The 118,835-nt window shown below is 37.6% G+C and overlaps 7 protein-coding genes and 1 long non-coding RNA gene across 12 annotated transcripts; 2 read left to right on the top strand and 6 right to left on the bottom strand.

The window, feature by feature from the left end:
- Window positions 1-21,785: 21,785 nt before the first annotated feature.
- Window positions 21,786-50,624, bottom strand: LOC124627704 (uncharacterized). The gene is made up of 3 exons (XR_006982187.2): window positions 50,537-50,624; window positions 34,860-34,950; window positions 21,786-21,964 (listed from the first exon to the last, which is right to left on the bottom strand). It is a non-coding gene; the product is annotated as an uncharacterized LOC124627704 (long non-coding RNA).
- Window positions 50,625-50,728: 104 nt separating this feature from the next.
- cuedc2 (CUE domain containing 2) lies at window positions 50,729-58,028 on the top strand. 3 transcript variants are annotated; one of them, XM_017464248.3, is made up of 9 exons: window positions 50,729-50,850; window positions 51,512-51,658; window positions 51,761-51,904; window positions 52,038-52,099; window positions 52,259-52,368; window positions 53,700-53,870; window positions 54,103-54,167; window positions 54,476-54,536; window positions 55,355-58,028. In XM_017464248.3, exons 2-9 carry the CDS (start codon window positions 51,585-51,587, stop codon window positions 55,499-55,501), a joined length of 834 nt encoding a protein of 277 aa, XP_017319737.1. In that variant the 5' UTR covers window positions 50,729-50,850; window positions 51,512-51,584; the 3' UTR covers window positions 55,502-58,028. The 3 variants fall into 3 exon arrangements, with proteins under 3 accessions (XP_017319737.1, XP_017319738.1, XP_017319740.1); XM_017464249.3 differs by having other exon boundaries at window positions 50,731-50,850; window positions 51,574-51,658; XM_017464251.3 differs by having other exon boundaries at window positions 50,739-50,850; window positions 51,580-51,658.
- A 3,911-nt stretch (window positions 58,029-61,939) lies between these two features.
- hif1an (hypoxia inducible factor 1 subunit alpha inhibitor) lies at window positions 61,940-75,226 on the bottom strand (the record flags this gene model as incomplete). Its single annotated transcript, NM_001200213.1, is given in 9 exon segments — window positions 61,940-62,151; window positions 62,605-62,815; window positions 64,212-64,322; window positions 65,104-65,167; window positions 65,655-65,761; window positions 66,536-66,681; window positions 66,849-66,997; window positions 69,154-69,404; window positions 74,877-75,226. Coding segments are annotated over 8 exon segments (1,065 nt in total).
- An 8,466-nt stretch (window positions 75,227-83,692) lies between these two features.
- wnt8b (wingless-type MMTV integration site family, member 8b) lies at window positions 83,693-88,601 on the bottom strand. Its single transcript, XM_017463284.3, has 6 exons — window positions 88,313-88,601; window positions 87,213-87,246; window positions 86,533-86,671; window positions 85,769-85,894; window positions 85,418-85,560; window positions 83,693-84,253 (listed from the first exon to the last, which is right to left on the bottom strand). Exons 1-6 carry the CDS (start codon window positions 88,381-88,383, stop codon window positions 83,693-83,695), a joined length of 1,074 nt encoding a protein of 357 aa, XP_017318773.2. The 5' UTR covers window positions 88,384-88,601.
- Window positions 88,602-91,259: 2,658 nt separating this feature from the next.
- scdb (stearoyl-CoA desaturase b) lies at window positions 91,260-98,108 on the bottom strand. Its single transcript, XM_017464581.3, has 6 exons — window positions 97,913-98,108; window positions 97,579-97,824; window positions 96,364-96,494; window positions 95,363-95,568; window positions 94,309-94,541; window positions 91,260-93,846 (listed from the first exon to the last, which is right to left on the bottom strand). The coding sequence occupies exons 2-6, from the start codon at window positions 97,802-97,804 to the stop codon at window positions 93,647-93,649; spliced, it is 996 nt and encodes a 331-aa protein (XP_017320070.1). The 5' UTR covers window positions 97,805-97,824; window positions 97,913-98,108; the 3' UTR covers window positions 91,260-93,646.
- A 2,830-nt stretch (window positions 98,109-100,938) lies between these two features.
- trmt2b (tRNA methyltransferase 2 homolog B) lies at window positions 100,939-103,351 on the bottom strand. The gene has a single exon (XM_017464693.3). The coding sequence runs from the start codon at window positions 103,208-103,210 to the stop codon at window positions 101,783-101,785; it is 1,428 nt and encodes a 475-aa protein (XP_017320182.1). The 5' UTR covers window positions 103,211-103,351; the 3' UTR covers window positions 100,939-101,782.
- Window positions 103,352-103,365: 14 nt separating this feature from the next.
- Window positions 103,366-115,998, top strand: dnajb12a (DnaJ heat shock protein family (Hsp40) member B12a). 3 transcript variants are annotated; one of them, XR_008396308.1, is made up of 10 exons: window positions 103,366-103,552; window positions 106,357-106,534; window positions 106,683-106,828; window positions 107,808-107,981; window positions 109,945-110,024; window positions 110,249-110,358; window positions 111,096-111,268; window positions 111,492-111,623; window positions 112,603-112,886; window positions 115,449-115,998. XR_008396308.1 is itself a non-coding variant. In XM_017464695.3 (9 exons), exons 1-8 carry the CDS (start codon window positions 103,420-103,422, stop codon window positions 111,614-111,616), a joined length of 1,119 nt encoding a protein of 372 aa, XP_017320184.1. In that variant the 5' UTR covers window positions 103,366-103,419; the 3' UTR covers window positions 111,617-111,623; window positions 115,449-115,998. The 3 variants fall into 3 exon arrangements, 2 of the variants coding, with proteins under 2 accessions (XP_017320184.1, XP_017320183.1); XM_017464695.3 differs by lacking the exon at window positions 112,603-112,886; XM_017464694.3 differs by lacking the exon at window positions 112,603-112,886 and having other exon boundaries at window positions 103,372-103,552; window positions 115,445-115,998.
- A 281-nt stretch (window positions 115,999-116,279) lies between these two features.
- On the bottom strand, window positions 116,280-118,168 carry LOC108263660 (DNA damage-inducible transcript 4 protein). Its single transcript, XM_017464696.3, has 2 exons — window positions 117,968-118,168; window positions 116,280-117,611 (listed from the first exon to the last, which is right to left on the bottom strand). The coding sequence occupies exons 1-2, from the start codon at window positions 118,080-118,082 to the stop codon at window positions 117,169-117,171; spliced, it is 558 nt and encodes a 185-aa protein (XP_017320185.1). The 5' UTR covers window positions 118,083-118,168; the 3' UTR covers window positions 116,280-117,168.
- Between the last annotated feature and the right edge of the window lie 667 nt (window positions 118,169-118,835).

Raw genomic sequence — 118,835 nt, 5'->3', positions numbered from 1 at the left:
CTTGGAACAAAAGTACAACAAAAATTGAAACCTGTCATTTATTACTGTGGGTTTCAAAATGCTACACATCACATGTATGACTGGTTGTATGTTCAGTTCAGTTTTTCCTGACTTGTTCATATTTTTTTAAGTCGCTATGCAAATGAAGTAAATGGCTTTCTGTATTCTCTTTTACTTCTGTGTTCGATTTTCCATCTAATTCCAGATGATCCATCCATCTCTTGTTGATGACGAGCCTGTACAAATTACAGTTACGTTTTATATATGCCTGGTTTTGTGGGCTGTTTTCACAAGTTGTCCAACTATGGTCCTTGCTCAATGGTTTAAAATGCAGCAAAGTACAACCTGTGATTAAGCTTCTCGACACACTGACCTGGAGGTGATTATGTCATAGCAGCATGGAGAAACAATACAATTTCAGACTATTTGAACACACACACACACACACACACACACACACACACACACACATACACGTACACAGACAGACACACGCTCCAAAACACACAAATCACTATGGCAACGGAGACAGTAGCAATTACGAATAAAAGTATGAATGTTGTTACAATTAAAAGGTGAACATTTGTCGTCTCACTTAGAATGAAGACATTTTTGTCCTACTCATTGCATCCTGTATTAATTTTTTGTCTTTTTTTAAAAGGCAGAAATGACCTGCATCAGCAGAGCAAGGTAGAGGCCATGGTCTTTCTCCCGTTGTTAAGACGATGTGTCATGGACATCATTTCTGATGGAAATCTATAACTAAAGCCATGTGGTCTCAATCGTTGCTCTGGTCCACTTCTGTCTGATTCCTTTTTTTGTGCACATGAGAAATAAATTTTTTGTATGTCAACACCTGTGAGTGGTAGTGTTTTTATATAATAGCTTTTAAATCATACCATATACATGCATATTACTAATACACAAAGTATGAGAGAGAGAGAGAGAGAGAAAGAGAGAGTGGAAGGGAGAGAGAAGGAGAGAGAAAGAGAGAGGAAGGGTGAGAGATAGAGCACACATGGACAATTTTTGTATTAGGAGCATTTACAAATTTATATTACTTGTTTATATGCATATCATATATTGTTACACAATTCAGTTCTGCAAAAGTGAATAAATGAGAGACAGAGAGAGAGAGAGAGTGAGAGGAGTGTGTGTGTGTGTGTGTGTGTGTGTGTGTGAGAGAGAGAGAGAGAGTGAGAGAGAGAGAGAGAGAGAGAGAGAGGAAGGGTGAGGAATAGAGCACACAGGGCCAATTCTTGTATTAGGAGTATTTACAAATTTATATTACTTATTTATATTTTTTATATATATATATATATATATATATATATATATATATATATATATATATATATATATATATATATATATATATATATCATATATTGTTACACAATTCAGTTCTGTGAAAGTAAATAAATGAGAGAGAGAGAGAAGAATGTGTGTGAGAGAGAGAGAGAGAGAGAGAGAGAGAGAGAGAGAGAGAGAGGAGAAAGGGAGGGGGGGGGGAGAGAGAGAGAGAGAGAGAGAGAGAGAGAGAGAACAATATGTAATGATGCTTCAACTTTCCTCTGCAGCAGACCACTGCTTGCTCCTCTTGTCCGGGCAGACAGTCTCACCCTGCTGTAATTCAATTGCTCTGCCTATTGTTTATTTCATGGATCCCCTGTGAAGCATCAAAAGCTAGTGTTCTGTCATCCCTCTTACTGTCGTATATGTTTGTCATTCAGGCCTTGTTAAAATAAGGAAAAGAAGCCTTGCCTCCGCTCTTCCCCCAGCTGAGAATTCCCAGTGGTAAAATTATTCCATTTAGATGGAAACTTTTTTTTTCTCACTACCCTGTCTAAATTGGCATATCTGCCTCTTTTGCTGAAACCAATAAACTGTGAACCTGAATGCATCTGTCAATCAGGCTCATCTTCACTTTAGCATGCCAGATGACAACAAGGGAGAGGGGAGAAAAAAAAAGAAGCTGAATGGAATCAGCTGATTGGCTCTCATCAGCAAGGCATTACAAAAAGCACCTGTCATCCTGCAGGCTCCTCAAACCCAGTCAGGAGGCCCGAGCACTGTACTGCTGCGCTTCGACAAACAGCTCCACACACACTTACTCGCCAACACTAACTCTCATAGTTACTTAATGTTTTACCTAATTCCACCAGTAATTCTGCAACTCTTTCAAACATGCTGCATTTTTTAAATAGATTTATAAACAATACTTTTTCTTTTTAAAGTATTAGATGTCTGTTTCACATCATATTACTTACATTTACATGTTTGATGAAAACTATACAACTTATTTTTAAAAATTATGTTTATACTATAAACTATTCAATTGCTAAAAATGACTTTGTATTTCTTTGTAACACACATTAGCACTACAAGGGTTGAGAAGTACAGTAATAAATAAGGTCAATATTTTGATTTGATCACATTTCCAATTCTTATAAGACTGAACTTTGAAATACCCATAGCTCACACACAAAACATTTTACTTGAATAACCTGGCCACTTTTATACACATTGGCTACCAGTTGACAAGGCAGCGTGACACGACCTAAATCCCACCAAGCATTATCAGAAATGGTAATAGCATGGAAAATGTGTCCATGTACATTTTATGTAAATGTCTGTATGTGACAAAGATTTGATGACACATTATTTCGAACACAGCGAAAAAAAAGAAAAGAAAAAAAAAGGCTGGTCTATTTAGGCTTAACATAGAGCGAGCATCCCTAACTGTCACGAGGTTTAACCTCAGAGAGAGGAGGGCTTTCAGAAGAGTGGCACTGGACAATGTTGAGCGGCAAGTCCTGTCAACTGCATACATGCTCATCATCATTATCAGTGTCATTTTTGATGCCGGGGAGGGGAAAGGCCAACCCCAGGGCTGCCAATCAAATCACCCTCATTAGGGACAGTGCTAATTATGAAATTTTATGAGAGGTCTAGTGATGAATTTATTCATTATGGGACTTTTATATATATATATATATATATATATATATATATATATATATATATATATACTTCCATTAAAACCGACCATGAACAATGTGGACAAATTGTAGTTTTGAAAAACTTAGTTTTAGCTGAAAAAAAAAAACACATTTTAAATAAACTGTTTTAATATTAAAAATCTATTTACTGTACTGCTTGTTTTCATAATCAGAGGTAATATAAGTAACAAAATATAATTATAGGGTCTTACAGCCTCAAAAGATGTTGCAGAGCTGAAACGTCCTGTTTCTCTTAGACACATACAAACAAAACATAACATAATATAGCATAACTACTGTAGTCTAAAAATAATATATAAATGTAAGTGAAATTGTACAATTATACTATATTTAAAAAAAAAAAAAAAAAAAAATTAATAATCTTCGACATAAAGATCAGCCAGTCTCCTCTCGGTTTCTCCAATGTACCGCTGATTGCATCTCTTACAGGAGAAACAATAAACAACTCCAGCGATGAGGCATGAAATGTGATGGGTCACAAAAACCTAAGGCACATGCAAAGAAGTGCTGTAAAGAAAAGATGCCTTCAAAAATAATTATAATTAAATATGTCTACATTAAAAAAACAAAACTAATATATATATATATATATATATATATATATATATATATATATATATATATATATATACACACACACACATACATACATATACACACACATATACACACACACACACACATATATATATATATATATATATATATATATATATATATATATATATATATATATATATATATGTATATATATAGAGAGAGAGAGAGGGTGTCTAAGGCTTTTGCACAGGACTGTACTGTATATACACACATACATTACAGTGTCTATTTTGAACTAATTCCGCCTTTGTCACATACATTGTATTTAATTAGGTGTGGAAGTGTAGGCTATAAATTAATAGTAAGCTCCACTTTATTCTGCCTCCCCACTGTTTGGAGCTTGATGTCAGTGAAGCTGCAAGTCTCTCCTGATGGCTGCTCCGTAATTATGAGGTCATTTTTAGCCGAGCTGTGTGAGCCCATCCAGGAGACAGTTACATAAGTTGGTGAGCTTCCTAATGAGCGAGCATTGATTGACTTAACAGTGTAAAAAGATCGGCTTGGGTGGCGCTGAGGCGCTGCAGAGTTCAGCTATGGCTCTAAACAATGGGGTGGTTTTATTAGTTATATTATTAGCACAGGAACATTATCGAATCTGGCTTGATCTAAGACCTGGTGCCTCATCCCTGCCAAATCTGGCCACTTCCATTGGCAGAGAAAACTCATTTTCTTTCAGCAGCTAAATGATTGCGTCTAATGGCTATTGTGTGGCACATCATGTAATTAAGAGCTAGTGCAATCCGCCTTATGTCACATAAGGAGGCAGCAGCAGAACTCCCATTATCTAGGCTAGAAACACTGTTCTGACCTGACTGTCCAATCAAGCAGAGATTTCTTTAAAACTGAAAAAGGGCTTTGTTTGTTTGTTTGCAAGTCAGCAGTTTCCTTGACATACATAAGAGAAGAACATACATACTCATTTTATATTATTTACAATGTATGGGAAGCCAGTCTATCACAGGGCATCATGCACACAAATTCACATACTTATTTATACCTTGGGGCAATTTAACATAGCTAATCTGCTACTCCACACAGACATCTGAGGATCCAATGCGTATATATATCATTTGCAGTACTCATGCCTGCTCACTGAGGATCATCATGCCTTATAAGGGTTGCAAAGTGAGGGGAAGAGAAATAGAATAGGGAAGGAGAGATAGAGCAGAAGCACAAACCCCCATTTCCCTTCTCCCCTAACCCCAACCTCTCCCAGTCTCCCCAGTCTCTCGTTCTCTCTTTCTCTCTCTCTCTCTCCCTCTCTCTCTCTCTCTCTCTCCACCCCCTACCCTTCCCCAACACCCAGTCACTGTCAGGCCAAACACATGATGAATTGCCCTGTCAACAGAATTCATTCAGGGACCAATTAATTCAGCAGAAATGAACTAGAGCCATCAGTCGCTGAAAAACTCAGCGCAAAGAGAGCAAAGTGGCTTACTTTCGAAAAGGGAATGAGAGAGGGAGGAGGGAGGCACAGAGAAAAAGGAAGAAAGGGAGAGAGAGTGCGTAGTGGAAGTTAGTCTGACAGAAATTGGTCATTTAATGCTTTAGCGCACTGGAGACAGCCCCTGTCATACAGGAAGGCATGGCAGGGCTCCCCTGGTGCTTTATTTATTAATTATCCAAAGCAGCAAGGGGCATTTAACTGTCTCACTCCAGGCCTGTCAACCTGACTTCTTGTCATTTCCTTACCATAAACAGATTCTTTAACACCACACCGAGGTTAATAAAACAATTTCCCCCCCCAAAAAAATTTCCATAGTTTACAAAATATGCATTTCTAGTGGCAAATAATCACTAATGAACTTTCTCTATTACTCATAATGGGTATTAAGGGTTAAGTCCATCTTCATGAAGTTGTTTGGAATGAATGGGTATTTTGTTATTTACCGTAGCTTGTTAGAATGAATGAAATCATTTGTGCTATATAGAAATACTAAGACAACATCAGTGACATAAAATCCTCCAGCGGAATACTTTTGAATGACAGAACATTACTGTACCTCCCCAAGCCTTCAAGATGTGTAACAGGCATGGCCAGGCTCTGCATAGCACTATCCAGGCGTATCTACATATCTTAATTTAGCAGACTATAAATAAGCAGTAAAAAACCTCACATCAATTTACAGCCCTATTTACAATACTGTTCAGAATGGAGTTGTAAGCTTCTCCACAGATTCATTACTACAATAGTAATGCGAAATGTAGGATGGATTCGTTTCTTATGTACCTCTAACTCAAAAAAAAAAAATCATCATCACAGCACTAAATTAGCCTAAGCAGGGCTCTGGAGCAGCGCAAACTAATTAAGGTGTTGTGTGATTTTTGGGCTGGCGATCAAGCGGCTGCTGCTTCATCCCACTGGTAATTATGATGTCCATATGGTCAATGCAAAGCTATCTAAGCAGGGGAAATACTATCAGGCTGCTTCTGCCACAGCTCAGCCAAAACTTTGATCATCTCCATTGTAGAGGTCCTGATCAGTGGGCTGAATTATTGATGGAACCTTTTCTTGAGCAGAGCTCTGGAGCTGCTCTAAGAGGAGGCTAGAGACAAGCAGCTGGGAGGCAGCGTCTCCTCACCAGCCTGTCCTGCAATCCTCTCCACCAGCGGCAAGTGAAACTCGAGGCTCTTTCCACTATGACGCTGTCTTCTGAGTAAAGACGCTCGAACCTTGGATGGCCTTCCATGGTTGTCAATTGAATAAAAAAGGTTGTGGCGTGCCTGCCAAAAGGGACTCACATCTATTCATAATGGACATCCAATAGGACAACGCCATAGCATGTACTTTAGTCCGTCCAACATGTTCAGAATAATGTCAGCACAGCACACAAGTGAACTATACTTTTTTTTAAACATGCGATCAACAATATTTCAGTTTTTGTCTTAGTTTCCAGGTAACTTTTTAAGGAACTTAACTGCTTCACAGTTCCTGTCTCACAGTGTGTGTGTGTGTGTGTGTGTGTGTGTGTGTGTGTGTGTGTGTGTGTGTGTGTGTGTGTGTGTGTGTGTTTAATACTTCATAACTTAACTACTAGACTAAAAACATGATTAACTACATATGGGTTCTGTAATGTGAGTTTGGAGAGGGTACATTAAGCCCACTCTGGCCTGTACACTAGCCATACGGTCAGTCTATTTCAGTCCACACTTCACTGCAGCCCACTGTTTATCTCCTCAGCCTTAAACCTGATAGACAACACTGGCATCCAAGCTGAGTGAATCTGACAAATGAAATAGAGAAGCTAACAGAGAAGAAAAAGGTGCTTAGGTAAACTGTCTTTGCTGAAGTACTCGGCCGACTCAGACTCACATGCTGTGTTTAAAGCTGACTTGTTTTCTTGGGCAAGCTAAAGAACCGCAGCACAAGTGTGTCAGTAAGTAAACATGCTGCACTCGAGGCCAGGCAAATAACAAGCACTGAAACAGAATGTACATCTCAGTCAGTGTATGGAACTGAATATTACAACATTGATGGAAGCTGGAAATACTTGGCTGTTATGGTTAACTGTGATTTTATGTCATATATGCATCTAAGAACAGACCAGAAGGCAACATCAAGAAATCATCTGAATGTTTACATTTCCAAATACTATCTCTTTACATACAGCCTAACAAATATGAGAAACAGTGCTCACTCTAAGCAGAGAAATTAACCTAACTGCTTCAACCTCATCTATTATTATAATTTTTTTTACCACTGCTCTTGGGAACCGATTAAGTTTTTTTTAAGCACACACATACTTTCACCAAGTCCAAGTATCTCTTTATTTCTCAGCCTACAGTAAACGGAAAAAAATGAGTACAGAGGCAGATAAGAAGATGTGCAGCAGAATATAATTAATTAAATGAGACTAATTAGGAACATGAGAGCAGGTGCCAGGCTATGGGCTGACAGCACAGACAGCGAGACAACATGAGAGGGAGAGAGAGAGAGAGAGAGAGAGAGAGAGAGAGAGAGAGAGAGAGAGAGAGAGAGAGAGGAGAGAGAAAAAACTCGGTTAAGGGGTGTAACATGACAGGAAGAGGGACAAAACAACTTTCTGCATTTTGTCATGTGAAACCCCACAGGAATACATATGACAGAAACTGTGGACCCTAGCACCGTGGGGGTCTTTCCTTTGTCTGAGACAGATTATTTTTTTTTTTTTGGCAATTGGAAGTTTGCATAAGCGCAAGATTTCCCCCCCTAATTATTTCAGCATATGCTCAGCACTGGTGGCAGCATAAATTGAGAGTAATTTTTTTCTCCCTTTTCTGCCTCTGTTTTAGGGAAAAGAATCAAGCATGCCCCCCCCCCCCCCCCCCCCCCCCCCCGAGAGCTTAAATGAGACTTCATATTTAAAAATCAAGATGACAATACTTACTGCTTCATATACCTGTAAACTCAATTAAACAGGCTGTATTTCCAGCAATAGTTGAGATGGTTAGATTTGCACTCACTCTCTAGTATAGGTACTGCATAGTACTACATGCAGTACTTGAAAATACTTTTATTATATATCTAAAGCACATTTTTTTTTATATGTAAGTATAAATCAATGAAGTGGCAATTTTAGCTTGGACCTTAGCCCACGTCTGAATAGTCTGGATACTACTTTCTGACCTTCTGATGTGGACCTTTTGTGGAGTTTTTGGCATTTGTGCCCCTTGGTAACAGTAAAACAGTCTACAGGGTGTCCCAAAAGTCTCCATATATAGGGGAAATTAACACTTAGCAATATATAAATATAATTTTTTTTTTTTTTTCCAGACAACCTTTAAGAATGCCTTTGATAAAAGAAAATCATATTGAAATCATTCTCATGGATGGATCGGGAAGCTGTTACATGGTTGCGATGGACTTTAACAGGAACATGGCAAGCACATCACACATGTTGCCAAAATTAGTCACAAATTCAAAAAGACTTGAAGTGTTGCAGACCAACTGAGAAGTGGACGTCCACGAACATCCACTGACGAAGGCACAACCGACGTGGCGCTGGCAAACATAATCTCCTATGTATAGAGACTTTTGGGACAGCATGTATAATAATCACCTTGTGAGGATTGAAAGAGTTGCAATTGTACTGTAAATGATCATTGCTGTAGCCAATAGAAAGACGTGCCCCTTTACCAAGCATGATTAGAAACAGTGGTGAAAAATGTACTGAACAATGATCATTTGAATGGACCTAATGTAGAATTTTAATTATTTCTAACACTACATATTGGCAATGGTCATCAGCAGTATTGTAACATTTTAAGTTATGTGTATGTAACTGGAGGAAATTATGATACTCTCTATCTCTCTTTCTTTCTTTCTTCCTGGCATAAAAGAGGAGGTCAAAGAGTTATTTCTGCTAGAATTCAAATGAGTTCATTAAACCACCTCATCTACTTATGTTATTTGTTTTCTAGAAATTAGGTTAATCTCCCCTGGCCACTCTCATCAAATAAAATGCCACATTTCTCATTGGCGGCTAAAACAAGCTGCATATTTTTCTAGCAACATATTCTGCAAGGTTTGAACTGTTGTAGCTATTGTATCACAATATGTCTGCAGAAAATAGCAGGGTGAAAGTCATCCAATTAAGCCTCCCATGCACCTACCAAAGCAATGGAATATCTCTGCGCAGCCAGTATGAGGAAGCATGAGGAAGTGGATTCATCCTCACTCCTAACAATTCCCAAACAAGTTACAAGTGTGACATTTGGTAAATATACAGTAATGAGGTTTGAGGTCACTTTCCTGGGTGGGACAACACCAACCAAATGGAGAGAGCAAGAGATTTACTCAGAATACAAGACTTATTCTTTAAAAAAATAAATAAATAAAATAAAAAAATCTGCACTTACTCTGGCTCTTAAACCTCTACTCTGTGCACTTTGCTCCTTTAGCACTCAATTAAAAATCTTGTATAGTAGCACTACTTGTATTGTTCTCCGCTTGATATTAATTCCTCATTTGTAAGTCGCTTTGGATAAAAGTGTCTGCTAAATGAATAAATGTAATTGTACTACATTTATCCAGCCTTTTTTAAAGTATAACAAGAAATTTTATTTACAGCATCACTAACCATTGCCTTCACTTCACTGTAAGAAGCATTTGGAACAATAGAAAAGAAAGAGTAGTTTGTCTTGAGAAAAAGAGTAGAGCTCCTTTTCTTTTTCTTTTTTCTTTTTACTCTCTCTCTTGAAAAAGCACAAGAGGCAGTTTGAAGAGCTTGGTGTTGAGCGTCAAGATGCTGCCAAGAGGACAGCTCAATATTTTGTCTGAGCTCAGCTGTCAATGGGCCAAAAGTGAAAGTCCAAGACAGAAAGGCCCAGCGTTTTTAATTATCTCCAGCCCAAGCTGACTGTGCATCATCATTAGAGAAACTAAGTAGCAGTGGTCACTGACTCAGGTAGTGGTAAACGGCACAATTAACAGCCTGAGGGGGGAGAACTATATTCAATTTGAAAGCTTTCTCTCTTAATCCATCTCCACTGATCATGGCCTGTGCTGAGCTATGGGCTTTTACATTCAATTACATTAAATTAATTCAAGCTAAGAAGTCAACATTTTAATCAAGACCTGACAATCTAAAGTGAAATTCTAATGTTGAGAGAACTTTAGCGATAATGCATACAAATATAAGACAGGAGTTTTACAGAGTGTCAACACACACTGAAGGAAACTGTAAACTGCGAATCGGGTATGGAATGTACATCTGCAGGAAAGTTTGTACCGGCCTGTTGAAGACTTTAAACCCAGTTATGCAAAACCAAAATGACTCGGCTTGAACTCATCAAATGATGTGGTGCACCTGACGTCCTGAAGTGTACAAACCGAGCAGAAACCTTACATTTCCCATTACAAAAAATATTTTTAAAGTTAAGCGTGAATTTCCAGTGCATTCATTTGGTGGTATTTACTATGATGCAATAAATTGTTGTTGCAATGTTCTAATAAAGAGAGTTTCCCCTGTGTACACACAACATGTTTAAAAATAGGGCTGAAAAAAGCATTTCTTTTTCTCACAGTAATTAATGGCAAAGTCTTAGATGTTTAAGAAGAGCGCTAAGCCTTTACATGTTTCTTTTATTGTTCTTTTGCTTTTCTCAATCCTGAATGGAAAGGCTAAAATATTTATTAACAAAGCAGGTGTTCAAGGAATTCGTAAACACAGCTGGATACTGGCAGTTTTCCCCAGGACACTCTACCCCCTTCCTTATGAGAGTGAAATTCTCTATAATTTGTACTAGTACACAGCACACAATTCATATACATATGCATTAAAACATGGCAGTGTTTTATTTAATAGTAAATTAACTGCAGTGTAAAAGTGAACATGGCTGAGTGTCAGGTTCTTTATCATTCAGATGAATCAGTACAAGAATCATTTTACAAAGTTTTATTATTTGTTTTGAGCTGTATACTGCCTTTTACCTTCTTTGCATTTTTGCTTACTAAAGTGTCTTAAACACCAAGTGACCCTGAAAGCCCACCCTGATTAACAAGGAAATTCACCGCATTCTCCACATAATCAGACTGGACAGAGGTTAGAACAGCTCAATATAGGAGATAACCACTCTTTGATCCAAACAGCCATGCAGAACCTGGCAGCAGCAGAGTTAGAAAATGTTCTGTCAGGGACTTTGGATTTAAATTTGACCTTATTAGCCTCACAGGGATGAGAGGGAGAGGGAGCATGGACAGTACTGTAATGCAGTACATCTTACCCTCACTAAATACGATATCAACAAACTTGTATAAGCTCTGATATCTACATAAGAGGATATATATATATATATATATATATATATATATATATATATATATATATATATATATATATATATATATATATATATATATAAATATATATGAAATTATGAGTAGATCATATCTAAGTCAAGAATGTCTACTGCTTTAAAAGAATGTATTATTATTATTTGGAAGCATAACCCGAAAAAATAAGTATTCATTTTGGAGTTACTCAAAGGATCATACATGAGTGCACTGTCACGGAGGAATTATGTCAACAAACTTGCTGTATAAAATCTTGCAGTACATTTCTGTGACAAGGGCCTTCACTCTCCTACGTTGAGAAGGAGTCTCTCATAACTAAGGATTTATTTCCCTCAAGAGCTAAATGTAAAACGTATTCATAGATAAAGAATGTTAATCCTTTTAGTCTAATGAAGAAGCATGTCTCTAATTAATATATGCCTTTTAATCAGACATGCTGACATTCAGGAAGACACTGCCAGGCTTCCCTCTGCTCAAAGAGTCTGTGTTAATTGTTCAGATATCGGCAGTGCCATCCAAATCCCTAGGACCTTTCAATTATCCAGAGGGAGCCACTGCTAGGATTTCCTCCATCTTGACCCTTTGCTGGAACAGGCTTTTTGTATCCTTGCCATTCTCCAGCAGAGCTTCTTTCACTAGCACACCTCAGGGGCAGTCGTCAGCCATTGCTGTTGATTTTCATTAATTTAAAGACACTAAATTCGCCAGTTTGGTGCTCACCCTTCTATCCAAGGCAGCTTGAGAGCAGTGAACTCCCTTTCGGCTCCTGGCAGCTAAATTAAATCGAGTCAGCCTGATTGCTGGAAATCATAGGGCTGGGTGATAAAGCAATTAAGCCCCTCTAATTCTTTAGCCAGGAAAGGGTCGGCCTAGGCCTAGGAGATAATTAACTATATATAATGAAATCCCTTTGTTGCCTCTTTTTTTATTCGATTTTTGTTTCCTGGTGCTGCTCACTACATAAGAGTGCAGGTCTGTGAGGCAAGGGTCTCCCCTCTCATAGGTTGTCCAGCAGATGAAAACAGATCTTTAGTTAATAGGCTCTCTATGGACAGATGAAGTCTATTAGAAGGTTAATTTGAAAATGAATGGAGGGAGTAAAAGAGAGAGAGAGAGGCCACGGATAGAGGCAGCAAATAGAGGATCGAACGTGCATGTCCACTTCAATACTGCACTCAGTTTAGAGAGTTTTTTACTTCATGTGAAATAAATTTAAAAAACTAATAAAAACCATACATTTAAAAGCTACATATGCTTCTTTTAGAATTGTTCTCCAAAAGACATTAAATTATCATTTGAGTCGAAACATATATTTAAAATTAAAATGTTTGTGTTGCATTAACAGGTTATTACATTAACATAATATGTTATAAATTGCGTACAAATTGGGATTTCTAATCAACATCAGTCCTAAACTTCCAGGGAGCCATATAAAAAAAATAATAATAATAATAAAAAAAAAAAACAGCAAAGCATTGTTCAAATGCATGGCACCACCCTGCCTCCTATTTCCATTTTTTTCCCACTGCCCAGGAAAATATGATCCGAGTTCATTGGTGTGTGTATAATGAGGGGGTTACGGTGAGCTGAGAGAGGTCATGTAATTCTCTGTACCGGGGGACAGGATTTTTGGGGGAGTTGGCTGAGCACTCCTGCTCTGTGATGCATACACTCAAATGTGCGAGTGACGACCCTTCCAAATCCAAGGTCCGATTTAGGCATTGCCAGCATTAAACGCAGTCGGACTGTATCAATTTCTTCGGCTATACATATATTTTCCCCTACCAAAAACTAGAAATGATGCTAAATGAATAATGCATGAAGAGGGAAAAAAACATACAGTATGGAGTTTCATCATGGATAGTGTGAACTAACTGCGAAGTGAAATAAAAAATTTGGTGCATGGTATCTTATTTTAGAGTATAAACCCTGGACAGAATTTAGCATTACTTTCCTGTGTAGTGTAACTTAATATTTACACATAGAGAGAGATTAAAATGTGTCTACAACAAGATCCCAAACTTCATTAAGTAAGGCCAGTTCATCATTGGAGCCTGTCAGACATGGGAGAAGCCCTCCTGCTACAGAGGTCACTGGCATTAGCATATCATTTGGAAATATAGCCAACCATTGTGGGAGAGTTTCCCAAAGGTCTGCTTGTGCCTCCCTATGGGCTTGAGGAGCCACATCGGTCCAGTGTTAACTATCGCCACTTAATTATGATAAAGACACATATTTGCCGCCTTTTTGGTCAACACTCCTTTTCCTTTTGACCACCTGACCTCTTAGGAAAGCTACATCCATCATCTACCTCCTCACCCTACATCATTGCAAATCATTACACCCCCCCAACCCCCACCCCAGCAGTAAGGTGGCCACATGCGACCATGGTCAGGATTAGGGATAATCTGTTAAGGTCATCAATCATGTCTTGTGGTACTCTAATATGAAGCTGTGATTGGCCCATTGGACTTTCAGGGACTAGGATGAGTGAACCAGTCCCCAGAGACTTGACACATATCAAGTCCACTCTCTGAGCTAAAACTACTAAACTCACATTAACACTTTTATCACTACAGCTTATAATTATACAATGAATTTGGGTACAGGCTTATGGGTTATAGCTAAAATGATTAATTCAAATTGATCCACTTTCTTTCTTTGTATAATAAATTGTAACACAGGAATTACTGTATAATACTGCTAAGACCATTGAAATTTCTGCCTACCAGTGTCTCTCACACACACACAAAAAATAATTCTAGCCAATTATGAGTGAAGTAGACGTCATCCATGGAAAAAGAAGCCACCCCTCCCTCCTGTCTTCTCCAAGCCGAAGATGAGCCAGTGACCCCGCTTGGTTTGCAAAACTAGTGCAGTGCTCTAACCCGAGGGTATGTGTTGTCATGCAAGTGAGATAAGTTTATTTTGCGAGCGGCCGGCATTTGTTCCGTCAGCAGGTGTGGGCTCTGGACCCTAAGCATGAGCGGTGGGGAGCCCAGCTCAGCACCTGCAGTGCTAGTGAGGTGGCTACGGAGATGCTTTGGCCGCAGCCCAAATATCTGCCTCTACCTTCTGTGCTGAGCCCAGCCTAGGGAAAGCAGGAGGAAGCAATATTGTGGAACAAATGTCCTCTAATGTGAGCCTGCTGGTTGGAGGCTCCGGTGGGGCCTGCAGTCGCTTTGCCCCCATTTACCCTTCACGCAGACCGGCCGATGCTACTGTGGAGGTAAAGTTAAAGGCATGCTAATGCTGTTGGGACTTCCAGATGCTCCCTGGCCCTGATCCTAGCGTCCAGCAACAAACAGGTGCTGACAGACTGGGCCAGATACCAATGTACTCCAAGAAGTGCAAAGTAAATGTGAAAGTGTGAAAGGTATCAATGAGGAAAGTTTTGGGGACATGAGTTTTACAACATTTATTTTATATCACCCCCCGCAACCCCCCCAGAAAAATGTGACTAAGCCCTGTGAAAAGGAAAGAGCTCCTTATCAGCATAGCAGTTAAACTGATCTTTGAAGTTCGTTTTTTTTGTCCCACAGTAGAACAACAGTAATTACAAAGAGAAAACAAGTCTGCTAATGTTTGCCCTGTGAGAGGCAAGCTTCTGATGGTGGGAATGTGTTTGTTTGCCTGTTGTTTTGTGTTGTTCTGTGATTTGAGATTTAAAGATAACAGAATATCTGCCATAGATTTTGGCAACTGAAACAGATAGATACATTTATTTCAGCATGAAGGCAATAGCAAAAATGATTTCTGCATATTTGTATTTCTCCCTTGAGCATCATAAAAATAATTTCTTACAAAACCTATTAAAGTGATGTCTTAAAATCAAAATGTCATTAAATATTTCATTTTGAAATAAATACACAGTATACCAACAAAGTGCTCTGGAGCAAAGAGTTTATTTCAATGTGACAAAAAAAATGGAGTCCTTGCAACCTAGAGACATGTTTTTGAATTTTTCTTCTCCTGGGATTCTGATTTAAAATTTTGATTTATCTGAAGTTCATACTTTAAACACCCTAAGTCATTTTCTATTTTATGGAGAATGGGAAAGATGATTTACAACAATCTATGCAATGTTTCACTTCAGACTACACTGTAAAAAATAAATACATACATACATTCATAAATAAAAAAGGACACCATATGTGAATAAACAATATAAAAATCCAAAAACAGTAAGCGCCATTTTTAGACCTATTTTCAGTGCTAGTCTGATTTATGCTAAGATTGCATGAAGCTAGGTATGCCTACATTTGACAAGTCTTGTGTGCAGAACATCACTAAACATAATCCCTGTACTTTAATATAAGACCAGTGTTGTGGGCTGTGCAATTGGCAGAATTTTTTTAATAATTTTCCTGATCACTGGCCTCACTATCAATTGGAACACTTCCATCTGCATTACTGTGCTCTGTAAAAGAGAGTAATACAAACTGAAACGGTGCTTATCTCATGTGATTGGAATTTACTTTTAGTCTTCCAAAAATGACTTTCCATTTTTGTGTGACTCGTTTAAAATGTGTGCAATTAAAAGTTGCAAATGCATGACAGCAAACCAAGTATAGTTGAAGTCAAAAGGCAGAAAAAGAGAGTGAGTCATAGGGGAGCAAGAAAGGCAGCAGTCTGTCTGGAAGAGTTTACTGATCTGCGGATTGTTGTCTCGTGTCTGGATGGGCGGCTTGTGTCTCAAATGAGCAGTCTGGGGCAAGGCGGCACAACAGAGGGAGTGATAACCATAGCAACAGCCCAGTCCCCAGCTGTCACGCCGTAGTGGAGATGGGTGCTGTGAGCACGGAGACCACTTAACCTCGGCCGCACTTCAACTTAGGGGAGTCAAGATGCTGCTCAAATCTCCACAGAACTCCACTTAATATGGAGACAATGGGGCTCCTGAAGGGACAAAGAATGCCTTTGAAAGCAACAATGAATAAATGAGCTACACTAGACTTCTTCATGTACATTAACCACCTTATCAGTACCTCAGACATCACCTTTCAAAATGAAGGAAGAGGAAACCCAGGGCCATGCTCGGTTAAGGTCTCAATAATGTTTGCATCACATATTCATTATGATTCATGAAAATCACCAACATCGTTTTTATTTGTCCCAGCCAAGAATGACCTTCATTTCGATGTGCTCGAACCTATTCAACAGACAGCAAAGGGAATATAGCTTTTTCAGCTTCCAAGCACAGCCAAGAAATGGGTGCATGCCGGCTGCAGTATTCAATTACTGACCTGCATTCAGTATGGGTAACTACGTAACTAAGGTCAAGCCCACCCATAATTGACAGCATGCATAATGTCAGCAATAATAATTTCAATTCAAAGCACTACCCACCCCAGACAGAGTCCAACATCAGCTTGATGCTATAAAGAATGGGATGTCAGGACAATGAGCAAGAAGCCATACACTGATCTCATTTGCATATGATAAAGCACTGATTTTGAACACAGTCACAAACACGATAAACCCAATTTGATTTGATACACTCTCAATGTATTGGGCGGTAGCTTGCCTATGTTTTTTTTGTTTGTTTTTCTATTTGCTTAGACATCTTTTTTTAGGCTATACTTATACAACAGCATAATACATAAGTCTAAATCCAGCTACTGAACTACAGAGATGCGTCTGAGCATCTGCAACAGCTTATCCATGCCCATGCATTATGAATTCTTGCCATACTTTATGCAGTCCGAGAGAAAGGCAACCTTTTTGAATCATTTCCAAAATGTGCATAAGCCATTTGTTTTCCAAATGCATGTTTGCATGATTAATGCAGCGTAAACAATGCCAATAAACCAAATTCATAACATATGACTTTTTCGGGATCGCAAGGTTATGGGCACCAATTTGAATATGACACTATGATGCATAAGCATTTTGTGGTATGTCATAAATAGCAATTGGTATTCATCCCAATTTGGAACTAAGCAAAGCCACCCCCCCCCAGAAGGTCATCTCCATATTAACATGAGCGAGCAATACTCAGATGAGTAACGATCCATTCCAAATGACGGCGTTTGTTTCTAATGACCACTTCAACCAGGCTTGCCTCATGGAAACTTGCTGTATTGCTACACATCAGTGAGGATAGTACTGTTATCAGTTCAGCCATCTGCTAAATCAGTCACATGTGCAATAAACAAGTGAAAAGCTATGTATGCAATATGTGAAAGAATATAAGGTAGTGGCTTTGAGTGCATTTAGACTTTTCTACTCTTTTCTAGTATTATTTGTTTGTTATTTCCCTTTTTTATTTCACTCTTCAATAATATATGAAAGTATATGACTATTTTACTGTTTGTGATACATTTTTGGAATGATAAGTTATACATTTTATTTAAATGGAAAATATATTACATGCATTACCTTAAATTAACCCAGTCTTCAGAGAAGGCATTTAGTAAATTATTATCCATGTAAATTCTACAAAATAATCAGTTAGAAAGAATACCTAGTGACAATAAGAGTAACAGCTAGGCGAGATATTTAGCAGGGATCTGAATACCAGTTTGAGTTCCAGTGCACACACACACTCTATAATTTAAGAGCTATCTACAGTAAATCACTTCCCAATTTAGGTGTCAAAATATCAGGGTACTTTTTTGTCCTTTCTGTAAGGTGATGAAAGCTTTTTTAATATTCTAACCAATAACTTCCTTCGCAAGAATATCACCAACTGAAATAATGACTAAGAGGTGATAACGTTACTAGAAAAATAATTATAAAGCTGATATTATAGCACCAACTTCCACAGAGGTAAAATACTGTGTATGCATGAGTGTTTGCATCCTAAATCTTCTGTTGACATCCGAAAAAAGGGATCAGTGTGGCATGGGTAGTGAATACAAAGTAAAACATACTGTAGACTGAAGGTCTTGTCAATATGAGGATCTGTCAACAAGAGCTTTCTCTGTTCTTTTGTTTGTGTGTGTGTGTGTGTCATCCTCGCGGTGACAAACATTGGCAGTGACAGAGGTCAGACGGGATGGCCTGTTGTTTTGAAAAGGAAAGCTTGGCATTGTCCCCTGTAGCCTCCTCAGGCTAGGAGGCATGCTCTAATCAGGCTCCCTCCTCTGCTGACGGCTGTGGAGGAGCAAGCCGCAGCCTCCAGTCATCCTCTGGGACCTTTCAATGGGCTTTAGAGGCCAAATGAGGTGCAAGTCTATTAAAAGGGAGTTTGAGTGCAGATTCCTGGCCCATTGGGGGTCTCTGACGTATCATTCAGGTGCAGTTAATTTCTGTTTGGCCAACAATGCACAGACACAAGCACTATAGTGGGAGTCAGACAGGGTGATGACCAAGGTTCCCAAATGTCCAACCAAAAAAAAAAAAAAAAAAAACCAGACCAGAGGTTTTGAAAACATTTCCCACTATAGTTAAGAACAGGGCAAATATGAATTTAATTTTATTTCATGTCTGGACTGTGTAAAAACACTGATGAGGCACTGGTACATCCACCGTCCAATCCCAATACCCCCCTTCGTGTGGTTAGGCTTTTCTATTCTTAAAAAAGAGCTAAATTTTTTAGGTAATCTTTCTTATGCGAATACAGATTCACTCATTTCACTCATACAAATCACACACTTATAGTTACGAAATGAATTACTTAATTAAAAAATAAAATATACAAGTATATATTATTATACAATATTATATCTTTCATCTGCAAGGAATGGAGGCTATAGTTTCTCTACTGCTTATTGCATTTGCATAAATGCATAATAATATAGTATAATAGTATGTTTGAATATAAAGTGTGTATAATTACATAATATTACACTATAACTGCATGTTTTAATAGAATGATTTAGCAAAGAATCCACAAGCTTTCAAACCTCTTAAAAATGGCCATTTCTTTACAAACAGGAAACGAAAAGATAAGACAGCTGCATGTAGACATGTGTGAATGTATGTTTTTAACTGTACACAATTATGAAAGTGAAAGACAGAACTTCCTCTGAGTTTTTGTTCTTTGTGTATATGGATTTGAAATTGTACACTTGCACATGCAGCATGCGACCATATGCCTTGTGTGCCGATGGAGGAAAAGATAGATTAAATAGACCCTGTTTATTCATATGGAGGACTGAGATGAATAATGAACTCCAGCAAGAAGCCCGTTTTGGAGGACATAGTCATCGCACGATTCATTATATAGGAGTGCCTGTGGGCCCTCATGCTTTATCTAACTCTGGGTCTAGCCCATTTTCTCCCATACCACCAGGCAAGAGCCACGAGTTTCATGATTAACCTACATCAGGAGAAGTACTCATGACCTCTCCTTTGAATGTGATCTCCTTGAAAGAATAAACTATATATGGATATTCATGCGCAAGTCAGATGAATGCAAGAGCAGTGAGCTATTTTAGACTTTCCAACTCCAAGATCTGAGGTTGGTAGAATGCACAGGTACAGAATAGACAAGCAGCAAATCTGTTTAAGTCCACTGGTATAATGAATGCTTGTCTATTTAAAAATGCTATGCATAAGACAATGGCTTCTATGCATGAAATACAAACCCACCATTACTTCAAGATAATTTGTTTTTACATTTAACAGTATTGTGTACAATATTATAGAGTGTAATTATAATTTTCTCCAGATTAGAAACAGTAATGTTTGCATAGCTCAGGTATTGTTTTTGTAGGAGGCTATTATAATTCACCATGAAGTACTGAGGTGCCTTGATCTAAAAATGAACTTTAAAAACAAGGGGAAGGGATCGAGGACGGTAACATGACAAGAGGCTGCAATCTAATTCAGCCAGAGCCAGACTGTCAGGGCTAATTAGACGTGATTGTGAAAGTGCGCCTCGGAGCCGAAAAATTTAATTTGCTATTGATTTGCTACTTAAATGCCTCACGTCCATTCTTATCATTATTACATGGAAGCCACACTGCCAATATGTAGAGAGACCAGACACATCAAAGAACAAGTCCAGGCACAGGGTGCTTTCTTTAGCAGAAATCAGCATGAACATCGTATTAATCCTTATTATCAACCTGACTTCTGAATCTGACACTAAGCATGTCAGTGGTACATGTATAATGTGAAGCAAGGGAACAAGCTGATTAACATTCATCTAAATTTAATTTGAATGCGCGTGAACCTGCTTCTGTGGAGGACCTCAGAATATCCCACAAATTACATTCCTTTACTCCAACAGCATGAGTAAGAGGCAATACATTTATTTAAATTAATGGGGGAGTGCGCTGAATGCATCTCACAAATTAACCTCACAAATAATCTCACAAATCCATTTTTAGATATTCCAAAAAAAAAAAAAAAAGAAAGAAAGAAAGAAAGAAAGAAAGAAAGAAAGAAAGAAAGAAAGAAAGAAAGAAAAGTGTAAATGCACCATGAAAATTAAGATGTTAATTAAGATGGCAGCTAGGAACATGGTCTCTCAGACTATATAATTCAATAAATATGATTCAAAATATACATGTTATTATTCATGTATATATAAAACATTCAAACTTTCTGGAAATTCTGCATTAGACAACATATTGACAAATTACTCCAGGTTATGCTTTACTAAAAATGGGCACAAAGCTTTTATGCTGTATCTTTCTGACCCTTTAACAATGACAAACAAAGTTAGTTTACATGCACTGGTTAGTTTAGCTGAAGTGAATTAATGTTTAAGAGATCACGCTATCACACAAGTGAGGCAATAAGTTCTAACCTGAATTGATATCCCCTCATATTTTCATATTATCTTATCAACTAATCCCCCTAAGTGGAAGCACTAATTAGGTATTCTGTCTCACAACCTGGAGTGAGTTCGACTAGTCAAAGATGCTGCTATTAATGCTATTAACCCTTTCATTCATAAATGATTAGAAATCTTATCAAGATTTTTTTTTTTTTTTAATTTTTCAAAATATTGAACTGTCCATGTGTAGAAACCATGCAGAAAAGGCAAAGGCTCCAAACTAAATAAGTATATTCACATTGGCTAACTTAGCTAAAACCATAAACATATATCTAATTCAATATAATGTGTCAGTTTTCCTAGACACGTCACAATTTTTCTCTCCCTTAAACCAGTATTTTGATGATGAGGTTGACCAGCTTTGTGACTTGATAAGCACCCCTGCCCTCCTCCTCCTCCTCATACTCCATTTCTACTGACATTTGCAGAATATAAAAATCTAAACCACAACAAGGAAGCTAACACTGACAAACTGGGTTTATGATTTGTTGGGCAAGCAATAACGGCACGCTGACGTATATTTTAAATTGTTGAATGGTGTTTATTGAGCGACTAGGAGGCACTGGAGGAGGAAGTGGGTGTGCGAGAGCAGAGGAAGTGTTTTAAGAAAGTGAGTAATGCTTGAGTGGCCGTGAATTAAAATTAGTGGCATAAATTGATTGCTATAAAGAAGGCTGGAAGACTGGAAGGATGACCTACCTGTTACTGAGTCCTAAAGATTTCCCATTGTCCAGAATCACATGCAGCTCCTGCTCAATCTTCAAAGCCCAGACACACATCGTTCTTTTATGACTGATCACTGGGACAGACCTCTTTTCCCAGTAATAAACACTCCTGCAAGCATGCAAACATATAACTGTTAATACATAATCGTTTATTATTCTAAATAAGACTAAATAACAGCTCAGAAAAAAATGTATGTCCAATTAACTGTTTTGCATGAATCAAACTATCATAAAATATTATAAAGAGTTATGTGCTATATAGAATTTATCATTTGATTATTAAACTTTGGACAATTGAAAAAGTTATTTACGAGGTCTAATTTAAATCTAGAAAAACAAAATTAGGTTAGGTTCATATTAAGTGATTAAATATTATAAATTAATGTGTATAATATCTCCTCATAGTGTGAACAGAGTGCAGATTCTTTTATTTATTTATTAGTTTGTTTGCTTCTTTCTTTCTTTGTTTTTACACAATTACAGCACCCTGAAAATTTGAATAATTATGACAAAAGTAATGTTTTGTGATATCTGCCCAGGTGAGAATAACAGGACTTAGTCTCTTCCTGTCCTGTCTAACAAGGTTGGAGACACTAGCAGAGAGATCTTGGTCCACACTTCTATGCAGAACATTTTGAGTTCCTATATATTTTTAGGTTTGTGCATGTGGACTTCCCTCTTTAATAAAAACTACATTTTGAGAAAGTTTATACAAACACTTCCCAAAAACAACAACAATTTAGAAATTAGTCGACTTAGCCTGCATGTTTTATGAATTAAAAGTCAGAGTAACAGGTCATCCTCTGATATCAGACATGGAATGACATCATGGAGCTATTTAATTGCATCTTGGAGCTTGTTTAGTGATATCAATCCTCTGTTTTAAATAGAAGAATGTGTAAATAATCTGCATAATACTGATATGAATACTAAAGTTCAGCAGGATTTGAGACCTAACTCTTAATAAGCAAAAAAGTATGCAACTTACACAACACAATACAGACTACTTCTTTTCTTGCACTCCAAATAAATAAATAAAAACTATACAATTCAAACTTTTCACCATGTGTGTACGTGTGTATCTGTCTCAGGAGCATGAAACTGCTAGTGTAAAAGCACTACAGTATTTGTTGTCAGAGCTGAGGTCACTAGACCAGTATTGACCTTTGCAGGCCTATTTCAGTGATGGGCATTTGTCACTCTGTGGAGGCCAATGTGCAGTAATAGATTATTGACCATCACACAAGTCTCATCTCACCATGTGATCCGAGGCCTGCTGCTTTCTTTATTACTACAGAGGAAGCCTCGAGCCATGGAGAAAGAAGCACCTCATCCACATTTCACACCTCAAATGCTGAATTACACAGATAACGCACAGTGTAAGGTAAAGGAGAGAACACTGCTGAAACATGGCTGTTCGTTTCGGCATGAGTAATGCTCTCTCTGCCACCACATGTAATTGTGCTTTACACTAATACATGGAGGGGAAAACAATATTCCATTTTCGCTTCAGTTTAAAGGTAAATCAGATGCCAAACAGAGTATGTAAATAAAAATACAATACAAACTCGCTGTTTCAAAGTAAAAGATGAAGCCCAAAAAAGTGCAATGATCTGCTCCCTATTGTGGGTCTTTTTTGGCACAGTCTGGAATTTTTAATTGTATGATAATTCATCTCAGAGCTCTAATTTACCCCCTACCGCTTGCTTTATATGTTGGACCATTTTGTGAACCATTCTCCAGAATGTTAAATGAGCCACCAGTTTTTAAAAAAAAAAAAAAAAAAAAAAACCTGTCTCCGAGCGAAAGCACATAATTATGGGCATATTTGTTAGCTTTTTGTCAACACTAAAACCTTTGGGCAAATGAGTGTTCATATGGGGCAGTTTCTGTTCTGAGAAAAGTTTCAACTTTAATGTTCTTCAGTCTCACGATTTAACATTATATTGATGAAAACTACTTGATTTTTTTGGAAATGAGACAGAATTCAAGTCTGTCTCATTGTTATAACTAAAATCTCTAAGCATGAATAACATAACAAAAAAATAAATATGCTGCTGTTGTGTATTCCTTATGCAAATAAAAATCAAAAAATGAGTGGCAGCTTGTGGGTTTGTGGCAAATGAGCCACTGCTCCCACTGTCCATAGCAGTATCATATTTTTGATGTGGCACTCCAGGCCTGCAATATGTCCCTGCGCCCCTGCACTGTCTAATAACTACCCGCTGTTCTGAGTCTGTGGCCCTGTCTGTCAAACATCAGGGACATTTAGTATTATTTTACCATTGCTTATTTAACCACAGGAGGCCTATTAATTTCACCAGGCTCCATTCTCTCCAGAGGCTATGTACGTACAGCAGGAAGCCTATTTTTTCCAATATATTTACATCTCTGGTCAATGAATAATGGATCAATAGACCTAACAAATAACTAACTTTCTAAAATAAATATGTATAATTGAAAAAGCAGCCAGAAAAGAAAATGAGAGACTTTAACCCAAGATCCCCAAAGCAATATGTGCATCCATAAAACTGATCGTTAATAATGAATATTAAAATCATGTCAGAAATATTAGTAAATGTGTCTCAGTGATTTATTTTACGCTCAGCATGCCCAGGTTGCATATTGCTGAAGAGAGGCAGCAGTCAGGTGAATCTGGGCTATTCTTGGCATCGTTCCAAGCATGTCTGACCCTTTGGGTGAACTACATCCTCATCTATAGTGCCAGGCTAATGGAGGTTTATTTCCTATTGGATGCTATATTCTCCTGGCACAGATCAGCCCGGTCTGACTGGCTATGGAGGCAGTGCCAACAGAAAACATCATAGAATATTAACCCTTTTTGTTGTTTGGCATCAGCACCAGATGGTGCAGCACATCGGAGCACGGTAACAGCTGTCAATTTCAAGGTACTGCCTCTAGTGGAGTCTTTTTTACTCGCAGGGAGCAGGAGTGGAATTTTTTTTTTTTAAACATAATAACTTAAAGTAAATTACACCTTTTTATTTGTGCAGAAAAACAGCTGAATTCCCTACTGTAAAAAAAAAAAAAAAAACTACAGAGATGTATCAGCAGCACATGTAGACATGTCGACACTGGTTGTGTGTTAGAGGGGAGAATTCAGTGGAGGCTTGCCCTCCCTCCTGAGAGCGCATGAAAAAACACACACACACACACACACACACACACACACACACACACACTCAGAATAAACACTGAGTTCTGCTCCCTCGAGTCACTGCTGACTCCTTTTAAATTAAAACTGAGTCTTCCAAATAAATTCCTCATTGCGGGGCCTCAAAGCACAGGAAAGTTGCATTTCACCCAAACGGTGGCTTGGGAATTGTCCTCCTAACCCACTCCTGATTCTTTGATTTACATGATAAAAGCAGAGGCTCGGCAAACTGGCCCTGGAGCAGCGCTGCTTCTCATTTATTCATTTCTTTACCAACATCACTTTCTTTCCATCCGAGGCGACTGAGGAAATCATAGGACCAATTTAGATTCGGTTTAACATACTCTCGGGGAGAGGGGAGAGGGAATTGCCTGTGTGCAGTGTCTCAGTTTCCACTCACACCTGGCAGCTCAGTACAACTCCACGAGAGGGAAAAAAAAAACTAGAGAGCGCACAACACTGCGTGAGCTGTCACTCAGGGTTTGACAAAAATGCTACCACTTTGTTGCTTTAAATTTAGATTATCCCTTTGCTTTGTGACAAAAACCCTGCAGCTTTAAAGCCAATTCACAACATAGGAAGACAGTATGAACCCAGTTGCTGATACCTGATCACACGTCACATGGCTCAATTGCATACCTGATTTCAGTGCACTTCGACACACACTGCTTGATTCTAATCTAACACTCAAAAACACATTGAATTGCAAAAGCAAAGTTTCACATAAATGGATTACATCAACTGCGCACATGAAGTAAATCGATTGAGAACTGACCTGGGAACTCTCGCATCATGACTCTCACTGTAATGGCAGTGCGCTTTATAAACCTGTGTGTCTCTGCGCTCCTCAGCAAACTCTACAGATCTCTGTACAACTGGCCTAATTCTGCAACTCAGAAGTCATAAAATATAACATCATTTTCTTCTCAAAACATAAGCATTTTCATTTTACGAGGTTCCAGAATTAATAACCTGAAGTAACTGGCAGAGGAAACAGAAGACTCGACTGTGTTTGATGTATAGTAATTAAGGAAAATTAGATACCACAAGGTCTCTTAATGTCTCTAAGCACTGAAATTGACTGAAGTCCAAATATTAGGCTCTCGGGGAAGGACTGCTTTACAAAGTAATAGAAAACCTATTTCTTTCGATGAGGACAAACAATAGAGCTGAAAAGAGCAGCATATCATTTACATAAAAATTGTCATTGAGTTTTAATTTTGAAAATTAGCATAGTTTACTGTTCATGTTCTCAATACAGCCTACTTAGCTCTCCCTTCATTTATCTTAAATGGTATCCTCCCCCAGAAAGATTAATGGAAGTTGGAATCAAACAAAATGGCTCCCAGGGGGTGGACGACTGTTTGTTATTCATGTTGGTCTGAAAACGGCAACAGTAAATCCTCTAAGTTGTTGTTAAGCTGAGGGTATTACCATATGTGTGCCATTTCCACAGAGTGACAGCCCCCCTGGATCAACTGGGGACTATTGATCCAGCAGCACTCCATTTCAAGTTAATTGTGCTTGAAATGAGGTGCACACTCCCAAGCATACCTTTGTTTGAAAGGTGGTTATTTATTTTTATTTGTCCGGATATTCATATCTGAGAAAAGGAAATATTCCATATTATATTTCCGTCCATTAAAAATGGCAGTGATTAGCGTACTTAAAACTGTCAATATGCTGAACATCTATATTAAACAGTTTTTAAAAGTTCAATCAAAATAATAATCACAAACATATACAGATACAGCAATTACGATTTAGGATATAATGTAGAACTTCCTACTCAGTGGGAAATGAAAAAAGAAGAAATACAGTCTAGAAGTTCCACATTACAAACCATTTCTGAGCTGAGCGAAGCAAACAAGTCATGTTTAAAGAGCAGTACAATGTGCAGTCACGTATACAACACTTCCTGGGGATTTTCTCCTCCGAACCAGTTTCACATTAATTCCTGATCAGAATGAAATGCGCCTGCTATACAAACCTCATCCAGTCGAGTGAAACTTGACTACTCGGAGCATATAAGTCAAAGCTTTGCGCACTGTATAATCACTGTCATCATTAAGGTCAAAGCCGATTAGCGTATGTGACACATGCGAGGATGTGTACCCTCCACTTCTGACAAGACACACGGAAACAGGAAGCGTAAAGGAGTAGTAAAGCAAAGCTCTCTAACATTAGTTAAAAAGACAGGGGGAGAAAGTGGTGGGAGAAAGAGGGGAGGGGGAAAAAAACAGGATAAGCTCAGTTACAGAACAAACAGTGGTGTTCTCTTGGATTAGAGTCCTAAGTGGCTGCTGCTTGGTAATCCCCACAGAGAGATGGCAGTGAATAGAAGGGAAATGAGAGTGGATATAAAAGAGAGAAATGACAAAATATGACTCGCTCCTCAAGAATGATAGTGTTTCACATCAGGCACACTGAGCCTCAAAACACATATTTCCAAGTAATTGCAATTACTCTATGAAGCTGAAGGTTTCAGGGTCTAAAACAATATTAGATCTAATATATATATATATATATATTAAGTAAATAAATACATTTTTTAAAAGGGTGTAATGGATCACATTAAATGGACAGGCATATTGAGATCCCCTTTATTAGTCGGATCTAGTCTCTTAAAATCCATTTAAAATCAACTGAGTTAACACGTATATAATCTGATTTCAAATCCACCATGAAAAACTTAACCAGTAGCCTTTGCCCCCTGGTCCTTTTTCCTGCAGCTCAAAGCCATGCCAAGCAAAGAGTGGTAAAACTAGCAGGTCCTGCACAGTGCTGAGTAAAAAGAAAAGCTCTTACTCTCTACAGTTCTGATTTCTTCGGTTTTTGTGCATCTCTCATACTTTCAGAAATTAAAACAAAATCTAAGATAAAACAAAGACAACCTGAGTAAACACAAAATACAGTTTTTAAAATGATAATGTTATTTATTAAAGCAAAAAAGTTATCCAATACCAACTGGGCCTGTGTGAAAATGTATTTGCCCCCGTAGTTACTAATTCCCCAAATATATGAAACTGCATTCATAATGGGGTTCAGCTGGACTAGACAGACCCAGGCCTGATTACTGCAAACCCTGTTCAATCAAATCAACACTTAAATAGAACTTTTTCAACAGCATGAAGTTGGTTAAAAGGTCTTACCCAGTAACACACTATGCTAAAATTGAAAGAAATTCCAGAAATGATGAGGCAGAAGGTGACTGAAATACATCAGCCTGGGAAGGGTTCTTTGTCTCTGGGACTCCAAAGAACCACCATGAGAACCATAATCTCCAAATGGAAAAACTCGGCACAGTAGTGAACCTTCCCAGAAGTGGCCGACCTGCCAAAATTTCTCCAAGCGCACAGCAATGACTCATCCAGGAAGTCACAAAATATCCAAGGACAACATCAAATAACCTACAGGACTCTCTTGCATAAATAAAGGTCAGTGTTCATGACTCCACTATCAGAAAGACACTGGGCAAAAATGGCTTCCATGGAAGAGTGGCGAGGTGAAAACCTCTGCTAACCCAGAAGAACATTAAGGCTCATCTGAATCTTGTCAAAACACAGGGGTCCCGTTACATCTGGTGTAAACCAAACAAAGAATTCCACAAAAAGAACATCATACCTACAGTCAAGCATGGTGGTGGAAGTGTGATGGTGTGGGGTTGCTTTGCTGCTTCAGGGTCTGGGCAACTTGCAATAATTGAGGGAAACATGAATTCTGCTCTCTACCAAATCCTAAAAGAGAATTAGGGCTGATTATGGCCAAAATGATAATCACGATTATTTTGATCAATATTGAGATCACGATTATTTATCCGGATTATTCATTGATTTTAGGGACAACATATTTTTATTGCACTTTCACATTTAAATAAACAGACCACTGCTTTCACCTCCAAGTTGTGCTACATTCCTGCTAATGTACAAATCTTTGCATCAAATTAGACTGGTCCTTAAAGTGCATCATCTCGTAGAAGCAAAACATAAATATAATTGTAGCCAAAATATAGGATAAGTAAAAAGAAATATGCCATCAAAAAAAATGAAAATATACAACCAAATAAAAACAATTCAAGCGAATACAGAAAATGCAATAGCAGTGTTTACAGGAGGAGAGACGCAGCCAAATCACCCAATAGAGTGACACATCGATGATATCGTTTTGTACCGGAACCCGGAAGTTTGCATCACACCGGTTACTTCACAAAACCCCAATAGGATTTTCCCATAGGCTTTTGGATTATTGCAAAATATAAGCTCTGTGATCAACAAAAGTTTACAATACTAGCACATTTTGTCCATCAAGATAATTTTCACAAATGACCACAACTTTGATGAAGTTGGAAGGTTAAATACGATTGGCAGAATTAAAAAGCTAACCATATGCTATAAAAGAACTACACCGTGGTCGCTCGACTTCAACTTCACCATCACCAAGCTTCAAGAACTTTTCCAAGCTTGATTTAAAACATTTTCCATAATAGGGATTTACTCTGTGGATAAATCTTCATCCACGTTTTTTGGGGAGAACTGTGCACAGCATACCTGAACCAGTTTATCTGCAAATACTTTTCCTGTTCAGCGTGATGACGTTTAATGCCCCCGACAATGTCTGTAGTGCCATTTTGCAATATGTTAGCAATCGCCTTTTCCAATACACGTAAAATCTTTAAAAGAAATCACGAATGGGGTGTTACTGGTGTATTTTATGTCATAGAATAAAACATGAAAATATTTTGAGCTTGTGTTCACCACAGACCTTATTTCAGTTTTTTAACAAAAATCCCATAAAATCCAAAAAAAAACCAAAAAACATTGATTTGGGACGATGGAACCCAAAGAGCTAAAATGCTACCTCATTTCTGGGTTTTGGCATGCAAAATGACATCATCTCTGTACCACTCTATAGTGACTGGCTGTAAGTTTAAGAAGCGCTTGATTTGATAAGCAGCAGAGTTTCTGGGAGCGGGGGACGAACTTTAATCGTCAATATCGTAGTGTTCATGTAATCGTGGGCAATCAAAATCTTAATCGAGATCAATATTCTATTAATTGTGCAGCCTTAAGGAGAATGTCTGGTCTGCAGTCCATCAATTGAAACTCAAGCGGAACTGGATTATGCAGCAAGACAATGATCCAAATCATAGGAGTAAATCCTAGTCCTAGAAGTAAGTGAAAGACTGATCTCCAGTTATTGGAAGAGTTTGGTTGCAGTTATTGCTGCTAAAGGTGGCACAACCAGATTTTAGGTTTAAGGGGCAATTAGTTTTTCACATGAGTGATAGGTGTTGGATAACTTTTTTTGCTTCAATAAAAAATAATAAATAAAACTGTATTGTGTGTTTACTCAGGTTACCTTTGTTTTATGTTGTATTTCCTTTGAAGATCTAAAACTATTTCGTATGCGATATACACAAAAACAGAATAAATACTTTTTCACAGCACTGTACGTCATGTACTTCAAGAGAGATCAAATGCTCAACGTTGAATTATTTGGAGTATGTAATGTACATAATAATGCGTAACAACCAGAGCAAATAATGACATGTAATTGATTACAAAAATGGATTACATTATTGTAAATAGATTTAACATTCATATGCAAGCCTACATTTACACTTTACATCACCTACAGGTTAGAAAGTATATTATTTTGAATTCTAAACCAACCCTCAGAGTAAAAAAAAAAAAAAAAAAAAAAAGCAGTGAGCAAAGCTGAACAACTTTAAAGCTAGCTAGGGCAAAGCGCTAAGACAAAATCCCAAAACCCCAAAAGCCATAGGGAATCACACATGTAAGAGATGAGCAGGCAGAGTGTGTTTTGTATTAGAGAGGAACGAGGGGTGTCTGTTGGCAGCTAAATCCCTGTTTGTGGGGTTGGTGGAGCTCACTGCTGGAGGCACTCTGCTCTGTGCCCCCAGCACACATGGCCTGACATGGTCAGGGTCATGCCTGAGTGCCTCATCCTGCCTTCCATTTACAGATGCTCCCCCAATCGCTCTCTCTCTCTCTATCTCTCTCTCTCCCTCTCTCTCTCACACACAAACACACACACACACTCTCAGCTGGGGCAACTGGGGGATAAACAGCAAGAGAGCACAGATTCACACTGGGCAGCTACACTGGCCAGGAGGATGTGCTCATTTTGAGAAAAGAAAATTTATGTAGTTTATAATTGGGACTAGAACTGGTAGAGGATGTGGAAAATGTTTCAAAAAGCCAACAACATGGTATACATTAAGCTCCTCTTGTTTTCTATGCTGATATAAACTGAGAACCATTTCTCTATATATGAAACTACGGAAAATTCAAGAGCATTTAGAGCAACCTAACTGTAATACATTTTAAGGTTCCAGAAAATTATTAACAAAAATTCAACATACATAATGACTTAAATTATTCCAAAATATAAACACAATTCACGCTGAAGAGATGCAGCAAATTCATGTGTGCAATGTTAGGAAATGAAATACATTTCCTGGGCTAAAATTAGAAATTTACTTGACTGTTAAAAAAAATTAATTAATTTTTTTTTTAAAAAGTGTAATGTTTTATTTGACATGCTGTTTACCATTTAATACAAACTTTTAATAAGGTCTACCAGCTGCTTCCATCTCCAGTGGTGCATTATGAAAATACTGATGTTGGCCCTGAATTACATCTGTGTTCTTTTCCTGTCTGAAACCCATTAACATGTAAAGTACTGCAAGAGCAAGGTTTGATAACACTTCATGCATTAACATACAAGGGAGGGCTGTGCATCCTTGCTTTTCAAACACCAAACGCTCCCGAGTGCCAAACTGTATCAGCAGAATCTTGCAAATCAGAGCTGCTTTGTCTGCTTCCTGATGGGACCCCCCTTCACTCCTCTCCTGACAGCTGACCGTATTGCAGTTAGCCTATCACTGATTAATAAAAATCTCCATTCTCCCAACCACCACCCAACTAAAACATATACACTGTCAGCAAGCAAACCTTCCAGCCTGGCTACAATAGCACTGAGTGGTGAACGTCGCTCCTTAAGTGAGTACCAGTGTTTATTTAATTTGTAAAACCCCAACCACCAAAAAAATGCTTAATCGCTTAATCGACCAAAGCAATTAGTAGCCAATCTCCTGAGGATTTTGCTTTGCCCCTAAACATTACACAATGGTTTATGTCAAAGGATTTGTCACCTCCTCTCTGAGGCCTTCTTGGCTTCGCAAAAATATACAATAGCAAAGAAAGAAAGAAAGAAAAAAAAACATCCTCCAATCCTCCGCTGAGGATTTGAGAACTTATATAACTCCCAATTATCAAAACTTCTCCAGGCAGCCTCACAGCCCTCTGCTCTGTTTATATGACTCACAAAATAGCTAATACTCAACTGTGTATAATGCCAGTGTGGCCACATGACTGCAGCAAAGGCTCTCGTGCTTTCTGCCCCACTGAGTCAGGCATAATGGGTGTCTTGAAGGCTCCAGGCTCAGGCCAGCAATGCTAACAAAGCCTCGGTGGCTTGCAGGGAAGAGCATGTCTTCAAGCAACTTGCCAAAAACTCATTTTCAGGAGCACTCAGGGATTTCTGCAGGATACATGGTAGCGCCATGACATGTCTGGCTTTAGATATCATGGCATAAGGAGGATTTGGAGGATGCAGCGTGTGTAAAGAACCAATCTAAATGATGTGAGATAAATATTAATTTCATATTTAATGGTAAGTTTCAGATCATTTAAAGACTTTTTTTTTTTTTTTTTAGATCAGACTGAAAATTCTTCGCCTTTGGAGAAAAATCATCAGTAGAGTTCAAATATAAAATACTTTAAGACATTTAACATATATTTGAGTTGGGAATATCATCTGGTATCACCTCCCACAGCTAAAGCAAACTGCTTGCACAGCTGATGAAGCACTTTTGTCTAAAACGTCATTTCTCTTGAAACTATGTGTACTACACTTCATTATATACATATACTGGTCTAAAAGGGCTAATAAATACCGAATACTAAATTCCAAATTTATTTAAAATTTATTTAATTCAATTTACCATGTCAAACAGCTGCCATTTTCTACTGGTGTCATATCATGTACACCTGTCTTAAAACTGAAATGACATCTGTATGAAACATTTTCTGTATAAATTAAGTGAGAAAAAGGATTGGAAGTGGGACATTCTACTTTATAGAGTCTGCTCTGTCTCACTGACCAAGTCTCCTTCACTTTGTATCTTTGTTTCTTGCTCGCTCTCGCTCTCTCTCTTTCTCTCTCTCTCAAGGCTTGACTCTTGTCTAGGCCAGCATTAATGTACCTGTTTACCTCATGGGTGGTCTTGAGCCGGGCTCAAATAAAGCCCCCTTTCCTGCAGATCTAAGTGTAGAGTAGCTGCTAATCCGATTTCAGGAAACAGCCGAGTCGCCCTCTAGCTTCCCAGCTTATTTCTACACCAGGGACCAAAATGGAGGGATAGTGCATCATTCAGCAAATATTCAAAGGCAGACTTTAGGACCACCTAACCTGTGGCTTTTATTGCCCACCCCATAATGAGGGGGGGAATATTACCTTTTCACTGCCTGTGCTTTCTTAAATACGTTCTGCCCTCACAGGGACATTACAGTGGCCAAATATAATGCCGGGTTTCATGGAGTCCAGGCTTATCTGGCCTTGGAAAGTATGTGAGACATGCCAATGAACAAAGGGCCATCTCTCCGCCAGCAAGCCGGGTGAGGGGATCTCTTTCAGTGGCCACAGATTGCCCTGTGTTCCCTTAATTGACAGACCTAGGCCGGCTGGGACAGAAATGACATGCAGCTGCCCCTGGCCCAGCACATGCAGGTAGACCACATTTCAGCAGGGAAATAGTCTCTAATCCTCTATTCTGCATGTGAGTCCTCTACTCTAGCAATACATGCTTGCCTTTGCACACACACAGTCAAGACAAGGAAAAATTACATTTTTACCATGCATCCGGCCACGTCATACAATTCACAGTTAAATCTCACATGCAAAGAAATGCTGTAGAGCAAAGATGCCTTCAAAATAATGAAATTAACGTTTCTACATTTTAAAAAATGATATACTACCGTAAAGAGCAGTAAACAGTAGTAAATGAAACAAAGTCAATATTTGGTGTGACAAAAAAATAAAAATAAAAATACTATAGTCTCCGGTACATTTAGTGCAGTTGTATAAGTAAATGAGCTGTATGTTTTATTGAGCATCTTGCAGAACCAGTCACAGTTCTTCTGGAGACTTTGACTGTCACACTTTCTTTTTATTTTTGCAGCAAAATCCAGCAGCCTTCATTGTGGTTTTTTGTCTGAAAAATGTCTCCTATGTAATATACTGCTTTCTTTACTGACATACAAACATTTTTCTATAACATTTAATTTTGTGCTGGAAAACTAATGTTTGGGTATCTAAAATGTTTTTTGTACTGACTCGATAATGTAGAAGTCATAAAAAAACAAATCTATAACAAAGTTTGTACTAAAAAAAATATTTAGTACATATATACATATATTATATATACATATATATAAATAATAGTTATATATATATATATATATATATATATATATATATATATATATATATATATATATATATAGATAGATAGATAGATATGTGTGTGTGTGTGTGTGTGTGTGTGTGTGTGTGTGTGTGTGTGTGTGTGTGTGTGTGTGAAAATTGTATAAATGCTATCATTATGTACAAAAGACTTATCCAAAAGCAGCATCTCCAACTACAACAACTATAAAGTACTCATATATGTGCAGACTTTAATTTAAAAAAAACACCACAGTAGTGTTAGAAAGACTTCGTGGCACGCTCTGGCGGAGTAACTCACGTTCTCTTTTCTCGCACCTGTTCTGGGGAAAGCATGGCCTCAGCTGGTCAAAGTCAGGCAATGCAGAATGTTTTATCAAGCAAGCTCCACACTGAAAAACAAAATGACAAGATATTTTTAGAAAAAGGTAAAAATTCAATAGAACTGATTAAAATAACATGAACATTTCAAAATCCAAAACACCGATATTATTTCATACCTAAAATACGTATGTAAATCAAATAACTGCATAAATCATTATAAATGAATTTTTAAAAAATTATTTAAAAACGTATTTTTTATTTTCAGATGTAAATTTAAGTTGCCTTCGTTATGAATTAATTTAACATAGTTGACACCCAAAAAGCTCATAAGCAATTCAGGGAGGAAATGATAGCATTGGGGAATGTGAGTAGACCGACTGCCAATGATTAAAAATAATAGCATAAAATCCTATTATGGGCACAAGGCCAATATTTTCATTTACATTTCCTGCATCATGTTTTTGTAGCCCAAATGCATGACTTTTCATGCTACCAACACACAGCCTATTTTTGTTATTTAATTACTTTGCTGTGTGGAACCAAGCCAAACAAAACTATTAGCGCATGTATTATTATTTATAAATGCAGAAAAAGAAAAAAAAACTCTGATGTGCACTAAATAGTGCATGTCCATACACATCATTTGCCAGCTGACACCATCTTTTTCCAGCGTAGGCCAGTGTGCATGTACCCTGATATACAGTATGCAATGGCATCAGAAGACAAGAGTGTCACTTCTGATCCCTAGTGTACTGTCAGATGTCAGCAGACCCGGGGGAGTTTGCTTTCAGCAGGGAATACATTCGGCCATACGGCATCTGTCGCTGCCGCTCAAATCAGCTTCCAAACCGCTGAGCATCACCCACACCAGACCAAGCCAGCGCTGCCACTAATGCAACTCATGGTCACATTAAATAAGCTTTTCAGAATTATTTGAGATATGACAAGTCATTGTTTGCTTTGGACTTGTCAGGAGTTATTTTTATTTATTGCTGGATCAGCTATAACGTCACTACTTCCTTAGATAAGTGAAAAAGTTCATTATATTTTTTAAAAGTTGTGTTTTCTCTTAAAGTGTTTTTAATTAATAAATGTAAAATGGACTGATGCCTTGAAAAGTTCACTGCAAGCTCACATGACATGCTCCAGTCAAGACTGCAGTGCACTATCCATTCCTAAATACTCCAGATAGTGAGTGTACTTGACGTGGGGCCAAGCAGACTAAGGAGGGCCACACAGCGGCGGTAACTCCAGCCCTAGAGAGAGGGCGAGATAAGAGAGTCCCATCTCAACCCTGCCTCATCGTTACCTGAGGAACGTTGCCGAGTCAATAAAAGCCCTCTTGTGTCTGTCAGAGCTCTTTCAGTGCTCCGTTTGATGGCCCATCATCCCGCTGCTGCTTGCTGATGACCTTGATCCCACACTTAGCCCAGTGCAGCAAGAGCCCATAAACATGGCCTAAAGAGTCCAAGCTCTCAGCTTCCTAACAGCCCTGTATGTTACAAACAAAGGTAAATAACACATGGCTGTGAATGTGAGGGGGCCGTCTGCTCTCAAAAGATGCCTTAAGGGACTACGTTTACATTACCAGCACCTTAAAATAGCAATGACAGAAAAAATCTACAGCAGTTCTACTATACTATAGGAGAAATCTAGCCTATGTTTATTACATGGATTGTGTAGGGCGTCAAAGAAAAGAAAAAATTCTTTAGTGATACATATCTCAAATTTAATGGAACTTTTTGTTTTAATGGAAATCAACATACTGTTTGTAAATGATGTGCTGGGAAACTATTGAATGAAATAATAATGTGCAAACACTAAAAATATAAAGTGTCCAAAAATCAATATCATTAAATGTTGTATATCGTACCAATAATTTAAAATGCAGGAGGGTAGATCTGTTTTCTCTCAGTCTGTTTACTAAAGAGCACAAATCTCCTGAGTGAGTCCTAGCTTTGTGAAGAGGTATCGTGTCTTCTCTACTGGCTCCTGCAGTCCTCTTAGAGGAGTGACGTTTGTCTGAAGAACATAAAATGTTATTGCAAGTTCAGTGGAGCCCTTACTGTGACAACAACAATAGTCGTCACCAGTAAAGAGACTGTGGCTCCAGCACGGGCCAGTGAAACTAAAAGAACATAATGGAGATGCAGTAATAACATGGCCCTGACAAATAACGGCAAAGTCAAACGGATCTTTAGGGTGTGCCAATACTGACAAAGAGCAACGATAATTAAAAAGGAGCTTTTTAGATAATATTTATAGAAACATTTTGTATCCTAACTCAATAATAATATAATATTAAAATAATAATATAATAATTATAATGTGCACAGAGTTAGGAGAAGAGATGCATGCTCGGTTTAAATCAAGAGCATTATTAGATTTTTAACTACAATTGACTTACTAAAAACAATTTGTTCTTGAATAAAAAAAATATATACAGTACTGTGCCCCTTAGTCACCCGATTTCTTTTAGTACAAACTTTGTTACGGATTTTTATTTTACGACTTCTACATTATAGAGTCAGTATAAAAATAATTTTAGATTTCAAATCAATAGATTCCCAGCACAAAATGAAATGTTACAGAAAATTGTTTGTATGTCAGTAAATAAAGCAGTATATTACGTAAGAGACATTTTTCAGACAAAAAAACACAATGAAGGCTGCTGGATTTTGCTGCAAAAATAAGGAGCAAGTGTGACAGTCAAAGTCTCCAGGAGAACCGTGGCTGCTTCTGCAAGATGCTCAAAAAAAACGTACAGCTCATTTCCTTATAAAACTGCACTAAATGTCCTGGAGACTACCTTTTTTTAAAGCAAATGTTCGTCACACCAAATATTGAGTTTGTTTAATTTATTACTGTTTACTGCTCTTTATAGTAATTTTGTTTAAATGTACAAAACATTTCATTTCATTATTTTTGAAGGCATCTTTGCTCTACAGCATTTCTTTGCATGTGCCTACAATTTTTGTACAGCGCTGTATATGTTAATGCTGTATGATTTTGCTTTCTAATGAATAGTACCAAAACACCTGCTCTAGCCTTTCTCAAGTCCGTGAACAAAGTATTATCCCTACTCAATGCCAAATTCAGTTCATATTCATCTCATCCTGGCAATGTGCTGCACTTGTATGAATTATTTCACACAATAGCTTAACACTCAGTCAGAGTTTCACACTCCTACTTTACACCTCTTATGACCAACATACTGTAAGTGAATTAACAGTAACAGGAGTTACACCCTCTATTTGAATGCTATAAATTAAAAAAAGGCATTTTAGAATAAATACTACTACTATAACTACTACTATTACTATGAAAAATAATAATAACAATAATAAAGAAATATCAACCATTATAACTACTTATCAAGATATACCTACACCTCAGTGGTAGTAAGCTGCACTGCAAGCTATAAACACATCCATGCATTACTGAGTGCTTCTTGATACCCGTGCTCATCACTATAATTTTCCAACTATTGGCCACTGATTGCATTTCAGCCCAGAGGTGAACATTACATGCTCACTTAGCACCTGAGATCACGCAGGCCGCTGTGTCTTCCCCTCCAGTGAGTACTTGGCAAAGCCAGACTCTGTGAACTCAACACACACCATGCAACATCGACCACAGACAGCCTCCAGTGAGTGAGAGATTCTGCTAACAAATTGTTTGTGGGGTAAATACACAAAGCCTTTTACTGCATTCAAATATGACAGTCTGACTCACTGTGCATTCAGGGGGGAAAAACAACAATGAAAAAAAAAAAAAAAACCCACAAATAAAACAATATTAATTACACTAATAAAACCTGGTAATAATTATGGGTTTGGGCAAATTGTACTGCATTAGAGTGCAGTTAGTGTGTCTGAGAGGTGTTTTGTGTATTCACAGGCAGTGAATGACTTAACCCTGCCATCCAGGGGTGAGAACACAAAGGCGTAGGCACCCGGGGTCCGAAACTATACACTTTAATAAAGTCACAAATGGCTAAATGAGGAGCTGTGATCGCACTCACATTACCAACAACAAGGGCTGCACTATGCCTCAAGGAGTTTTGTTTTCCACAAATATGCTAAGCTAATACAGACCTAAAAACACAGAAACCTGATCACGACTTGGGTTGTTCAGGTTTTAGCTACCGCACAGAGAGTTTTTCCTCTTTCGCTCTTTTAGAACAACATCAAGAGCTCAGGGTCCTCTGTGGAAACCAAGCTTAAAAATAGCCTCTGCATACTAACCTGAAGTAAAGCAGCTCAGCAGCGTAAGTTACAAGTGTTCGATTTTCTGGTTCAGCTTAGTTCGAGGCGGTTTGCAAACTAATGCATATGCCGTTAGAAGTATTTCGTTAAATAGCTAAATACCTTCTAAGGTCTTTCCTGGTTTGGTGCCAGGACCATTCCTATATGGCAGTTGTCTGTATCAGGAAAAGAAATGTGGAAAAAAATGAGGAGAGGAAAGGAGTGAGAGCACGTACATGTGTGTGTGTGTGAGAGAGAGAGAGCATGAGAGAGAGAGGGAGAGAGAGAGAGAGAGAGAGAGAGAGAATGCAAACTTTGGAGAGTCTTCTTTGGGCCTCCAATTTGGACACAGAGAGGTCGCAACCTCCCTCTTTATTTTTCCCAAGGCTGTTGGGCTAATGAAGTAACAACAAACTGGGCCGCCGGCTAATTTGGAGTGGCATTTCCTGGCCCCTCTTGGCCCACGGAGATGTGTTTCATTTTCTCTTATCAGTGTTTCAGTCATGTGGCTTTCTGCATGGACGCCCTTGTCTCCCCCCATCGTTGGCCTAATGGAAACTTCGTTAATGTCATTAATCTGCCGACTAGGACAAGTACTAAACATACATCAGCCTGTTTGTACCAGCTTTGGGAGAAAACGCCAGGGGCTGTTTAGACTTGAACACCACATAAAGATACACCGAGGTTTCATTATCTTTACCAGGCTACGCAGCAGCAAAATTGCACAGGACACGCATTAATCAAGTTATGTCGTGATTCTTAACCAAAATGTACACTACATGTATCTCCTCCTCATCATTTTTGCTTGCGTATACACACTTACAACCCAATAAACCGTAATTGAAAGTTTGATGAGAATAACACGAGTGATCACTAGCCAGATAACGCATGCAGAGCCAGTGTGAATCTATGAATGTCACCACTCGGTTCTGAAATTGGAAGTAAATTGAATGTTCAAATTGATGGCACGACTAAAATAATCAAGTAACTGCTATGCCAGCAAATACTCCACTTGTCCATCATGTGACACAGACAGTAATAGGAAAAATCTCGGAGCCTTAGACAGAAGCCTTTACACATGATAAACGTTATATGTAAACAGCACACTATAAATAGAATACAAAAACAATGACAAACATGTTATACATGAGCAAGTTATATATTTTCCCCTAATTCTGTCCGAACATGTGTGAGGCCTGTGTGGTAGCTGTCATGTTGACCTCATATAAAGAGATGCTCTGTGCCCTCCTCAAATCAAAACAGAGGGCCTTCATAAAGCCACTTTAATGATGAGTCAGGCAACTTGGAGAGGTCTCTCTAATTAAGAGACTTCATTCACACATTCCCTCCACTCCATGAATGGACACTCTCAGGCTGACATGTCATATAGCTCCATTCATAGCAAGCAAAAACACGGGGGGGAGCAGAGCTCAGCTGGGAGGAATGGCCAACCAAGGGGACGTTTTCTTTTGTGCGCCGCTAAGCTTCTGGGGCCAAATGCCAGCAGGCTTACCCTAGTGCTGACTGTCCATGTGTTTCGCCTTTCTCCCACATGGAGTAATTAGGAAGATCTTAATGGGTTTCCAGGTTTATTAGTGTCCAAAAAGAGCTTCGAATGTCACTTTAATTAACGTGGATTCTGAAGACAGCTTGTGTGGCAACGTCGTTTAGAAAAATCCTTGTCTGGGCACAAGGGGAATGAACAGGCCAGGCCCTCAATACACACAAAGATACCTAAAATCCTGAAAGAAGGCTATCTAGACCCATGGTCAGGCAAACTAGATCATTTGACCTCGACAGAACATTAAACTGACAGCAATTATTGGTTTAGCATGCCACACAGGCGTATACGATTCCCTCCTTTCATATCAGCATCGGCAATCCTACTCCAAAAACCCTCCCATTGAAAAAACGCACTCCCAAATTATTTTGGAGGATAAATTTATTCCTGGCATATCCTATGCTCGTTCATGCAGAATATAAAATCCTAGATTATTTCTTGCTTGGTTAACTCGCATCCGGTCTCCTCGTTCACAAAGCCACTCTAATGTTGCCATTAGTTATGCTTCTCTGGTGGCCAAAAAATGAATCCTGAGGTCCTCGCATACAATATATGAATGGTGGAAGGAGATAAAATATATCACAGAGATAAAGAGGCCAGTTCATTGCTGGAACATCAGAGTGCAAGATAATTAATCAATATGAAAATGACATGACTGTTAAATGTGCAGCTCGAAAAAGACTCTCATATATTTTCCCCCCTAAGACGGTGCTCCAACGTTAATAATTCTACAACGATCGCTCCCTAGAAGATAATATAAAATGTTTCACATAAAGACATTTTATAAAGGAATATAGCCTGTTTTAATAATTAATTCAGTGGAGAAAAAAAATACTATGCACTATAATACTATTTTAATGTAATCCCTGATTCAATCCCTGAACTGTTCATTCAAAGATTCATTCACAAATGTCCAAACTTTATGTTAAGTATATAAGAAAGGTAACTAAAATATTCAAGTTATAGGTGAGACCTGGTGAAAAATGAACATTTTTTATTCAAAGCTTGAAAGCAACTAGTGTTTCGTTGAGCGAGGAAAGACAACATGTCAGAGTTTTATGGCACAGGTGTGTAATCGTATGGGCTGGGAGCCTAGAAAGGTGATCTGATAATTGGCCACAGGGGAAACAGCTGTGTGTCTAGGGATTGTCTGTAGAAGATAAGGGACAGGAACTTGTAGTAAGGTATTTTATTAAGTGTCAATTTGCCACAATAGTGTGTCCTCATAGACGCTACAACAGAACAGAGTTTTGGGGGGTTTTGGAGATCTTGGAGTCTTGGAGTTTTTCTTTTCAGCTCAGATGAAGGAACACAATAACCTGAAAAAAGATATATGTTTAAAATTTAAAAATCCAGATAAAGACTGTTAAAAACACACAAAAAAAACAGACGAAGCATTAATTAAAAAGTGGAAAAGAGGAAATCGTTAATCAGCTAATATGGGCTGAAATTTAAAAAAAATTTAAAGGGGAGGAATAAATGTAAGAAGATACAATAATATATATATATATATATATATATATATATATATATATATATATATATACATATATATATATATATACACACACACACACACACACACATAGTAAAGACATATAAAGAGGTAGTGTAATTTGTATGTATTGTGTTAAAAAACTGCAATGCTTAGATTTTCAAACTTACTACAAAGAATGCTGCCACTTTTTCATGCTGTGGAATTGCATCTGGTGGCAGCAAAGCGAAACGGCAAGCTTTATTTTCCTCAGACAGTAATGCTAGTGTACCTTTGGCACAGAAAAGCAGCGCCTCGTACCTCACTCGGGGCAGCTCAGTCAATGGAACAAAGTTAGAAGAATAGAATACAGTCACAGAACAAAACACACACGGCACAGTGCCGGTGCAGAGACTACGGCTGGAATTCCACTCGGTGTACAAGATGAGCAAAATGGTGACAGGCAAGAGTGGGATGGGGCCTTTACTCCTATAAGCCATGCATGTCTTCAGCCAAGAATAATTTCCATTTTCATAGGCAAGACTACAGCTGCAGAATTCACTCATCAATGTAATGCCACTGCAAACAACTGCTTGTGCTCTGTCTGCATGAATACAACTATGTCTGCATGTTGCTGGAAATAAGTGTTCCATTGTTATGACACATTACAAATGCAAGCATGAAATAATAATAATAATAATAATAATAATAATAATAATAATAATAATAAACTAACAGCAATATGATCTGCAAATAAATGAACCAATTCAGTATTATTTTTTCTATAGAAAGGACTGTGAAATGTTTTTATAAAAAAATGTGTTTAATTTAAAAGTTGTTAAAATCTACTAAAATTTTTAATGTTTTATATAAAAAAAAAAATTAAGAAAATATAAAAATGTTTGAAAACAAAAACATTTTCCAACATCATAGCATCTAATAGGATTTTGTACTTAACAAAAAGGGGGGTAAAGTGCATAAAAAACTGAAAATTTATATTTGGGGTAGACTTAATTCACAAGTTATAATACAAGTTATAATAAATATAGAAGAAAAAAATATTTAGGAAGCCCTAATTTTTATTATTTTTTTAAAAAGCTCAGCTATTAGACCCCAACTGCCCCAAAGCCAAAGTGTATAACAGTGCCACGTCTCAGTACAATATGTGCAGAAGGTGGAGCTCTTTGCGCAGACAGTGCGATTTGCCCTTATTTCTGGATTCCCAGCAGCGGCATTGACATCAGCCTGGCCCAGTGTTTTGACAGGACACTAATGTTGGGCTCAGATGAGGAATCACTTCAAGGTGCCCTATGACACAAGATAAATGGCAGCTGACCTGAAGACACTGAGAGGTGAGCAGCCTTGTGGCACTGTTGTGGTGCGGGTGTGAAAACATTTCCTGTGTTTCTTGAGATGCACCACACCTTCAGCTTCTTAAGCTTCCCATCCCAGTTGAAGATGGAAGGTGACACTGAATCTGACCGAACAAAGTTACTACTTTCCTGAAAATAATGACCAAGACTGTTTAACTTACTGTTTTACAGAAAGTTCAAAAAGCAATCCCAGATTTGAAGAGATTTAAAATAAACATAATAGTCAGCTGATGGCTTCCAAATTTTGGATGTAAAATCATCATGTAGTGTATTATGCCAATTTAATTAATCAACGCTAGTAACGTTTTTTTTAAAACAAAAGAAGAAGAAGAAGAAACCCATCTGATACAAAACACACAGTTCCTGAACTAAATGAACCATGGCTGTTTTTTCTACATTATACTCTCAGCCACATAAATGATCAAACCTGATGACAGTCAAAGTCTGAGAAAGAAACAGAGCTTACCAAAGGGAAAGTGACAGGCCTTTCTACAACAGATGTTTCTACCGAGGGGAGTCTACTCTCCACTGAGCAGTCTCACACATGAGAGACACCCAAAGCTTTGGAAACCGTCCTGAAAATGTATATTCACTGGTAAACATGCCACCTCCCACACTGACTACTGCTTCCACAAAATATTCCTGCCATGTGCAAAATTACAACAAACTACTCAGAATGTTGAAATATATACACATCCATTTATATAGTTGAGGAGAAAGAAATATGCTTTAACACAAAACAAAAAAAAACAAGGATGTTGCAGCTTATTACAAAAAAGATAAGCTTTTATCGATCCACAATCTGGACGAAAGCCAGACTATTGACAGGAAGACAAAAGACTTCGGCAAGGCCATTTGTCACAAATCTAGTGCCCTTACTCTATCATGGCGAGCGAACTTTTCCCACTGGAAGTGATAACACACTTGTTCAGTTTTAGCAGATCAATATTAATATGTGGGTGATCCAGAAGATAGATGTAGGACACAGTTTAACCCATTTGCTGCTGGATCATAACCCAAAGACCCAAAGAATTCACTCAAGATCCAGAACAGGTTGAATTTAACGCTACTCTTTGCAGTGTTTTCACACAAACATTACCTACTGCATGTAAAGCTAAAGTAGACCTTTGAAATGTTTCTGAAACTAAAAGTGAAAATGAATCATTCTCTTTTTTTGATGTGCTAAAGTATGCACACAATTTAGCTGCTAAGTGATGCCTGATGTTGCTTCTAATACAACAAGAATAATTATACATTAATAATAATAACAACAAGCAAATATTAAGACTGTTTCAACACCAACAAAATATCCCTCATTTGTTATCCGTGTGCTGAAAAATCTACCATCGATGATGCATAGAAAACTACCAATACAGAAATAAGTATGCTTTATATTTCTTTAAGTCGTAATTATCACTTAAAATTAATCCCAGAACAGGATTTGCAGCAAATGTAATTTTCAGTAGTGCACAGAGATGGCATGCTTGTCATCTAAAGCCATGTCCACTTCACAAGACGGCATTTTGCCTCCTGTTCATTGTGGCCAGTCTGGTGCCCATTTCCTTCAGACAGGATCTAAGCAGGAGCCAGACGGGAAGGCAAGCATGGCCTCGCAGGAGGCCGGATAAGCCAGCTCTGATGCCTTGATACAGCTCCAGACCCCCAAGCTTTGACATGCTGGCCACAAAAGCAGAAAAAGTTTCCTCAGGAAGCAAATAGGCTTCTAGCAAAATACTGTTTCTTTTTTTTTTTTTTTTTGATAATCTGCACAGCTGTTACTTTCTTAAACCTATAAATGTAGTAAATACAAATTGTGATAACCTACAACACAAGAATATACTTGCAAATGAAACTGCTTATAGGGAAGAAAATTAGATTGAATGTGAAAGATAATGAAACAAAATGTAAAATGAATACTTTAGGAGCTGTGAGGTTTGTAAACTTGATGAAAATGAAAATACAAAAAAGGACAGGTTTGGGTGTGTAAAAAAAATTAATTTGCTGAACAAGTTCGAAAATTGTTCCAAGATCCTAATATTCAAAGACCCCCCCCCCCCTTCTTTAAATACAGGCTGCATATTTTTGTATTTAAAACAGGTGTCAAAGTTTTCACATAATAATAATAATAATAATAATAATAATAATAATAATCAATAAACAGATATTAAATGTGTTGGGTGTTTAAACATGTTTATGTCTACACTATTCTTCACATGAGTTTATTTATTTTCAATCAAATCCAGAACTGGGAGAAATGTATGCAGTACATATACATTCATAAAAACAGAATATTATTTAAATGTCAAATTATTGTGCCTGAACTGCAAATCGTCTATTAATACAATAATTAGAAGTGTTCCAAAAGACCGGTCTGGATATTGGTGTTTAAAGTTGGGCAAAGGTAATTAATTTGGCAGTAAATTATTTGCACTGTAATTGGTTAACCTAATGAAGGAGAGGAAATTGCAAATCAAACTGAGGTTCTCTACCTTTCGCTCTAATAAGATGGAAAGATCTTTTGCACAAAGCACAATATACACATTGCGGATCCTGACCAGCCACTGTGATAACATCATGCTTGAGTGTACCTCTTGCTACAAATAAAATATGGAATACAGTTTTTATTTTTGAAAAAATGTTTCAAATATATTACGCAATTAATATATAGTGTAAATAAACAAGTCTACAAAAAAAAAACAAAGAATAGATGTAAATAACTGACTGTTTGGTTGGTTCTTTAACTGTAATTGTATTTTCTTTTAATATTACACAGGCTATTATTAATATTTATTCTGAATTGACATTATATTAAAATTACAAAAACTTGTTATTCATATCACTATCACGAAGAGTGACTGGTGCATGATGAAGGCTTTATCCAAGCTCTTACTCACTACTCAATATTAAATTCTTCAGTAAATCAGGCCTGGCTGTAAAAACTAATACTGAACGTACACATGTATTTCTTATTATAGCTGTCATTTTCCACTGTGCTTGGCAACAACAGAAAGAGAAGATTTCATAAAGCATCTGTGCAGTTATACAAAGCGTACAACATGTATAAACTTTCTGCAGAGCAAATTATCAATGTGTTTTATACTCAGCAAAGCACTTTGCAATAATGTGATGTGCTTGATGGGACGTTGGTCCCCACAGGTTCGGTGTGGGCGTCTCTGTGGCCCACCTCATGATCTTGCGCTTTGGCACACTGGCAGATGGGGTACATCATGCCATCAAGTGGAAAAACGAGTTAATGTCAAGTGGCTCAACTATACAACTGTTCCTCCAAAAGATAAAAACTAGCACAATATATTATAATCTATAATGTTGAATATATTTTAATCACCTATACACCCTTAGCAACACCAAAATATACTGTTATATATGTATATATGTATATTATGTATACTAATATATATACATATTAGTTAAGTTTAGTGCCTTCTTATTTTTGCGAACCTTTTTTTAGGAACAACAGTATATTTTGGTATGTATTTGCTACACACACACACACACACATATATATATATATATATATATATATATATATATATATGCAAACATTTGCAGATATAAATTATCCAAGCAAATTATGTATTTGTACCCGGAGTTATTAAGCTTAGTATGTTTTTACAAAAATCACTACACATTTGTAAATATTATAAATATTCCCTACAAAAGACAGATTTTAAGCATTGCAGGCCTCAGTAGTTTCGGTGCAGCACTCGAGAGAAGTGTGACTCAATGCAGCCATCTAGTGTCAAAGTGCTATCATTTTCTAGTATAACCTTAAGTATAGCGGTGTAACATAAAATAAAATATGCTTTAATAAAATTTGATTTCGTTAATTTTTAAAAAGAAAATTAAATAAATAAATAAATCTTTGAAATGTCTAATACAGGCTTTTGGGTCTAATGTACAATGTAACTCAGTAAAAATGTCTTATTCTGTGTGTCTGAACTGTAAAAATGATGAATATCAGCATTTTCCTGTGTGCCTGCTTTATAGCCCAATTCATTTCCAAATAAAGCTATTAAATATTAATGTAATGTACATTTGGACAATTAATGAAAAAGGGTGTAATTAATTATTCTGACTTATTCTCACATTGTTCAATTTGTTATCTTCAGAGTGTGCGGCTAGGTTTCACCGATGTTGTAAGGCAAGTCTACGTGCTTGTGACCCAAGAGGGTTTAATCAGAGTCCAGCCAAGTCACAACGTCTTCTGCACGACTCATTATCAGCTACATGTACCGTGTTTCCTGCTCTGGATGAAGCTCTAAAGGAACTCTGCAGCCGACAAGACATGAATCTAGAGGAGCTGAGAATAGAAACATGCACGCATACACAGACCCAGACACATACAACTGAAGCCGCGTTAATTATGTAGAACTACACATCTATAATGCCAGTATGTGGACTAGTACTGCAACTGACCCAGCTGAGAGCATGGCAGCTCAGTTCACCCTTCGCTATTGCCAATTCGACACAGTGTAACTGAGAATGACTATATCTTATAACAGTTCAGTGCTTAAGATGAGGTAAAGTTAACTAGTCAGAAGCAAGCCAGAGTTTACAAAGAGATTCATTTGCACAGATATTCTATTTTATATGCAACATTCATTAAATTCATCAGTTAAAACAGTCGAGTGACAAGGTTTCAAAATAGATCCACACAGATAAATTGGCACACAAAAAACTCCTTAAGATCAACGCACACAAAAAACCAAGGATATGATTCTAGCTTCACATGTAAAAATAATGAAACCAAACACATTACTTCAGTCGGCGTGGCACAGATATTTTGCCCAGCTCGTAAGTGATACTGAAACTAATTAGCTTGCAGGACTACTACACCATAATGAATATTTGAATGGGAATATGGGGCAGACATGGGTTGAGAAGAATTGTGGCCATTTCCATTGGCATTTAAAATGTTTTAAAATAAAACTTGCATAACATTATTGAGATGGGTGAACACTGGCTTTCTGAGCATTATAATGACTTTAGGCCAATTTTGTTACAATTTCTAACAATTTTCTACAAGTATGGTTGGCATGACTTTGGGCTTGCCAGCCCTGCTGAAAAACTATGGTCAAACTGGTAGACCATCTTTGCCTGTTGACAAATTATTGTCCAGTTTCCTTATTACTTGACTAAGCTGGACAATAAATGTTAGACCAGGGGTGTCCGATCATTCCAACCAAGTAGAACCCCAACCTGAGTCTTCTGAAAGCCAAGATAAACAGATTAAACAGGTAGAATCAGGCATGGCTCCTGCTTGGTTGAAGTGAAAACCTGCACCCACAACGGCCCTTCATGAAAAAGATCGGACACCTGTGTGTTAGATGTTTTCTAACTGCCTCATTGTTATTTCCTTTTGTTGTTTTAGTAGCAATAACTCCATTTTCTTTCTACCAGCTGGTAAAGCATGTCTACAAGTTTGAGCAGCTTGTCCTGTGTTTTAGCAGCTGAAAAAATAGATTTTTCATCCGGAAGCCATGTAAAAACTCTGTCAAATCAGTGGCCATTGCCCTCTGGAGATTACAGTCAATTGTATAACTAGGGATGCACCGAATGTTCAGCAACCGAAATTATTCGGCCGAAAATAGCAAAAATAAATAAATAATTTTCGGTGTTCGGCCGAATAAATTTGAACAAACAATGACGTGTTTGATGACGCGCCCAAATAGCCTAGAAACCAGAGCGAGACGCACGAATGTCACGACCTCGATGAGGGGGCGCGCGCATGCACGAGCTACATGCTCGGATGTTTACTGTGGACACGTGCGTTTGTTTTGTTTCTGCTCTGGAGCATGTTTCTGTCACGTCGCGAGACGTAAGGGAATAGAGTATGGAAGAAGGTAAAGACGTATTTATTTAAGGGAAGGCAGACAAATCCACATTGTAATCCAAATACTTAGTCAAGACAGGCGATCGGCAAACAGGCATGAACGGGGCAAAGCAGGAATCAAAGTCGCGGTCACAGAAAACAGGGTCAAAACACAAAACAAGAAACATGAACTAGTACTATGGACTGGGAGTGGAAAAACCAGCGGGGACTAAATGAACTAATCTATAGTTTAAACTAACTAAACCTATCAAGGAACATAACATTACCAATATATCTAACTATACTATATCTACGATAATACTCCGTGAGGTGTACAGGCACACGAGCAGTATATATCCCCAATATAATCAGCCGTATAGAACCAAATAGAACCATTTATCGCACTCTTGTCAATGCACTTTTTAATGCACTTTTTTGTTGTAGGCTACAGAGTGTTACATTCTTTCAGCAGTCAGTTATAGGCTATTCAAGGGGGGCTCAAAGGTGACCACATAAAAATATTTTAATTTTACTTATTTATTTATTTAAAGTTATATTGTGCCTTGTTGGTAGCCTATGCTTGCTGGAATGAAAAAGTGTTAAATAAATATTTTGAAATGATAGTTTTTGTAATTGATTTTTTTTTTCTTTGAAAAGCAAGACAACATATTAAAAAGCACATTTTGATTATTTAATTTATGCAGTGGTGAAAAAAATGTCAAAATAAATGGAAAAAACGCAAAAAAAAACGTGTTCGGTGCCCGGCCTTCAGCCAAGTTTTTCATTATATTCGGTTTCGACTTCGGCCAAGAATTTTCATTTCGGGGCATCCCTATATTTAACCCTCCTATTATGTTATGGGCCAATTTGACCAGTTTCCACATTTGAGATGTCTGAAATACTGGTTAATCTCTCCTTTTCTTTGAAATTTTCTTTTTGTCATTTAGGGTCATGAATTTATATGCAACTATTTCTTCTTAGGGCTTGTTTTGGACAAGCCATAATAAAGGTTTAATGTTTTAAGCTGTTCTTTGCTGTTTTTGAGTGCATTTAAACTGTGGAAGTCATCTTGACCCATAACATAACTGATGTAAATTTTTTTCTTCCCAACATAATAGGAGGATTAACTAGTTTGTCAACTAGTTAACACAGTTGTTCACACTTACCATGCTAATTTTTTACGTTTATTAGTTTGCCCCTCAACATTGTGGACTCATTCCTAGCAAGTGAAGCATCACCAAAATGAACAAAACAAAATGAAACGACCGCAGTTGTTATTTCTTCATCGCAGAAAATCTATCAATTTAACAGCTCGCCTGCGGCACGAGTGCGTGTTTACATTGAACAGGAAATGACGTCATACATTTTGAAACAATCCACGGCGCGCAGGGTTAAGAAATTTCTCCACTTGCAGCATATAATAACCTGCTGGTTCAGAAAAAAAACGGATTTATATCTGCCGCCATCCTGCGCTGGTTTTGTAAGTCTAGCAGACTCGGTTAAGAGATCAGATGTGTTTATTTGTTTGCTTGTGTTAGCCAGTTTCTGAAGCTGAGGGTGACTAGCTAACGCGAGCTCGTTTAGCTGTTAGCTCGATAGTTCAACTTACACCAGATCAATTCAGTGTTCAGTTTACCTTTAAACCTATATACTGTCCGGTAGTTGTGTCCACCGGAAATAGATACTTGATTATACTGCAGAAATGACCAGGTGCTGTTTCCACTCTTAATCAGTTAGCTAGCATCCTAGCTAGACTGTGAGCCGGGGGGTTTGTTTTGAAAACAAAAGGCAAAGTACAGCTGATGATGGACATTTCCCCGCAGTGTAGGCCTGTATCTGAGCTGGAGACAAACATAATCCGTATTTTCAAATATGTTCACATGTATATGTACAATGTTAAGTAAACGTAGAAGCTAGTGGAGGCGATCCAGCCAGCTAGCAACCATTCTTCTTGTCTTCACTAATAATGGAGCAGTCGCCTTTTTAGTATTTTGAACATATCTTGAACTGAGAAAAAAAAGAAACAAACAAACCCATAGGTTGCCAAGTGACTGTGTACTTGTTGACAAATATAACTATTATTCTGTGATGTAACTTGTCTTTTTTTATTTATTTATTTTTTTTTATTTATTTTTTTTTAGAAATACCTGGTTGTTTGAGCAGAAACTTGTCTGTGCTCTGTATTTGACTGCATGTTGATCAGTAACAGGTAGGATGGAGCTACAGAAGATTATCCATGATGCACTGTATGACTTCGTCCGATCGCACATAATGCATGCAGATCTGAGGTAAGTTGGCAATCTTTTACCCCTCTAATTAAATCTTAAACACAGTAACAGATGCAGCATACAGGGCATTAGTGTTAACGGTTCTCCTGCATTCTCTCTCAGCACCCTGGACGATGTGCTGCTTTCCTACATCACTGGTGTGCTGGAAGATTTGGGCTCCCAAGCAAGTGCTGAAGAAAACTTTGACGTTGAGGTGTTTGTTGAGATGCTTGAAGCTTACATTCCAGGATTTTCCAACATAGATTGGTAATCGTCGTGGTTGTTGTACTTCTAATTACAACCATGTTACGACTCAATGTGCTACATTTGCAAACGATATGAACGATTAGCAAGATGTGGAAATGTATTCAACTATGCAATAAACTTTTCCTTCCCTCAGTGTTCAGGTCTGTGAAATGATGTTTAGCTTGGCCTCAAAATTAGCCTCAGCAAGGAATGAAGGTAATTTATTTAAGCGCTGTTGTTTCGGCTTGATCTTGAGCATGAGAGAATTCAGCATGATTACAGAACTTCATACATTTTGCATGTTCAGTTCAAAGAGCAGTTTTGAGATAATAACCTGTGTGAGTTTATACTGTCTGTGAATACTGCCTGTTTCAGAGTTGAAGACAGAAGAGGGGAATTGTTCCTTGACTCCTGCACTAGAGCAAAGAGTTCCCATGCAAAAGACCCACAGCAACTCCTCACATGTAGAGGGAGCCACAGCCAAGGTATTAACTTGCATCTGAGTTTTCAGATCGCCGTCTACGAAGCTTTACGGCTCTCCGGTTGTTGGAGGTTTTCACTTGATTTTGCCTTTTCTGTGCCACTACCGCTGAGTGTGGGAGACATTATGCTTTTTGGGTCATCTGTCCGTCCGTCCATCCGAGATTCTCATTCTCGTATCTTAGAACCATATTCCATGGTTGCTTCTCTTTAGCCCATTGTAACCTTGTACCCTTCTGTTTAGGTGTCAGTGCTGGTTTTCGTTTGGCTTTTCTACATGTAAATCCCATTTCGTTCAGCTGATTTCTTAGAGTTCTGTCACAAACATTGACTCCTGTTTCTGACCATTTGTTTTTCATTTTTTCTGTTGTGCATTTTCAATTCTCAAGGCATATTGCTTTGAGTTTTCTATCATGATGCTTGCTGTCTAAAAGTATACATTTTGTTTATACTTTTAGCACCAGATTTAGGCACGGCTGACTGGAAACAACCGACATCTTTTGCCACACTTCATGTTGGATTTCTTGCTTGAAGGAGTTTTATAATCCTTTCCATTGTTTCAAATGACTATTCTCTTGTTGGGGCCATGTTTCCTTTCAGAAAGTCCAAGGTTAAGGTCTGTAAGCACTGTGGAGGTGTGGTGATTCCATAATTTTTGCCAGGGGTAGTATGAAGCAACTTGGATATAGTGAAATATAGTGCTGTGAGGAAAATGATTGTGTTAAGGAAGTTAGCAATGGAAGTGGTTCATATTATTTGTACAAGTGACAATAGTTTTAATTATTTTACTGTTTTTAAATCAATCAGTCCGTACTGGATCTTTTTTTTGTGATTGTTGCGGCCAAAAATGCTTGATTTTGCTCAGGCTTTTTTCAAAATTTTCAAAAAACGAGGTTTTTTGTGCTTTTTTGCTGTATACTGCTTGATTTGTCGAAATTGCAATTGCACTGAATTGCTTTGTCGTCTTGTTTGTTGGTAAATGAGACCTTTGAGCTGTACTCATGTTTGACGCACGAGATTTGAAGACTGCTTTGGCTGAGTGCATGTTGTAATGGCGTCGCGTGATGTGTCTTGGCCCAAATCTGCTGAAAATCTATGTTAATTTTAAGAACTTGCATGTTCCTCCAAATATTGCAGCATTTGCTTGATTTTGTGTTAATTACTGCTATCGCAAAATTACGAAATCCTGAAGGGACTGCTTAATTATCATATTTATCTAATATACATTGCAAGTCTATATAAAAATTACTTCTAATCATATTAATGGTTAAGTGTGTGTGTGTGTGTGTGTGTGTGTGTGTGTGTGTGTGTGTGTGTGTGTGTGTGTGTGTTTTAGGTGAGCATTACAGAGTGGGATGAACAGGAACAGCACCTTCTGGAGATGTTTCCTAAGTGTAGCGTGACCGAGGCCAGAAGTGCATTATCTATTGCTAAAGGAGACATGGAGGAAGCTGTTCGACTCATTATTGAGGGAGATGTGCAGCTCAGTCCCACCCCTCCCCTCAGTGTGAGTAAACCAACCACGGTGAAGCTTCATTTGTCTCTGGAGCCCTGAACGACTAAATAAAAAACAAACAAAAAAAAAACAGAACAGTGGCCCAAATATGTCGTTCCAGCTGTGCCTCAGGATGAATCATTTTATTTGATGTATTATGCCATTCAGTCATATGTATTGACTGAACGTTTGTCTGGAAGCAAGCTTTATGTTGTATATGTTGCATTTGTTTCTTTATTTGTAGGGAAGCCAAGGGAAGACAGTTTCTGCACAAGCTGATGAGAAGCTCAAAGCAAATATTTTAGAAAAGTGAGTCTTCTCTGAACTACTGTAACAGTTAATTTTCTGTTTCACTTGGAGAGATGAAGGAATGAACATGTATCTTTTATACTTTTTATTTTATATTTAGATTTTTAGATTCTAAAGTGTTTTTATATTCAGTGTCTTAATAATTGATGTCCTCCTATTCTATTGCACACTAAACCAGTCACTTTAGACTGCCTTGTTTTATTGACTTGTATAGTTATTTTAAATTGTTATATTGTATTGTGTCCAATACTGTTGAAAGCTTCTTCTCCTTCTTCTGCAAATAAGCTTCCTTGTCCATATTCTTTCAGGTACATGTTGGTAGATAGTGAGGAAGATAAGAAAATACACAGACCGTTCATCCCAAAAGATGTGAGTCTTTTGTTTTCTTGTGTACATGCTTGTGAAGAAAGTAGCACATACAGTCCCTTCTGAAATTATTGGAACGGCAAGGCCAATTTATTTGTTTGTGTTATACACCAAAGACGTTTGGGTTTGAGACCAAAAGATGGATATGAGACGAGAGTTTAGGATTTCAGCTTTTATCTCAGAGTATGTGATAAACAACATAGATGTGATTAACAACATGAAATATAGAACCCTTTGTATCAGACAACCCAATTTTTAGGCAAGCAAAAGTATAATAAGTGATAATAAGATAGTCTTGAAGTCAATTAAAGTAAATACCACTTAATTTTTGGAATAACCCAAAATAACTTGATCAAGCCTACAACTCTTTGACATCACCAAGTTCTTGTTTCTTCTTTTTGTGATGCCTTTCCGAGCTTTTACAGCAGTATCATTCAGTTGTTGTTTGTTTCTGGGGTTTCTCTCTTCATGAGTTGAAATGCTGCTTGACTGGGTTAAGGTCTTGTGATAGACTTGGCCAGTCTAAAACCTTCCACTTTTTCCCGCTGATAGTCCTTTATTGAGTTGGCACTGTTTTAGATCATTGTCTTGCTGCATGATAAAGTTCCTTCCGATTCATTTGGATGCATTTCTCTGTAAATCAGCGGACAAAATGTTACTGTAAACTTTTGACCCAAACCCAAATGTCTTCAGTCTACTGCAAAAACAAATGAATTGTCCTTGTCGTTCCAATAGTTTTGGAGGGGACTGTAGATGTAGGCACTATAACGGTGTGTTATTTATAAGTCTACAAGGCTGATAGGTTGATTTCTAACTTATAGGCTCCAAAGAAGTTGGTGCGTTACCATGGCAATCAAGTGGTGACTACCAAGGGAGAGCGCTACCATCTGGTCAAGAAAGATGAAACAGAGGAAATGAAAAAGACTTATGTTAGCCTTAAACCAGCACGCAAATACCGCTTTCATTGATGATGTCTGTACAATTACACATCTGGTTTTTAAGTTTTATTTATAACAGGAGTGATTTGGCCTGTATATGTGCTTTTATGTGAGGTCCTATTTTTCACTTTTTTTGTCGCTTGCTTTTTTGGGGTATGGATGATTCATACTCTATTCCGTTCTAACTGCACTGACAATGAAATCTTTACAAAGATTTGTTTTGGGGAAGTCTTTTACGTTTTGTTTTTGTTTTTTTGGTTTAGTTGTGTTTTATGTACCAACATCGGTTCTATGTTACCCCTCCTAACTGCCAAGGGTGGTTAAAAGAAACCTCTCTGTGTGTGTGTGTGTCCATGTTAACAAGACCTTCCACAGTCATATAGTGGTAGCCATCCTCCCCCCTTTCTTCATGTTCATGGAGCTATCCAATTATCAGCTTGTTGACTGCATTCAGAACTACAGATGACTTGTTTTCCAAGGCTAAGGATAACCTCCTCTCAATCTCTTCTACCTCGTTGAGTGTACTTCTTGTATATTATGAATATATATAATATAATGAATATTATTCATAGAATGTTACTGTATTGCTCAGTATTACTACGTTGTATCACTCACCACATTGATCACTACCTTAAAACGGTCACGTTCCATGCTGTCTAGCGAGCTACCAGACCACTAATCCACAAGGATGTAGTGTCTGACTCTGGACATCCTCTGTGCTGACTGCAGCAGTCTCAATGTCGACGGAACCCTCTAAACCAGCAGATTTAGACCCTTCAGAGATTCATCTGGCCCAATCTCTGTAGCGCATACAGCTTGTTGGCTGCAAAATGCCCACATCTAGCGATGACTGATAAGCATAACAAAAAGCCTAGAGAGCAATCTGAGCTGCTCTCTAAATGAATTCATGGCTTTGAAGCAGACATGGCTCAGCTAAAATCAGTGATTCAGGAGCTGACACCATACAACTGGGAGGCTCGGAGTTTTTAACAGCACACTCAGAGTTCAATGCCCAGTCATCCTTTTCGTTCCTTATCAAGGGAGGAAACTGTCCATCCTGTGCTGGAGGCTGACTTCCTAGTCGTCACTTCAGCTTAAAAGAGTTGGAGAATTACATGCTCTGGCAATAAGCTCATTTTGCATGTGTTGATGACCAGATGTTTCTGGAGAGACCTTGTGGTTGAATCTAGGATTTCTGCCCAAGGTCATATAAACCAATTGTTGAATTGGTTGATTGACCTTGTAGCAGGGTGAGCCTGCTTGTTGTGGCTGGTACACACCCTACAATATTGTCAAAACCAGACGGTGTCCACCTGATCCATAGACAAAAGACACCCCTGGTGTAAACAGAGGCTGGTCCACAGGTTGGTGAACTTCATCAACATCACCTATAAAACGGCTGGACAGCCACCCCTACTGTGACATGGCACTCTACAAGGAGGGTCTCCTTATTTTTGGGCATTATTTAGAGACGCCTCCAGGAATTCTTTGCTGCTGCTAGTACTACCTGGACTTCACCATGCACATTCTCTAGCTTCTACAGGTGGCTTGAGTGCCGAGGTTATCTCTGAGCGCACTCAAGGATATTCATGTTCATGACATTGTTGGCATATGTTATCCAGGTGATTCCCACCCCTGGTAGTTAGGTGGGATGAACTAGAATTATGTAACTGTGCTTTTATGAACCCCAGATAAACCCAAAGGGTCCTTCTCATTTGAAAACAGCGCCAGCTCAGCAAGAAGGTTCCACTGAAAGATGGCTTTATTATGGTGGTATTTATTGTAAATACTGCATCATACGTCACTACATGACTTTGAAAGGTCTTGGCACACACTCAAGAAGGCACCAAGGTGTCCCTGGCTGTCCCTAGCGGGTATCCAGGGTTTATATACATTACATACATAACATGCAGTGTTTTAAGGATAATGATAGTTAGGCATGCATTTTGAAATCTGATTGTCATGGGGTAATGAAATGTGTCAGTCAGTAATATATGCTGCTAAGTGGCTGTTCTGTTATAAAAACAACCAATCCAACAGTTACTCAGCCTCAGCATTATTAAAGCTGGGATGTAGTGAGATTAAATGACCAAAGGCTCTCCTTGGGGTGGGGGGGGAGTTACACTGTATTTTTTTATGCAGATACAAATTATACAAGCATCTCCCAGTTTCATTGCATTAGTACTTGTAGTGTAAATTCTTTTGAGCTTTGAGTGATTTACACCGGATCCACAGTAATTTTTTATTTTTTTTTAAATAAAGTATTACGATGTATTTTAGTCTCATTCTGCTGTTCTGTATTAGAAGTGTTGTGTACTTTGGTGTGTACAGTTCTGCATGGTTTTAGCTGATGGAAGATGACTGTTCATGTAACTCACGTTCACTATTCATAGTAGTACAGGAACCCTTGTGTATGAATATTTGTAAGGTGTCATTTGTGCTCAGGTTATGCAGTTCCTCATGAAGTGACATCTGCTAACTGATAAACTACAAAACTGTTGAAACGCATAATTTTGATTTTTGCTGTATGATTAACATAAAGATGGATATAAACTTACATCAGGTGTATATTTCTGGCTGTATGTGTTTTATCATTCTAAATTCACAGCACTATTTTGTGTCAACACCTGTCATGTAACATGAGCACAAGTTGTGGAACAGTTGGCTGAGCTATCATTTGAAAAGGTGGTGTGTGGTTTTTTTAAAAAAAAAATTATCATCATTAGCAGAATACAGAGTTATGAATGTGTATTCTGGTTGTTAACCTGTTAAAACTGTTAACTCTGTAGTGTTTTTAAAAGAATATCAAATGCTTGAGAAATAAATAAGTGAAGAATTGAACGCTATTATTGGACAATACAAAACCTTCCATTTTTTTTGCTAGGTTCAGTACGATCACAACCAATGATTTATAGGAGCATATTGCAGAGGGGTATTTTATAGAAAAAACACCCACAACAGTATGTCATATAAAGAATTTATTGTGCTGCTGTCGTCTGTGGTTACAGCATCAGTAAAGACTAGTCGGTCTGATCCAGAGGCTGGTCTGCATGGAAAGGCAGCAGATTACACAGCTGACAGACAGATTCCTTGCACAATAGCAGTGTAATGTAATGTAATGTAATGTAATGTAATGCCACACCACTATCTGTATTTGCACTTAAACCTGAAGTGGATGTGGCTGAAAGCAGAAAGGTGAAAATATAAACAAACTAGTAGCCGAATTTAAACTAAGGATACTGAATAAACACTAAATGCAGAACTCCACATGTCCATGGAAGTGGATTTTGTTAGTAGCTTTATATCTAACTAATCACTTTTGCCTAGATAGAAATAAAAGTCCCTTTTTTTTATGTCCCGATACACTCAAAAAGTTTGAACCAGATGTTATGTTAAGCAATAGTGGACCTCCTATTCATATCTGTATTTGTATCTGTTCATTCTGAATAATGTATTCATATTCAATTATAGCTCTATTGCACATTATATTTAATCTTCATTGTTTTTGTATTGGTTAATCACCTAACTGTCCATAATATGGGCAGTACCACTCACTTCTGCTTCAGAATGGACACAATGGACTTGTTATAAGTATGAGCATTTAGGATACAGGTCTTAATTTCCCAATGTCCGTATCACCTGGAAAACCCAGAAGGCTGTGAACTTTTTCCATATAGCATAATGCACTCTACCTCTGTAATGTACAGAAGCTCTAAAAGGCCGTGCATTATTATTTTTTTCTTTCTTTTCATTTCGCCTTAATTTTCTCATGATCTCAACATAAAAGTTGGTTACTCGTGATCTTGAGAAAACAAAAAGCTATTTTCTCACGCTTTCTCATGCCTTGTGACCGGGACTGGTGTTGCATACTCGTTGACATCTCGCAATCACTATTGCAAATGTAATAAGTGTCCACCATTTCCCCATTCTCTAGTTTCGGACACTAATGTGGAAGTTGTCAATCACTGACAGACAGAGTTATTTCAGCTTGAGTGAGTCCCTGATCAAATTAAAAAACTAATTTGTTCAACCATGATGCTGCAGGATTGCTCTAAGCTTTTGCTGCCTCCAGAACAATAAAAACGTTACGTCAAGTACGCAGAAAAATTAAGTTGTGATGATAATGCATGGCCTCTTAGGGCTCCTGTAGTATTATTACCATTAAATATTATTATACTACTCATTAAGTATTCACACAACTTTAAGGTAAGTAATAGGTAAGGCTTTATTTCCAGAAGAACATTTCTCTACAGTGAATTAAAGCATCCTGGGAAGGTTAGGTAAACGAGACACTGTACCTTTGCTTCTAAAGAGCGTTTCATTTATGAACTACATGCACAACAGGGTTGAGCATCTTATTCAGTGACTAATACAATAGAGCAACATTTTCAATAAAAACCACCACAACCGAATAATACTAACCTTATTTTTAACTGATATATGTCAGTATTTTTTGTGCAAGACCTTCATTTCTTTAAAACCCATGGGGTAGGTTTAAATGACTGATCAAAAAAGACAGTACCCTACACACTGCTAATATTCCCTACAACTCGAAGGCTAAACAGGAGTCATTATGCAAATCTGATGAATTCTCCAAGTAAATACTATTTTAATGCAATTTCTAACCTAGAAACATTCCTGAAGCTACCAGTGAATTAACAGCAGGTTTGAAGATGTAAGCAAGTGAAAGCTGGCTAACAAATGGACACAAACAAATACAACACAAGATTTTCTTGTTTACAAACTGATTCTGGCTTACATTTCGCCTTTCAGTACAACCCCATGCCCTGAAGTCACTGTGTGGCATGTCTACATCTTCACTTTTATGTACATGGGAAATAATAGCAATTCCAAATGGCATTTATGATTCAAATTACAGCTAGAAATGAAAGCTACGGTGCATGTTTGTTTGTTTGCTTGCTTTTATGTTGTTTTGATAACCTGACATGAGTTGCCCTGGCAACCCTGTAATAGTTACTTTCAGTCCGAGCTGTCAGGAGTGTAGGGTTGGAATTGGCGTGAACTTAGTCTGTACATTATACCCCATCTCAGATACGTCAAATATTATATATCTCAACTTCAGACACAAAAGAAGTCCATCTACACACTGACTGGCAAGAGCCATAGCTAATCAGACCGAGACAAACAGCATGAGGGTGTAAACAAACAGGAGTGAAAGAGTGAACTCCAGCACTACACTGGAAGAGTAAAAGGCTTCAGGACTGATAGTTTTTTGTTTTCTTTTCGTTTCTTGCTGAACAGAAAAGGCATATGTTTTCTCACATATGTATTCCCAGATGGTAAGTGGTAATGACTAACAGGAGAAACTGATGAGTTTCTCTGTATATTTGTATTTCAAACTTATTTATATCAGGTAAGTGAGAGTTTCTAGTGAGCGTTGTTTTCAACACAATCTGGTTCATGCAAAATGTTCTTGACAGGCCGAAGAACAAATACACGGATTACATGAGAAAATAATAGGTGACTAGTTCATTCTGTGGGACATGTACTGTTTATCACACCACAGAATGGGCACTGATACACGTTGGCAGCCCAGAGATGCACAGGCACGACTGCTTGATTAGGCAGTCTGTAAACGGCTGACAGCTGCTAAAATGCAAATTATTGCTGAGAGCTTTTGCTCTTTTCATATGGGACTCAGTAACTGTGACAGTAACACTGATGTGCACAAAAAAAGTTACTTCTCATCACAAGTGGTGAATATTTTTGGTTGCTTCCTAAACTGCATACTACAATAGTAAATAGCATGTCCCTACACTATCAGAGTCATTACTATTTCTTGTGCTGTTTGGGACAGAGCCTTGAGTGCCATCTAAACCTGTACACTCGTAGCCGTGAAATTAATTTGCATTTAGAGAAAGAAGTACGACCTAATGTCCTAAATGCTCAGCAGGAACGAGCCATACGAACTACAGGCAAATCATAGTCATGTGAACAACAACAAAAAAAAAAGCTATACTAATAAATAAAATATATATATATAAAAATAACAATTCAATCACAAATCAATTTGGCACATACAAAGCATTTAAAAAACCAAATATGCAAAGTCTAATACTTTCAAGTATCCACAAAATAATTCACCTTTCTGCAATAATCACTGTAGAAGAATAACGATCAATATGAACTTCTCTTGCGTGAAGAAATCTGTCATTGAAATAATCAAACATTCTGTGACTGAAGATAAACAGAAGACACAGGTTAATAAATCTACATTACCAAAAAAAAGCCTAAATGCAAAACAGACTCATTTGGAAAGTAGTTAGTGAATCAGATCTCAATTAGGCAAATAAACTGTAACAATAAGCAACTTGGACTTTTCTTTGTGTTTCCTTTTACATGTGGATTTGAGTAGCATCTTTAATGACTGAAGTCACCTATTGTTGACCTTTAGAACATTGTAATTACACAAAGAAGCATCATTCCTATGTGGGACAGATTACCTTCTTACCATAGAACACATTTTTTATTGAATTCACACACAAAGACTTGACAGTCTTTTCGATACAGTAAATGAAATGTTTGCCATAGCTTGCAATTAAGTCCTGAAAAGTGTACCACGGGTAAAATAAGCTTACATTCAAACAAATGCACAGGTCAAACAAGCACATGACTTAATGTGCACAAAAAGAATTAAAACTTTTTTCTTTTCTTTTTTTAGCAATTATCAAAGTTCATTTAAAAAAAAAAAAAAAAAAAAAAAAATCCTATTAACAGTCCCATTCTTTCAGGGGTTTCAAACATTTTCTACACTCTTTTGGGGGTGTTAAAGAGAGGCTTAAATGGGGGTTGGGGGGGGGGGGGAAATCGGCGCCAATTTCAAAAGTGTAACTTTATAACCTGCATAAATTACAGTATACAGTAAAAATCTGCCATTGTTTAACACAGCTTGGCTTGCTGGAAGCACTCTTTAAAACGGACAGTCGTGTTTTGACTATTCTGACAAGGTAACAAATAACAAAAATAGGTGCTATTGCAGGGGCACTGAATGTGTGTGCTCTGAAGGTTTATTTTCTCCCACACTGCATCATATAACTAATTCAGTACATAGAACATTATGAGAACTCAAAAGACGGAGCAAATCAATTCTCTCTAGTGGTACCTTCAGTCAGTAGACATAACAGCTCGAGATATTCAAAGCAGACTGAAATGTATGCAGCCAAACTACTGCCATGCAGATAACCGAACAATATGAATGTACAGACAAGCATCCATCCACGTCCCTATTCGCTACTATACAAAAGCACACTGGAGGTAAACTGCTGATTAACTCGGATCTTTCTCGTATCTCCCCTTGATCATCATGTTCAGCAATGGACCAACCTGTCGAAAGAACAACAAAGTTACATTTCTTAAAAAGTCTATAGCACAGCTGACAGCTTATGAACTCAGCAAAATTCAGATCCCCAGAATAACAAATTGATAAATTAAAATAATGCAAGAATTATTAAGAAATGCAAAGCATCTGCAGCTTTTTGAGACCAGAACCACTGTTCCCGGGCTGAGTCTAGGTCGTTCCCAAACCCACATGTGGGGTCACTTGAGTTACACATGGGGTTGTGAGAGAAAAACACATCTCCTCTTTTGTTTAATTCAATTATTTTACAAATTAATATTAGAAATATTGAAGACAGATATTGTGTGCTAATATTTTCTATATTCACTATATTGAATATTCACTATACGGACATACTGCACAAATGTAATTGTGTAGTTCTAGGGCTATGCCTCAAATCGCATTCTTATATACTATTCTAGACTTTTTCTAAGACAGAGACTGAGATTTCTAATCTAAATTTTCTAGATTAGTAAATACTTTTGAATGTAAGGTCAGAGTTGTCCATTTGAGATGCAGCCCATGACAACAATCATGACAAAAGTAGAAAATTTCAAGAAAGACAGAGCTTGTCAGGGTGTTTCACTGTGCATAAAATTGCTAAACATTTTACAATTTGACTTGTAAACCTGCTGGACTGGAATGTTTTGGCTCTGGTACGCTGTCTAGTGCTTCTAAATCTTCCGGATGTGCACAAGATACACAGCAAATGTGTGCACAATAACACAGCTCGCGTTAACATTGCTTATGTACGCGCAGAAAAAGTATAAACAAGGCTGCTATCGAAAAATAATCCACACTGGTGGTGTGATATAATCAGGTGTGGATTATTTTCCTCTAAAGCCACAACACCGCCTTCTAGACTGCTAGTAAGTTGGTGCAAGGAATATTCCTTTGGTTGTTAGTCATTTACTTTACGCAGATGTATTTTCATGACACCATAAAAAATGTCAAACATTACAATAGTCCTATATTATAAATCTTGAATTTAAAAGAATATAGGATGGTCAAGGCTTGAGGTTGCAGAAAATTCATAATGTCAGTTTGGGGTTGTTTGGTCAAAATGTCTGGGAACGCCTGGTTAGGTTCTGTCAGTGGTAAGACGGCAATGTTTGTGAACATGTGCACTTCTCACAACAAACATGATGAACGTTATTTTATACCTTGAGGATGTGTACAAAGAAACTCTCATGTGGGAAAAAAAAAAAGTTTAATAGATTCCTGAACATGTTCAATTTAATTTTGCTTAAAAGCAGGTTAGCTACAAATATTTTTGTATCTAGGTTAAGGTCAAAAGACAGAAGGACCGTCTCCATGCACTGCTGAAGTGTTTAAAAATAGCAGGCAAAAACCACTATGATTGAATGCTCTACTTTTCAGTACCTCATGTGGGTCCCCCAAGGCCTCTCCTAACATCTTCTCAATGTTCCTCATAATGGCCACCCTCTGATGGGCCTTCAGTGGGTATTCTATCCTCTTTGGAGTGGGTGCACCCTGAGAAGAACAATACAGGTATGTTTCACGTGTGATATGAGATCACACAATACAAAAGGCTCTCTATGGCTGCATTGACATTACATGCAACTGTGAAATGAGTCTGTGAGCTTTAGGAGTAACAGGTTCTACAACGTGTGAATCCACGTAGAACCCGAGTCATGGTGGGTAAACGGAGAACTATGGTTCCTTTGAGCTTAAAAGGTCATTAGGAGATCATTTGGGAAAGTGCATTTAAAATATTCTTAGGTGTTTAATATGGTATGTTGATTCAGTTGCATTTGTAGCAGCTTTACAATCTTTGCAAGGATTCACTTGGCTTTATAAGCACTAAATCAGAGGTGTCAAAGTCACATTCCTCCATGTTTGTAAGCCCTTGAAGGGACTTAATCTAAAGCTATTCATTTTCTAACATATTATTTATTCCCATTATTATTATCCATTATCTCAGCTAGGCTCGGATAGTCTTGTTTTTCCTTTATGGACACCTGACCATCATACCCAAATACATCTTCCCCAAATGGTTGCTACGAAGTCGGAAGCACACAATTGCATAGGATGGCTTTGTATGCTGCTATAGTTTTACAACCTCCCTTCACAAGAACTAAGTGGACCAAACCTGTTCCAACATGACAATGCCCTTTCGCAAAGTGACACACATGAAGACACTGTTTGCCATGGTTGGTGTGGGAGAACTGACAGAATCCTGACTTAACTATCTTGTATGAGGGGGTCTGTGGATCAAAAAATCTAGCTGCAGAATCAGCATGCATATAAATACCTTGTACCAGAAGTTGACGGTGATAGTTACTCCTCCATTTAACAGGGACTCAATGTGATGCCACCTGCATTATTAAACAGAAAGATTAACTCAAGTCCTATTCAACCTAAAAACAAAGTTTGTAAAGTATTTTGGCTGAATTTTAACATCACATTTTTTTCCACTCCCCAGAGAGAGAAAGAAAAAAACCCCTCTTATCTGGGAAGCCATGTTTAGGATTTAATATCTCCAGAAATTCATTTCATGGATTGTCCATTGATATGACACGGATTTTCTTATAGATCAATAGTTAAAAATCTATTACAAATTTAAATGACAGAACATACCACTTGGAAGTCAATAGTACTTGATCAAATTATTTATGACTAAATCAAGTTTAAATCAAGCTAAGTGCCCTATATATATATATATATATTATATATTATATATTATATATATATATATATATATATATATATATATATATATATATATATATATATTATATATATATATAAAAAACCACATACACCCGCACACACACACCCACACTACTGATTAGCACTTCTTACCAGTACATAGGAATGTACAGCACATCGCCTGGTCCAACAACAGCCTCATATCCAAAGGCATTTTTAAATTTGGGAAACTTTTCATAATCAGGGTTTTCAAAATCAACCTACAATGCAAAGAACATGCAATTAGGAATCATTTTGTTTATGTTCCTATACTATAACATACTTCTAAAATCAAGGATTGTAGAACACTAAAAGCAGTGACTAACTTTATAAAAAAAAATAAAAATAAAAAAAGATTATAACCATTGGTGTTTGCTCATAACGGCATTGGTAATAATGAAACATTTCTGCATGGATAATAAATTGTCTTATAATACTTCTTGGCCAGAAAGTGTTGATTCATTTTCTAGAACAGCATCTATGATAGTAGTTCCAGATGCAAAGCAACTCTCAAGTTTATTATGCGCTCGTTTTAATGCCCTAGTGTTTCTATAGTCATAACCTGTATGGTGGACATGCCACATAAGCAGATTTATTATTTTATTTTATTTTTTAATTGTCATTATTAATACTGTAAAGTGTTCTGTACAGAAGTTTACAGTAAGTCTACCTATGTATGGTATATTAACAGGAAGTAACTTATTTTGTGGATGTACTACAACATTACACAGAACTATAAAGAGATGTTATTTTTATTAATAAATAATACATTTAAAAAAGTGTTAGCATTGACAAGTCCTTGTGGTAAAAGAGGAATTAAACATTTTGTTATTGGAAAATAAGCAGCTTCTGGGTGGTAATCACAAGATCACTGAACTGTTAATTATGTTCCTATAACAGCACATACCATTGTGTTTAATTCCTTAACATAATATATATAACAAAAAAAAAAAAAAAAGACATCATCCATACTACTGAAGTAGAAGCAGCAATACCTGGCTCTGCCTGTCACATGGGTGATGAACAGGGTAAGGGTAGAGACATTCAAACTGGTCTGGTGGGAAAAGGATGCATCTCTTGTAACCTTTGATTTGTGCAAAGAAATTCTGCTGCTCGTCATAATGTGCTGGCGTCACATTGCCTTTTCAATGAAAGAGAATTAGAAGCATGCAAGAGAGCACAGCAGAGACAGACGTTAAAATCATTCAGGCAATAAAAAAAAAAGAAAATTAAATATTAAAGCATCGTTGCTACAGTAGGGGGATGTCTACTAAATGGCTGGCTATACCCTATGATCTGGTGTTGTACCTTCCATGCCTATGAGGAGCAGGTTTGAGGTTAGCTGCCCCCAGTTTTGCTGGGTTTGCTGTTTATTGATCCAGTTCCAGTTGAATCCCAGAAAATCCACGACAATTTTTCGCCCAACCGTGTCATTTAAGGTCTGCTGCAAGTATACTCTAAAAATCAAACAATGTCGTTGAATACATAGGTCACAGAAGTTAAAAAATATATTTTTTATATTATATATATATATATATATATATATATATATATATATATATATATTATATATATTATATATATTATATATATATATATATATTATATATATAATATATATATATATATATATATATATATATATATATATATATATATATATATATATATATATATATATATATATATATATATATATATATATATGAAAAACACAGACTGTAGCCATTATTTTTATCAATGAAATGGAACCACCAATAGGACCTCTAACCAGATATTATATGGGTGGATGACTATTCTCAGCACAGCAGTGACACCGATATTTTGGTAGCATGCTTGTGTGTACACTTTATCGGACACAGCAGTGCTGTTACGTCTGTACATTTGGACACTTACTGGCCAGTTTATTGCATACACCAACCTTGTATGTGTGCAGTTATAACCTCTAGCTTTTTCTATACACAATTTGTGTAATCCATCATGTAGCCCATCATTAGTGGTTAGTGTCCGACCACAGGACTTCTGGATGATTTTGGTTGGTAAATTGTTCTCAAATGAGCAGTGACCTTGCTTAAAATCCCCAACACCAATGGTGCCAGAACCCATATAATATCTGATCAGGAGTTTTTGTGGTGATGTGATTCCTTATATAGACAGCGTAGAGGCTGGCTGAGGACACCGTCAGTAACTATGGGCCTACCTACAACATCTACATGATGCACCTATAAAGTTGAGTGCACATACAAGGTACATGTATCTAACATAAACTGGCATCTCAGTGAACCACCTTGTGCATTTTTTTTTAAATCAGTAAATCAGGTGTTTTGAAAAGGGATTTAATCTTTAAACTACAGTACAATACTTTTCCATTAAAAATTTGCCAACTCAATGGAAAAGTACACACAGTGGCCAGATAATGTTCCATACCAAATGTAAATTTGGCAAACCATATAGTCCAACTAAATAAGGAGTCATCAATGATCAATGACCAAGTTGAAATCCATCTGTCATAGTGTACACTACATGATTAGCACTAATGTTCTTATACCAGACAATTCAGTTCAGACCGTGTTTGAGCAATTCTGGATAGCACAATTTAAAATCTACTTTAAAAATTCATACAGGACAACGTGAGGAGGCAAAGTGAGAACAGCGACAAAGCAAAAAGAGTTGTAATAGTGTGCACTTGGAACCTTTTAAAGTAAGTTACAGCAAGGTAAACCCTAATCAGGACAATGGTATACATAAACTTATTGCCTAAGCAGGAGGTGTAGCAAAGAAAGAGCACTCCATGTCCTAGTCCATTTTACCAAAAGAAACATGGAGTGTTGTCTGTATATAAATGAGAATAAGGTGACTCAACAGAGATTAATTGTGAAGGACTAAACACTAACTAAAGGAAAGAAATTCTGAATAAAATATAAGAACATAACACTTGAACGTAAACAAACACAATGTGGTAAAATATATAAGGATCATTAGTGATTATTATAATATAATATTTTGATTGCAGGTCGATAAATATTTTATGGCTGAATGCAGCATCGAGCTGAGTGGAATAGTTCGTATCATCATATTCCCTGAGCTCAGGCAAAATGATGCCAAGTGTTGCTTGAGCCAGACGACGAGGAGAGGACACATATTGCTAACATTAGACCACTGAGCTAAAATTCAACCCACACAGGCACATGCTGCACTATATAAAAATGGCAAGCTACTGGCAATGATCACAAACCACCATTTAACTGCTGTACTGGAGTACATATATAACATCCAAGAACTTGAGTTAAAGGTATGAATGAATATCTTGTTAATAATCTTCTCTCTAATATTGTGTCTATGAAACTGGTTTTAATTTTCCACACATCAAAACATGTCTAACTAAGGCACAGTTGTGAAGTTAGCGCATGAGGAGGTCTGTGTTATTCCTGCCTGTTACCTGGCCGATGCCCGGCAGTGATTTTATTTCCTCGATAGGATTTCATGCATCTCAACATGTTCCACAACATTGCACCCCTGCTGTTAAAGCTATCTTGAATCCAAACACGTTGAACACTTTTTTTAGCCACCATTTGTGTTGATACAGGATAAGTGATTCATTAATACAAGTTACCTCTGTGTTCCATCCAGCGCCTCTGATTGGTGCATCTTTTCTATGAACTCGGAAAACTTCATCTCTATTCTGCGTGACTTTGGCACAAAGTTCTCAAAGTTTGACATTTTCTTCTCATCATAATATAAGAATCTGTGGTTTTCAGAAATGTACACAGAAAAGTCCCCATTGCCAATGTTCTCTTGCAAGTAACTGATGTCCCATTTGAGTGCTGGATAAACCAAGTTGGTATCGGTTAACACGACAGGTTCCTATGGAAAAAAATGGCAGAATTACTATGCATTCATGTAAACATTCAATTCAATTCAATTCTATTTGTATAGCACTTTTAACAAATGGACATTGTCCCAAAGCAGCTTTACAGAAATAAAAACATGTACAGATGGTATGGATTTTTGGTTATTTTGGACTCAATATGCCATGTAATCCTACATAGTTAGCAGCACTAAATGACTTCTAAATCCCTAACGTTTAACAATAAGTAACATGGGTCAATCCAAATATAATCACAATATGAACAGTGGTGTTCCAAACTAGATTAGCCTTCATTTACACAACCATCTCAGCATCAGTAAAATCCTGGAGGAGTATTCCAAGATGAAAGCTCACTAGGTAAGCCAGACTTCGAGTCCCATCCAAAAGTATTGGAACAGCAAAGCCTATTAATTTGTTTGTTACACACCAAAGACAAAAGATGGATATGAGACAATAGTTTAGGATTTGCTAGAGGTATATCTCCTTGCAGTTCTCGCCTGATTTCCCACAGAAGTGAAGCTTGGTTGAGCCTGGCCAGTACCTGGATGGAAGACCACCTGGGGAAAAATATGGTTATGGTTATGGAATTGGCCCTGCCGTTCCAATAGTTTCAGAGGGGACTGTATTTCCACCAGCCCAGCTAATTATCAACTTCAGGTCCATGAAGGAAGCTAATCATAAGCCTTCTTCGGTTACTATTATAGCATGTTCCTCTGGATAAACCTGCACTGTGTATGGCTAATGCTGAAGCTTAGATTCTGCAATTGTTTTGGACAAACCGAGTGGCATCAAGGTTCCAGCAGGATAAAACAAAGTGTCTAATAAATTACTACCAACTTAACCCATCTATGATTACATAACACTTTGCCACTAAAGTTCAGAGAAATGAAATTTCTGTACTCGTGGTAAAGTCGGAACTGATGTAATCTGATGGCTGATTCCGATTAGTAAATTAGTAGCTTTGAAGTCACATGTACCATACACAGTCCTCCCCAGCTCAACTCAACCAGAAGAAAAAAGAAATCCATCACTCTCTTACCTGTGAACATTGTTCTTTCTTTGCTCATTTCATTGCTGCTTTGTAAAACCATCATTTCAATGGAATAACTACTGCACACTTGTTGGATAACACCATATTAATTTGATATAATTACAAATTTACTTAAATCAAGAATGTATTATGTCTGGGTAGTTGATCGTAGTTTTGCTCATAATGGACTGATCATTTTAAAATGTTTTAAATCATGTTTTCTTGAGAATTCTACAGCTTCTAGAGTTTTATTAATACTTATATGTTTTTTTTTTTTTCTAATTAGTTCTTTATAATCTTTATAGAGTTTATTGAGCAATAACTACTCTCCAGGACAAGTTGCTCTATCTATACAGGCTTTAACTGACATTTTATTGTTTCTGCAGTCGACTGTTTGGGGCTGCTTATATGCATGAGCCCCGATCACTACAGCCAGACTTCACTCAGCAAAAACAGGTCATACATAGTGGAACACAATGAACAGTGAGTCACTTGTTTTCCTAGTTTAAGTGAAGCTATATCAGACAAGCATTTTGTATTGGCTCGCTTCATGAAATACCCCCTGGCTCCACCATGCCCATTAATATTAATGCAATATATACATATTACAATAACCTAAATCAAACTCTTTTGAATATGTGCTAACTACAGGTAGGCCATAACCCTTACATCAGCCTCCTATTTTCATCATGAACCATCAGTTACATAAGCCACTTAAAAACACACCTCAGCTCTATTCAGACGGGATTCAATTTACATGGAGACCTGGAGTAATTCCATCATTTGCAGGTTCTTCACCATGATTATATTTCCATCCATGGCGATCAGCCATGTCAGTGGGGTTTTTTTCTCCTCCCCTGAGGAAATCAGAGACGAAATGACCTACTGTTTGTCCAGCTCCACGGTCATCTGATAATTTTAGTCCTGTCTGGATAGATACATCAGTAATTTTGCTAGCAGATGCCGGCTCTTAAATTTCTGCTGCTACTCTCTGTATTTAATCACCTAGCATGCATATCCACTTCCCCAAATCACAAAAAGATTTATGTTTTGCAGGAGTCTCAAAACAACTTACTTGGTATGGGTCATAACCTAATTTCCATACTACCTACATTGGGAGCCCATAAGCAGGACAAAGAAAATACAAATCAAAAAGGCTGATGGCTGATCAAAGAAGCTATTATAAAGCCATCTATAGTTAACATTAAGTAACATTTTGTTTACATTTAATGTTTTGCTTTCTAGAAATCAATGAATAAGCAGCTATAAGTCTGTAAAGTCCTTAATCGTCTAACACTGTCAGATTAATAACCATGACCGTATTACTGGCATTACAAGTGTAATTAATCACATACTGATAGTTTTGTGAAAAATAAAATTAAATCTTCATGCCCGTATTCATTCAAAGTTAATATTTTCAATACTTCAAAGTGGCAAACATTCCAGTGTTGTAACTTTCAATATGTCTTAGTTTTTGCAGACTAACATCATGTTCAATTCTATTTTATTGACTTGTATAGCTCTTTTCACCATAGACACTGTTACAATCACATCAAGGGTTGCCATCATAAATGGGCTATTTAGCAAAAGTGTTCGCAAATTGTCTGTAACCTACTTTTACAAAAGCTTAAAACACACAACTGTGTTCAGAATAAACATATGGTGTTAAACACAGAATCACAGGCAATAGGAGGCTTCCTGTTAAAGGAAAGCCATTTGGGGGAAATCAATAAACTCACATTTCAAGGCTATTGCCATTTTTATTACATACATCTTATTATGTAAAGTGTATACACTTTACACGCAACTACAAAACTGGACACATTTATTATTTATTTTTTATGCAAGTGTAAGGATCTCATACACAGGTGTGCCATAGCAACATTTTGAATTTATCTGAAATGAAAATGAAACTGTGGTTACCCGAACCCACACCCATATATGCTCACATTCAGACAAATGACCACATAACATTTAATAATAATAATAATAATAATAATAATAATAATAATAATAATAATAAGAGGAAGAAGAAGAAGAATTGTGATCTTTAGAACATATTTTGGGCTTGGTTTTGTGACAATATACTCTGCTATAAGATTTCTCATCTTAGCGATATATATTGGCTGTAACATTACTGTTAAGCTGCCTGCATGGCAGATAGTGGCAGTGCGCATGAAGGCGCTGGTTTTTGTGTGTGTGCGCGTGTGCGCGCGCGCTGAGCGTGTGCTACGTGACTGCAGGAACGTGCCGTTTTCAGCTCAGCCAGTCTGAGCCATAAACACCACACACACAGAACAGCCGAACCGAGGCTTCAAGCGGCACATTATTTTGATGGGAATACCGGCTCTTTTTGGTGAGTCACATCATTTAGTTCATCTCACCAAAAAGAGTCGATACTTTCTGCTCCCAACTGGCTCAGTGCCTTATTTTCTACCCCGGACAAAACTAACTGTGGTCGAAATCTTACTTTACCTCCTAATTAACAAAAAAACAGCATTGCTTTGCTTTATCTTTTAACCTAAATCATAAAGACACTACAAATGTGCATTGACCAAACCAGCAGTAGTCCTTGCGTTGTTTTTGTGCCATGTGGTTCACTGTGAACATATATTTCAATCAAAGAAAAAAAAATCAAAAATGGGTCATTTAAAACACCAAACCCACATTATCCTTAAAAACTTACTCTGCCTCTTACACCTTTACTCTGCGCACTGTGCTTTTCTAAAACTAAATGAAAAATCTTGTATGGTAGCACTACATGTATTGTTCTCCGCTTGATATATCGCTTTGCTTGTATTTCCTCATTTGTAAGTCGCTTTGGATAAAAGCGTCTGCTAAATGAATACATGTAAATGTAGTTATGCGATTCGGCTCTCAGCGTTCACCTAAAAGAGTCGGTTCAAAAGATCCGACTCGTTTTCGAACAACACATAAACAAGCACGTTAACAAGACAATCTGTTGTGCTGACAGCCAGCATTTCCGACTGTTGTTGATCAACACACAACCGTACATGATAGCCACTCAGACCTCACTAACACACACAGTACGGTTTTCTACAAACCGGTTGGTATAAAGTAAAAGGTGTGTGTTTGAATTGAAGTACGATTCAATTCAGGTTTATTTGTATAGCGCGTTTTACAACTGACATTGTCACAAAGCAGCTTTACAGAAATGTATAAGTTTCCAATCTAAATGTTAAATTGATAAATTTGTCCCTAATGAGCAAGCTAGTGGCGAGCGTGGCGAGGAAAAACTCCCTGAGAAGAAGTGAGGAAGAAACCTCAAGAGGAACCAGACTCAAAAGGGAACCCATCCTCATCTGGGTAGACTGAAGACTCGAGAGGTAAACTAATCATTTCTGTTTCCGGGGAACAGACGTGACAAAAGAGAGAACGGCTCGGATCAGGAGGTGAGGTGAACCAACAGACTACATAGCCTGACGACCTAACGCTAAACTATTAATTAATCATTTCTGCTTATCATAATTCGGCCATGGTTGATATATATATATATATATAGTTTATTAAGTACTAGTTTTGTTGGGGAATTTAACATGTAACATTTTAATTATATCCTGCTGAAATGAACGAAATGACTCGGGAAAAAAGATTCGTTCATTTTTCCGAACGAGATTCAAAGATCCGAGTCAGTAAAATGATCCGAACTTCCCATCACTAGCCTCCAAGCCACGAGGACGGTCCACGCTCACTGCTCTCTCTGTATCTAAAAGCTTTGATTATATCAGTGAGGTCACGTGACTCGGGAGCGTGCTGCTTAACAGAGCTGCATTCTGTACTTGAACTAATAAACTGTGGAGGCGTGGCACCAAGTTCAGACTCCAGTAAGAGTTTTACAGCTTACAACCTTAGCACGACTAAAGCCGCTGAGCACATATACAACTAATACACAATACATCTCATTATGCACAATTACACCTGAATTCATGTTCCAGACTACAAGTGAAAGTGTAGTGAACTGTGCTACTCACTCACAAGCATGCCATTTAGCTAATTACCATACACATACACGCATGATGGAGAGCTACAGCGACTATTAATCAATGTAAATACAGTTTCTTTCCTATCCGACGTTAGTTATGGAAAACTATAACGGAAAATAAAATATTGAAATGAAATATATTACTGCCGAGCCGTCTGAAAGAGGTACATGGGATCCTTTGTGGACGCAAGATGCATAGTCATAACTCCAGCCGTGAAAACATTTTAGCTATGATTAGCGTTAAAAAGCGTAAAACATGTTTAAAGACTAATTCCCAGCTAACATATCAACATGGCACAGTGTTAGTTAGCGTGTCTGTTTACTTTAAACTCAAAACAAACGCTAGGAATGACTTAGCAAGCTAATAGTAATAGTTAGCTCTCCACATACCCAGTTAGTGCACACTACTTTAGGTATATAAAAAGACAGCATTACCTCATTATTGATTAGGATCTCTGCACGGGGGTCCGTATGAGAAAGACGTGGGATTTGTCTAGTTTGGAAAGGGTATTTGCGAAACTGAGAGTCAGTCCAAACTGGATCATGAAAACCTGAGAAAGGGTTAGCTGCATCGGGAGATGTGGGCTCAGCTTCAGCCACTGTTGTTGTGGCCATTTCCTCCGTCTCAGTCTCTCCGTGTGGGTGATTGTCCTTGCAGGCGACACTGCGTTGTTTTCCTGGTATGTGGTAAGAAGTTGATAGCAGCTGAGCGAACTGGAGCTGCTGAAGTATCCGCCGACAGTCTCTGAGCTGGGCAGCAGCAGCACACTGCGCCTCGCCTTGTGTCAGCAGCTCGGGTTTGTTTGGCACCGGTGACGGCGCTGTGTTTTCTGTTCCGGTTGTGTGAAGCCACACACAGTGACTCATGTCCTACAAACAACTACACACTACTCTCACTTATACAGACCGATAAATTATTCAAAACCTCCGTTTCCTTTCAGTTTCTGTAAGATTATTTGTAAATATTAACTCTTCGACAATTGCAAGTATGTGCAAGCAATTGTGTGTAAGGTCTTTTTTTTTGAAAACGTAAGAATGCGTTATTAAGTGCAGCCTGAAAAAAAACCGAATCCCTAACACATTTAAAATAATTGGGTAAACTGGATTCAATATATTATTATAATTAAGAGGCCCAGATAGCGTTAATAAACTAAATAAGAATGTATATAACCATTTTAAAACGGACACAATATGCGCACCTCTCAAGGTGTGAAAAGTGATTCACTAATGATTCATTTTCTTTCGATTGTTTTAAACGAATCGGTCAAATTGAACCGCAACTAGTGATTGGAAGTTGGGATCATTTTACTGACTCGGGTCTTTGAATCTCGTTCGGCAAAATGAACGAATCTTTTTTCGAGTCATTTCGTTCATTTCAGCAGAATATAATTAAAATGTTACATGTTAAATTCCTCAACACATCTAGTACTTAATAAACTATACAAATAAAATATAGGCTAATGCAACCATGGCCGAATGATGAGAAACAGAAATGATTAATTAATAGTTTAGCATTAGGTCTTCAGGCGATGCAGTCTGTTAGTTCTTTATTTTGTCACGTCTGTTCCCAGGAGACAGAAATGATTAGTTCATGTCTCGAGTCTTTGGGTTTGAGTCATTTGTTCTTCCTGAGACTACTCCATAGGCTGAATGCAGTAGGGCTGTGATGTGATGAACAAACGACTCGAACCCAGAGACTCGAGAGATGAACTAGTCATTTCTGTTTCTAAAAATCTAAACCTGAAATCTCTCATTTATATGTATTCATACCCTTGGCAAAGGCATTGTACATTGAGCTCAGGTACATCCTGATTTCTTTGATTATCTTGAGATGTCTCTAGAACTTGCCTGGCGTCCACCTGTGGCAAATAAAACTGATTGGACTTGATTTACAAAGTCACACACCTGTATGTATAAGGTCCTGCCAGAGATGGAAACTCGAGTCTGCGACTTGAACTCGAGTCGCACTTAAGTCACAAAAAAATGACTTGCGACTTGACTTGGACTCATGAACAACTGACTCGAGACTTGATTTGGACTTGAAGACAGAGACTCGTGAAAAACACAAGTCATATTTATTTGGCATTCCCGATTAAGTACAAAACTGTTTCCACGTCCGGTTCAGAATACTGTAATTGCTGCCAAAGGTGTTTCTACAAAATACTGAATAATGGGTCTTAATACTTATCTAAATGAGATTTCAGTTTTGATTTAAATGGCGCACTTATATAGCGCTTTACACTGTCTCATTCACCCACACACATACCAATGGTAGCAGAGATGCCATGCAAGGCACTAACTTGCCATCTGGAGCAACTTGGGGTTCCGTGTCTTGCCCAAGGACACATCGGCATGTGGAGTCACGTGGGCCGGGAATCGAACCGCCAACCCTACGCTTAGAGGACAAACCGCTCTACCACCTGAGCTACAGCCGCTCTCTAATAGAGTTACAGACATTTCTAAGACGTTTCATTTTGTTATTATGGGTTATTGTGTGTACATTAATGGCCAAAAAGTATATAAAGTAAATAAATCCCCTCGGCTGAAATACTTTCCAAATCCACTGTAAATGGTGGGTAACCTACAAAAAATGTGTGTGCCATTTGCAAGGCACATATTCAAACTTTCTTGATTAAATTAGTGTGTGTGTGTGTGTGTGTGTGTGTATGTGTGTGTGTGTGTGTGTGGAGATGTTTGTATATCTGGCTGTATTTCTAATATCTATATATATATTAATATCTAGGCATAGCTTTAATGAGGCATAGCTTTAATAATCATGTCAGTGGTCCATGGTTCTCAACTGAAGTAAAACAGCAAAAAGAATTTTATTTTATTTATTTCTTTCTTCCTTCTTGTAGCAGCAGCAGAAGCTTTAGAAAGAGAGCAGGAACCATCCTGTTCAGGTACAAAAGGTCTACCAGTTCGAAAGTGGTTGAATAAAATATTCTTATGATCGGTTATATTGTTATTGTAGATGCTAGATGGATAATGTTTGAAGTAATCAATTTGGCACTTAATACAGAATTAGTCATTTGTTTTGGTAAGTTCATCATAAAGCACATGCAGGTGTGTTGAAAGGGAACTGTTCAGAGCTCAGTCAGCACAGTAAGCACTAATACAGCTGATGAAGGTCATTTGTTCAAAATGGCCTGTTTTTGTGAAACTATATATATATATACAGTATATGTGTGTGTGTGGCCTGGACCCAGATTCCTGGCCTGAATTATAGTTCTGGACTGGCCCTGACTTATATATGCAGCTTTTAGTGGTGAATCAAAGGAATCAAAGCTCAGATCATTCAATTCCCTTTCAAATAGAGTTCAAAATAATCCAATAGGTCATTTGAGCTATAATGTCCATGGCAAAACTTTTGTCCAAAACACACACAGTAATAGTGCAAACTGCTGATTATTTTTATACTCCATGAGTGTGACTCGAGCTATCTGAGTTTTGATTCATTTGATTCACCATTCAGAACAATGTCCACAAACATTGTTCAGGCCACAGTCTAAGCTTTCTGCTACTGCAGACCTGCATTCAAGGTTTTATACTATTATTGTTACTATGTGTCTGTATAATAACCTATTTTATACAGATACATACATACACACACACACACACACACACGAACGCACGAACGCACGCACACGCACACAGTGGGGTCCAAAAGTCAGAGAGCACTAGTGAAAATGCTTCTGCTTGGCATTCTTTTTCAATTTAACACAAAGGTTTTCATTACAAATTATATTATCCGTAACAACCTGTGAAAAGTAGAATCTTTATTTGACATGAATTTAAATATTTCTTAGTTTTTGTCTCCTTTTTGCTTTAATGACAGTGTGTACTCGAGCTGACACACAGGTTCTACAAGTAAAACCTGATCTATACATGATAGATCTGATCCATCGGCGTGTCATCTGAACACGTTTCAATGGAAGGAATAAGACTCACATAAAATCTGACCTTTTCTACAAAGGAGTCAATATGGTCAACATTGCAAATTAGCTTACATTTAAATAGTGGCCTAGAAATTGTACAGCATATTGAATACTGAATAGTCCAGATGTTTTATGTTTCCTTTTTTGTTTTAGTATTTTCTGTTTATTTCCAATTATATATATATATATATATATATATATATATATATATATATATATATATATATATAAACGAATGCCTGTATTATATGCAGACATAAGACACAACTTCACAACAGTTATATTAAGTGGTGAAAGTCATTGAGATTTTAAGTAGGAGCATTTAAATAGGAGTCCGATATAGCCACATTATCAATAGCTTCATTCAGTTCACCAGCAGATGGAAGTGTAGCACCACTCTCACCTCCTCATATAATACAGTGGATAAAAAAATTCTACACACCCCAGTTAAAATGGCAGATTTTTGTGCTAAAAAAAAAAAGAAAGAAAGAAACGAAATCAAGATATATCATGTCAGAGCCTATACCTTTATTGTAAAATTTTAACATATTAATTAAAGTGAAAAACAATAAGAATCATTTTAAGGAGGGAAAATTAAACAATAACCCGGTTGCATAAGTGTGCACACTCTTAAACATACTTAGTCGAAGCATCTTTAGATTTTATCACAGCATTCAATCTTTTGGGTAAAAGTCAGTAAGTTTGGCAAATTTTGACTTAGCAAAATTTTGCCATTCATCCTCGCAAAAGCATTCTAACTCTGTCAAATTGGCTGAACATCTCCTGTCCACAGCACCTCTTCAGGTCACCCCACAATCATTTTTGAACTTGTTTTGCTGAAGCCATTCCTTTGTTGATCTCGAGGTTTCCTTTGGGTCGTTATCATGCTGAAAGGTTAACTTCATCTTCATCTTAAGTGTTTTAGTAGAAGACTTAAGGTTTTGTGCCAAAATTGACTAGTATTTGGCGCTATTCATTATTCCCTCCACCCTGATTAAAGCTCCAGTTCCAGATTAAGAAAAAGAGCCCCAAAGTATGATGCTGCCACCTCCATGCTTCCCTGTGAGGATGGTGTTCTTTTGGTGATGTGTTGTGTTGTTGTTGTTTTTTTGTGCCAAACATATCTTTTGGTATTTTGGCAAAAAAGTTCAACTTTGGTCTCATCCGACCATAACACATTGTTCCATGTGGTTTTGGGAGATTGGATGTATTATTATTATTATTATTGGTTTTTGGCTTCCATTTTGCCACCCTAACCCCGTAGCCCAGAGATATGAAGAATTCAGGAGATTGTTGTCACATATAGAGAGCAACCAGTACTTGCTAGAAATTGCTGCAATTCATTAAATGTTATTGTACCAATACTTGCTAGAAATTGCTGCAATTCTTTTAATGTTATTGTAGGCCTCTGGGCAGCCTCCCTGACCAGTTTTCTCCTGATCTCATTAATCGTAATGGGATGTCCTGTTCTTAGTAGTGTCACTGTCATGCCATTTTTTCTCCACTTGTTCATTATTATCTTTACAGCGTTCCATGGTATATCCAATGCCTTGGAATTTTTTTGTAACCTTCTCCTGATATTTTTCAACATTGAGATCCTACACCTGCTTTGTAAGCTCTTTGTGGTTCATGGCTTTTCCAGTTGGATGTTACCAAGAAGATGTCAGTAAAATCCTATAGGAACAGCTGTACTTTATTTGGGTATAATCAGTCTTTTTAATCGATGGTATGCATACTAATTACTATTTAACATGAGTTTGAATGTGATTGGTTGAATCTGAACACTGCCACTTTCCCAATTATAGGGAATGTGTCAGTGTGTATACTTATGCAAGCTGGATATTGCAAGTTTTTTGTTTTGATTTTTTTCCCCCCATATAAATATCAAGTGTTTGTCACTTGATATTTATATGTTGAAATTTCACAATAAAGATGAAAAAGGTTACATGATTTAAGAGAGTTAAAAAAAAAAATTACATCACAAAAACCTACCATTTTAACAAGGGTATGTAGACTTTATATCTACTGTATGTATGAGCCTCTATTCAAGTCTAAAGTTATGTGTAGTTTCTGCAGATAACATTCAAAGCTCACACTTCAATAGTATGCTAAATGTTTTCATCCTAGAATCTAAATATTAAACCTAGTAAGACCCTTAGATCACAACTGTTCTGCTATGTATTATATTGTACATACTGTGTTTGGATTATATTCTGTCTCTTGTATAACTCACTTGAACAAATGTAAATCACATAGTGTGAGCACCGCTGAGATGGTCAAAAAGGCCACAGTACTACTATAAATACTTTCAAATAGGGAAGAAAGAAATGAACTAGCTTACTTCCTTAAGCAAGTCATATTAATTATTTCCGAGCAAGAATCTTCAGCACTTGTGTCATTGTTTTGTCTCAGCACATCCTACTGACCCTAACTCGCTCTTGGTGCTGTGTGTCCAAAGCTCCTAAGCCACAAATCCCATTAGTCAAGGTTTTACAGAACTATTAAATGTAATTTTCCCATTCTTTTTTAGGTTGTATCATCACTTCCCTTAATGAAAGAAAATTCCCTCTCTTAATTGTGTTTATATTTTCCAGTATAAATGGGGAAAAAATGTGACTTGACAGCAAGTGATTTGCTAACTGATATGTAATTTCTATAGTCAAACATTTCATATTTTTCCTGTACAGCATACATATATTTAAAAGTCTCTTTAAAATACATTAGCGTTTCATTTATTTTATTTTATTTTCTTATATTCAGTAGAACACATTTCCCAGAAAAACGAGTCATGAAGTATAATTTCTGGTTCACTGACATTGGAAATGCTCACTGATCAACCGAACCATGTGAGCAGATTTAGATCTATGTGTGTAGAGCTCCTAATCTTCAGTTCCTCTTATAAAACATGTCAGATTCATGGCTCACTGCAAATCACAAGTGGCAAGACACAGCCTTATTCTTAACTAAACATGCACAAGGTGGAAAAGAAGCTTAGCAGTAACATGGAAGAATTTCTGAGCTCTAACATTTTTAACTATTAAAACTGGAACTGATCAGATTTAATAGACAGATGTAAAGACACATATCTGATGTAGTTGTAGTTTTTTTTCCATATTCTGCATGCGTAAGTGCAACGGTTTCATGATAAAAATGCTGTGTTTTGTCCATGTTAAAATATAATGTTTGTAACTGGAAATTGATTGGATGTCTGTAATGACCATGAAAAGCAACAACTATGATAACTTATTATTATATATATATATATATATATATATATATATATATATATATATATATATATATATATATATATATATATATATATATATATATATATAAATATATATATATATGTATGTGTATATATATATATATATATATGTATGTGTATACATATATATATATATATATATATATATATATATATACACACACACACACACACACACACACATATATATATATATATATATATATATATAAATATATAAATATATATATATATGTATGTGTATATATATATATATATATATATATATATATATATATATATATATATATTAAACTGCTGACAAGTTACAGTGTGCTGATGAAAGTGAACTGATAGAGCTCTTTTTTCCATTAGATTCAGATGACTGAATGTAACTTGGAGCCTAGAGGAGGTAAGTAAGATCAGCGAGGTGATTCACTGACACGTCTCTAAGTAAAGACTGTGCTTGCAAGCATTAATGCATCACTCAGTGGAGGTTTAATCTGCCTTTTTAATAGGATATCACTTTTACAAGGCCTTAGTTTTGTCACTGGGTGCTACAGTAGGGCTGGCACTTCTGCAGGTGGGATGGAAGCTGGCAAGTATTTGTTTATGAACCCTCCTTGTCTAGGTACAATACTTGAACTAACTTCTATTCATCAAATAGTGTGAATCCATGCAAAGCCTTTTCCCAAAGTCCCTTTGAAGGCGACAGGCCATTGAAGGAGGAGGAGAGGGGGATTAGCTTCTTCAGCAGTGGTGCATTACCAAGGGAGCTGATTAGCTCGCCATTCATTGTTAAATCGAGCAAAGGAAGGCCCTAGAGGAGTGAAAGGAGCCAAATAGGTGGGCTTGGAATAAAACATCCACAGGAAGCCCAATACAGGCCACATGAAGTTTCCCAACATTTTTTCCCCCAAGATGATTGCGTGAAAAGGAGATTAGCATACAAAATTAGAGGCAAGATAATTTGAGGGGCGACTTGGTCCATGTTTTCCCTCTGTCTCGACAAAGTTAATTAAACCAGTATTAAACAGTAAAGAAACATCCAAGTGCCAAGGCGTTGGGAGTTCTTTGAGGATTACTTAGATAGAAAAAGGGCATTTGAAAAGAAGAAATTGAGAGAGGCGTGAAGGAAGGAAGACTATAATTAAAACTCTTTTCTTATTGTTTCCCTGCCCCAGGGTTATCTAACACTAAATACAAAAAAGAATTAGCAAATCTATATGGCATGCTTAAACATTTGGAATCCTGACAAACAATCTACAGTTAGTATATAGGTACTGTTTAAAACATGCAGGACTGTATATATTTATATACTCCAGATCTGTATGTAGTATTTAATTTCATACTTTCATGCAGATTTAACATTTACCATAAAATATTCAGATCACCCTTAAACACTTTTAACCACTTAAAGTGACATAATCCATGAGCATGCAGTTCCTTTTTATACACATTACATATCTTTAATCATAAATGTATGTGGGATGAAATGCAAAATAAAAAAAAAAAATCTATCCAACAAAACACCACTACATATATGAAATAAATTAACAATATAAAAAGTGCTTCATCTTATTTACAGTTCATTTACAGAGAGTATGATTATTATCCCCAATTCGGAACACAATGATATTTAGTTGTTTGTTTGTTTTTTTCAGATTCAGATGTATTATATTCGAAAGAATACAGAGACACAGATTTCTGTTGCTGGAGATACTATTCCAAAGAATGCCTTATTCAAAGTCTACTGAGCCCTAATTTATAGTTGAATACAGTTTTCAGTGATATATATATATATATATATATATATATATATATATATATATATATATATATATATATATATATATAGTGTGTGTGTGTTTCAGTATTGAAACAATGACTAATGTGTAATATTTTCCTCTTCTTTTCTAGCTTTCAGATATATTTAATATTTGCTTGTGTATTGTATGTGTTCTTTTTCACTGTCAGTTTTTTTAATTGCTAATGCACAGTCAAAATTCAGGTTGAATATATTAAAGATTACACTGTGTCATTTTCAAGCCTTAAAGACCACATTAGTGCTTCTTCCTTAAGCGAAGACTTTTTCTTCGACTTGCACTATCATTCTTAACCTGCTTGGCTCTCACACAGTAGTACTTGGTGACAGTCTTGCGGCACTGCTCACATTTTACCGCACAACACCAGTGGAACTTGCAGTTGCAGCTGGATACAGTCTCTGCCCTGCGTTCCTCCACAGCCAGACCACAGTCACTGCATAGCCGCTTGCAGCTACGCTTCTCCCACTTACTCAGACTCTTGCCCTTTTTTAAGCACTCACGGCCTTCGGTGCCTGGAAGGCCTAGTGTACGGTTCTCAACACAGTAATCAGGAGAATCCTCCAGGTGCACCAGCTCCTTACGAGAGATGGAGCTGAAGGTCTCAGCGACGGCTCCGCGACTGGCCGCACTGTTACCCGCACCACGCAGGAGGTCCACCTTAATGGCACGGTGGTACTTCTCTTTCAGGTAGTTGCCCACTTCTCGAAACTCAGGCAACTGAAGCCAGCAGGTCTGAGTGGTGCAGCTGCCGGATACACCATGGCATTTACACGTCCTTTGCATGGTCCCTTTCACAGCCTGGTGTAAGAAAAGTTCACAAATGAAATAAATGATTAATGTGCTTCAGAAAAGAATGAATCATTCTTAACCAGTAATTAATTCCATAAGAACAATTTTTGACTATCATTCAATTCACTAATTCTAGTATTTGTACTCATTTTCCATGTTTTAAAGACTCTTGAATTTGAATTCATCATTTCTCAAGATAACATACAATGAACCCATTCTTGGACAGACTATATGTCCAAAACATGCACTTGACAAAAAAAGGAATTCATTTGAATAAAGAAAAGCAGGTTCAAGGTTCAAGCTTGGGTGTTTCTCTTTTTTTTTTACCTTTTGTGCCTGCACAATATATCTTGACTTCAGATGAAACAAACATCTGTCATTTGAAAGGAAGCGTCTCTTTTCTCAGGGAGGTATTTGCTCTTGATAGGAGGCAGAATCAAGGTTTCACAGTGAGCCGAATTGTTCAGCACAGGAAAGGGGAGTATTTATTTAGCAAGGCCATTGTCAACATGTTTTCTGCCATGGGCAGACCCAATGGTTAATCCATTCAGGATGAAATGAAAAAGAATTCTTTTGCATTTTTTTTTAGTTACAATGATGCTCCAGGTGCTATAGTGAGCTGACAAAACCTGCAGAGGGGTACTGGCAGGAAAAACAAAGCACTTCAGCTGCATGGATGTGATGCCTGTGGCTCTCTCAAGTGCAACAAAGACCAACATAAATGTAAGATCCTTATTGCTAGAATAAAACTAAATGCTTATTTGAGAAGCAACAGAATACAGAACCTTTGCAACGTGTGGCCCCCTAGGTCTTCTAATTAAGCTCGCACCACTGATCCCAAGAATCTTGAGTTGAGGTCTTGTCATAAAGGACATTCACAGGCTGTAAATAGGCCCATCTGGTACAGCGCAAACACTGTTGGGGGAATGAGTGGCACCTTGCTTATAAGGCCATGAATGAAACTCTTGGGTGGTAAGCGAACACTGGAAGTACTAAAAATGATTCAAAAGGCACTTTACATTCTGCTGGTGGCCAGGAGAGCTGCCTATGTTTCAATCCCCATCTTGTAGTGCAGGAGTAAATCCCCCACTCTAACAAACTATCTCTAGCACCCTCTCATAGGCTAAAGTCTGTGGGAGAAACTGGAGAAGCCTTCTTTGACTTTCAGGATACCTTGCGTCCAGCTTCATTGTTGTGCAGGTTCATGGCAGCACGTGCATCTTGCCCAGTTTCTAATGCATCCACAAACTGTTTGGAGATGGCCTCTGCAAAGCCCACATTATCACTGCAGCCTCCCCACAGCCAGCCTTGACCACCTGAAACATAGCCACGATATCACTTACATACCACATAAACCAGCAGCACCTATCCCTCTTGTTATTACTAAGTAAATACATAAATTAATAATATTTGCCCAATGTTCCTGGGATGGGCTCCTGACCTCTTAAACAACTACAGTGTTGTTTTTACTATTGTCTGTGATTGTGTATATCGTAGTGTTCTTTTTACAGTATGTATACTTACCTCGTTGACCATTCCTGGTGTCATCACAGCCACAATTATCAAAGTCGCCCAGGCTGCAGTTCCTTGTAAGAGTGTACATAACCCCAGCAGAACTGATGGCATGAACAAATGCTGTCTCCCGGGTTGCTGCAAACAGAAATTAGCTTGAAACTATTTCTGATTTTTGTTCACAGTATTTTTGTGCCCAGCAAGACGTACTGGATGTCCTGACCAAAGTGATTTAAAATCTCTTAATTTTATCTGCATTTCCTTGTAGACTACTTGATAAGATATTAAATACTGTTTATGACTGCTCACAGGTTTGTTTGTTGAATCAAACAGTGAAGCGCACAGTTGGCATAAGCTCAGCAGTCTCTCAATTAGGCAGGGGTCGGCACTAGACTGGGTCAGGTTTCCTTTTAGCACTTGAAGAATTCCCAGTGAAAGGAGACTAAGGCGAACCTTTGACCCACACCCTTCAGATTAAGAGGACATCCATTTCACTCACTCACGCTGCCTCACAATAACATCTAGGTGGCCTTATATTTACTCACGTATATGCAAGGTTTAACTGATTTGAGAAAACAGTATATGTGGCTACAGTAAACAGTGTTCAAATGGTTTCGAATCAGATTACTATGACTGGATGATCTTATTGTAATACATAAATAAAACTGAGTACTAACTCATTAGACTGACAAATGACAATTTTTTTTTTTTTTTTTTTATTGCACTGGGACACACAAAGAGTATATTTTGAGTAATCTTTCAAATCACACACTTACCACTTCTGAGTCCGCTGTGGGTGGAAAGCTGAAGGGCTCGTTCTGGACAGTTCCAGCGCTCCCACACAAACTGATACTTGCATTCCTCAATCCCACTCTGAGCGCCTGCAGCTACACTACTGGAATAGATCAGGTAAGCCTGCAAAAGCAGAAATACTTAAACAACTTGATCCTTTTCACGCACCCACCCACACACTCTCACACACACACACACACACACACACACACACACACACACACACACACACACACACTTTGGTTTAAGCTTCTGCAGGCAGGCTCACATGATCTGTATATACGTATTCATCAATTAAGATCAGACGTGGTTTGGTCTCTTGTTAAGACTTTGACTATAACTGATCCATACACATCAGTACAGCTGAATCACTCACAATGTGAATGGGTTCAAGGGGGATAAAAAAAATAAAATAAAAAACTATGAAGATCAATTATGTGAGTTATAGTCTACCCTAGCATCAGATTAGAAATCTTCTAAGAAATAATTCCTAATAGTGAATGTGCTGTGAGATTTAAAAATAAAAATAAACATGTCATTGGGATGCACTATTTGCATTGTAATGATTTATCTTAAAACAATGATCAACTTAAATCAGTGCTAGGATACTTTGACTCTCTGATTTTAGATTAAGATCTTAGTAGATCAAAAGAAGTTGGCTTACTTTTGGGCCAGTCATCAGGAAATTATTCACTGACCTGGAAGACAGCGCAAAATGTTAGCTCTCGCCCATGACGAACAATTTTCTACACAAGACTTCTACAATACTTAGGATAAAAGGTTGCATCACATATACAACAAACAAACAAACATATACAACAAACAAACAAATAAATAGTAATACTTTTTCATACATATAAATAGTATATATGAAACAGTGTTACTGATTACAGTTACTACATAGATTCCTGAAATTAGATACAAACAGTTAATTGCAGTATGTACATATATTTTATTATTTTAAAAATAAACTTGGGATGGAAATCTGTGATCTGAAGAAAAAAGCTATATAACGATGACACGTGGTTATGTTGGATATGTTAAAAGTAATACATCCATATTATAAAAGAAGAATGGGAATTTAGAGGATACACAAAGAGGTTAAATACAGTTAAATAAAGTCAATGAATGGGCAAGTAATTAGAAAATATTTATAGCACATTCAAAATGTGTAATATAACTTTTGATATCTCATTTTTATTTTTTTTTATTTTGTACTATTACTATATTTACACACTACCTGTCTATTTCAGACCCCTTCAGGGAGGATTACTTGGTCTAATATTATTCTACTCATCATGGTCATCATGAAACCAGAACTTTAGACGGGACTTCACATTTCCGTTCCAAAATCTCAAAATGTCAAATATCACGAAGAGGTCATTCTGACAATTAATTAGCCTAAACAAAATAATGCTAACATCAAACGATTTGATTACAAAAACAGTTGCCAAGAGGATGAGTAACTACAAACACATTCGCACACACAAACACACAAAAAGCGATAAACAATGACTTAAAATAAGTTAAATGATTGATGAATGCAATATATAATCTTTAAAAAAAATTGTGTGTGTGTGTGGGGGGGGGGGGGGGGGGGGGTCAGGCTTAAATTTGTTATTAAATGAATAAAATCATTGTGCTCTACAATTTGGCCTAATTCCCATGGAAATGACGGCAGTTGTAGTATGTGAACATTTTCACAAGACAAACAGTAGTACAAATAGTTTTTAATGATAGTTTTAAAGTGTAAACGTAGCTTACCAACTGCAGCAGGATTTCATGTGAACCATCAAGATGAAAATGTAATAATAAACGTCCAAATGGATGAACATCCTGAGAGAGCGATGTTAAAGCCAGATGTTAGCCTAGAAAACGGAATCAGGCACAGCAGAGTCTATATAAGCTACAGGCAGCCTCTGAAATGGATCTGCTCTCATCCCAAACCGAGATTATCTGCTTAATTAAAGCCTTTTCCCCCCTTCTTAGCCTTTCAGCCAATCAGCACTATTGTGCCTAGGAAAGACTGAAATGATCAAAAGGGCACAGTGGCTCCCCGGGGCCAAATAGCGGGGAAGAGCTCAGTGCCTTAGCAGTTGGGGCGAATCCATATGAATTCGGACTGGAGATCGCTGATCTCCTCAAAAACTCAATTTCCCCAGTGTGGGACAGTAACCTGGGACCCGAGGATGGTCGGGGATTGTCAAACGTCAAATGTTATTTCTTCTATGTTGAGGAAATTAGCGCAGTTTTACAGAAGAGACTTAGATTAAATCATCCTTAATCCAGATCAGCCCCTTTATGTAGACTGAAAATGGTTATTGGGGTGTTTTCTAGTTCTTTTCCTTGTACGAGTTTATAAATTCTCCAAATGCATTACTGCCTAACTGTATACATAGCATCTGTGCCATGTGTATTCTCTAAGCTTTATTGTGTCTTCTATACATATTTATTCTTCTCAATCCTTATAATTATGTGTCTTGCTGTCATATTGGTGTATGTACTGGAAGCTTCACTTCACACCAAGTCAAATTCCTTGTGTGTGAGCAAACTTGACAATAAAGCTTATTCTTATTCTTCTTCTTCAAGTCTCAACATTCTCAGAGATGGGATTGGTGTGCTGAATGTAAAGGTGAGCGTGTAGCACTCTAAACTCTATAATCGACTGCAGATGATTTAAAAAATAGACCAGCTAAATTATCAAATGTACGACTGAGCAAAACTATTCACTGGAAAGAAGAGACCGAATTAAGGGGATTGAATGAATAGAAACTGTGCAGATCGATGTAATGAAACTAACGGGTCATGACGACACTGTGTTTTCTCTCCTAATCCTGACAAACTCAAAGCTCTTTTGTTGTAATCTTCAATAATCTTCAGGGTTTTCACAGCTCACGTTCCCTTTAATTTAAGATTAAGGAATGTTATTATAAAGAGACGCTTCTGGATTATGACCTGAAAGGGGCGGGGGGGTTGGGGGGTAATGTGAAGTTGATTGTTAAACCATGGATTTGCCCGAATCCGAATGCTTTGATTCTCAATTATATCTTGTAAATTAACTTGTCAAAATATTAAGCCACAAAAACAAACAAACAAACAAACAAACAAACAAAAACAAAGAACATGTTCAATGCTATTACACTAACCATTTTATGTACTTCATATTTATGATTACTTCTATTACTTCTATTCTATTTAATTTTGATGACGCTGATGACAGCAAGCTATAGCCTACACCAAAAATTAAATAAATAGCCTAGTTAGATATAGATAGATAGATAGATAGATAGATAGATAGATAGATAAATAAATAAATAAATAAATAAATAAGTGAACTTATCTCACATAACTTATAGTTATGTGAACTTATCTCTTCTCTTTAACTCCAATTGCCATGGCAAGTTTTGGATACTGAGCTCAAATGTATAAATTTTCAACAACAAAAAAATTGAACTTAAAGTAATCCATTTTCTTGACCAGTAAAACTTAACCTTTTTCAGTTCAAAAAGTTATCTTCAAGCTTAGTTTCCTCACGTTTTTAAGGCAGCAGATGAACTATAGTTTCTAAGTTTAACCAACCTGAATAAATCCTACAGTTTACTAAGTCAGTTATTGAAAAGGCATTACACAAATAACACCATCTTTTTAATGTGATGCTGATTAACCACTAAAGACAACAACAACACTAACTAACAACTACAACATGGGCCATTGCTTAACAATAATACAGTATTAGGATGTATGCAGGGTATATTCAGTAAGAATGCGCAATAAGAGATGAGATTCAGTTGTACTTCCACCTGCCTGCTGATTTTAAGGAGTGCACGAGTGCACTTCAGTTTGAAGTCAGCAGAGGGAGCCAGCGTCCAACACACACACAGACAGACAGACAGACACACACACACACGCGTTAGTGTTATTACCCTTGTGAGGAACTTCCTTTGACATCGTGAGGCTGTTAATGCAGGTAATTAATGCTATGCCTACGCCTGAATCTAAACCTAACCTTAACCTCAGTAACCAAGAGGAAAAATCATTTAACTTTCTCAGTTTTTAAATAAAAGCTACAGTTTTTCCATCCATCCATCCATTCATCTGCTATACTGCTTATCCTTCCTTCAGGGTCACCGGGAAACCTGGAGCCTATCCCAGGGAGCATCGAGCACAAGGCGGGGTACACCCTGGACAGGGTGCCACTCCATCGCAGGGCACGATCACATACACATTCACACACCACGGATACTTTGGACATGCCAATCAGCCTACCATGTATGTCTTTGGACTGGGGGACAAAACCCCCGCAGCACAGGGAGAACATGCAAACTCAGCAAACACACGGTGTTCTCCCACCACAGTGGGACTCGAACCCCCAACCCTGGAGGTGTGAGGCCACCGTGCTGCAGTTTTTGTTAAAAAGAAAGAAATACCTTGTGGGAAGCAGTCAAGTTTTCTAAATAAAACTGCATTTTATTTTAAAATGTGTCCTCACAGCCTACATTTCATGTATTTCACTAAATATTAATGTATTCCTATATCTGATAGCTGGTCATCACAAAGGGCTACAAACATGCTGAAATCTATTTTTACTTCAATGCATTTGTTCCACCTGTGGTAATACATGACTGATGAAAGTTAAATGACAGTTTTATGCAAAACTATCGCTGTTATATTTCCACAAATATCCATACAAATGAATGCACAACTCATAAAATACTTTTAGAATTTTTTTTTATTTATTCAATTGTACATAAAGTGACAACTTTCCTTGACCTTACTTTAAGGCTTCCATACAGGTAAATACCTGGTGTAAAATATCGAGAGAAATAATAATAAATACTCACTTTTATTTTTAAAATATCAGTGGTTAATGTGAGAAAACATACAGTAAGTAGCCTATATAGGCCTACTGTATTTGATAGAGTTTCTGTAATATAGAACATTTCATCTACAGAAATATACTGTAAAAAAAGAAAATTTGACTTAACTTAAAATTTCAAGGCAACTTTCTGCACAATTTTGCTGAGTTTACTCAACTTCACTTAACTCAATTTTTTAACCAAGCCGTGCAGCAAGTTTCCTTGAAATTTTAAGTCAAGTCAAATTTTCTTTCTTACAGTGTACACAGAAAGGGCCTGCTGTGAGTACTGTTAAACAGTATAAGAATGGGCATGGGAGATATTTTTATCTTGATCTTACATTCACGTATCAAAGGAATCTAATAAACAATTTTCTTTAAAAATACATCTCTGTTGATATTATGGACAACCCACAAATTCTTATAGTGCATTACACATTCTTAAATAAATTTACAATTAGAAACAATTCAGCATAAAATAGTACATATGTTTCTCCCCACATACAATTCAGAAATTGGTTGGAAAAAAGAATCATAACAGTTGTTAAATTTTGAGATGACAAGGCCAATATCCCCCCCCCCAAAAAAATAAAACTTCCAGAGAAAATCCTCCGCTTTCATCAAATTATAGTACATGGAGTTCTATGGTCTTCGCATTAAAGAAGGATGGTCATATAGAAGAGAAAACATACTGTATGAGCTGAGCTATACAGTGTACCACAATGAATAAGCAGTACCCACTTTCTTGTTATTACTTTAAACACTTTCAAATATGATCACTAATCCTGCGTTTCATTTAGTTTAATTCAGCTGTGTAGGTAGACAGTTTTTTCTGGGCAGCATTTTCACACTGCCTAGATGAACACTGTCCTATACAGGAGGCAGCATATTGCGTTCATCTTCTTAAGTACTTTAGTTTGGCTTTTAACTCTGAAGTTATCAAATGTATCTTTTGTAGTGAAGGCAATCTGATAACTCTGTTCAATGAACTAGAGCTCAATGAAGGTTTGAAAAACATGGTGGATAGAATTATTGCTCTAACCGCTCCTGCTCTTGGTAGGAAGAGGTTTACATGTATAAGTTACTTGGCATATCCATACATTTTTCAGTGTGCCCATAGGTGATCCCATGATTCAGTTTAACTCGATAATGTACCATTGACAGGCAACTTAAGTTAAACTCTTAGCTAGTGGTAATTTTAACTGGTTATGTTAGTTAGCTTCCTCTGTGATAAAAGAGCTAGCTGTTTAAAAAGCATAGTTGTGCTTTTAAAAATGCAAATTCCATTTTGAAAATTTGTGTCCTCTGACCTGACTATCAGTTTTAGGCAGAAATGCAGAGGAGCTGATGATTGAAAGCTTATACTAAAAATTATTTAATAGTCTTCCACCTAATTAAAATGAAGACAGATTATTGTGATCTTACCTAAAGGAATATGAACTAAATTCAGGGGTGCCAAAATTTGTGCAATTTCATTTCTCTGTGAGAAGAGAAAGATTTTTATGCAATATATATAATTTAAGCAGTAGTATCAAAATAAGAATTTGTTCAGTGTTCGGACAATGTTAAACTTTTAACAATAAATTAAAATTTATTCAGCATTTTTGTTTACAAAAATGTAAATCTGAAAGGCCAGCACAGTTGTCTATTTTTGAACATAAAATTTAGTTATAGAATTTATTGATTTTACAATAAAATATGTCAGTGTGCAACTCAGTAGCATCAGTGCACAAAGAAATCATTACCTGTTGCTTTAAAACTTTGTTACTTTTATCCGTTCTGTCACTTCTTTCACTTTTATCACTTTATGACGACTTGAATGTAAACGGAAATTGCCTAAGGGATTATTAGCACATATGTAGTTATATAAGTTGTAACTGTATAGCTTGCATAGTTTATCATAAAAATGTTCTTAAGTCACTGTGAATTGAACATTTTAAACACCACTGATATTGATTACCTTTAGCTAAATACACTAGTTAAGCAATACTGTTACTGTGCCTTAGAGTTAGAGCGAATCATGTGTCCAAATTAAACTTTCCAGTGCTAAAGTACACATAGTTTCATAATAAAATAGCCAAAAAAGAAACAGTGGTCTTTAGTCTGTGTAATCAAGACTAGAATTCTGAAAGCAGTGTAAGATTGGAGTAGGACCTTCGCTGCACACTTTGCTTCACAAATATGTTTAGATATTGGTTTAGCTTCCCATGACACATTTCGGATACTGAAATGTTAGAAATGACTTAGCCACTTTTGTGACTGCCATCACCAGTACGCTTAACCCGAGCCATGATTGTGTCATGAGATGGTTTCTTACAGTCTTGGGCAAGTCCAATGTAGCACATCAAATCAATAAACACCTTGGTGAAGTTCAGAAAACCGCCATGCTCACTGGTAGCATAGTCATATGGAAATGTGTGATGGTAGTTATGGAAGCCTTCCCCTGGAATGAAAATAAATATGAAGGGATGGACAATATTAATACATTGTTGAATGCTCCATATGTCTTTCTTTGTTAATCTTATTGAAATGGGATAGTGTTAGTACAGACTTTCAGGGCTACTATCATATCTACAATTTTTAGACATTCACTGTATAAGGGTCAAAGAGAAGCTAATGTGAACAATTATTATGTGACATTATACCACTCATACTCTTACTGTTTTCTCATAAGGGTATGCACATGCAACTAATACATATTAGGGGAGGAATACGGTTCAAAAGTGCAAACTTCTCATATGTCAATTATCAAAGTTGCTATAAAGGATCACAGTAAAATGAAAAACTCACAATAATAATTTTATTTTAAAACTCTTTAAATTTTTAACCCATAAACACATGTGTCATGTAAACAAATGGTTAGATGCAAAACATACAAAAGATCAAGTATTTCAAATCCTCCTACCTACAGCACTGAAGGCAACAAACATGTTCTCTCTGGGGTTGATGTTGTGGTCAAAGGGCCTCATGCCCCACATGTGGGCAGCACTATTAACCAGCCAGGTGGCATTAAGGACCATAGCGTATCTCAGAAGGCCTGGGATGAAGTAAGCCACCCACAGGCTTTCCCCCCAGAAGTACCAAGGCACCAGTGTGGGAATGATGAAGCAAATCACCACTACAGACGACTTATAATACCTAAAATTACGTTAATGCACACATTTAATCTCTCTTTAAACTTTAAAGGAACAGATTGGAAAAACAAGCATAAAAAGCAAACATAATTTGTATTATATAGCATATTTCTCATTTAAAACTCTATATTATGCTAAAGGCCACGATTCCCCTAAGTGATTTCTTAATCAGCTTGAAGGGATATCAACATGAATTGCTTAAACTGTGTGGAAAAACCTGCAAAAGCTAATTTAGCAACTTTATGTTAAAATTAATTTCTACAATATTTCCAAGCCAGTCACTGTCCTTCTAACTGAACTGACAGCTCTGTGAGATATGTTCTGAGGGTACTATATGTTCAGCTGACTTTAGATGTGCTAATCCCTTTTCAAAGAGATTCCAGGACCACTGTAGGACTGCATGCACAAGAGTGGGATGGGTCACTGAACCCTGCTCATTCACTGTGGCCTGATGTGTGATTTGGCAGAGGTGGGCAGTCTTTATAAACGTGCCACACCACACAATGTGAGTAATACTTTGGCTCAAATGAGGGACAGGGAGTGAAATAACCCTACTTTCATCAAGTTGTAGAATGTATTTAGACATATTTAAAACAAATTAAAAACCATTATTGGTAGGATATAGTGTAAATCCGCATAAATGTTAGGTCAGCAAATATGAAACATTAATATTAATAATGGTGATATAACAGTGAACAAAAGAATTTGGTACAAAGACAAATACAAATTACAGATACTTTACCCAATAAAGTGGTTTCTATATTTTAATCTATGAAGTTACAAGTTCAGCAATTAAAGTGAATAAAATTTATTGCATGTTTATACCTTCTCTGGAACATAACGACAGGATCTGCCTTGAGGTCACTGACGTCCAGCTTGCTCCCTTTCTCAATGACCTCTGGGTGCTTACGTACCAGCAGCCAGCCAACATGAGAAAAGAAGAAGCCTCTCCTGGCATTATGGGGGTCTGCATGGGTCTCTGAGTACTTGTGGTGAACACGGTGGTCTCTAGCCCACTCATAGATATCATTCTGATTGGATAGAAATAGCAGAGATGACAATAATCAATCAAGTGCTACATATTAAGCATAATTATAACTAGTGTTATATAATGACAAATCAGAAGGTGAGATCATGTACAATACTTATCAGCAGGGATTTACCAGTTTGATATAAAAAGTACTGCTGTCTGGGACAATACTACCTTGAAATGCTAGATTTTATTGGATTGATTTCAAAGTAGGACACAAATTGTCTAAAAGCCTGTCACTATCACTGCTCTCAAAACTTGGCAACAAAGCCTGAACACAATCAGTTTGGTTACTTAGAACAGGGGTTCTCAAACTTTTTGCAACCAGGGACCCTTTTAACTGTAAAATAAATTCCACAGACCCTCAGCACAGGTTTTATTTTTAACATTTAAATGTTTACAATGCTATTTTTTTTAGAACCATAGTACATTCTTTTCCTGAACATGGCATTATCAGAACACATTAGGTCTATCAATAAATCAATATTAATTATAGGCCTACTTGTTGTTGTTTTTTTCATTTAGGTATTCAACATATTAAATTCAAGTGACCAGTCAAATTAAAAAATCACTGGCCCTCTGGCTGTGCTTCACAGACACCTCTGGGTGTCTGGACCCCACATTGAGAATCACTGACTTTGAGGATGTTGGCACTAGATTAGTATCTGTGATCAGCCCTTACTCAGTTTATATAAAATTGGTATCATAATAAAAAATGTAAATATTGGGATCCCTGTTTTGCAGTACTCAAATGTAAACTGGGTCATGATTGAATCACTTAAGACAATTCATTTACCTGAAAGGCCATGGAGTTTGCAAAGGCCAAGTAGATTCTTAATGGCAGTTTAGCTTTATAGGACCTGTGGCTCCAGAGCCGATGTGCCCCTGCTGTCACTCCCGTGGCACTAATTATGAAACACACCCATGCTGTAAAATGAAATAGAAACATTTATAAGAATATTCAGGCTCTCTCTTCTTTACTGAACTGCTGATTCCATGGTATTTATATATGAGATTCAGGGCCGTTAGGTTGCTTAGGGCCCCCAAGAATTAGGGGGCTCCAAAAGAATGCAGAATTTTTTAAAGAATATTTGTAAGATGTAGTCTCTTAGGGACCCCAGAGGGTCAGAAACAGCCCTGCTGAGAGGTGTGCCTTTCCTGCTCAAAGATGTTTTACATGGGTGCTGAATGTCTCACTGTGTTGTGTGTTCAGACAAGGTCTGCTTGGACTATAGAATCCCAAAGGAAAATTCTGCTAGATACAAATATTGTCTAGCTCACAACAGACAGCCTATTGACACACTGATTGTGCATTGTTCGGTTGGGCAAAAACATGGTGTGGTCATCCAAAACTCTGGAACACAATTTTTAGTCGTTAGAAAGGGGATACTCTTAGAAAGGGGATTTTGTCGAATAATTCAGGGTTCTTAGCCTTCAAAAAAGGAGCCTATTCCAATCCCCTTCTGATAGGAAAACACAACCCTGCTGGGAAAAAAACAACAGAAACCCTTATAGATTACCTTCTACTGGTAATTTGGTGCCTTCTGTTGGAGGCATGTTATGTCTAGTGGATACCATTAAGGACCAATAATGGTAATGGTTTTAATGGTTAGCTGATCGTTTGGAATAGTATTTGTAGTGGAAACCATTAGAATTTCTGCGATGGTTCCTATTGTTTCTTGTTTGTTTTGTTTTCAGCAGGCATGACGCTCTATGACTCTCAATCTCTCAACAACAAAATCATTTCAGTACATAGCCTATAATATATTAAAAACTGGATTAGACAAAATATAATCTGTCATTCGTTCAAATTTGGAGAAAAGCATGACTTGTTGACGTGTTAGTCTCTAACAAAAGACCGCGTGTTTCTTGACAGGCAGCACAGGAAACGCCCCCTCGCATCCAGAATAGCGCCTCCCTTAAACACTTGCATAATATTATATAATGTTATTATATAACACATTAAATGTTAAGATATTGGAGCACAGAATAAGAAGAAGAGCAAACCCACCCCATAACAGTGTAGAAGCTTTAGCAGAAGGGATCAGGGTCAGTCCGTAAACAGCTCCGATGTGCAGTAAAGTCATCAGCACAACATTTCTCCATACTATCTTCAATGGAGGCGACACGCCTTCTTTCTCTTTGTAGGATTCGTCAAAAGCATCATCTACCCACGTTCTTTCGCCATTTTCCTTTTGCCTGGCTGAATAACAATCTCTCTTTACTGTATCAGTCATATTTTCAGTTTGGCCTGGGGCTATGTGAAAGAGACAAAACATCATTGTTATACACGCAACAACAACAGCACATGCGGAACTGTATTTTGTTTCTACTGCCTTACTCACGCTGCTCTCAAATGCCGGTTCACAAAACCTCCGTGTTGTCGTCCACCTGCCTTTCTATGCGAGATACAGTAGGCTACTGAAGAGCTGCACGTCAGGAGCGCGTTTCGCAGCTTGCTTTATTCCGCTTGCTTACCTAAGCCCCTCCTTCCGGTTATACGGTGTTATAAATGTTGCAGTTGGTTGGGAGGCGGCGGATGCCACCTAGTTTTGCTAGTCTCATTGGCTGTCCGCTGGTCTGATGTTCAGGCTGGATGCTACAGCCTCAACAATCTCTTTTTCTCTCTCCTCCCAGTCACACTATTCATTGCAGCCCAGCTCGAATTGCACAAGTGGCAGTGACACAGACTCGTTGTTTTTGCCACTCACTCCATGCCCAAGAGTAACCCTGGGAAAATGGTGGTCATTGCACTTTAATAACCATCAATAAAAAGCTTATCTATTTCTATATTTTATCTTAACACCCAATCACTCAAGAGCAGATTCATTTCTCCTTAAAGGAACACATTCAGAGCTGTAAATATATATATATACATATACGTATATGTATATATATATATATATATATATATATATATATATATATATAAATATACGTATATATATATATATATATATATATATATATATATATATATATATATATATATATATATATATAAAACAGACAGTATTTCTGTGGCAGTTTAAGATTAAAATATTATTTGCAGCAAAGTGTCTTACATTCAAGGTATCATGAACATCTGCAAAATACTACTACTAATAATAATAAGGAGAAGAAGAAGAAGAAGAAGAAGAAGAGGAAGAATCATCATCATCATCATCATAAACCACAGCAGATTGCACTTTAATAACCATCAATAAAAAGCTTATCTATTTCTATATTTTATCTTAACACCCAATCACTCAAGAGCAGACTCATTTCTCCTTAAAGGAACACATTCAGAGCTGTAAAAAAATAAAAATAAAAAACAGACAGTATTTCTGTGGCAGTTTAAGATTAAAATATTATTAGCAGCAGTGTCTTACATTCAAGGTATCATGAACATCTGCAAAATACTACTACTAATAATAATAATAATAAGAGGAAGAAGTAGAAGAAGAATCATCATCATCGTCATCATCATAAACCACAGCAGACAGCAAGGAATATGTCTGTTTTTACGTTTTTAAACTGCAGGAAAGAATTCTGAAGTTCAGACAACACAATACTGAATGTTGAATCTTGAATGATGAGTGGTGCAGCCGGTGGCATTGCCACCTCACAGCTACAGGATCCTGGGTTTGATCCTTGACACTAGTCTTGTGAAAAAAATAAGGGTTTTTGACATATTTGGACAAGGAAACATTTGATCATCTTTGAAACAGTGCCTATTAATAAAGTTGATATACTTGAACAAAACCACAAGGGAAAAAAAGTTTTTTCAATCATTTATACAACAGAAATAACAACAGATGTGATATTCTTTTGTGGAAAATCTAAGTACACGCAGGCCTCAGAAGCTAGTATTGCCCCCTTTAGCAGAAATGACTTCTTGTAGGCATTATGCATAATTGTCCACCAGGCTTACTAGAATTTTTGACCATTCTTCCATACAATATTCTTTCAGTTGTAAGATGTTTGAGAGGTTTTCTTGCATGTACTGACCATTTCAAATCCCCCCACAACATTTCAATGGGATTCAAATCAAGGCTTTGACTAAGCCATTCCATAACACTCCATTTCTTCTTTTTGAGCCATTCCTTGGTGGATTTGCTAGTGTGCTTAGGATCATTATCCTGTTGAAAGGTCCACTTTCAGTTCAACTTCAACGTTCAGACAGATGGCCTCACATTATCTTCAAGCACTCTTTGATATGATGCAGAATTCATAGTTGAATCAATGAATGCAAGCTGTCCAATCCCTGAGGCAGTGAAGCAACCCCAAACCATAACATTTCCACCACCGTGCTTCACCGTGCTTCTGCTGAAATGCTGTCTTTGGTCTGCGCCAAACATGTCTGCTGTTACTGTGGCAAAACAACTCTATCTTTGATTCATCTGTCCAGAAAACATTATTCCAAAAGGCCTGTTCTTTGCTTCTATGCACACTGGCAAACTGTGGTCTTGCTCTAATGTTCTTTTCAGATAGCAAAGACTTTTTCTTGGCACGCCGTGTGAAAATGTCAAATTTTATGTGTCATTTAATACAGTGTATCAACTTTATTAATAGACATTGTTTCAAAGAGGATCAAATGTTTGCTTGTCCAAATATGTATTGAATTTTTTTTTTTCCATGAGGTGTACTTATTTTTCACTTCACTCTATGTTCTCTCCATGTTCACATTTGGTTTCCAACTGTCAAAAAACATACAGGTAGGTGGATTGGTAATGCAAAATTCCCCCAAGGTGTGAATGATGCCATATGATGGACTGGTGTCCCATTCAGGGTGAATTCTCCCTTCTTGCACGCAGGACTTCCATTATTGGCTACGGATCCACTGCAAACCTGATCAGAATAAAGTGGTTACTGGAGATAAATGAATGAATGCTCAATGCTCTGTCACACTCTAAATAAGCCGGTTTATTTTTTCTCCCCAAAGGCTCATTGAGTCTACTATCATTTCTTGGGTTTATTTGTACAGGATTTTATACTATAGATATTGCCATAAAGCAGCTTTATAGAAATGTAGATGTAGTAATGATGGTAATTCTGCTTCTTTTTAGTAAGGTTGATCGCTTGGCTTACCAAACAGAGCTGACACTTTCAGCTCCCCAATAGCTCATTGGGTTTCTTCTTAACCAGAGAAAGTTTGTATATTACAACCAGTGATTGTTCTTTGTTGAATTTTGGCTGAAATTGTTTAATAAAATATTGTACCAGCATTAAAAAATTTACATTTATCAGAATTTTGCAGGTCTAATGTACTGATAAATTATTGACATTGTGTACATGATAAAGGTATGGTTATACCGAACATGTATTAATAATTTATGTCAGTACTCAAGGTTGTTAAACATTTAAGAATATTATAATCCTGACCCCTACACATGAATAACCCCTTCTTTATTCTGTTTCATAATGCAATGTCATTAACAAAGAAACTGTCCTGATCAAAGTTACTCTGTCCTTTCCAACAAATGTACTGACCTATTACAGTGTCTTCTGATTACACAAGGTAACATTATTTCATCTTTCTGACATTGCATTTCTTGCCTCATGCATGGGCTTGCCTAATCTGTACACTCTGATGCAAACTAGTATGTAATAAATAACCTCTCACATGGTAAACAAATGAACTGCATGTTGCAACATATCGACAAACTACTGCAATACCTGGAGTGAATATGAACAGTAAAAAAGTCTTTTAAAAAATATGTACTTAATGAATATATGAATATATGAATATATACATATATATATATATATATATAAAAAGTATAATAGGGGGCATGGTGGCTTAGTGGTTAGCAGGTTTGCCTCACACCTCCAGTTTTGGGGGTCCAATTTTCTTCTCCAGCCCAAAGTGTCATCTCTAAATTGTGTGAATGTGTGTGTGAGGTTCCTTTTAATCACACTTATTCTAAGAACAGGAGCTTTCTTTGGAGCTTTTTTCACTCAAAATGATTGAAAAACATGTAGAGACATATAGAGAGATCTCCATGTCATGATTAGTTGGATGTGGTTTCTTCTGTTTACAGAGCCTTGGGCACTAAACAGACTGGATATTTTCCTCCACATTTTAGGAACACTATTCCAAAATGTATTTTTTTAATTATTTTTTTTTTTTTTAAATACATTTTTAGGACACTACAGTTCTACAGACCACACCAGAAGAAATAAATGATATGTTATATTACAGCAGTTTTTATAAGTTTGTTACACTTAATTATTCATCGTTCCAAAACAAGCACCAGTTCACAGTGAGGGGTGTGTGGAAACATGTCCACAGGAACAGCAAGCTTTGGAGTAAAGGCCTCTCCAATGAGCTTTCTCTTCAAATCGGTCTTTCCACAAAGCTCCCTGAAATTCCGCATCGCTTCTCCTTCTGGCTTGCAGGATATATAGATAAGTCTTTGTATGTTAGGATGATTGCGCAGGGCTTGGATGACTCTATAATGCAGCCCTGCCCTGGATGGATTCATGACAGCTGTGAGTGTTCCCTCAGAGTGCATCGTGGGTATCAGTTTAGGAAGAACAACCTCTGCTTTTCCTGATAGAAACTGACAGTTCTGAATACCATTTAATGCTGCGTTATATTTCGCATCCTCTATAGCCTGCTCAATCAGCTCAATACCAATGACCTTCTTCAGTCTTGGGGATAGTGAAATGCCAATAGCTCCTGTACCACAGCAAACATCCAGTAGAGTACCCTTTTCACCAGCCTTATTCAGCTCTGCTACGGTCATGTACAGGGCCTCTGCAGCACTCCTGTTCACCTGAAAGAAAGAATCAGCAGAGATGCGGAACTTGAAGCCAAGAATCTCCTCGTAGATATGGGGCTCCCCATACAGCAGCTGGTAGGGAGAATCTTCATGACTGCACCTGGTTATGGTGCTTTCCTGAAAATAAAGTGAGTCCAGCTGGCAAACTGTTCCTGGACCTTTTGTGAAGTATTGTACTAGAGATGCTTTATGGACCGCAATCTCCTCAAGACTTAGGTTTTGTGGATGGAAATATACTATGGCCATTGTGTTACCGGCAGAGTTTGTTCTCACTGTAATTTCTCTCCAGTGTCCTCCATCATGAAACATAATGCATGGTTTTAGTGGTGAAGCACGTATAAAATCCTCATAACACCTTCCCACCAGACTATGCTTTGATGGCATGTTAAGAAGATGGTCACCGTGAATACAGACAATGTTTCTACCTTTCCCAGTGCCAATGTAGAATCCGACAGTTTTTGGATCTCCATCTACTCCTTTGTTGACAGAGAAGGTGGATTTATTGCGGTAGCCATCCCTCACTGGTGAAGGCACTATGGGGAGAACAGGAAAACGGAGCTCTGCCTTATCAGATGTCAGAGACGAGTCCTGTGCCAGGTGATTAGTCATCTGAAGTAAGATCTTGAGCTGTTGTTCCTGTTTCCACTGAAGCTGCTCCTCATAACTCAGTCGCCACAAAGGGGTCACCGTATCAGCTAGTCTTTCCTCCAGTGACAGATCTCCTCCATCTGAAAGCCAGGATTTCTTTTTTCTTCTTTTCTTTTCAGCACTGCTTGCACACACTAAACTACGATTTAGTATTGCATAGCTTACAGGAACTTTTAGCAGATCCCCAGGCCATTTTAACAATAATGGCAATATCTTATTCAGGTGCATTTTCCTGATCGTTTTTCTGAAGTCTTACAAGTCAAGACGTCTAGGAAATCTTTCCATTACTGTAGTTGTTTCGTCTATTCTGTTTTGTTTTTTTTTCTCAACTGTATTCGCGTTGCTTGTTAGGCAAAGCCGTGACGCATAATTCCTGCGTCTAGTCTTCCGCACGTCATTATGCGGCGCCTAAAAGCCATTTCAGTTCCGCTGTCGCAATGGAATCAAACAAGGACGAAGCGGAACGCTGCATAGAAATATCTATCGCGGCGCTTCAAAATAATCAACCCGACAAAGCTCGAAGATTCCTGGAGAAGGCGCAGAAACTGTTTCCCACACAGAAGGCACGACGTGAGTGAATTTGTTTCTTTTACGCGACACGAGAGCTAAATATGTCGCTAACGTTTATGAGCTAGCCCGTTGGCTAACGTTAACCAGCATCCTAGTGTCTAGTCTAACCTGTTTTGTGTATAACTGTATATCTCTTGACCTTTACATTTTCGACGACAGGTGTTCTTCTTCTTTCTGCACTGTTATGACATGATCTCCATTATTATCCGGCATGGCAACAATAGCCATAAATATTTCTAGCTAAGCTGCTGTGCTAGTGGTGTGTAGTTTACTCTAGCTTCGACAGTGAGTGAATTATTTGCACCCCCCATTTTATTACGCAAATTAGTCACGTGACTGCACTGTCTAGTATAAATTGTTGGACAAACCAACATTAATAGCTTCAGTGTTTATTTCAGAGCGCTTGACAGCTTAGACAGCAAAACTGCTCATCCTTCTTTTTGTGTCATGCTGATGAAGGATCTGAATTTGGTGTAAACAACATGAGTCCATCCTGTTTGATGTAAACAGTACAAGCTGGACATAGCAGTGTTACGGGATGAGGAATATTTTCCTGGTATTTCCGGTGGCCTCCTGTCAGTCCTGTCGAGCATCTCAGAGATGAGGTTGAAAGGACTCTGCAGCCATTTAATTTGCTGAAATTTGCCGTGTTGCTCCATTCTGTGTGATACAACATTATGCACAATAAAAGACGAATGCCTAGCTGCATGTATACTATTCTACAGTGCAGAATACTACTGTTTAGTTGTACCTAATAACATGGCTACTTGGTGTGGTTAGATTAGATCTGCTTTCAGGTTGTCTTGAACAGATACCGGGTAGTTTTGGACTGTCTGACAACGAACAAACGAATGCAAACGAAGCCTTCAAACGGAGAATTACAGATTGTCCAATCCCACCATCAGATCTCAAACCCATCCTCAGTCCCTCCAGGATGTTCGCAGAAATCAACACAAAATCGAGTGAATCCGTAATATTCGGAGGCGGGAGAAGATAAGGACAAGTCTAAGGGCCCTGGACAGACCAAGGGCCCAGCAGAACCCCATAATTTCCTGTATGATTTTATTATTTAAATGGCCCCTTTGCCCAATAATCTATTGAGAAGCACGCTGTAATGATTGCCCTCAGACTGTGCCAAGTGCATGTGTCTGTCCCCTTAAGACGTTCGCAGTTTATTCAGAAATGCCGCACTTTGAGTGAAATCGTTTGTTTGAGTCGGTTCATTTCAATGAATTGGAGAATCCCGTTGATAAAACTAATCTGAATGATTCATTCACTAAAAGAATCGATTTGATTCTCAAGTTCAACTCACTGATTCAAAGAGCCTGTCACCGTTTTAGCTCATTTCCACATTTATTTCTGGAGCTGCTGGTGTGTGAAACTTCTTATTCACTCGTTGAATAATAATAATAATAATAATAATAATAATAATAATAATAATGGTAAAGAGTACAAATTACCCATGGGGCCCAGAAACCCTAGCGGCACCCCTGATTGTCTGTATTAACTCTAATGAAGTGTAACCACACTTTTGAACATTTGGTTCTCTCTGCCATCGTCACGCTATGTATTAAGTGGGAGCTTATCGCGCTCGGTGTTGCATGTGACAGCCTGAGAGATCTCACTTCTGGATTGCGAATAATGAAAATGCAGACGAATGTCTTAATATTATCGCAAATTAGAAATGGTTGGTGAGATAAAATGTACAAGATAATGTTTATTTAGCAATAATGTATAGGAAATATATTTTCTTAATTTCTCCAGTACCGAAAGCAGAACCGATAGCATCAGAGCTTATCGATACTGCGGTCTTTCATAATTTAGGACCCGGGGCCAGTTTAATAATTTCGGTACCCATCCCTAACTATGGAAGCCCGTTTCCGCCTTTAAGTAAAAAAAAACAAACAACAAAACATTGATTCTGTAAGTTATAATAATTAGAAACTTTCTTGTAATAATGACGGCGCTCTCTCGTGATAATGACGGCGCTCTCTCGTGATAATGACGGCGCTCTCTCGTGATAATGACGGCGCTCTCTCGTGATAATGTCGGCGCTATCTCCTGATAATGTCGGCGCTATCTCCTGATAATGTCGGCGCTATCTCCTGATAATGTCGGCGCTATCTCCTGATAATGTCGGCGCTATCTCGTCATGATGTCGGCGCTATCTCGTCATGATGTCGGCGCTATCTCGTCATGATGTCGGCGCTATCTCGTCATGATGTCGGCGCTATCTCGTCATGATGACGGCGCTATCTCGTCATAATGACTTAAATCACGCCTGCACAATGTGTGCAGGCAAGCGAGGCTTTGCAAATGCAGAATGTGCTTTGCAAATGCAGAACGGCTGAACTGTTTTGAAAGAAACTATGCATGTATAACAACAGCTGAACACTTTTGGGCTTAATTGTGTTAATTTCCCCTATGTATGGAGACTTTTGGGACACCCTGTATTACTGGACTGTCCTTATCTTAACAATACTAGACAGTGATTTAACTCAGAAAAGACATATCTAGAAGTCTTCCAGAAAGTCTCACCAGGGAAAATCCTAGAATTCTTATCAAATATTAAAATGAAGGACCTTATATTGCTGCTGTTGATGACACTGTTGGAATGTTGTAAGATTTTATCATTGTAATACTGTAAGAATTTACGGAATATACTGTTTTACCTAAATGATCTAGCCATGAAAATAGCCATTGATGCTGACATGGCATTAAAAAAATGATAAATAAATAAATCAGGTTGACTTGTCAATATGAGCGATTGACACGCATCTTTTTTCCTCAACTTGCTGTTTTAGGTTTATTAGAATCTATAGCTCTGAATGGAAATGCACATGGCTGTAATAATAACTGTGGAGAAAGTGAGGGCAGTGGAGTTCGACACCGAGCCACCAGTGCTGGAGAGGAGACATCAGAAGACCGAGCCACAGACGGAGCCAAATCATATACAGCAGAACAACTGGATGCAGTCAAACAGTGTGTTTACTTTCGACAGCAGTGCTACACATATACACTACTATGGCTATAAAAGCCATTTTAAACATCATGTGATTAATTGTGACACTTTACTGGTAGCTGGTAATGTTTTGTGTTGGTTTTGTATTGTCCCTTTCTTGTGACGTAGGATAAAGAAATGCAAAGACTATTACGAGATTTTGGGAGTCAGTAAAGATGTGTCGGAGGATGATCTGAAAAAAGCTTATAGAAAACTGGCTTTGAAATTCCATCCGGATAAAAACCATGCTCCAGGTGCTACAGAGGCATTTAAAGGTACGTCATGTGCTATAGAGGGTATGCATTGACCTCACTTTGCTGCCGGAACACGCCCTCTTGGGCGGACTGAGTGGCAAAACATCCAGCAAAATGGCTGATTTTAATAGAGGAATCTGCGAAAACGCTAGTATAAATAACAATTATCAGCTTAAATTAAAGGCAGTTGGACTCGACAGTGACCCTTACAACTTGCCCAAGAACCTGTGGTCCATGGACATCGGAAATCGGTTTTCCCGACATTTATATGTACCTGAAGCCTGAATGCATACAAAAGCCTTGATGCTTGGTCCTACTTCAAGGCGGGATTTGTTGGAGAAATTAAAGTGACAAGAACACCAATAAATATTCTGGTTGTATGTGGACAGGTATGTACAAATATTTTTATTTGATTATATCATTTTATCTGGTAAACCGTAAGCTGGATAGTCCTAGTTTGTTGGTAGCTAACGCTGCTTCCACTTATTAACATTATATATTTGTGAAAGTAAAACAAAGTCAGAGAATGAATGAGCCTCCATTATTCATCAGTGGAAATAGGCAGCTTTTAAAAAGAAATATGTAGCAAATTATTCATCATTGTACATGAATACCACATGCCAAAAGAACTCGCACTTAGACTGATCGACTTAGTAAAAAGGAGTGAATGGTTTTTTGGCACTCTGTAAAAAGATAGCTCTGAATCTTGTTGAATCTGTTAGCACAGTCGATCTCATAACAGTTTTTTCCCATTTTATGTGTTTTTTTTTGTGTGTGTTCTCACGGAATTCACGCTGTACACTAATGATGCCGATCCGTCTATTTGCCACTCAGTGGGTGTGACCGCTGCGAGTTCTGGCTACCGTGAAGTCACGTGCATACCCTCTATATAACTCTCAGCTTCTTATTCGTATAAAATATAATCACCATGTGTGTATTCACTGGTCTTTACTGGTCTTGAGCAAGTTCTTATAACTTTTGTTCCGTTTTTTGTTTATAGCTATTGGAAATGCGTATGCCGTTCTTAGTAACACAGAAAAGCGGAAGCAGTATGACCTTTACGGTGAGGAGACAGTTCACCCGTCACGTCATGGCCATTCTCATCATGGCTTTGAGGCAGATATTTCACCTGAGGATCTCTTCAATATGTTCTTTGGCGGTGGATTCCCATCTAGTAAGTGAACAATTTGGTAATGGGATATTCTCTATATGCTAACACACATATTGCGCTGAGGTGGGGGGGGGCTCACACCACATAGTACACTAATAACCATAACATGACACTCCTACTGTAATCATAATGGGTAATAAAAGCTGCTATATTCTGACCACCTTGCGGCACTTCACATAGAATCAGCTTAACTTAGCTTAATATTAACCTGTTGTACAGAGTGTGTCTCAGAAGTCGCCATACATAGGGGACTATGTTTGTCAGCACTCTATTGATTGTCTTCGTCAGTGGATGTTCATGGGCGACTTTTTGAATTTGTTAATAAGTTTGGCAACAGTGTCATGTCTGATATGCTTGCCCTGTTTCCTGTTAAAGTCCATCGCAAGCCTTAAGAATGATTTCAATATGTTCTTCTTTTGTCAAAGGCATTCTTAAAGGCTGTCTGAAAAAATATATGTAATATAAATTAAGTATGAAAAAGTTTTGAAGACATTGTGCTAAAAAGTGTTCATTTCCCCTATGTATGGACACCCTGTATATTTCCCATTACTGTTATTAACCAAAGATGTTTAAAAGCATGGATTGTGCCCAGTGACCCATAAGGCTACAGCAGTGCAATTTTTAAAAAAAATTTTTACTGCCTCAGGATAACTTTACCCAAGTGTGACATACTGTCTAAGGAAATTCCACGTTTATACAGCTTCTGTGTTTAGAGAGATTATATTTGGCTTGTACAGTTAGGATGATATAATACTTCACTGCGAGTGTGTATTGTGACCACTGTGGGCTGTCTTTTTCATATTTTTTAGCACTGGCAGATGGTAGAGGGGGCAGGAGGTAATAATAAGTAAATATCGTGATAGTAATGATTAATTATTGCCCAGCCCTAGTGGCACCACATTGCTTTATCATCCTAGATTTTCGCGTTTAGATTTCTGTGACACTTGTCCCGTTTAAATATTGCCTCGCACCTCTGGGGCTGAGGGATCAATTCCTGCTTCCGCCCTGTGTACACAGAGTCTGCATGTTCTTCCCGTACTTCGGGGGTTTCCTCCCCAAGTCCAAAGACCTACATTGTAGGGTGATTGGCATCTCTAAATTGTGCGTAGTGTATGAATGGCTTTGTGTATGCGATCATGCATATGAGCTTGGCGCCCCGTCCAGCATGTCCCCCGCCTTGTGCCCCGAGTTTCCTGGGATAGGCTCCAGGCCCCCTGCGACCCTGTGTAGGATAAGCCGAACAGAAAATGGATGGATGGATAGATAATGTTCAAGAGTATGAAAATGGAAGCAAAACAGCTGTACAGATCCATGGTTATTGTTTGTAGACTTTGTGTTTCCTTTGCACATGCAGACCTGTCAACCTTCATGCATTTTGCCTAGGAGCTCCCCATTTTAAACCAGAGTACACGAGTATGAGTTATCACTCAGAAACTTGCCAAAACAGTGGTCTACTTCACCCACTCTCCCCACGCCAATAAAAACAGCAGATGAACCAGTCAACTTGTATCTGGATTTTGTGACAGATTCTTAGTCGTTCTGAACTCTAGAAGCACTGCCCATCCCCCATCATACGTTACTGATCTTTTGGCTGGAGCTCATGACTTGATTTACTTGTTTGGAAAATGTGCTCACATGGCACCTTCACTTTCTGTAAAGGTAAATGGAGATTGTTTTATGTTCATCGATGTGAAATAAAAGCCATCGATTTATGTTCAAATTAACTAACGTTAGATACGTATTAGAGCAACATTTCACAGATTGTATGAGGGACATTAGAAAAGCAATTGGTAAAAGGACTATATCTAATATATAAAACATACCGTTTTGAGAAAAAAAAAATGCTGTTTGTTTGAATTTTATTTTTGTTTCTTCTTCCGGGCTGGCAGGTCTGCAAATGTAAAGCGCTCGTATATCGAAAAATGATTTCAGGTGTTTGCATCATGAATCTTTTCACTTCTTCCAGGTAATGTCCATGTTTATAGTAATGGCAGGATGAGATTTGGACATAACCAGAGGCCTGAGCGAAGAGAACAAAGGAGAGATGTAAGTAACCATGCACTGGTCAAGTTCTCGCCTCTGAGAGAATATGTTGCGAATTTAGAGCATTTTTTCACAATTTATTTCTAGGCTACAATAGTGTTTTTTGATTACAGAATTGTATAATGCTGTTTAACTATGCCATGATGTCTAGCCACAAGCTGATTGCTTTATTCTTATTGTTCAACAATGTTTAACACATTCTGCATTAATATTTCCCCACAAATTAGGGAAGTCTTGCTCTGTTTGTTCAGCTGATGCCCATCCTCGTCCTCATTGTAGTTTCAGCCCTTAGCCAGTTGATGGTGTCCAGCCCCCCCTACAGTCTAAGTCACAGGCCGTGAGTCTTGCATTTCAACAGCATTCACTTTTTATTAACTTGTCTGACTAATTTTGTTTTTATATGCCAAGCAATACACTTTCTAACTGTTACTTATTTAAAAAGTTTGCACACTACACGAAAAAGACAGTTTGCCTTGTTGGGAAATGATCAGCTTTTATAATATCTAGTGGAGTCCAAAAGTCTAAGACCACTACTGAAAAATCTTCTATTTTTCATTCTTTTCTAATTGAATCCAATATTTTTTTTTTTATTACAAATTACATTATTGACAACCACTTGATTGATGTAGAATCTTTTTAAATATTTACATGAATTTCAGAGTTTTTAGTATTTGGTATGTCCCCTTTTCACTATAATGACAGTGTGCACTCGAGCTGGCATGGACTTCACAAGTTTGTGCAAAACCTTATGATCCATTTTAGATCAAATCCATCAGTGTCGTCTGAAGACATGCTTCAATAGACGAGATTAGGCATGAAGAAAATGTAACCTTTTGTAAAAAGCAGTTAACATGGTCAGTATCGCACATTTGCTTACATTTTACATAGGGACCTGGAAATAGTGCAGAATTACATTTATGTTCTTTGTATTAAATATTTCAAAGTTCTAAAACCTTCTGTTTATTTTCCACTTTTAAATGGAAAAAAAAATCTCAGATTTTCAATGTGGTTTCTGACTTTTGGACCTCACTGTATCTCTTTTAAGAAAAAAAAGTAACGTTTGATATGTTTCAGATCTTCAGGGCACACGAACAGGAGGCAAACAGCTAATCTGAATGTGCCTTACTATGTGGGTGACCACTTTTCAGAAGAATATACTGGAAAGCATCTTAAGAATATTGAGCAAAGTGTGGAGGATGACTACATTTCAAACCTTCGAAATAACTGCTGGAAGGAAAAGCAACAGAGTGAGTGAAGACATTAGTTGCACTGTATCATACCGTTTAGAGCCTATTTTTTGTGTTATATGATCATACAAAAACACAGTCAACCACATTTGTATGGGGCGGTGGACAGCGGTTGAGCATTCATCACAAAATTGTGTTGCAGTGCTCAGAAGTGTAGCATAGCTGTCATAGTCAACACACATTATCTTCAGTACTGAACATTTGAACTTATTTTGTATTGCAGAGGAAGGACTGTTGTATCGGGCACGGTATTTTGGAGATTCAGACTTATACCAAAGGGCCCAGAAGATGGGTACCCCCAGTTGTTCAAAGCTGTCAGACATTCAAGTCCTTTTACATGGACCCTGAAAAACAAGTAAGTTTTTATAAAACTATTCTCTTATTTATATATCTAAAAAAAAAAAAAAAAAATTCCTGTAATGTATACAGTCCTGGTTAAGTTTCAGTAACCATAGATAAAACTATTTTTCTCTTTGAATATGCATACATAAATCTGTTCAAGCTTGCTATTATGACAAATTTAATTGTACGATAAAAACCAATCAGCCATAACATTAAAACCACTGATTATAATAACAATGATTATCTCATTACAGTGGTACATGTCACAGGGAGAGATATATTAGGCAGCAAGTGAACAGTCAGTTCTCGAAATTGATATGCTGGAAGTCGGAAAAATAAGCAAGTGTAAGGATCTGAGCGATTTTGAAAAGGGACAAATTGTGATGGCTAGATGTCTGGGTCAGAGGAGAACATCTCCAAAAAAAGCATGTCTTGTGGGGGGTTCTCGGTATGCAGTGGTTAATACCTACCAAAAGTGCTCCAAGGAAGGACAACCAGTGAACCGGCGACAAGGTTGTGGGCTCATGAGGCTCAGTGATGCGTGTAGGGAGCAAAGGCTAGCCTGTCTGGTCTGATTTTACAGAAGAACTACTGTAGCACAAATTGCTGAAAAGGTTAATACTGGCTATGATAGAAAGGGGTCAGAACACGCAGTTCATCACAGCTTGCTACATATGGCGCTTAGTAGCTGCAGACTGCTCAGAGTGTCCATGCTGAACCCTGTCTACCACCAAAAGCACTTACAATGGGCATGTGAGGATCAGAACAGGACCATGGCCTGGTTTGATGAATCATGTTTTCTTTTGCATCATGTGGATGGCCGGGCGTGTGCTTGTCGCTTACCTGGGGAAGAGATTGTTCTGCTGGGAAACCTTGTGTCCTGGTATTCATGTGGATGTTACTTTTGACACGTACCACCTACCTAAATAATGTTGCAAACAGGTACACCCCTTCATGGCAAAGTTATTCCCTAATGGCAGTTTCCTCTGCAGGATAATGCACCCTGCCACACTGCAAGACTCGTTCAGGAACGGTTTGAGGTACATGACAAAGAGTTCAAGGTGTTGACTTGGCCTCCAAATTCCCCAGATTTCAATCCGATCGAGCATCTGTGAGATGTGCTGGACAAACAAGTCTGATCCATAGGGGCCCCAACTCACAACTTACAGGACTTACAGGATCTGCTGTTAACGGCTTGGTTCCAGATACCACAGCATACCTTGAAGGGTCAGAGCTGTCTCGGTGGCAAAAGGGGGAGCTACACAATAATAGACAGGTGGTTTTAAAGTTTTGGCTTATCGGTGTACCTCTATAATATAAGCATTTACACCACAGGGCTGTTGAATTCTATGGTCGGATTAGCGATAAGGTATTGATTAATTTTCTATTACAGCATGTCTGACAATAATGACAGGTGTAATTAAACGATTTATATGTATGGTTTATATTAAGGCAGTGATTTTTATGCACTGTTTTTTCCATAGAAACAACTTATTGACACAGACTTGTACGGTGTATGCCCCACATAAACTAATAATAAACAGATAAGATCTGTGTTATTTAATGAATAAGAAAATATAATTAAGGTTTTTGTAATGAGATGATTATTTAACATTTATTGAAGGAGTCATTGGAGTCAGTGGTTTGTAACAATCAGTATGTGTATAGCCATGGGAAAGTCTTCAGGACAGAGAAGTTTGCGCTTTCCAGTTTCTCTGTATAATTACAGACTGCATTTTTGCGAGAGAGAGATTTACAGAGCTGCTATAATATAAATGATGATGGGAACTAACTTGTCTCACACACGATCCACAACAGTAAATACACTACATGGCCAACAATTTATGGACACCTGACTATCACACCCGTATGTGGTCCTTCCCCCAAATTGTTGCCACAAAGTTTGATGTACACAATTGTTTTGAATGTTGTTATATGCTATAGCATTATGATTTTTCTTTAGTGGAAATATCAGGCCATACCAAACCTGCTCCAGCATGACTGTTTCCCTGTGTGGTTCATGAAAACATGGTTTTCCAAGGTTGGAGTGGAAGAACTTGAGTGGCCTGCACAGAGCCCTGGCCTCAACTCCACTGAACACTTTTGTGATGAACTAGAACACCGACTGAGCTCCAGGCCTGCTTGCCCAACATCAGTGCCTGACTTCACTAATGCTCTTGTGGCTGAATGAGCACAAATCCCCACAGCCACACTCCAAAATCTATTAATGCCCATGATTTTGGAAAGGGATGTTCAGCAAGCACATCTGGTTGTAATAGTCAGGTGTCCACATGTTTTTGGGCTTATAGTGTATAACTATAAACAGAAAAATGCACCATTCATTAATAAATAAAAAAAAATAGTAATTGTTTGCATATTGCTTCATGTGTGGCTGTACACTCACTGAGCACTTTATTAAGAACACCTGTACACCTACACATTCATGCAATTCAATTCTCTAATCAGCCAATGATGTGGCAGCAGTGCAATGCATAAAATCAGGCAGATACAGGTCAGCAGCTTCAGGCAGTTCTGTGGAGGGAAACACTTCTGATGAGAGACATCAACGGAGAATGGCCAGACTGGTTAGAGTTGATAAAAAGGTTAAAGTAACTCTGATACAATTGTGGTGAGCAGAAAAGCATCAAAGAATGCACAACACGTCGATCCTTGAGACGAATGGGTTACAACAGTAGACCACATCGGGTTCCTGCTAAGCCTGAAGTTGCAGTGGGCACAGGCTCACCAAAGCTGGACAGTTGAAGACTGGAAAAACGTAGCCTGGTCTGATGAATCTCAGTTTCTGCTGAGGCACACAGATGTTGGGGTCAGAATTTGGTGCCAGCAGCATGAATCTATGGACCAGACCTGCCTTGTGTCAACAGTCCAGGCTGGTGGAGGTGGTGTAATGGTGTAGGGAATGTTTTCTTGGTACACTTTGGGCCCCATAATACTAATCAATCATCGCTTGAATGCCACAGCCTGTTTTGAGTATTGTTGCTGACCATGTGCATCTCTTCATGGCCACAATTTACCATCTTCTGACTACTTCCAGCATGATAATGTACCATGTCACAATGCAAAAACAGTCTCAAACTGGATTCATGAAAATGACTGAGCTCAATATTCTTCAGTGTTCTTTCCAGTCACTGGATCTGAAACCAATAGAACACTTTTTGGATGTGTTAGAACAGGAGATTTTCAGCATTAAATCGTACCTAAAAAATCTCCAGGAATTGCGTGGTCAACATGGACCAGAATCTCAAAGGAATGTTTCCAACATCTTGTGGAAACCATGCCATGAAGAACTGAGTCTGTTTTGAGAGCAAAGGGAGGCTCTAAACAGTATTAATATAGTGTTCTTAATAAAGTGCTCAGTGAGCATATAGCACCACCCGAATCATTTTTTTCCCTTTAACAGTTTTAATTTTTAAAATGGTACATCTTAAATTGAAACAAAATATTATAAAATTCCATTTAGTTGTTACTTGGACATGATGGCAACAATGATTTCAGTATGAGGCCCAGTTTAGTTAAATCTGTGAATCCTGAATGTGTTGTGCTTGAAATTGATATTAAATGAGATCTTGAGGAATTATTTTTTATTACCTTTTTTCCCCATATATTCTATGGAACTTCTGATATCTTGTATATTGTACTGTATTTTGCATTCATTTTTGAAAAGGGAAAAAGTCAAATAACACATTGAAATTACCAACAATTTAGTTGATACTTGTAATTGTGTGTGTGTGTGTGTGTGTGTGTGTGTGTGTGTGTGTGTGTGTTGACATTTGTATGTTTTATATGACTTCTTTTTTTTCTGTTTTTTTTAAGGAAGGTCCATATTTGAAGGTGACCAACTACAAACTCACCAAACTTTCACTAAAAGTAGAGTGGGAATCTGCACCAGTTCAAGAAAAGAACAAAAACAATCTATCTCCTTGCAGCCACACGCAACTTCACCTTTCCTCTCCCATAATGATGTTGAAGTGGGACATCATTGAGTATCTAGTGCTATGGTCTGAAAAACGGCACTAACACTTAATTGTGTTTATATGAAAGTAACTGGTGATGCTTTATGAATGTGAAACGTGAACAAATTGGTATATTCTGAATAGTACGTTATGATCCAAGCTTAATGCTTTTCTTTCAGTGTGTCCATGCACCCCAGTTTTTTTTAAACAGTTCATAAAGTCCTTTATTTGGGTTATCTGAACCAATTCAGATTTTTACGTTTCAACAGCAAGAACGTCAAGAAATTTGGTTATGTATATTGTTGCCATTTGTTATTTAATTATTCACTGTAGATTGCCTGTTGGTTTTTTTTAAGAAGCAGTTGAGATTAATGAAGAGATTTTCCCATGTATTTATTAAAATTTAATCAACTATTCCTGTGTGTGTAATGTAATTATTGTAGATTCATCAAGGGTCTGAGAAATGGAACTAATGTATAATTGAGTGAAAAATTTGTACCCCCATGTTTTCTGAGGGGAAAGAAGCATTCCAAGAAATTTATAGAATTGGGGGGGGTGTATATATTACTATTTCCATAATCTACTTAGGGGGGGGCAAGATATTACTATCTCCATACCGAATTTGAAATAGGCAGTGTGTGATATCTGGCAGACACAGAACATAATTGAAAAGAAACAGTGGTCTATCGAACAAGCACTGGATAAGCAGAATAACTTTAGTTTGGCATCATTATGCAGTTTTATTTGTACAAAAAAGCCCAAAGTTATGGCTGTATAAATAAATAAACTGTACAATACATATCTTTTGGCAGTAAGACAAGATTCAGTACTTTTGAAAGTGTTCATTTGTGTACAAAGCTACTGATTATAATAGAATCAAATAAACTAATAAATCTGTAAACTTCATCACATAATGAGGTAGTGCAAATTTAACTTGTGCAGACATTAAAGCGTTTAAAATTACACAAGCACAATTATAAATGTCTACAATAGTTTCTTTCCTGAGGTAGTTGAAAACTTTTAGCTTCTGTTACTTAAGTGATTGGTATTTTATGGGGCTAGATTATAAATGTATGCTAACACACCTTACCCTATATCAGCTTTATAAAGTGTATAGTAAAACCCATACAATACATACAATACAAACCCATCAATATTTGCATAGTCAGTTTCTTAAAGTGCACTTATTATGGGTTTGAAACGTGACTAATTTTGTTTTAAAGGTCTTGTACAATAGAGTTACATGCATCCAAGGTAAAAACAAACACTTTAATGTGCTCAATTTAAATTAAATTATGTAGGCTAGTACAGGAAGAAAGTTTGGAATTACTAACGACTCATTTCAGCTGTTCAGAATCGGTTCCTTCTTTTGGGAGTCAATAACTCCGTTTGTCGTGCTGTGATTTTTGAAATTTGCAGACTTTTTTTACATTCACAAACAGCTCTATAACACACTACATGCAAATGTAATATTTGAAAAAAAAAAAAAAAAACATAATAGGTGCCCTTTAAATAAGAAAGTTTTCAAGTAAGGTGTGCCTATAAATCTTAGTAAGAGTATTTTTTTAAAAAGAAGTGCCATCTTCATAATTCTTCTACATAGACTTCCTCCGTGCTGTACAGCTTCCTTTTCAGAACTGTAAAGCCTGTGCTCAGTTTAACGGAATTGCGGAGCCTACTCTTAAACTTTGGCCACAGTCCCCCAAGATCCAGCCGCAGTAAAAACGTGAGATGGAAAGTTGGAACAATATCAGGGTCCACAGATATCTGTCCCACACTCTGATGGCTCTTGCTGTTGTCCACACACACGTCAATGATGGCTCCTCTGAGACCGCAGGGTTCGGTGGCCGCCAGCTGCAGCAGCTCATGACCGATCCTCTCCAGTAAAACATGAGGAACAACCAGTCTGAAGGAGCCGAGCAGCTCAGCACTGCCCTCGCTCAGAACATCAGACACGTTGGCCACCGTCTCTGCACACAGAGCCTCTTCAAATGGGTCGTCTTCCCTCAAAAGCACCGATAAACACCCTGAAAGAGTTTTCAAAACAAAATTACAAAACTCAAAATTCCAATAGTAAGTGGACTGTACGTTTAAAAAGACATTTAACAGTGTACTAGATCATACCGATGGGTCGTTCATGAATGATTCATTCATTTTTAATGTATCTTTACTATGACTCGGGAATAATGACACACAGACACAGACAGACAGATATTTTTTATTATATTCTGCTGAAATGAACGAAATGACTCGAAAAAAAGATTCGTTAATTTTTCTGAATGAGATTCAAAGATCCGAATCAGTAAAATGATCCGAACTTCCCATCACTACTATATCACCTTGGAGACGGAGTGAATTAAAGTAACATTAAAGCTTAGTTTACCTGAATCTCTCTCCCCCGTTGCTTTTGTGTCATCGGCGTGATTGAGCAGTTTCTGGACCACTCTCCCCCATGAAAGGCGTTTTGAAGCACCGGATTCGGACTGTGAATAATCCATGGTAGAAGAATTAAACCCCTGTGGTAAGAGCTTCCTGTATGTACAATAGTGAACAGACAAAATGCTCACAAACTTCAAGATGCGTCCAAGCAATATTTATACGCAGTGATGGGTGGCGCCGCCCCCTCTCACTTCTTAGCCAATCAGATTTAAAGACACAGTCTCAGCGTTTCATCTCCACCAAAAAAGCTTCTGGCTTTTGGAAAGCGATCAGTTTACGATCCCCACTTCCGCAGGGGGTGAAATGTGGATGGCTCATGATTTTGGAGTGAAGAAAATGACACCCTTTAACCCCCAATTGTGAAATAGTTAAAGACAAAAGTTGAAACATAATGTATTAGGTCTAGTGCAGTTGGTTTAGTGCTGGGGTGACGGTATAAACAAGCTGAAATAGACATCAAAGATCAAATACACAGCTAAAAAAATGTTATTTTTTAAATTACGATTAATAAAAACCCACTAAACTACAGTCTCATAAGTCAGATTCATTCAATCAGGCCTTCTTGTAAGAATACTCATTCTGCATTAAACAGTAGGAGAGAAAAAACCTTTGAATGCACTTTTACGTTTTTTTGTTTGTTTGTTTGTTTGTTTGTTTGTTTGTTTGTTTTTTTGTCCCGCTGTTTGATACAGTCATAATGCTTACAAAACGACTGATTTTATATATAAACTATAACATAGGCTACATGGAGACTTGTGTGGGAGGCTATTTTTGGTGGAACTTTATTAGTTGATTTAGTAGCAAGTTCTTAA

The sequence above is a fragment of the Ictalurus punctatus genome, chromosome 3 (genome assembly GCF_001660625.3).
Source record: "Ictalurus punctatus breed USDA103 chromosome 3, Coco_2.0, whole genome shotgun sequence".
In the NCBI taxonomy this organism is placed as follows: domain Eukaryota; kingdom Metazoa; phylum Chordata; class Actinopteri; order Siluriformes; family Ictaluridae; genus Ictalurus; species Ictalurus punctatus.
This window is presented reverse-complemented; position numbering and strand designations above follow the sequence as displayed.

Coding starts and splice junctions, on each gene's coding strand:
- cuedc2 (XM_017464248.3), top strand. CDS start 51,585: ATGGAGCTACAGAAGATTATCCATGATGCACTGTATGACTTCGTCCGA. Junction 51,659..51,760: donor ATAATGCATGCAGATCTGAG/GTAAGTTGGCAA, acceptor ATTCTCTCTCAG/CACCCTGGACGATGTGCTGC. Junction 51,905..52,037: donor GGATTTTCCAACATAGATTG/GTAATCGTCGTG, acceptor TCCTTCCCTCAG/TGTTCAGGTCTGTGAAATGA.
- wnt8b (XM_017463284.3), bottom strand. CDS start 88,383: ATGTTCATCCATTTGGACGTTTATTATTACATTTTCATCTTGATGGTT. Junction 87,247..88,312: donor ATGAAATCCTGCTGCAGTTG/GTAAGCTACGTT, acceptor GCTGTCTTCCAG/GTCAGTGAATAATTTCCTGA. Junction 85,895..86,532: donor CCACAGCGGACTCAGAAGTG/GTAAGTGTGTGA, acceptor TTCTGTTTGCAG/CAACCCGGGAGACAGCATTT.
- scdb (XM_017464581.3), bottom strand. CDS start 97,804: ATGACTGATACAGTAAAGAGAGATTGTTATTCAGCCAGGCAAAAGGAA. Junction 96,495..97,578: donor AGCTTCTACACTGTTATGGG/GTGGGTTTGCTC, acceptor TTCATTTTACAG/CATGGGTGTGTTTCATAATT. Junction 95,569..96,363: donor CAAACTCCATGGCCTTTCAG/GTAAATGAATTG, acceptor CTATCCAATCAG/AATGATATCTATGAGTGGGC.
- trmt2b (XM_017464693.3), bottom strand. CDS start 103,210: ATGCACCTGAATAAGATATTGCCATTATTGTTAAAATGGCCTGGGGAT.
- dnajb12a (XM_017464695.3), top strand. CDS start 103,420: ATGGAATCAAACAAGGACGAAGCGGAACGCTGCATAGAAATATCTATC. Junction 103,553..106,356: donor TCCCACACAGAAGGCACGAC/GTGAGTGAATTT, acceptor TTGCTGTTTTAG/GTTTATTAGAATCTATAGCT. Junction 106,829..107,807: donor TGCTACAGAGGCATTTAAAG/GTACGTCATGTG, acceptor TTTTGTTTATAG/CTATTGGAAATGCGTATGCC.
- LOC108263660 (XM_017464696.3), bottom strand. CDS start 118,082: ATGGATTATTCACAGTCCGAATCCGGTGCTTCAAAACGCCTTTCATGG. Junction 117,612..117,967: donor AACGGGGGAGAGAGATTCAG/GTAAACTAAGCT, acceptor AAACTCTTTCAG/GGTGTTTATCGGTGCTTTTG.